This window comes from Bubalus kerabau, chromosome 19, assembly GCF_029407905.1.
Source record: "Bubalus kerabau isolate K-KA32 ecotype Philippines breed swamp buffalo chromosome 19, PCC_UOA_SB_1v2, whole genome shotgun sequence".
In the NCBI taxonomy this organism is placed as follows: domain Eukaryota; kingdom Metazoa; phylum Chordata; class Mammalia; order Artiodactyla; family Bovidae; genus Bubalus; species Bubalus kerabau.
Window position 1 is genome coordinate 59,142,994 of NC_073642.1, and position 130,864 is coordinate 59,273,857.

Here is a 130,864-nt window from a genome sequence, read left to right on the forward strand (position 1 = left end):
GGGTTGGGAAGATACCCTGGAGAAGGAAATGGCAACCCACTGCAGTGTTCTTGCCTGGAGCATCCCATGGAGAGAGGAGCCTGGTGGGCTACAGTCCATAGAGTCGCAAAGAGTCAGACACGACTGCAGCAACTTAGCACGCACGCATGGGTCTTAGTTGAGGCAAGCGTGATCTTTCGTTGCAGCTTGTGGGGTCTAGTTCCCTGACCAGGAATCCATCCTGGGTTCCCTGCATTGGGACTGCAGCGTCTTAGACACTGGACCACCAGGGAAGTCCCTTTTCCTTTTAAAAAAATATTTTCCTTTCTATGATGGTTTAACAGCGAGCTGCTTCTAACTTCACGCACTGCTCTCAACCTGGTGCCTAGCACTGAGGCCTCATGGGCAGATTCCAGGTGCACAGGAGCCTCGAGCTCCATCGCTGCGAGCAGGCCCGCTGTTTCTCCTTCACCCTCTGCGGGTTCTGCCACTTCCGCCCTGTGCACAGCGTGGCCAGGTCTGGCCTCTGACAGTCTCCCCGCTCCCCTCCATAGCCCAGCATCTGATTTACAATGTGAGACACTTTGGGGAGAAATGAAACGCCAGTTTCGGGGCTGAAACTTGGGTCAGAGCCGGCAGACGTCAGCTCACAGGCAGGGTAGTAGACAGCTGGAACTCGGATTGCGGGATGTTTATAGTTTATAAAGTGAGTTGTGCATGTTTCAGTCTTGGCCTGAACACCTGCTGGCCTGGTTGGCTTGCCAGGCAGAGTCTGTTCTGATTTAGAGCTTTCTGTCTGCCAACTTGATCTTGGAAGCTAACTCTTTTGCTTGTCAAACCCATGGCAGATATAGGATCAAAGGATCTGTGACATCACAGCTGTGTTACCTCTACAGGGTCCCTGTCACTGGACAGGCCAGGAAACTGAGGCCCAGAAAGGGAAGGTGCTGGACCCAGGTCCCAGCACCTGGGGTGGAACAAAGAACCCGAGGGTTTGAGTTTGCTGCCTGTGTTCAAGACTAGCCACAAGCACTTGGCTAAGTCCCTCAGTCTTCCTGTCCTCAGTTTCCATCTCTGCAAAATGGGGCTGAAAATAATTCCAAGCTCATTGTTCATGAGGCTCTAATGAGCTCTGAGGCAGGTGCTCTGTGAATGATTTTGAGCAATGCGGATTCATGTCCATGGCCCCTGTGAGCTAACCCAGAAAGGGCCTTGGTGTTTGTCGAGTGACTTAATGAGCGTGGAAAGGGCTCTACGGACTGAAAAGTATGCGTGCGTGCTATGCATTATGTTAAGTGGTGCTGTATAATGAGGCTGGATTCCTGCGAAGCAGTGAATCTCACCAACCCCATCCGTGGGCTAGAGGGTCCCCAAGATGAAGGCCCTGTGTGCTTTTCTCAGCAGCACATCCAGAGGTTTTACTCATGGGATGTAAAGGCGATACTGATGGTTTAAACAAGAACTGCCCAGCTGTCATGTGATTCTTGATCAACTGCTTAGTCTGGACATTTAATGCTGGCCTGGCAGCCAAGGCAGTCACGAAGCCCTGGTTCATGGCCACAGCCAGGAGGAAGCCACTGAGGCTGGAAGTGAGTTCCCAGGGCTCCTGGGAGCATGTGGGTTGGGCTGGGCCCAGCATAGGGTCTGCTCTGCAGCATGCAGGCCCATGGAAAAGTCTCAGCTTCCAGGAGTAGCAGGGAGGGGCCGGGAGAGGCCACGTGGCCCCTCAGTGCTGGAGTCTGTCATGGACCCTGGCAGGAGTCATGACCTGGGCATCAGCCATGTGGGGGCTGCTGCAAGCTCCACAGAGAAGTGTGGAACACAAGCTGGACGAGGCCTTGAAGACCCACTTGTCCCAGGTACTTTACAGAGAAACAGACAGAAGGGGGAAGGCCTGCCATGTGACACAGCAGGTCATCCTTGAACTCAGGTCCTCACTTGCCTGATACATGGCCTTTCCCAGTCTCTCCAACCACTTTAATAGTTTCCAGGCTCCCAGGGGTAGGCACTGCAGCTGCTCTATGTGGGGCCTGTCCATGGAACAGCCAGGATGCTCTCAGCAGAGTGGCTGCTTTGCATGCCTCCCTCATGCTCTAGTCTAAAGAGATGGCAGTGCCTGGAGTTGTGCGGTGTCTAGCCTGTGCAACTGTACACAGCAGCCCTGGCTGGACTTACACAAAATAGACTTCTATGACTGTTCAGAGGGCATGTCCAGAAGTGGCCTATATGCTGTGTAGACATCCCCATCAATCTTGCTAGCTGATGTTTTCCTTAAGAAGTAGGAATATACTCTAGTTAGACAACTCAGGAAGGTCCACACTCTCAGGACCTTACCTCATCCACCCTTTTATTTACTACATAGATAAGGAAAACAAGGCTGAGAGGTGAGAAGGGATTTGCATATGATCACACAGTGAGTTGGTCCCAGTTATTCTTGAGTGACTCCTCTGCAGACCCCTCTGGGGCCCTGGAAGTTTCTGTGAGTCTGCCCTTACTTTCTCTCCCTTGGAATTCCACCTGTGTCCCCTGCAGTCCTGGCTGTGTACCCACCTCCACATCCTTGTCCATCTGCTCTGTGTGCCACTGCAGAGGGAATTTTCCCTGAACATTGATTCCCTACCCTTTCTCTGGGTCCTCTTGCCAATCCTTCCTGCTCCCTCTGCTCCAGATCCATCTTCCTAAGGGGCCGTCCTGAAGCCAGGCTCACACAGGTACAAGCTCTCAGGGCCTCTCACACCCAGACACCATCAGCTGCCGGGCACCCTGTCCCCTGCCCCCTCCTCCTTCCCTCTGGCCACTCCGGTTTTTCTGCAGTCCTCAGCCTGTCCGTTGCTGCTGTGGACCCATGTCCGGTAGATCCCGCGACCTAAGCATCTCCAGTGTCTGGCCCTGCCTCCCACCTCTGCTGTCACTTCCGCTGCTCTGTCCCCCTGCTGCTCCTGCCATCTGGTCTCCCTGTCCCCCAGTCTATGCCCTCAAGGAGGTGAGAAGCCTTCAGAGGTCCTTGTGAATTTCTGTGCAAAATCTGAACAGCTCAGCCTGGCTTAGGAGCCCTTCCAGGTCCAGCCCCCGTGAGACTACCCCACCATTGCCCACCTTCTGCTCCCGTCTCTCCAGCCTTATCAGATGTGTGTGGCCTCATCAGGCCTTGGCAGTCTTCTGTCCCTTTCACACGTGCTCTCACTTCCTGGGCATCCTCTCACCTCCTCGAAGACCCAGCTCGAGAGTTCCCTCCACCAAACATCAACCCCAAACCACTCTCTGGTAAGGGTAATGTTCAAAGCACAAAGACTCCCCATCTATCCACTACCCCAAGGCATCTCAGCAGGACACAGGTCTGAGGTTTTGCGGCTGAACTCTCTGCACGGTCATCCTACATCTACTCCCAGAACATTCTGGAAAGCCTGCCTTGCATGAGAGTGATGTTTGTATGGGAAGTCTGCTTTCATTTGTTGAGTGCATCATGGACAAGCACCGGGCTTCTGGAAGTGGTTGGAAGCCGTTGCCTTGCCCAGCGCCTCACAGTGGATCACAGCACCCCCGCAGGTTCCTGTCCCACTGCGAGGCCATCACTTCCCAGGCAGGGCTGCAACCGTTTGCATGGTCTGCCTCCCACCAGAATGAGTGCAGGGTGCTGCAAGGTGTCTTGGTGACCTTTCTTTTGCCCTGGAGGAAGGCGGCTCTGGTGCAAGGGGAGAGCTCTGGGCCAGTGCTGAGGGTCAGGACCCCGCCCTCATGAGCATTCTGTGTCGAGACGTACTCCCCTCCGCCTGCTTGCCTGCTGGCCGGGAGGACCCTCACCGATGGATCTGCCTGCTCTAGACCTTTTGCTTCTGACTCTGGCTCCCAGGCTGTGCTTGTCAACAGTCTCCCAGAGGATGTGACTCTGGTCTGGCATTTGGAACTTTTGGGCTGCCATTCCCACGGGGCTCCACACCCAGTATTGTTATAACAACTCTGTGAGGCAGGAGGCTATTAACACACCTGTTCACAGGTGTGTAAGGTGAGTAAGGAAGCGTAAGGGAGACTCGGAAATAAGAGGAGACATACTCAGGACACCTGAGCAGGCCTCTCCCTCCAGTCCTTGTGCTTCTGCACCTGCTGAAAATTTAGAACCTGAACTCTCAGTGTTCGGCGGATTCAATTTACAAGGAGAGGGGAGGATGGAGACCAGCAGGAGCATTCTGCACTCTTCCAGTCCCAGTGGATGGAAACCGACTGGACCCTGAAGCGCTGGTTGGGGATGCCTGGGGCCACCTAGTGGCGGCCCTGGGAACTGCAGACAGGTACCCAGGAGGCCATAAGGGGCTTGACCAGCACCAGCCCTTGGACCCCAGTCTGTGCACCCTTCGGTGGCAGAGGCCCTTCCATTTATCACGGCAGCAAGATGGCTCTACAGAGGGCCCAACATCCATCTGAGGTGTTTGCTCCTTTGGATTCTGGTTTAGAAATCTAGAGTCTTTGAGTTGGGTCTGGCTGGGCTCCAAGCAAGTCCAGGCCCTTTGGGAACTTCATTTCCCCACTTGTCAGTGAAAAGGCTGATTTTGATCTCTGAGGAATCCTCTTGGCTTGAACATTTCCTATGTCATGACTGAGGACAACAGATGGCACTCAGATGGGGCTGGAAGAATTCTCAAGTCTGAGGTTCAGGATCTGGGAAGAGGACCCAGATCCCAGACCTGCAAAATGTGCTTCGTCCACTCCAGGGGGGAGGGAAAGACAGGCTGAACCATGCCCAGCTCTCCTCCGGGACTCCTGTGTTCGCCAGGCGTTCTCTGTAGATGTTCAAATTAAAATATAATTGAAAAATGAGGCTGTAACTCTGGGATGAGGGGTGGCAGGGCCCAGGGCTGCTGACTTAATCAGGCGGCCTAATGTCATTACGTCTGTGTTAATAAGAGGCGCCGCAGCTGCTGGAGGGGGCCGCTCGCTGAGGCTCCGACGCTTTCCAGCTGACGGGACTTCTCTTCTGCTGCTTTTCACCGCAAACAATTGCCACTTGGGTTCTTTCTCCATTCCAGAGAATCTCCTGGAGTGAGATGAACATATGGGCCAAGATGGACTTTTATATGTGTGCTCAGTCGCTAAGTCGTGTCTGCTTCTCTTCGAAAGCTGGAGCAGGAAAAGCTGCCTGGTTTGTAACCTGGGAAGAAGTGATGGTTTATCCTCAAGGAGACTCTGCTTAAGGGGCCCCGGCCCAACCCTGGAGAAGGCACCCTTTTCCCTCTCCCCCTCCTTTCTCTCTCTGACTCTTTCATACTCTCTGCCCCCTTCCTTATCCTTAGCACCCCTTCCTCTTCAACTGCTCCTTTGCCAACATATTTGACAATGGCCCCATCAAGCCCCAGACAAACAAAAGCTGGCGTGACTGCTCTGGGCTCTGTTGTTGTCTAGTCACTAAGTCTTGTCTGAGTCCTGTGACCCCAAGGACTGTAGCTCACCAGGCTCCTCTGTCCATGGGATCCTCCAGCAAGAATGCTGGAGTGAGTTGCCATTTCCTTCTCCAGGGGATCTTCCCGACACAGGGATCGAACCTGGGTCTCCTGTGTCCCCTGCATTTGTAGGTGGATTCTTTACCATTGAGCCACCAGGGAAGTCTGTCCCCCAAATGCTGGGGTCCTCTGGACTCTGGGCCCTGGGCCTCATTTTAATTTGGGAAACTTTAACAAACAGAGGAAAAATTCTCTTAGGAAAATGATGACATCACGTACCTGAATTACTCTGAATTAACCACTGTTAGTATGTAACACCGGAGAAGGAAATGGCAACCCACTCCAGTGTTCTTGCCTGGAGAATCCCAGGGATGGCGGAGCCTGGTGGGCTGCCGTCTATGGGGTTGCACAGAGTCGGACATGACTGAAGCGACTTAGTAGCAGCAGCAGCAGCAGTATGTAACACATCATTTTAGTTAGTATCGGACACAACTGTGGCTTCAGGGAGGGAAGACCAGGCTGGGGAGACCAGTTAAGCGCCTGTCTTTATGCAGGAGCTCATTTACATACAGCTGTGGACTGATCACTAAAGTCAAGTCAGTAGAAAATGTTAGCACAGACTCATGGTCAGAAGGAGTGTGCTGCCCTTTGTGGACAAGTGTACACAAACAGAAGGAGTTGGAAAATATTCTTGTCCACACAAGCAGCTGGAGCTGCCTAGACCATCTCTGGAAATATACACCAACACTGGAAATGTAGCTACCTACGAGAGGGGGATGATTGGATAGCATCACGGATTCAATGGACATGAACTTGGGCAAACTCCGGGAGGTAGTGAGAGACAGGGATGCCTGGCGTGCTGCAGTCCATGAGGGTCTCAAAGAGTCGGACACGATTCAGTGACTGAACAACCACAATAACACAGAGAGGGGACCTCGGAGGCTGGGGCAGGGGAGGAGTGACAGTCACTTTTTACTCTCTATTCTAGATCTTTAGGGGACCAGGCACGTGGGTAACATCATGAGGGTGGGCTCAAGTCTGGAGTCTGAGGCTTACCCTTTGGACCATGCGTATCATGAATGATCCGTCCAGAAGCTGACCAGCACTGCCTTCCTTTCTCCTGCATCTTCACTCATGGTGACATCCTTCCTGCTAGAGCCAGGGAGACCAGGCTTCTCACCAAATCGGAGACGACCCAAGGAGACCCAAGGTCCTTGATAAAGAAGCGAAAAATCACTGCTGTGTCTCCTCATATGATGGATACGCCCCACTGGAGCGTCTGTCATGTGTTGCCAGCTGACCAGGAACCCTGCCTGGGAGTCTGGGGAGCGTGAGGAGGTGGACAGACAGGGATGCCTTCTGCTTCCACCTCCAGCCCTGTCTCTGGGCAGTACCCCCTCCTCTCTCTAAAGCTGCCGTAGAACAGCTGTCTGCTCGTCTCTCTGAAGGAAGTGCAGGTTCCACAATGCCCCGCATCTTTCTGATTCTGGGTTGCCACGTGCTCCTTCCAGTCTGTGTCCAGGACAGGCTCCAGCCCCTGGATGGGAGCACCCCGAGGCCCAGACTGGCAGGTGAGGGCTGGGTTCCTGACCAACCAGAGGGGGGCCGGGGGAGAGGCCACGTCTCCCAGTGGGACTCTGTACAGGATGCACAGTGTGCAGAGAAGGAGCAAGGACCTGGCCTTCCTGCCTGCCTTAGCCCCTTCTCTGGACTCTGGTCTCCGGCCCGTGTGTGCCAGCCCCCCGGGTGTTTCAGCCCCACTCACCGGCTGTCCTCTCCTGCCAGGACTGCTGCTGCTGCACCTTCCTCATGGTATAAGCTTTACTTCTCCCCACTTGGGTGCTGACACCCTCCTGGAGAGCCCTACTCTGTCGCGGAGACCAGTGAAGTCTCTTCCAGGATAATCTCTTACACCCACTCGCACATCTTGAACTTGGAATCCACGCAGGCGGGGCTGGAAGCCGATGAGAGTGGCAAGCCTGTGTCCTGCCGGCTCTGGGGGCCGAGTCCTTTAGCTGCTCCTCCAGCAGGGGGCGCCTTGGGGCACCATCTTCCGCTGCCCAGGCCAACAAGGGGGTCATAGGGTGTTGGACCTGTCTGGACTGCAAGGTGACCAGCTGACACTCAAAGCTGCCCACCCTCCACCCTCAGTGTTAAGTGCCAGGGTTCCCTCTAGCTACTCTGTAGTTTGAGCTGCTGTCAGTAAGCCACTGTGGGCCACGACGTGCCAGTTCCAAGCTCAGAGCCAAGCCCATCCCCAGCACGGGGAGGAAGGGCACTGCCTGGTGACCTGGTCAGGCCCCTCCCACCTCTGAGCCTCCCCATCTGTAAAATGAAAGATCAGGAAGCATCTTAAGACTCGTGCAGTCATGAAAAAGCCTTCTTGTTGCCATTTTGCCTGACGCTACAGACATGAGATTTTACTAAAAAAATACACCCCTGCCTGTCCATGGGCATCTGGGCGTTGGCTGTGTTTCTAATTGTCAAGTTCCCTTCCTGTAGTGACAACCTCCTCCTTCTACCTAAAATGCCTAGAAACACGTTGTAGTCTGGGAGGGGCTGGGACAGCTTAACTCGCTCTTTGTTTACCCTGCTTCTCAAGGGGGCCTGAGGCCCCTGGATGGACTAAGGGCACATGATCTCCTTTGGGCCACCTAGGAAGCAATTAGGGAAGTCCCAGGTGGCGCTAGTGGGTAAGAACCCACCTGCCAATGCAGGAGATGTAAGAGACACAGGATTGATCCCTGGGTCAGGAAGATCCCCTGAAGCAGTGCATGACAACCCACTCCAGTATTTTTGCCCGGAGAATCTCATGCACAAAGGAGCCTGGCAGGCTATAGTCCATAGGGTCACAAAGAGTCAGACACTACTGAAGCAACTTAGCATGCAGGAAGTAATTTCCCCAGCCTGAGGGGAGGAGAAGGAGATGCAAGTATAGAGTAATAGAAACCCAGAGAAAAGCCCAAGTGGGTGCTGTGGGAGCTCCAAGGAGTTAATCAACTGCGAATGGCAAGTACTGGGAGACTTCCTGGAGAGGGTGATACTTGGGCTGTGTCTTGATGGATGAGTAGGCGTTTTCCAGAAAGAAGTCGGGGTGCAACAGGTGGAGGGCATGATACCTGCAAAGGAGAAAAAGGGCAGCATGAAGACTCCAAAGTCCTGGAGTGCAGACTTTGGCTCTACTGCCCCACATGACTTCAGAGAACTAGCCCTTGGACACTGGGTGGGGGATGGCAGAGGGAAATGAGCCCAGAAGGGACAAGAGTGCCCCCTTTTTTCTCCCCGCTCCCACCAGCCTTCAGGCTGTAGTCTAGCTCCCTCCCAGACTCCGTGTCCAAGCCTCAATTTGCTAAAGAATCTGTCAACTCAAATCCCCAAAGGAGGCGCCCTTGACTCCCTCACCTCTGCTGACCCTGCTCGGTACTCTGCAAATCTCGTCTAATTGCTGGCCTGGCTTCAGTGGGATCCCCTTTAAAAACCCACCCTCTACGTGGCCCCAGTTGACTTTCCTGGTGGAGTCACTTGTTTGTGGCATCCATAAATCCAAGTGCCAAACTCAGCTCCAAAGTTGTTCACATCTGCCCTGCAATCCAGCTCTCCAAGGTGTGTGGAAATCATATTACAAACCCTCCAGCCGAGCCTGCGTCCACATCCCCAACCGCCCTCTTGGTCTCCCCTCCCCCACCACTTCAGCACCCAGGCCCAGTGCCTACAGCTAGAGATCTCCCCTGTGCCCCGAGCCCACTACGCCTTCCCGAATTATTCAAGCTCTCCAGGCCCCAGCTGTTCTCGTTGCCTGGCCCTGCCTTGTCTGCAGAAACACCAATGAAGGCTGCGGCCTAGGCCCTCCCCTTGCTTTTTTCTGCCTCTGACCCACCAGCCCTGGTGCTCCCCTGTGACTGTGCCTGGCATGCTATCCTCCTGTTTCTAGGGGAGCTGTGAGTTCATTAAAGTTTCTTTCAATGGGATTGGCCTCTGTGTGGTGACTCAGTCACCTTTATGATAAATTCTAAGACCTGGGCACAACTCAGCAATCTCCTCTAATTCCCAGGCCTTAGACACTGGTCCATCATGGTCTCCCACACCCGTGCTTCCCCTAAGAATCCGAGCTCACGTTTCTACCTGCCCTCATGACACTCTAGATCCATGTTAAGTGACATATCAGGTTTACGGTGGCCAGACCTGAACTCTGGATTTCCTCCCACAAACTCACTCCTGCCTCTGCTTTTCTTTTCCCAGAAAATATCCTTTCTGTTCATCTGCTTGCTCGGGTCAAAGATCTAAGGGTTACCTTTGATTGCTCCCCTTTTCTTGAAAGCCCATGCATCTCTCTCTCTGGGAAATACCTACTCTCACCTTGACATTCAGGTCCTAGCTTAAATGTCCCCTCCCCAGAAAGGCCCTCCCTGACCTGTCTCATGGCCCCTGTTAATCCCCTGCTTGGGAATCAAGGCCAGAAGCTTGGATGTGTTCAGGGTCTGTCTTTTGCACATGATGGAGTGGGCTGGGCTCTCCTAGGTGTCTGCTGTGTCCCAGCATCCCGGGGAAGCCCGGGCACAGAGCAAGTGCCCGGGAGTGCCTCTGCTGGGTGTCGGGTGGAATGACCCAAGAGTCCTCAGGGCTGGGGGCTCAGGTACCTGGAGTGTGTTCTTGGGAGGGAGGAGCAGAGAAGAAGCTTAGAGAGGATGGGGAGGAGGTCGTGGCCAAGCCAGAGAGAGAGGAAGCTGATACTCGGGCTGACCCTGGCCCAGGACCCGGAACACTGTCGACTCCAGCCATTCACTTCCTGATTCACATGTGTCCAAGTCCACTCTCTTTTTTAAAATAAAACTATTTTTATTTTTATTTTTTTGGCTGTGCCAGTTCTTAGTTGCAGCATCTGGGATGGACTCTTAGGCACTGAACCACCAGGGAAGTCCCCAAGTCCACGCTCCTTTACAGTCACATACATCTGAATGAGATGTGGGCATCTCAGCCTTCAAAGCCATTTGAAATCTGGTTAAAATGGGCATTTAAGGTGGCTTCCCTAGGAAGAGGTTTCGGAAGGCTGCCTGATAGGTATACGAGCCTCCAGTTTCTCATAGTAGAGGGTGGTGGTCCCACTCCTCCTTGACCAGGGAGAGAAAGGCCCTCCCCAAACCCTGCTGAGCCTTTGATCCTGGACCCAGAGCCCAGGACCCTCAGCAGGCTTCCCATCCCGGGGCAGAGGAGAGGGCTCCCGGGTCAATCAGAGCCCCCCGAAAGGCCACTTGGTCTCTGATAATGCTTCCCCACTCATCTGAGTGAGATCTCAGATGGTTCCACTCTGCCCTCCAGGAGGAGAATGCCTTTGGGAGGAGTGGAGAAGTGCATACTTGGTGATGCATGGCCAGGCGAGGAGAGAACGCAAAGCCAAGTGAATCACAGGCTTTGGAATGTAAGCGTGCTTTTGGGGTCCTTGAAAGTGGTCCACTGAACCCAAGGAGGGTGTGGTTACGGTATGGAGGGGCTCCCTTCTCACTTCACCCCTGCCCCAGACCAGAAGGACTCTTTGGAAAAATGGAATTTGAAGCTAGCTTGTAATCTGTGAGTCTAAAATGATGGAAAAGGGGTGTTATTTGGCAATGCCAACATTCAAACAGTGCTCTTCACCCCAGAGTCGGGTCCTCCTGGCCGGCAGCCTCAGGGTGCAGGGGGCACGGTGCCCATAGCCACCTGGGATCATTTCCATAGACTTTAATCTTCTAAGAGCTGCAGGATGGTCTCCTGGCTTGTCTTTCTTCCTGCTTTTATTCTAATAGGCCTTATACGAGAAACTTAAAATGACTCAGGGGAAGCTGAGGAAGGAAAAGGGGAGGGCGGCCCTGGTGGGGTCAGCAGCAGGAGCCCCGCACGGACTGTCATTAGGGACCCAGGAAATGCATCTGCAAGCAGGTCAAGGAAGGGAGGGCGCACGCTGGAGACCGTGAACTGGAGGCTCACTGGGTAGAGCCTCGTGAAAGGCGAAAACACTGGCGCTGCAATATATTGTTTAACACCAATGTTGGTGTGGGTTTTTTTTAGCATTTCCAGCCTGCTTCCATTGTTAGTCATTGTATCCTCTTGCATTCTAAGAGGAGGCAGAGTAGGCATGAGTTGTTATTCCCATTTACAGATGGGGAGAGGTGTCCAGAATGGGGATCCTCACCCAAAGGCATGGGTCTCCCCCTGTGACTTCTTTGAACCAGGGGCTTTCTTTACTTGGACAACTCCTTTGCTTCTTTGAGAACACAAGTCAGGAGAATCAGCCTCCAGAAACCGCCCTGGGGTCCCACCCTCACCCCCGTAACGCACGGAAGTCCATCCTGTCATCGGTGTTGTAACTAAGTCCCCCTCCCCCTGGAACGTTCCCTGCGAGAGGCAGGCGACTCCCCTGGGCCCTGCTCCATCTCCCAGGCCTGGCCACGCCCTCCTACCAGCAAGTACTGAGCAGATGTCAGTGGGTAGAGGTTTGCGGGTGTGGGTGGAAGCAATGAACAAACATCAATGTGATCCTGAACCCCCGCTCAGCAGAAACAAGGAGGGGCTTCCAAGTATCCCAGATCTATTCAGAAATGGAGACTAGATCTTCCTGGGGTGGGAGGTGGGAGGTGGGGGCAGGAAGGAAGTGGGCAGGGGCTCTGGAAGGTGCTGGATGGGGTGGGACATGGAGGGCTCCCTTCAGAAGCCTGATGGGGTGGGAGCTTGGGCTGGGGAGACCATGAACTTCGGAGCAGAAGGACCTAAAGTCTCCCTCACCTGCAACGCAGGAGACTCTGAACAATTCAGAGGGCGCCCACTTGTGGTCACTTGAGGCCAAAGCCGAGCACCCACAGAAGAATCCCGCATTTTCCTCTCGTAGCCAAACAACAGTACAGGAAAAAAAGGCTCAAAAGAGAGGGTGGGAGCACTGCTTTCAGAGTCAGGAAGCTTGACTTCGCCATGCCACGAGCTCACCAGGGTGCTTTGGACAAGCCGCTTCACCTCTCAGCTTTAGTTCCCTCACCTGATTAATAAGGAGGTCAGATGAAATGAAATGAAAGGGGATGACAGAGGATGAGATGGTTGGATGGCATCACCAACTCAATGGACATGAGTTTGAGCAAGCTGCAGGAGTTGGTGATGGACAGGGAAGCCTGTCCAGACATGCTGCAGTCCATGGGGTCGCAAAGAGTCAGACACGACTGAGCGACTGAACTGAACTGAACTGATGAAATGAATGGGAAATGCTGACCACCAGCCAGCCATGGGCTAAGCATGGGCCTGTGTTATCTGGGGTCCTCCAGGGGCATGGCTGCTAGGCGACAGAGGAAAAACTGAGGCTCGATTGGTTGAGTGGCTTGTCTTTAGTCACCCAGCTGGTAAGTGGCAGAATTGGGCACGCCCCCCTCCCCTAACTCCCATGGGTTTCTCATGGCTTCCACGGTCCCTGCTATTTCTGTCCTATGGTTCAAGGTGTCTGCTGGAGAGAAAGAGATTCGCAGGAGCCCTTAGGGCCGTGGCAGGCAGCTAAGACGGGAAGTGAAGAGCCAGTTGGCCAGGCTTTCCGGCCACAGTGCTAGTGCTAAGTTGCTTCAGTTGTGTCCGACTCTTTGCGACCCTGTGGACCATAGCCTGCTCCTCCATCCAAGGGATTCTCCAGGCAAGAATACTGGGGTGGGTTGCCATTACCTCCTCCAGCGGAACTTCCCAACCCAGGGATCGAACCCACGTCTCTTATGTCTCCTACATTGGCAGGCAGTTCTTTAGCACTAGTGCCACTTGGGAAGCCCTGCTGCTGCTGCCGCTGCTGCTGAGTCACTTCAGTCGTGTCCGACTCTGTGCAACCCCATAGACGGCAGCCCACCAGGCTCCCCCGTCCCTGGATTCTCCAGGCAAGAACACTGGAGTGGGTTGCCATTTCCTTCTCCAATGCATGAAAGTGAAAAGTGAAAGTGAAGTTGCTCAGTCGTGTCCGACTCTTAGCGACCCCGTGGACTGCAGCCCACCAGGCTCCTCCGTCCATGGGATTTTCCAGGCAAGAGTACTGGAGTAGGGTGCCATTGCCTTCTCCGTGGGAAGCCCTAAGTGAGCTCATATACAAAATGCACTGTCAGGACTTCCCTGGTGGCACAGTGGTTAAGACTCGACCATCCCTATGCAGAGGGCTCGGGTTCAATCTCTGGTCAGGGAACTAAGATCCCACATGCCATATGGTGTGGCCAAAAATTTAAAGCACTATCTGTGGGAGTTCCCTGGTGGCCTAATGGTTAGGATTCCAGGCTTTCACTGTCATGGCTCAAGTTCAGTCTCTGGGCAGGGAACTGAAATCCCACAAGCTGCATGGCATGACCAAAAAAAAAAAAAAAAAAACACCCAAACAAAACAAAATGCAAAATGTACTGTCTTTGCGGAAGAAATTATGACCACCACTCAACTAGCCATCAAAAACTATGTTCTCTGGGCCAACAGCTTCCCAGGAGAAGATCCAGCTGCCCCAGGGCTCCGCTCTTATCCTCTGCCCCGCGGTGGTGGAGGATTTGGGGAGTGAACCTGCGCCCCTACGTGTCTCCTTATAGATGGATGTAGCGCTCTGACCAGGGCTTACTGGTCTCAAGGGAAGCTCCTGACATGGGGTGTCTGATAGGGACTCACAGGGACCCCAGGAGGAAGGTTGAGTGGAAGTGGAGGGGGAGCTGATGGCAGGGCAGAGACCCTCCTACACTGCTCCAGGTGTCTCAGGGGGAGTTGGAAGTGCTCCGGCAGTGAGGTTTTGGATTTTTTTTTTCTGGTCCAGGCTTTGGACATTCCCTCCAATGAGATGACCATTTCATAGGATCGAGGAAAGAAGAAAAGAAAGAGCGACTCTCTAACATCATCACATGTGTCCTCCCGGGCACTGCTCATTAATATCTAAGTTAACCTTCACTTTAACTATTTCAAAATTAATTACTTATCTTATTGTAATAGATGTTAATTAATATTTTAACTGAATTGAATTAAAAGCAAAAATAAACTCTGTAACTATCGTGTAAGTTCCACCATTATATTGCAAAGCTTTTCTGTGTTGCTGCTGCTGCTAAGTCACTTCAGTCGTGTTCGACTGTGTGCGACCCCATAGACAGCAGCCCACCAGGCTCCCCTGTCCCTGGGATTCTCTAGGCAAGAACACTGGAGTGGGTTGCCATTTCCTTCTCCAATGCATGAAAGTGAAAAGTGAAAGTGAAGTTGCTCAGTCACATCCGACTCTTAGCGACCCCATGGACTGCAGTCTACCAGGCTCCTCCATCCATGGGATTTTCCAGGCAAGAGTACTGGAGTGGGGTGCCATTGCCTTCTGTGTTAGGAGAGTATTATTCTGTCACATGTAAACATTTAAAGCATCACCATTTCTGCACCTCCCTCCAAGTTAGAATGTGTTAAAATTTTTTTAATATGATGAGAACTTCATGACATGGAAGTGGTACAGGGCTTGCCTGAACCCAGGCTGAGTGTCCCTGGGGCCTGCATCCATTCATAACGGGACTCAGCCTCCCTGGGGAGAGACCTGGCAGAGGAAACTGAGTCAGAGGCCCAGAGGTATGGGCCAGACCAGTGTCCCGGAGTGTGGGAAACATTCATTCACTGAGAATTTACTTCTTCAGCACCACGGGTGAGGTACAGTTCTAGGCACTGGGACAATCAAGTTAGCAGGAGTCCAAGTTCCTGCCTTCCGTGTGACTGACCTCTAGTGGCATCAGGCAGTAAAGCAGGTGAGTAAATATCCACAGGGCTTCGTGGAGGTGAGTGTGATGGGGAAGAATAAAGCAGAGAATGCAGCAGGAGGATGGGGGGGATAAAGACATAAATGAGGTGAAAGGGTGGACCCTGCAAAGATCCAGGGCAGGGGTTGGCAGTTTTCTATAAAGGACCAGATGGTAAATATTTCTGGCTTTGTATGCCCTCTGGTGTCTGTCGCAGCCACTCTTGCCCCAAAGCAGCATAGATGGATCAGGGCATGGCTGTGTCCCAGTAAAACTTTATTTATATAACTAGGTGGCGGGAAGGGAGTTCCTGAAAGAGGAACAGCAAATGCAAAGACGGAGTGCCTGGTGATTGAGGAAAAGCAAGGAGAACTGTGGTTCCATGAAACAAACACAGGAACACAGTACAAGGGGGTGATGTCGGCCAGAAGAGCTCAGGTCTGGCATGGGGGTGGAGATGAGCGGGCACTGCGTTCACCACGGTAACTCTTCTCATTTATTTGTCTGTTCATTTATTTGGCTGTTTGGGGTCTTAGCTGTGGCATGTGGGATCTTTCACTGCAGTGTATGGATCCTCCAGTTGTGGTGTGTGGGCTCCATGTGGGAATCTTAGTTCCCTGACCAGGGATCGAACCTGTGTCCCTTGCATTGCAAGGAGGATTCTTAACCTCTGGATCACCAAGGAAGTCCCGTGGTAACTCTTCTTACTCCCCTCCTACCTACTCAGGACCTGTGAAGGACTCTGGGAAGGGAATGCACAGAGCAGGCTTGAAGAGCCCATTTGCTTGTTACGTAATTGTTCCTCTCCTGTAGCAAGACTTTGTTCAGAGAATCCTTTAAAGATGTATTTTGGGTTGGATTTGAGTGACATACAGAATTGCAATCAGAGGTCAGGAAGTGAAAGTTAGATGATGAAAAGGAGTCCACTGTGTAGGACCAAAGAGGAGCAGATGCTCCAGGTGGGAAGCACAGGGCTGAAAATCCAAGAGGCCAGACAAGACAAGAGGGGACAATGCCCCCCCATTTCTGAGGGGTGCAGTGGTGTAGACGCAGACTGAGGTCAGATCCAGCTCTTCTGCTGCTCAGTACAGTGACAGTAAGAATTCTAACTCCCCAAACCTCAGTTTCTTAACCTGTCAAATGGGAAAGATAACTCCCATCTCAGAAAGTTTCATTCATTCATTGGTTCATTGAGGATTAAATAAGACAGCAGGTATAAAACTCTCAGCATGTTGTGGTGTTCAAGGGGTGTCAGGCCCCTGCCCCACCACCTTTCTCTGGGGAAATCCCACTCCCAGGGGGCAAAGGCTCCTCTTTGATGATGAGAGTGTGTTGTTTGTGCAAAGCAGCCAAGAGGGAGAGCTGTGGCCAGGAGGGCCAAGCATTGCGGAGGCACCTGCTGTTTACACATTGGGAGGCAACTGTTGAGTTTCCAAGATGGCTCGGAAGCCAACCAATCATTTTGCTCCATTCCATATTCTAGTTTGTTCACTGAACCATATTCGAAAGGCTTTATTATGCTCCTACTGCATGCAAATATGGCTTCCCAGGTGGCTCTAGTGGTAAAGAACCCATCTGCCAGTGCAGGAGACGTAAGAGAAGCGGGTTCAGCCCCTGGGTCAGGAAGACCCTCTAGAGGAGAGTATGGCAACCTACTCCAGTATTCTTGCCTTAGGAATCCCATGGACAGAGGAGCCTGGTGGGCTACAGTCCACTGGGTCTCAAAGAGTCAGACGTGACCGAAGCGACTTAGCACACATGCATGCAAATATACATGAAGGATAACTTCCTTTCTTGCCTTATCCTGCCCTACTCCCTGGGGCAACCTTCCCCCTCCACTGCACTAAAGTTCTCACTGGCTCCATTCTCCAACATTCCTAACACCCCAGTCTCAGTTTGTTGAACTGAATCAGTGAACTCTGGCCTGGAGAGTGGGAGCACTTGAGTCCTTGGGGAGTCACTTCCCTTCTCTTTGCCCTGTTCCCTTAATGAAAACCCCAGAGACTCGGTTACCAGAATGTCAACCTTAGCATCCTGTGATGGGTTACCAGAATGCCAAGCTTTGCATCCTGTGATCTCAAATAGGATCCAGAGACACCTAGCAAATGCAGGCCCATGGAAGACATCACTAGCTGATTGGGGCATTCTAACTGCTGAGCCCTGAGGGGCCCTCGGAATCTTTCCAGGGGCACCCGCCAGCCATCACCAATCAAATCCGAGTTGGCAGTTGAGATTAAACGGACTTTTCATCCTGGGCTGGTGTCCTGGGTGAGGTGAAGAGACACATCAGAAAGGCACCAGAAGGTACAATCAAAGTGATGGGGCATGCGGAGGGTGGCAGGGACCAGAATGGGATCTCTCATGGTGAGAAGTGAAACCCTGATCCACTGGGGGCGTCCACAGGGGCACTGAGATACTACTTCCATGTCACTCCTGTCACATCAGCCCCTCTACGGGTGAGACATGCCCAATGTGGACGTCACCTGGGCAGTTTTGGACCCAGCACAGAGGGGAAGCAAAGGAGAGGGAAGGGCATCAACTATGAGCCAGGCACCTCGTTAGTCTTTTTCAAAGATGATGTTTCTTACTTCCCATTATCTGCCCTGCCGGGGAACTTCATTTTAAAGATGAAGAACCTGAGGCTCAGAGCTTATTATCATAAAACTATGATAATCTGCTGGGGTTGAACTCCAGCTTTACCTCTTCTAGCTGTGATGTCTTGGGCAAGTCCCCTAGTCAGCCTGTGGCTCAGTCTTCTCATCTGTAGAGTGGGGATGATAGCAACAGGCAGCTTGTTACGAAGGAGTTGATACAGATGACATTTTGGGAACATTCTCTACAGCATAGAGTAAGAGGTCTATTTGCTAGGCTGTTAGCATGGATGTCTTATTCATTTTGACATCTCTGGTGCCTCGTAGAATGCCTTGCACATAGTAGGTGCTCATTAAATACTTTGGAACCAAACCACTGGGCTCTGACTATCCTTAGAAGAGTCCTGTGTAACTCTCCATGTCCCCATTTCACAGAGAGAAAAACTGAAGCTCGGTGTGATTAGCTGACCTGCCCAAAGTGCCAGAGCTAAGAGATGGTGGAGCCAGCCTCCACTCCAGGTGTATCTCCCAGAGTGCTTCCCTAAGGGGCTTTACCCTTCACTTTTTCCTTAAAATGTCTCCAAGTCTCACCTGCTGCTCAGCCCCTGAATAGAGGATACATAACCATGTGACAGGAGAATGCACGAGTGGACAGTGATTCTGACCAGAAGGAATTCATTAGCCAATGAAGTCTGAAAGCTAGATCTATAAGAAAATGAGGTGTTTGATAAGTGTGTCCCAAGCTGACTTTGATTGCAGGCAGTGGGAGGTGAAAAAATGAACATGATATAAAGCAGATTAAGAGAGTTCAAGGTGCCCGTAAGCCGGGTAGGGATTGAACACAGGTTTTACCTTATTTGTTTAGTGGAGGCTGCTGAAAGGTGCAGAGCCGCTGCAGGGGTCAGCAGGAGAGGGTGTTGTGATCTGTTGGTGATGTCTGCATGGGGAAGGAAGTGACCAACGGGGATGGAAGCGAACAACGGGCGTCCAATGACCATCTGTAAAGGAAATGATAAAAGGCTGGTTCTTTGGCTGGGATCTGGCCCCAAGCCTCATGGCAAAGGGTCCTGAGCCTTTCCTCTATCTCCTGATGCTCACTCAGTGACCGAGGTGTTTTGTAAATGGCCAGCCTCCAGAACAGCCGGGGGCACTGACTCTAGAGAAACTGAGCACGGGCAAAGAGCAGAGCCCTCCTTGGTGAGATGGACACGTGTCTGTCTTCTTCCTAACCTCATCTGCAAGTTTGCTTTAGTGTCCAGTCACTCAGTCGTGTCCAACTCTGCAACCCCATGGACTGCAGCATGCCAGGCTTCCCTGTCCATTACCAACTCCCAGAGCTTGCTCAATCTCACATCCATTGATTGAGTTGGTGATGCCATCCAACCAGCTCATCCTCTGTCATCCCCTTCTTCTCCTGCCTTCAATCTTTCCCAGCATCAGGGTCTTTTCCAATGAGTTAGTTCTTCTCATCAGGTGGCCAAGATACTGGAGTTTCAGCTTCCGCATCAATCCTTCCAATGAATATTCAGGACTGGTTTACTTTAGGATGGACTGGTTGGATCTCCTTGCAGTTCAAGGGACTTTCAGGAGTCTTCTCCAACACCACCATTCAAAAGCATCGGTTCTTTGGCACTCAGCTTTCTTTATGGTCCAACTCTCACATCCATATATGACTACTGGAAAAACCATAGTTTTGACTAGATTGACCTTTGTTGGCTGAGCAATGTCTCTGCTTTTTAATAAGCTGTCTAGGTTGGTCATAGCTTTTCTTCTAAAGAGCAAGCATCTTTTAATTTCATGGCTACAGTGACTATCTGCAGTGATTTTGAAGCCCCCAAAATTAAAGTCCCTCGCTGTTTCCATTGTTTCTCCATCTATTTGCCATGAAGTGATGGGACTGGATGCCATGATCTTAGTTTTCTGAATGTTGAGTTTTAGGCCTGCTTATTCACTCTCCTCTTTCACTTTCATCAAGAGGCTCTTTAGTTCTTTGCTTTCTGCCATAAGGGTGGTGCTTTAGCGTACTAAGTGAGTTCTAGTCTTGGAACTATAATGAGGCTTTGGACCAGGACATATTTCCAGGCTCTCTGAGAATCTTCACCTGCCTAATTTATCTGTCCTGGAAGGAGTCGCAGAGAGCACCCAGGCACTGAATTTCCAGCATGGCTGCACATTAGAATCACCTGGTTCAAAAAAAGAAAACAGGGTCTGACGCACCTCCCTCATCCCACACAATAAAAGATTCTGAATTTGTTGGTCTGGGGAAGGGCCTGGCATCAGATAGAGAAGCACTAATCAGAGACAACAGTAAAATGATGGTAACATGTTGAAAATAACAAGTTATGTGTGTACACTGAAATATGTAGGGCAACCACTAAAAAAGAAAAAAACTATATAAAGAGATATATTAAAAAAAACAGAAAACAAATGACCAAATGTCAGATTTAATCCTTAACATTTCATCAGTTAATGTAACTTAAATGGTATAAAAATTAGAAGAGATTGGCAGAGTTGATTAATAAAATTATCCAATCACATATTGTCCCACAAGAGACTCACTTCAAATATAACTGTAATAGGCAGGTTGAAGGTAGAAAGATGAATAAAGATATATTATGCAAGCATTAATTTTTAAAAAATCAGGAGTGGCTATATTAATACCAAGTAAAGGCGATGGCACCCCACTCCAGTACTCTTGCCTGGAAAATCCCATGGACGGCAGAGCCTGGTGGGCTGCAGTCCATGGGGTTGCTAAGAGTCAGATACGACTGAGCGACTTCACTTTCACTTTTCACTTTCATGCATTGGAGAAGGAAATGGCAACCCACTCCGGTGTTCTTGCCTAGAGAATCCCAGGGACGGGGGAGCCTGGTGGGCTGCCGTCTATGGGGTCGCACAGAGTCGGACACAACTGAAGCGACTTAGCAGCTTAGCCGCAAAGTAGATGTTAGAGCAAAGAGAACTACCCAGGGATAAAGAGAAGCATTATGTAATACTTAAAGTGTCAATCAACCAAGAAACAAAACATAGCCATCCTAAATGTTTGTGCATCAAAAAATAGAGCTGCAAAGTATATGAAGTAAAACCCATAAGGCTGAACGGAAAAGAAGACAAGTCCACAATTATAGTTGAATACTTAGACAACCCTCTTTCAGCAACTGATAGAACTACTAAACAGAAAACCAACAAAGATATAAAAGAACTGAACGGCATCATCAGCCAGCAGGATCTAATTGACATATAACACTCCAGCCAGCAAGAGCAGAATATACATTCTTTTCAGGTGTTTGTGGAATATTTGCTAGGATAGACCATATCCTGGCTCATTAAACAAACGTCAACAAATTTAAAAGAACTGAAATTACACTGTGTATGTTCTCTGACCCTAATGAAGTCAAATCAGAATCAATAGCAGAAAGATCTCCTCAAATCTCTAGGTGCTAGAAATTAAAAAAAAACATACTTCACGAATATATGGGCGAGAGAGACAGATTTATTATGAGGCACTGACTCATGCAATTATAGAGGCTAAGAGATCCTATGATCTCTTAGTATGCCAAATGCAAGCTAGAGACCCAGCAAAGCTGGTAGTGTACATCCAGTCTGAGTACAAAGGTCTGAGAACCAGGTGAGCTGAATATGTAAGTCCCGGTTCAGTTCAATGGCAGGAGAAGACTGATGTCCCTGCTCAAGCAGGGAAACGGGAAAGAAATAAATCCTCCCTCCTTTGCTTTTTGTTTTATTCAGGTCCTCAACAGATTGGGTGGTGCCGCCCACACTGGGAAGGGCAATGCCTTCTTCTCAGTCCAGTATTTCAAATTCTCATCTCTTCCAGAAACACCCTGACAGTCACACCCTGAACTCATGACTAACCAGACATCTGGGCACCTTGTAATCGAGTCAAGCTGACACATAAAATTAACCATCACAGGGTCAAAGAGGATGTATCAAGGGAAATACAAAAATGCACTGAACTGATTGAAAATGAAAATAAAACATGTCAAAATATGTGAGACGCAGCTAAAGCAGCACTGAGAGGAAATTTTATAGTGCTAACTTTTTACATTAGAAAAGAAAGTCTCTATAATCTAAGTTCAGGAAACTAGAAAAAGAGAAACAAAACAAATCCAAAGAAGAAGGAAGAAAGTTAAATAATAAAGAATAGAAATCAATGAAACTGAAAACAGAAAACAATAGAGAAAATCAATAAAATGCTTGTTCTTTGAAAGATCAATAAGATTGTTTAGCAAGGCTGACAAAAACAGACACAAATCACTAGCATCAAGGATGAAATGGGATTGTACTGCAGATCCAGCAGATATCAAAAGGATAATAAGAGAATAACATGAACAACTGTGCACATAAATTCAATAACCTAGAGGAGATGGATCCATTCTTGAAAGACGACAACCTACCAAAGCTCATCCAGTAGGAAGGAGATAATCTGAGTAACTCTATAAATATTAAAGAAATTGAATCCATAGTTAAAAATCTCCCTCAAAATAAATCCCCAGGCCCAGATATTCTCATGGGAGAATCTTACCAAACATTTAATGAGTTAGCATCAATTTTACACCCTTCTAGGGGAAAAAAATGCAAAGGAAACACTTCCAATTCATTTTATGAGGCCAGTGTTATCATGAAGCCAAAACTAGGAAAAACAATTACAAAAAAACAAGCCTATAGACTAATACATTCAATAAACATAGAGAAGAGCAAATAAAAAAAATCTGCAACAAAATATTAGCATATTATATTTGGCTTATATGAAAAGAATTATACACCCTAAGTGAATAGGATATTTTCCCCAGGAATGCAAGGCTGGTTCAGTATTTGAATATCAATCAGTATGATCCACCATATCAATAGGCTAAACAAGAAAAACAACATGATCATATAAACTGATGAAAAAAAATCATTTGACAATATTCAACACACATTTGTGATTTATTTTAAAAAAACAAACAAATGTCTGTATATTAGGAATAAAAGAAAACTTTCTCAATTAGATGAAGAGCATCTACAAAGATCCTATAGCTAACATCAGACTGAATACATTCCCCCTAACACCTAGGACAAGGCACAGATGTCTGTGCTCACCTCATCCAGCATAAAATTCTTTCCTGAACCCTGATCTTTCTGAGACCCCACATGATGAATGAAAATTCAATGCCCTATCCTCTCTTCCTTGAAAGTTGTGTTGTCAGACTTACCAGCTCATTCATATCACTTTCAAGAAAGCACAGGGGAATGCAAGGGAGTACATCTAACTTTATTACTCTGTTCTAATTTATGTTAAGAAAAAGCACGTTTGCTAAGTTTGGAACCTTTGAAAATAACACTGACTTGTGACACACCAGCCCCTCACCAATGTCTGTGTGTGCAAAAATGGAGGCTGAGAACTACTTATATAATCCAGCCATGAAACTGAGGCCCAGAAAGGGTGAGTGGCTGGTCCAAGATCACACAGCCAGCTATAGGCAGAGTTCAGAGATCTTGTCTCCAAAGCCAGTGGTGAAATTGCTTCCAATATGGGACTTGATCACACTGACATTTGTCCCTGTCACTGCAGCCAGGGACACAGGGACTGTCTGAGCTGGGCTGTGACTTCTCCTGGGTCATCATGAGGTCTCCAGTCACTCTGAGGGCCCAGCCATGCCGATGTTCAGCCTCAGTTGTGAGGCAAGGTTCGCCAAGACAGGAAGCCCGCGGCTCAGCAGCCAAATTTCAACCCCACACCTCCCATTCCAAGGAAGCAGGAAGCCTGTCTGCTCTGATTACAGTTGACAGCAAGCCTCAGGCTGGTCTTTGATAGAAATACTCCCATTATATAAAGAGGTTACATAAGTCATCTTGTGATGTCTGCATCACACATCCACAGAGGTGCTGGTTGGACCACTGTGCCCTCGCCCTCCATGTGGCCTTTGTATGTTTCCTGAGCTGGGGTGGTTGGACAGTACAGCTGATGTCAGATTGTAATCTATAAACCCTTGTTTCAACATCCCCTGTCATCAAAACAACTTCCTTGTTCTGATCTACTGTTTGCAATATAAATAGGAAGCATGCATTTGTGTGTGCAAAAATCAATCTGTGTTCACTGCACACCACTGCCGCTATTTTACATATTGGACTCCTACACAATATTTTTTAATGGGCTTGTCTGCATAAAAGCAGTTTGAAAGCCCACTGCCCCCAGATCACCTCCCTCGTTTCCCTCTGGCTTGGCTGGCACAAGACATGGCCAAATGCCTCCTTTAGTTTTCAGTTTCGGGTTGCACCTGGGTCAGCTAACTCCAGAAGAGGGCCATGTCAGATGACATCTAGAGATTCTGTAAGGGTGGCCACTAGTAGTTTAAGAAACAGAGGAAAGTTAGGGTGTTGTTCATTTCACTGGCGGATGGGCAGAAAATGGGTGCTTAATCATCAAGACAAAGTTGACCTGTTTTGTAGTAAGTTGCCTTGGGAACAAAAGAGCAAGCCAAGCGAGCCCACTCTGGCCTCTCTGGTCCCTGGCACATGGTGGGTGCTGAATGGAGTCCCTCGTGATGAACAGTGTGGATAAATTTGAGGCGGAGTTAACACAACTGGAATGTGGGAGATCCATGGCACTGACAGCAGATGGTTGGGACGGGACCCTCAAGTCCAAGTCAGCACCGTTGGCTTGCCTTCAACAGAGCTTTCTAGAGCCCCTGCTGTGGTGTAGGGGGTCGCAATTGTGAAACAGTGCCTCCTGTTTGAAGACACATGGAGCAAGCACACAATTGGTCATCAAGTGCAAGCATGGCAGACACAAGGGTCTGTTGTGAAGGCCTGCTCTTTGCCAAGGCCATTCTAGGCACTGGAGATACAGAAATGAGCCAGCAGACAAGCTCCCTGCTTTCATGGAGCTCACACAGGTGGTGCTGGATGGGTGGGGTGTATAAACAATAATACTAGACAGGAAGCAGTTGCTTCTAGTCCACAAGGTAAATTCTATGTGATGGGATGTCCAAAGTACTTAATTCATGAAACATTTAGTGAGAAGCTACTTTCTTGGGCTCCAAAATCACTGCGGACAGTGACTGCAGCCACAAAATTAAGACGCTTGCTTCTTGGAAGAAAAGCTATGACCAACCCAGACAGCATATTAAAAAACAGAGACATCATTTTGCCAACAGAGGTCCATAGAGTCAAAGCTATGGTTTTTCCAGTAGTCATGTACAGATGTGAGAGTTGAACCATAAAGAAGGCTGAGTGCCAAAGAATTGATGTTTTTGAATTGTGCTGGAGAAGACTCTTGAGAGTCCCTTGGACTGCAAGGATGTCAAAATAGTCAACTCTAAAGGAAATCAACCCTCTATATTCATTGGAAGAACTGATGCTGAAGCTGAAGCTCCAATACTTTGGCCACTTGATGTGGAGAGATGACTCACTGGAAAAGATCCTAATGCTGGGAGAGATTGAGGGCAAGAGGAGAAGGGGCTGACAGAGGATAAGATGGTTGGGTGGTATCACTGACTTAATGCACATGAGTTTGAGCAAGCAAGGAGGCAGTGAAGGACAGGGAAGCCTGGCGTGCTCCAGTCCATGGGGTCTCAAACAGTCAGACATGACTTAGCGACTGAACAACAATAATCCTCTGTGCCAGCCTTCGGTGTTAAACCAAGGAGGTTAGACTTCATCTTTGAATCTGTAAATGGAGGATGAGAGCATGTATAATGCTGGCACGTTGGTGAAAGATTTCCTGGATGTTTGAGCTGGGCCCGGAAGAGTGCTGAGGGGACAGGGTTGCCTGAGTTGGGCCCAAGAAGCAGAAGTCGGAAGCTTGTTTTCGTGTCACCCACTGTAAACGGGACAACAACTGCTTCCCTGCACACACCCAGGACCACACTGAGAGAATGACTGTGGGAATTCTCTCCAGAGCGAGGCATGATTATTTTCAGTGATGTCTTTCCACCTGTGTATACAGGCCATCAGAAAATCACGGAGAATGCTTCCTCAGCAAGGGCCACAGGCAGTCCCAGAGGTGTGGCCTGAGGCCTGGGGTGGGGCTGGGTCTGTGCAGGGTGGTGGTTCAGGTTCTCAGGCCACAGTTCAAGCCACAGTTGCCAGCCCTCCCCTCGCCTGATGGCCCATCGCTGTAGCTCCCATGTTCCTGAGTCAGAAGTTGAGAGTCACGTCCTGACGAAGGACAGAAGAGCTGAAGCCAGGACTTGATGCAGAAAACCCGGTCTGAGAGGCTCTCCAACCCAAAAGCTCAGGGGAGTGTCATGGCCTGGTGGAACTGACATGGGCTTTGTATACAGACAGTGCTGGCTTCAGGTTCAAGTTCTACCAGTTAGTAGCTGTGGGCGCTTGGGAAACTAACTGCCTCTTGTGCTGCCCTTCTGGGCTGGCCACACCCACACCCTCGGAGCTGTCCCAGGGCCACGTGAGCTGGTCCAAGTGCGTGCGTCTCAGTGGGGACCAGGTGCTTTACAAGTCTCCATTATCTTCACCCTGTTTTTCTCTCCCTCCCTTCCTTGCTCACCTCTCTCCTTTATTTGGTGGAAGAACAGCCCCTATTAAGAGCTCTGGAGATATTTAAAGACGCAGACTCGAGTCCCACGAAGCTCCGGGACCTGTTGGGGATGGGAGTCCATCATTGGTGGATGGGGATGACGTCACGGGCAGGAAGTGTCAGGTGGGCTGGAGGGACTGCAGGCGCGCTGGCTTCTCGGAGGAAGCTGAGATCTGAGCGGAGTGTACAGAGAGCATCCCCACGCTCTTAGAGGAGGGAAGGCCTTCCAGACAGAGAGGCTGGCAGGAGCAGGCACAGAGGGTCTGGAGGCCAGGCGGGTCTGGGGCTGGGGTAATTTGAGGTCAATCTCCCAGCAGAGAATGATGGAGAAGGTGGTTCCTGGGCCGGCTATAGGTTGTGGAGGGGCTGGAATTCATACGAGGCTGGGTGCCCCCGGCAGCAGGCAGTGTGGAGCCATGGTGAGAGCTGCTCCAGAGCCTAACCGGGTGACCTCGGGCAGCAGAGTGCTTTCACCAGCCGTGTGGGCAGGGCACTTTGGGGCAGAAAGGATGTCTCCTGCTTCTACCAGTCAGGGTGGGCTGGAAGGTGCTGCAGAAGCAAAAAACCCCTACATCTCAGGGGGGTAAAATAACTGTGGTTTACCCCTCGGGCAGGCAGAGGCTGCTGCAGATAGGGGCCCACAGTCGGGATGCTGCAGCCCAGGGTCAAGCCTTCATCTCAGCAGCAGGGGAAGAGGGCCTAAACCGTCTCCTCCAAACCCCTCATTCAGCCTGTGGGGACCCTCAGGCCAGAGTAGGGGTGACTTGGAGCCCCCGTGCTGCCTGCAGGCACCTGGCACTGGCAGTGGCTGCCCACTGGCCAGAAGGAAGGGGTGGGAGCATCACTGGTGGGTGAGTCCTGCCCTGCCAGGGCTCCCAGACTGGGGGTGGGGAGGGGGCTATGGAGAGCATCCTTGGCACTTTAGTTTGTGATGTCAAGGTGTCAGCTGGCTAGGGGGCAGGAGGAGAAGGTGGCAGAGGAGAGGGGGAAGGAGAGGGAGAGGAGGAGAGGAAAGAAGAGGCAGAGGGTGGCATGCCGGGGGCCCACCCAGCTGGCTGGCATGGAGGCCTCACCCATCCAGATTTCCCAGGCAGTCTCCCTCAGCTTGCAGCCTCACCTTCCCTCGGGCCAGTCAGTGGGCAGGGCCAGCGGCCGGCCCCGGGTTCCCTTGCTTGCTCGGAGCGGCCCTGCTTGCGGCCCCGCCGGCGTTGGCACGGTGACAGTAGCCAAGTGTGCAAACTTGTGCCATTGTCCCCAGGCCAAGGGGAGCCATGGAGACTGGCTAATATGACACAGGAAAATGTTTGCTGATGGCAATTCTATGGGCTTTGTCCACCTCTTTCTCCATCATGACGACTCGATTTAAGTCCCTAACTGTTTGACTACAAATGCTAGGGGACCGTGCAACGCCAACCTTTTGTCCGGCCTCACTGAATGGGCAATTCAGGCTTTGTGCAGCTCAATTGAGGAAGCAAACATAAAGACAAGATTCCTGAGAGCTCCGGCCCCCTTCCCATGGATATCCCAGCACCTCGTTAGAGGGCCCTTCCCTGGCCACCTTTCCAACATCAGCGTGCCGCCCGCCCTCGCAGGCCCGCCAGTGCCCATGCCTTGGGAAGGGGGTCGGGAGGGAGAGAAAGGGGTGGGGGGGGGGAGAGAGAGAGAGAGAGAGACAGCGCAAGTGAGCCACTCAACACTCAAGGACAGCGGGGAAAGCAGCCCGCCCTGGCTTACCCCGTCCGATTGTCTGTCTGCACTGGAGCATGGCCGGTGCGGGCTCGGAGTCCTGGGGGGAGGTTTGCAAGCCCATCTCTTCTGGGTCCAAGCCCTCCTCAATCTTGGACTTTTTAAATACACACACACACACACACGTACGTGCAAGCACACAACACACCCCGCCCCCTCGAGAAACCAGGGAACTGAGGTCAAGGGGAGGAGGGGCGTGGAGGCCGAGAAGGGAGAGTGGGCTGAAGGGTAGAAATTTACCGGGAAATGATTGCATTTGGGAGCTGTCTTTTTTGTGATGGTCCCCATGGTGACAATTTGTGACGGCAAAGAATGTGGGAACGGGGCCGCCGCCTGCTTGGGATGCTTTGTATCTGGAGAGGCGCTCCTGATTGGCCTGAGGGCCCCCCAGCTCCGGGGACCCGTCGTCCTCCATTCAGCCCACTCGAGGGCGGCACAACTGCCTCCAGCCGGACCACGGAGCTCGCCGGCCGCGCCAGGCCTGGCCCAGGTCTGCGGCGTGGGGGAAACCTCTGCCGGGCCACCTTGGCGGGGGCCCGGGCCCCCGCACTCTTGGTCAGTGTGGAGGCCCTGGCAGCTCAGGCCCCACTAGGTGGGGGGCGTGGGGCTGGCCGGGGCCTGGGGGAGGGGCGGGGGGCTGCGGGGTGGTGGCCGAGGAGGCATGAAATTGCTGCAGATGCTTCTACGGGGGAGCCCCTGCTGCCCACAGCCTGCGATCAGCCCGCCAGGCAGGCCTCGGCTTGAGTGCCAGACAGGGGTCCTGCCTGTCCTGCGTGAGACCTGTGGGTGGAGCGTGGGGACCGAGGGGGGGGGCAGCTGCTAGCAGGACTTGGGGGCGGGAGTGGGAGGAGGAGGGCACCGCCAGGCAACCAGGGGGCTTGGCCTTGCCTTAAAGTAGAGCGGCTGCCTAGGCTCAGAAAATGAAAACCTTGCTGGCAAGTCGTGCCCTGCGGGCAGCGTGGTGTGTGGGGAGCCACGCACCATTGCTGGTGGGCTCCCGCCCAGCAATGCCACTTGGTAGGGCCAAGTGGCCTTGGGCAAGTTGCCTGACCTGTCTCAGCCTCACCTGCAGGTGCGGAGCCCTGTTGAAGATGAAATGGGTTTCTTCCCGTTGCATCCCATAGGCTCTGGGAGATGCTTAGCAGCCTAAATGGATATCCCATGACCCAGGGATTCTGTCTAGGCCTGAGGGGGGCTGAGGTAGGGACCACTCCTGTCTGTAGCCATGTAGCCTTTGGGGAGGGTGGAGTGTGGATGCTCAGAGAGACACCAATGGCTGCTGTGTCCCTCGCCAGGTTGGCTCTGTGCTCTTCCCTGGAGCTGCCAGCTGCCTGGAGAACCCAGCCTCTTCATGGAAAGCCCGGTGCAGCAGCGCTCTGGTGATGGCATCCGACAGTGACGTGAAGATGCTGCTAAACTTCGTGAACCTGGCGTCCAGCGACATCAAGGCGGCCCTGGACAAGTCCGCGCCCTGCCGCCGCTCGGTGGACCACCGCAAGTACCTGCAGAAGCAGCTCAAACGCTTCTCCCAGAAGTATTCCCGGCTCCCGCGGGGCCTCCCCGGCAGAGGGGCTGAACCTCACCTGAAAAGGGGGCCCGAGGACCGGCCCGGGAGGTCGCTGCCCCTCGAATCTGGCCACGGTTCCAGCCCCGGCGGGGGTGGGGGCTGCAAGGAGAAGGCATTGGGGAACCTGGACCGGGAGGAAAGCCTCTCTAGGGAGCGGACCCTCCATGGGCCGGATCCAGGAGCTGCCAGGCCTGGCCAGGTGCCCATGAGGAAAAGACAGCTGCCTGCTTCCTTCTGGGAAGAGCCACGGCCCACCCACAGCTACCCCGTGGGGCTGGAGGGGGGACTGGGACCCCGGGAGGGACCTCCCTACGAGGGTAAGAAACACTGTAAAGGCTTGGAGCCCCTGGGGCCCGAGACCGCCCCGGTGCCCACCTCCCCCAGGGCACCAGCTGAAAAGGAGCCACTCAAGATGCCTGGGGTCTCCCTGGTGGGCCGCGTCAGTGCCTGGAGCTGCTGCCCCTTCCAGTACCATGGACAGCCCGTCTACCCAAGCCCTCCAGGCGCCCTGCCCCAGAGCCCGATGCCCAGCCTGGGCCTCTGGCGGAAAAGCACAGCTTCCCCCGGCGAGCTGGCCCACTTCTGCAAGGACATGGAGGGCCCGGGGCAGAAAGTGTACAGACCTGTGGTTCTGAAACCCATCCCCACCAAGCCGGCTGTGCCCCCACCCATCTTCAATGTCTTCGGCTACCTCTAGCCAGGTGGGGAGGGCCTTGGCTCCCTCCTCTGGCCTGCAGGGTATCAGGGACCCCCAGGAGCGAGCTCTTCTGGTGAGGAGTGGGCTGGGAGAGAACCATCCCTTTGCATCGGGGGGAGGAGGGCAGGGCAGGATGGGGCAGGGGCTTCTTCTCGGGCAGCCGTCCAGCCAGCCCGCACAGCCTCCTGAGGCCAGCCCCTCCTCAAGCAGGCCAGAGCCCGACAGATCACCCGTGTGCCCGTGCAGACCTCAGGTGGCCGGGGCCATTGCCCTGGCCCTCCAGCCACCCCAGAAGCCAGCGTTACACCACCTGTTCACCTGCCACCTGCTGTGTAAGCCAGTCTCAGTCTTGTTCTTGTTCTTTGTAAATACTAAGAAGGTTAAGAGAATAAAGACATTTCTTTTGCAGTTTTCACATTCTTGGGTTCATGAAGTTGGTTAGTCCCCCGGCCTAGGAAATGCTGGCTATGCCCAGGTGGAGGGCTGCTTACAGAGGCTGTCGGGGGTGGGGGACGGTGCCCAGAGTGGCCCAGAGGCCTCCGTGATGCCTGGAATGGGCCTGGGAGCCTGACAGCTCAACCTGAAGGAGGGTGGAGAGGATTCCTGGGAAAGGAATGCTCTGGTTCCCCATCTCAGCAAAGAGAGGCCAGGGGAGGCCTGGAGCCCCAGAGGGCCCAAACTGCTCTGGAGAATAGGAGCTGGTACTGGGGTGTATGTGTGGGGGGTGGGGGGTGAATCTGTCCTCCTGGTTCTGCCGTGGGATGTAGGGCTGGACCCTTCCTCTCCAGGCCTCCCTGCCCCACCTGCGGGATGAGGGGTGAGATGAGAACAGGACCCTCGGTGGCACCTCCCACCCCATCACAGCCTCAGAGCAGAGGCTGGGCCAAGGCAGTCACGTCCGACCCTGGTCAGAGGGGAAGGTCAGGCTGAACAGGAATGGGGCTTCTTGTGGACAAAATAACTGGTTGTCTGACCAAGTTGTTTCAAAGTCATCACCATCATTGTCATCTCCATCACCATCGCCTCTAGTTAATTCAGATTCCTAGGTCTCCTGCCACTGGCTCTCTTCCCGGGCCTGATGCAGCCCTTGGCATGCACTAGGCGCCCATCAATGGAAAGATGAGGGCCTCTGCCAGCGACCATGCACACGGAGGGGCACTGCTCGTGGGCAGCGGCCCTCGGTTGGCCCCGACAGCACCCAAACCAGCCAAGCCACTGGAGGCCTCCACCCATCCTGCAGTGGGTGGCATGGCTCCGTGGCTGAGAGCGTGGGGACTGCCACAGGGGCTGAGCATCTCATTTCCTCAAAGCACAGTTCTCACGACTGGGACGGGGGCAGGGGGCCAGCCTGGCAGGGGACTCCACACCCACATCAACAGCAGAATGTTGAACAGGTTACTCCCCATTCTGTGCCTCCGTTTCCTCCTCTGTAAAGTAGTACATGCGTGCTGGTCTCTCAGTCATGTCCAACTCTGGAGCGGGTTACCGTTTCCTTCTCCAGGGCATCTTCCCAACCCAGGGGTTGAACTTGCATCTCTTATGTCTCCTGCATTGGCAGGTGGGTTCTTTACCACTAGTACGACCTGGGAAGCCCCTCCGTAAAGGAGGGACCAGAGCAAAGATAGCAATCAGATGCACCCACCACTTCTGCATCCAACGTGAGCCTCATAACTGGTCACAGATGCTCCCCTTTCAGGTCCAGATATGGCCTCAGAATCCTTCCTAACACAGGACTCAGAATTAGTGATTGCTAAGGGCCTTCAGGTTCCCCCTGAAGTGAGGCATCCCCAGGGATGGGGCAGCTTGTTCGCTGGGAAAGTGGGTGGGTTTCTGGTGTTTTATGTCCGATGGTCTCAGAGGATGGCACAGCCGTGAGGCCACATGACACAGGCAGGGTTGTTTTGCATGATCGTCTGGTTTATGGGGTAAGGAGTCCTTGGCCGGGACCCTCACCTCAGGCTGCTCCACTCTTAGAGAGGGTCCCTGGAGGAGGCAGGTCCCCTCTTTTCCGACTTGCACGTCATTACAAAGGTCCCTGCAAGACCCATTGTGATAAGGTTCAACCCTTCCACACAGTACGGCAGGGTGTTAAAAGCTCTAATCCTGGCCCTGCCACCTAGTAGCTGTGTGACCTTGGGCAAGTTACTTGACCTCTCTGTGCCAGAATTTCTTCATCTGAAAAATGTGATTGAAAATTTAAAAAAAAAAAGGAAAATAGAGCTGCCATGTGGGTAGCTGTGGGGATGGTGAGAGCACCAGGCAGTCTAGCGTGGCACAAAGGATGAAAAGCTGCACCCACCCAAAGTCACCTAGTCATCTGACTAAGTGTCTAGGTCCTTCCACGCCAATATTTCAATGTTTATAGACTGGGCGGCCCACAGGAATGGGTTCTGGGGCCATCGAACCAGCCGACTCCTTTAGAGAAGGAGCCCTGCTCTGGGAGGCATGTTTCTTTGGGGTGCTGCTCCAGTGCTCGGAGCTTGGGCCCCCACAGCCCCTCTGGGGTTCAGCCTTTCCCAGGGGGTATACCTGGTGGTTCTTCTTCAGTCCCACGCTGGGCGCCTTGTCTGGAAGCAGAAACCTTTACCAAGGTGCCACTCAACAGAAGCACCCGACATCATAATTCCCCACGTGGAAGCAAGCTGGGGAAAAGACACACCTCGGAAATCCTCAGTATCAAAATAAATGGACAGCTGCCGCTGCAGAAGTAGCTGCTCCCCTAATCAAAACAGCACTGGGTCACATGTGCTTCTGCCCACGACATGGAGCCACTTTCAGGACTTGGACTGTTGGGTGAGGCTGTCTACACATCTCTGAGGCTGAAATCCTCCCAGGGGCTAGGTAAGCATGGGAGTGTGGGCTGTACAGTCCTTTTGACAGCAGATATGGTCAAAAAAGGAAACCCCTGGCACAGTCTGAGCACCGACCAATCAGGATTGACTCTGGAAGCAGTGGGACATTAACCCTTTAGCTGCTGTGTTATGCAGAGGTGGTTGGGGGACTGGGAGGGGAACCTGCAAAGGCCATGCCTGGGTGAGGCACTGGAGAGGAAGGACCCCGACCAGTGGCTGTGACTGACTGGTATGGACGTATAACAATATTCTAAGAACCAAGGTGACTCCAGGGCCTCCCAGGCTAGAGATGGTGCCAATGCTGAATGCAGGCTTCCCTGGTGGCTCAGCTGGTAAAGAACCCACTAGCTAATGCAGGAGATGCAAGAGAATGCGGGTTTGATCCCTGGGTCGGGAAGATCCCCTGGAGAAGGAAATGGCAACCCGCTCCAGTATTTTTCCCTGGAGAACTCCATGGACAGAGGAGCCTGACAGGCTATATAGTTCATGGGGTCACAAAGAGTTGGACATGACTGAGCATGCATGCGTGTGCGTGCACACACACACACACACACACACACACACAGTGCTGAATGCAGAGACTGAGCCCTCCCTCCCACCTCCTGCCATCTCCTCAAGCCTCACCTCCTCCAGGGGAGACCTCCCTGTGACCAGTGTCCCCATCCTGCCCGATATCCATGGCCCCTGTCTGTTAGGACCCCCTAGGACATAAGGTGACCCGAGAAGTGCTGGAGCCTGCCTGATGCCCAGCCCCATCCCAAACGCACCCAAGCATCTTTCTGTCCCATCCCATCCTAGACTGCCACCATGCCCTCTGGCTCCTGGTCGGAGGAGGCATTCTGCAGTCAGGATTTTCCCTACTATGCGCCGAGCCCTCCTTGGCCACTTCCCCTGGACCCCAGGGTTGAACATCCCCTGTCTGGGAGGATGCAGGCTTCCTTTGGGATTTCTTCAGGATCTCTGCAGCAAGACAGCACGAGACTCTAGCCGAGCACTGCTGGGCTGGACCCCCGGGGATTTGCTGTGTGTACCCAGGCAAGTCCCTTCCCCTCTCTGGGCCTGTTTTCCCACCTGTACCAGGGAGGAGGGGGAAAGAAGCAGCCAGGTCCCCCAAACCCCTGGCTGGAAGGTGCTATTGGCAGACTTGGCCTCTTTAGGAAGGCACTGGAACTTACTGGTTGCATGGAAAGCCAAGATGTAAGAGCCAGAAAGGCCACCAAGGGCCACAAGGCTGGGAACCCAAGGCCCCAGAGGTGCAAGCCCAGGCAAAGCCAGGCCTTGGACGAGTGCACTTGCAACCCTCCCAGCTGCTCACCAGCAAAGGCCATAAATAACCTTTGATCTCCATTAAGCCTCTCCTAGGGGAGGCCCGAGCAGGCTCTTCAGCAAGGTCACCTGTTCTGGTGTCACCTGAGTGGCTTTAATCATGTGGGGGAAGACAGTGCCTATGAGCTACTGTGCGTGCTCACTCAGTCACATCTGATTCTTTGCGACCCCATGGGCTGCAGCCCACCAGGCTCCTCTGTCCACGGGATTCTCCAGGCAAGAACACTGGAGTGGGTTTCCATTTCCTTCTCCAGAATGACTGACTGTGACTTCCATGGAAAAACAAACAGGGTTTTGTAAGAGAGACTCAGACCTTGAGAAAGTGCCCTAAGTGCCAATCTTCAGTGCTCTCACCTGTAGCACCCAAAGCAGGCTGGCGGCTCCTGCCCGGCTCCCCCCAAGTCATGGGAGGATGGGAGGATGCTGCAGAGGGCACAGGGCTGGCTTCCTGCCTCTCTAGTGTGGGGCCTTTGTGAGGGTTGACGACAGCCTCCCTCCGGCACCTGCTCACAGGAGCAAGTATTTAGATGGCTTTCCCCTTGTGTCTCAGCCTTTGTCGCCAAATGGGTGAGTTAAGACGTGAAGACAGTGCCAGGGAACATGTGCATAAGACAAGGCCAGGTGTCAGGAGACTTGTAGGCTCTGAGACCTTGTTTGTGATGAAGCTCCAGTTTCTATGGCAATGGAACCAGGAGAGAGAAACCAACGTTGCCAGCTCCGATCACAGGGCAGCAAGCTGCCCCCTCTCCTCGGGCCGTCGGGTCTCTTCTGGTGTATGAAGGACACATGCTCTGGGGCCTTTCAGAAGTCCAAACCAAAGTGACACGATCAGGGCTCCACGTGCCCTGTCCCAGCCCCCGGTCCCACCCTCACTCCCACCAGGAGCAGGGCTGAGGACCTCAAGGCCCTGGAGGGGGCTGGTTAAAGAAACTTCACTGGGCAGGGCATCATCTGTGCAACATTTATTGTACCTAAGGAAGCCCTCTGGGCCCGAGGTCTCCCACCCTGCTCCCCTGGGCCACAGCTTTGGGGAGAGAACTCAGAGTCAAGTGGAGAGTTTCACAGAGCACAGGGGGAGGGGCACAGGGCAGCTCTGCAGTGAGGTGGCCCAGCAAAGACAGAATCACCCCAGAAAGAAAGCTCTCCAGCCATAGCCTGGAGGTGGGGTCAGGGCTTCACTGCTGGCCCCCTTGCCTTCCCCTGACCACCCCAAGTTCTACCCTGGTCCTGCCTCCCAGCCCCAGGAATGGAGCTTTCTGCCATTCCCAATGGCAGAGCAGGTCTGGGATCTCCTCATCCAAGTGAAAGCCAACATGGAACAGGAGAAGTCCTGCTCGACACATCTGTCCTCTGCTCTGGGCAAAGCTCTGGCCCAGAGACATCTGAGAGCCCGGCGGCTCCCAGCCGCATCTGTCCCCAGGTCCCCTGGATTTGGGGACACCGCTGTCCTGAGACTCAGTGAAACCATCTGAGGAGCCGCTGCTCCTCCCCCGCGTGCTCTGGTTACTGGGTGTTCTCGTATTTCAGGTATCTGATCAGCCTGCCTGGAAGCGGCAACGTGTCCAGGAGTTTGATGCGGTATTTCCCAATGGCCTTTCGAACTCGCAGCCGGCAAAGATGAGCCAGGGGTCTTGGAGGTTCTGGGAAAAGGACAGAAAGAGAGATGCTGATTGGTCGCCTGCACCCAGCAGAGGGTTTGCATCCCTGACCCCTGGCTTGTGGGAAGCACCTGACCCATGTGGCTGGCTAAGAGAGGAGATGCTCTGACTCCCCCGCTCATGGTCCCTGCCAACTACACAGGTGTCATCCTCCACTCATCTGCACAGCCCAAGGGAGGAGGAGGGCAGGTTTGTTGTTGTTTAGTTGCTAAGTCGTGTTCAACTCTTTTGTGACCCCATGGATGGTAGCCCACCAGGCTCCTCTGTCCATGGGATTTCCCAGGCGAGAATAATACTGGAGTGGGATGCCATTTCCTTCTCCAGGGGAACGTCCTGACCCAGGGATTGCGCTCACATCTCCTGCATTGTCAGATGGACTCTTTACCACTGAGCCACCAGGGAAGCGCAAGGAGGGCAGGTAGCAAACCCATTTCACAGGTGAGGGCTTAGCAAGAATCATGCCTGGCACTGGAGCTTGTCCTGAGCTCCCTCCTCTACGTGTCAGCCCAGACCCCGCCCTTTTTCACAGCCTCAGTAAATATGACCTCCTAAGTGACCCCATGCGTCCAGTTCAGCTCTGGGTTCTAGGAGGTGCAGAGAAGTCAGGATCAATGGGCAGGGACTGAGCAGGTCCCAGAATCCTACCAGGCCGCCTCTTCCAGGAGGCTGCCAGGGATACTTACATTAAGTGGAGCTTTCTCAGCTAAGGGGTGGGGGGCGGAGAGAGGGGTGTAAGAACTGGGCCTGATGCATCTAGGAATGGGGTAATTAATTTTAGCTCCGGGAACAGAGAAGGCATTTGATGAATCAAAGAATGCCATCCATCCATTCATTCAACACACACACGCTGACCCCTTCACTGCCCTTGGCCCTGTGCTTGGGACAGATAGGCATGGGTATCCACTCAGGAGCTTTGGGGAAAGCCTTCCATACCAGATGGTGCATATGAGAAAGGTCTCGATGGGTGGGGAGGAATTTGCCAGGTGAGGGACGGAGGCAGGGCAGTCCAAGCAGGGGAAGCAGCAGTGCCAAGCCAAAGAGACCGCCCAGGGGAGACAGGAATGCAGAGGGAACGTGGGGAGGGTGGAGAGGCCAGGGCACCACAGTGTAGCCTCTCCAGCCGCCCCATCAGGGCATTTCTGACACTTCCACTGCCCTCTGATCTCAGGACAGAGCCTGCCCTGGGAAGCACAGCCCCTTTCTCAGCAGAGCAAAGGCTGAGCTTGTGGGAAGGCAAAACGCTGCTGGCGGGCAGAGCACACAGGGCCTCCAAAGCTGGCATCCTGGCTGGCTTTGGAGTCTCTGATATCAACAATGCAGCATTAAATGAAAGTCAGTCAGTCAGTTCAGTCACTCAGCTGTGTCCGTCTCTTTGTGACCCCATGGACTGCAGCACGCCAGGCTTCCCTGTCCCAGAGCTTGCTCAAACTCAAGTCCATCGAGTCAGTGATGTCAGCCAACCATCTCATCCTCTGTTGTCCCCTTCTCCTCTTGCCCTCAATCTTTCCCAGCATCAGGGTCTTTTCCAATGAGTCAGTTCTTGGCATCAGGTGGCCAAAGTAGAGGAGTTTCAGCTTCAGCATCAGTCATTCCGATGAACACCCAGGACTGATCTCCTTTAGGATGAACTGGTTGGATCTCCTTGCAGTCCAAGGGACTCTCAAGAGTCATCTCCAACACCACAGTTCAAAAGCATCAATTCTTTGGCACTCAGATTTCTTTATAGTCCAACTCTTATATCCATACATGACTACTAGAAAAACCATAGCCTTGACTAGATGGACCTTTGTTGGCAAAGTAATATCTCTGCCTTTTAATATCTTGTCTAGGTTGGTCATAGCTTTTCTTCCAAGGAGCAAGCATCTTTTAATTTCATGGCTACAGTTACCACTTGCAGTGATTTTGGAGCCCAATAAAATAAAGTCTCTCTGTTTTCTCTGTTTCTCCGTCTATTTACCATGAAGTGATGGGACCAGATGCCATGATCTTAGTTTTCTGAATGTTGAGATTTAAGCCAACTTTTTCACTCTCCTCTTTCCCCTTCATCAAGAGGCTTTTTAGTTCCTCTTCACTTTCTGCCATAAGGGTGGTGTTATCTGCATATCTGAGGTTATTGATATTTCTCCCGGCAATCTTGATTCCAGCTTATGCTTCTTCCAGCCTGGCATTTCACATGATATAATCTGCATATAAGTTAAATAAGCAGGGGGACAATACACAACCTTGATGTACTCCTTTCCCTATTTGGAACCAGTCTGTTGTTCCATGTCCAGTTCTAACTGTTGCTTCTTGACCTCCATACAGATTTCTCAGGAGGCAGTTCAGGTGGCCTGGTATTCCCATCTCTTGAAGGATTTTCCACAGTTTGTTGTGATCTACATAGTCAAAGGCTTTGGCATAGTCAATAAAGCAGAAGTAGATGTTTTTCTGGAACTCTCTTGCTTTTTTGATGATCCAACAGATGTTGGCAATTTGATCTCTGGTTCCTCTGCCTTTTCTAAATCCAGCTTGAACACCTGGAAGTTCACCGTTTACATACTGTTGAAGCCTGGCTTGGAGAATTTTGAGCATTACTTTGCTAGTGTGTGAGATGAGTGCAATTGTGTGTTAGTTTGAACATTCTTTGGCATTGCCTTTCTTTGGGATTGGAATGAAACTGACCTTTTCCAGTCCTGTGGCCACTGCTGAGTTTTCCAAATTTGCCAGCATATTGAGTGCAGCACTTTCACAGCATCATCTTTAGAATTTGAAATAGCTCAACTGGAATTCCATCACCTCCACTAGCTTTGTTCATAGTGATGCTTCCTAAGGGCCACTTGGCTTTACATTCCAGGATGTCTGGCTCTAGGTGAGTGATCACACAGTTGTGGTTATCTGGGTCGTGAAGATCTTTTTAGTATAGTTCTTCTGTGTATTCTTGCCACATCTTAATATCTTCTGTTTCTGTTAGGTCCTTTTTTTCCTTTATTGTCCTTTTTTGTCCTTTTCTGTTCTTTACTGATCCCATCTTTGCATGAAATGTTCCCTTGGTATCTCTAATTTTCTTGAAGAGATATATGATCTTTCCCATTCTATTGTTTTCCTCTATTTCTTTGTACTGATCACTGAGGAAGGCTTTCTTATCTCTCCATGCTATTCTTTGGAACTCTGCATTCAGATGGGTATATCTTTCAATTTCTCCCTTGCCTTTAGCTTGTCTTCTTTTCTCAGCTATTTGTAAGGCCTCCTCAAACAACCATTTTGCCTTTCCGCATTTCTTTTTCTTGGGGATGGATGGTCTTGATCACTGCCTCCTGTACAATCTCATGAACCTCCATCCATAGTTCTTCAGGCACTCTGTCTATCAGATCTAATCCCTTGAATCTATTTGTCACTTTTACTGTATAATCGTAAGAGATTTGATTTAGGTCATACCTAAATGGTCTAGTGGTGTTCCCTACTTTGGAGTCTCTGATAACAACACAGCATTAAATGAAAAGAACTATTTGTTCTTCTTGTTAATAAATGTTTATAGCACAATAAAACGTTCTGCAATTTTTTCCCCCAGGGACAGTTTAGCTGTTCATTACCCTTCCCAGGCAGGGCAGGTCCAGGAGAAAGTGAGGGGTGGGATTCTCAGCAAGAACCGCTCTACTCTCTAGTGGCCTCTAGTGGCCAGTTCCAGTGACAGCAACCACTTATGAATTCAATGACTGTTTTATTGAGAATTTGGAGCTCCCAGCCAATAAGCAAGTCAATACCCCCCTCCTTCCTGTGTCACCCCGGCATGGGTCTCTCTCTCCACGCCCCCTCCATCGCCTTCCCAGTAACTTTATCAAGGGCCTCAATTCAAGTGCTCCCAGGCATTTGTGCAAATTGAAAATCCTACCAGAAAGTTTAGACTTAAAGGGGCCCGGGGATCAAGGAGAAACTCAGCAAGACTGGGCACTGGGCTGTGGGACCCCTGGACAGGTAACGAGGCAGCATTCTCACCTGGGGACAGCAGCAGCATCGGTGGGATAAAAATAACTTCCTGCGAGTCAGCCTCTGTGCTACGTGATCGACAAACAGCTGGAGACGGGACGGTGCCCTTCAGACCCAGAGGAAGCCCTGGGGCAGTTGGTTCTCTTTGGGACAGGCATATCCTCAGTATCAGCTGAAGCACCCAGTGCAACTCTTCCTGACGCCTCACCTGCCCAGGTGAGCTCCACAATTCCTGAGAGGGATTTCTGGCCTGACAGCCAGGCTGCCTCAACTACTCTGCACACAGCTGTTGGAACGTGGCCAAAGCCCACCTCACTGCGCCAGGCACATCTCACCTGCAAACACCCCAGGCTGGCAGAGCTGGAGGAGCCAGACATTGAGCACGTCCAGCTTGCTCTGTTTGGACAGGGGCCCTGAGGTCCAGAGGGGCGTCCTGCCCACGATCACCCAGAAAGCCCCTGGTTCCAGAGCTCTGAGGGCCTGCCTCCTAGACCAGTGCTGCTCCGGGGCTGCCCTGGGAGCATGTTGAAATGTACACATTTAGGCCCTGCCCCAGACCTGCCAGGTTAGACTCTGCATTTTAAATAAGATGCTCAGGTGCTTCGTGTGCATTTTACAGTTTGAGATGCCCGCGCCCATCACTTCCTCCTCCACCCACCACACAGCTTCCCAGTGGCCCACAAACCTGGACAAGGTCCTGACACCCCTCAGGGAGCTGGGGTTTTTGTTTAACACACTCTTTAGTGGATCAAATCTGGATTTGAATCCCTGCTCTGCCACTAACTAGTGATGAGACATTTGCCCAAGTAACAATCTCTGTGAGGGTCGGTCTCCTCATTTACAAAACAAAGGATCACGGAGACACTGGATGTGACACACAGCTCAGAGCCTGGCATGAGAAGGTGCTCATGAAATGTCAGGAGCAGTCACAGGCCCCAAGTCCTGGGCCTGAGTCAGGCAGGGGCGTCTGCCAGCAACAGCAGCAGTGACAGGCCGTACCTGCTTTCTCCTTGATGACAGCCCAGTCCTCGAAGCTGTCAATATGCTCCTTCAGCCGCGAGCAGAGCTGCACATTGCCCACGTAGTCCAAGAGGACGTCGATGATGGGCCCTGCCCAGCGGCTCACTTCCGGGGCAGACAGGAACTCGCAGAACTGAAAGAGAACACACACCAGTGCTGAGATGCCCAGGATCAAGAAGCACTGCCTCAGCAAGCCCATCCTACAGGCGGGAACCCACAGCCAGTGAGGGCAGGGGACACGTCCGAGCACAGACACCATGCATGCCCAGGGTAGAATCCAGCTCTCCAGATCCACACCTCTCTCATCAACACAGGCCTCTGCTGCCAAAAGTGGGAGGTGGGCAGGTTGGGCGCCCTAAGCCTCAACTTCCTTGTCTAGAAAATGGGTATATGACACTCACTTGAAGGGTTTTTTTTTATGAGAATTAAGGCAATATAAACATTAACTTCGTTGCACATAGAAGATGGCCCATAAGTGATGCCATTAGCCATTGTTAATATCTCTAAGAGAAGAGTGTTTCTAACTTCCTTTTTAAAGATTTATCTTTTTCGCCTCTGGTGGGTTTTTGTCGCTGCACACAGGCTTTCTCTAGTTGCAGCAAGCGGGGCTACTCTTCATTGCAGTCTGCAGGCTTCTCACTGTGTTGGCTTCTCTTGTTGCACAGGCTCTAGGCACGCAGGCTTCCATAGTTGCGACTCACAGGCTTAGTTGCTCGGTGGTATGTGAGATCTTCTGGGACCGGGGATGGAACCAGTGTCCTTTGCAGTGTAAGGTGGATTCTTAACCATTGGACCACTAGGGAAGCGCCTCTAACTTCCTGTTCATTGGACTTTGACTTATTAAGTCACACCATGGGCAGGTCTTGCCTCTGGGGTCACTGACTTTCTGCAGCTCACCTGCTCTTCTAGTAGGCCTGTTCTCACCTCTACCCGGATCTTGGTCCATCACCATGATATTCCAGGTGTAGGTTTGCTGGGGGTGGTGAACCCCTCAGTTTTGCAGGGTTCCCCACCAATCGCCTGCCGAACTGTTCCCTCCCCTAATACAGGGGACCGAAATGCTCCTGTGAACCGCTAAGTCCTGCTGCCTCTAAAGCATGTTAACCATTGAGTTTCCACTGCCTCCAATGGGTGCTAAACGCCAGCTGACACGCCCTCCAAAGTGCACTAACCGTTAGCCCACACTGCCTCCAAATCCTGTTCACCACCGTCTCCAGCTGCCTCCCAAGTGCAGTCCACCCTGCCGAGGGTCCGCCCTGCTTCCAGTCCCCCCAGCCTCGGGAGCCCGCTGGCCCTGGCCGCAGTCCCCGCGGCGCGCCCCCCTACCTGGACCGCGCTGGGCGCCTTGTCCGAGGCGGGCGCATCATTGAACCTGTTGGAGGGCGGCGGGGCGGGCGGGTGCGGGCCGTTGCCGTACAGGCACGAGAAGCAGGGCTCGCCGTTGCAGCCGAGGTCCATGAGGAACTTGAGCAGCGACAAGCACTTCATGGCGAACATGATGGTGGCGGGGAAGGCGGTGGGGTGTGTGGCGATGTAGGCGTCGATGTTGGCGCCGTGGTCCAGCAGCAGCTGCATGGTGCGCAGGCAGCCGTGTCGGATAGCCACGAGCAGGGGGTTGATGACGTCGCGGTTAGGGTCGGCTCCGGCGAGCAGCAGCAGCTCGGTGGCGTACACGTTGTTGTTGACCACCGCGAAGTAGAGCGCCGAGCTGCGGCGGTCCTCGTAGAGGCGCGCGCGCTCGGGCGCCAGCGGCGCGTTCACGTCGAAGCGCGCGCCCAGCAGGGCCTCGAGCACCTCGTCGTTGTTGCGCTCGGCCGCCAGGTGCAGCGGGCTGATGCCGCTACGGCGCACGCGCGTGCGGCTGGTCACCGGCAGCAGCATCTGCACGATCCTGCGGGCGAGGCGGGCACGCGCGGGTCACGGCACCGGACCCGCCGGCAGGGCGAGCGGAGGGGTCCAGGCTCGGCCGCTGTCAACCACTGCGTGGGAGCGGCAGGGCCCACCAGCAGGGGGCGCCGTGGAGACGGCCAGTCTCAACAATTACCACTGGAGGAGGGGGGGGGGGTCCACTTTACAGATAGGGAAACTGAGGCTCAGAGAGCTTCCACCACGTTCTCAAAACCTCAGAGCCGGTAACGAGTGGAGCTGGGCTTCAAACCCAGAACCCCTAAAGTTAGTGTGAAGTGAAAGTCACTCAGTCGTGTATGACTCTTTGTGACCCCATGGACTATACAGTCCATGGAATTCTCCCGGCCAGAATACTGGAGTGTGCACCCATTCCCTTCTCCAGGGGATCTTCCCAACCCAAGAATCGAACCCAGATCTCCCACATTGCAGGTGGATTCTTTAGAAGCTGAGCCACAAGCTTCCAAAGTCTGAGCTCTTTAAAAAAATCTCAGCCAGACCGGAGGGCAATTTCAAGAATCTCTTGCTGACTTCTTTCAGGCTAAGGGGTATTGCCCACTCCCAGCTCAGTTTTCTAGAGGAATTGACTGGAAGGCCCCCAGACCTAGAGTGGAAAAACATGAAGTTGTGCAGACCCTGCCCTGCCTAGGTCGGTGGGGGCTTGGGGGGCGGGGACAGCCCTATCCAAGGGCTCATTATGTGCCAGGACACCGTCCAAAGGCTTCACACGCATTATTTGGTTTAATCTCCACAACAACCCATAAAGTGTGTCTGGTCATGCACATTTGTTTCAGATGAGAAAATCCGTGCTCAGTGATGTTAGGGGACTTGCCCAGGCCATATGTTGGGAGACACAAACCGGGACTTGTCCCTTCCTCTGACTCCAGGCCTGAGGTATCCTGTGTCTCTGTTTTGCTGCCCCGAGGACTTGGTGGAAGCCGCCAGGTCCTGGGGGACAGGAGGGGACAAACATGTCTGTCCCAACCACTCCTGCCCCAGGGCCTGGTCAGCCCTCAGTGACCGTGAAGTCGCCTCCCCTGTCCTGTGGATCTCAATGCCTCTTCCCCTGAAGGCTGATTCTAGCCTCTCCCAGGCTCGCTGCCCTGCCTGTGGCCTGGAGAGGGCTGATCAGCTGTGGCTGAGGCTGGAGATTCCTGCCAGTCCTGACTGTGGTCTCTCCTGCTGAATCAGGTGGTGTTCTCGGCAGTTAACCTACAGTGATCTATTATAATATATCCTCCCAACAGCCCTATGAGGTGTGTACTAGGATTAATCTCACTTACAGATGAGGAAACAGAAACCCAGTGACTTGCCCTAGGACACACAGCCAGTAGAAGGTGATGCAGGCAGGTAGTCTGATTCCCGCTAGAGTAGCTGTCTCCGGCTTTTTCGGCATCAGGGACTAGCTTCACAGAACACAGCTTTTCCATGGACTGGGGATGGGGGGGATGGTTTCAGGACGATTCAAGCGCATTCTATTTCTTGTGCGCTTTATTTCTACTGTTACTGCATCAGCCCCACCTCAGATCATCAGGCAGTAGATCCCGAGGTTGGGGCCCCTTGTCCTGGAGTGAGCCACACTCTTAGCCACTCCCCTACTTCCTGTGTAGCTAGCGGTCAGGTGACAGCCGCCATGTCACAGGGTTTTGAACCCCTTACAATGCATTAACTTGCCTGACCCACTTTACCTTCACTGCGGCCCAGTGGGGCTGCCCAACTGGGTCTGTGGGCTTCTTTATAACAGAGGGGGCTCAGAGAGAGGAAGCGACGGCTCAAAGGCCATAAAGCCGTTCTGGGGCTTGACCCCAGGACTCCTGACCTCTTGTATTTGCTCTCTTCCCTAAACCCCTGCCGCCTGCCAAGCTCTTGCCACTGACATGATTCCAGACCCTAATTTCCCCAACCCCTGCTGACCGGTGACCTCGGGTGGGCTTCAAGGAGGTGACCACGGCAGGGCAAGCAGGTGCACCAAATCTATTTCCAAGCCTCCCTCACTCTGGACACTTGGGTTCCCTGGGCCTCTGGCTTCCTGGAAATCTGATGCCAGGGATCTCCCGTTAGGATCTCGGTGGAAAGTATTATTTTGGTTAGTGATGCTGTGTTTGCTTAAAATCTGCCTCTCAAACCTCAAAAGGAAATTCACACACCCAGGGGGGCTAATTGCCTCCTAATTTCTATTTGTGCAGGCTCAGGAGGCCTGACCTTGCTCTGTAGAGGTGCTGGTCAAAGGCAGGGCCGGGGCCTCACCCTGGACCGCAGCCATCGCTGACAAATGCTCTGTAACAGCCGTAACGTGCCCAACCACGGGAAAAACAGCGAGGGGGACTGCCCAGGGCCGCTGGCCAGATGAGCTGAGATCTGGCAGGTCACAGCTGGTCTCCAGTGGTCCCCTGTCGAACCAAGGCAAAGTGGCAGAAATGTGGGAACGTGACTGGAGGCAGCCTAGGTCCCAGAAGCATCATCTTAATAACAATGAAATCATCTAATTGTTGTCCACTTCTGTAGGACACGGCCAAGCTGAGAGTCAGTGTGCCATGCTGTGTGGGCCTGGACATCAATGTGTCCAGCCTCCCATTCTACAGAGGGTGAAAATGAGACCTGAATGTGGGGCAGGGGGCGGGGAGGAGAGAGTGAGGCTGGCCTGGAGGTGGATGGCAAAGCCCAGGCAGAATGAAGGTGTTGGTGGCCCCACTGCATGTCATCATTCCTCTCCCCCAGCCCAGTTGGTGGGAAGAAGGCAGGGGAATGAGGGCTGGACCTGATAAGAAAGGCTGGGACCTTCCCACTTCTCTCACAGCAGGTCCTGAGACCACAGGAGCTTGAAATGCAACTTAAGTAGAGAGCAAAGGTGCCTGTTGCCTGGTACAAGTTTTGGTGTCTGGGAGGCCCAGTGTCCCATTTGTCTCTTCTTCTTTCCCCAGCACGGAGGCTGCACCCACCAGCTCAGCCTCCTGGGTCACCAGGTCATGGTGGTGTGACCTTTGCCAGCATTCAGTGTAAATTTGACCATGGACTTGACTTTCACAAGGGAACCAGCTGTTCACAAATGGCTCCGCTCCCAGTAACGCTGGGCAGCGGTGTTTCAACCCAGCTTTGTGTGTGTGTGTGTGTGTGTGTGTGTGTTGGGGGCATTATCTCTCCTCTGAGGCTGTGTGGAGCCAGAAAAGACTCCACAGAGGAGAATCTGCCTGAGGGTGTCCCCAAGGGCATAGTGGAACTTCTGTCCATGAGGGGTCCCTATGGGGGAAAGTCTGCAGCTTTTCTCCTGGGAGCTAGAGCAGGGAAGCAGTTTTCTCAGAAAGAGTTTTAAGGGTCTTGCAAAGGTAATATTCATTAGAAGTAAAAGAGAAAGTATATTTTAAAATGAGGAGGCCAGAAGTAAAGTCCAAAGGCAAGTCTGTGTTATATGTCAGCCACAAAATTGAGTCTAAGATACTGGTTCTCTCCTGGGATGCCTCATAAAATCATCTGCAGCCCCAGCCCCAACCCAGATTGCTTTCAGCGAGATCTCTGAGGCTGTGGCCCAAGCCTCGGGGCTTCAAGAGTTCGCCAGGGTCCCAGTGTGTAGCCAAGGTTGAGAACCAGTGGTTGCAGTGCTATTCTAAATTCAGTTTAAAGGAACCTTGGGCCATCTGCTCTTGTCTAATACCAACAGTTTCTTAATAAATCTATCTTTGGTGCTAGCTTCCCTGGTGGCTCAGATGGTAAAGAGTCTGCCTGTAGTGTGGGAGGCCCGGGTTCGATCCCTGGGTTGGGAAGCTCCCCTGGAGAAGGAAATGGCAAACCACTCCAGTATTTTCGCCTGGAAAATCCCATGGACAGAGGAACCCACGGGGTCGGACACAACTGAGTGACTTCAGTTTCTTTCACTTGGTGCTGAGTTTTAATCTCAAAAGTTGCGTTTGCTAAACTGGAAATCAAAACTAAGAAAAAGTATATCTTGGAGGTGCCTAAGACTTTGGGGTCTTGGTGGCTTCTTTCTCAGCCACACCTAAATGTCACGCTCTGCAGTAAATGTGTTGAATTCACCATCTGGCGAACACGGACTCCAGCTGCTGGAGCCACTTTCCATGCCATGGACAGGCAGGGTGTCCTGGCAGGCAGCTGAGTGTGGAAAGCCTAGAGAATGTCACAGCAGATCCCCAAGCAGCCAAGGAAGGACGGCATGGAGAGGGCCACATGCCACATGCCCCGGGGTGAGTGCAGCACTGGGGCCTTGCCAGGTGACAGAAGCCCTTGGGAACCTGGTTTTACCCCTTTGTAGGGCAGCCCCCAAACTGCAGCCTGGTCCTCTCACTCTTGGGGTCCAGAGGAACCTGGGATCTGAGAATGGAGGGTGAATAACCAGAGAAATGGCTTTGGGGGTCAGCACAAGTCTCAAGCAGGAGACTTTCCAGAAGCATACATCATTCACATAGGTGGTTCCAGAGAGGCCCAGCCTTGCTCCCTGGCCAGCCTTAGGCATGCCCTGTGCTCCTTCAAACTTTCCACCAGCTGAGGCCAGACTGCTGGCACCTGGGCCCGGCTGAAGGCACTGGGTGTGATTGAACGATTTCAAGGGACAGTCCCTGCTCTGCCACTCTCTGGCATGCCACTTCCCATCTCTGACCTCTGGTCCCTCCTCTGCAAAATCATTGCAGAGGATTGGATTACATCAGTGTTCCTCCTGAAGGTCTGACTGGGCTGTATCTGGTTGGCTGGGAGCTTTTCAAAGATAAAGGCATGGGCTCCTTCTCTCCTGGAGATTCCGGTTTTGTGTGTCTGGGAGGCGTCATTTAAAAAAAGCCCAGTGTGACCGTGCTGTACAGGCAGGTTTGGAGAGCCAGTGGACCAGGAGATTTTGAGGGTCAACCCTTCTCTCTCTTTCTCTTTGGATCTTTCTAGAGTCAGACTAAGATAAGCCATGTTTGTTGACTACTGCTGGATCTTTTTGCAACTGGAGAGTGAGATGCTATCTTGCCCATCACCTCTGCCTGACTTGAGTTGCTTTTGTCCTTCCACTGGCTTCACGGAAAAATGATGTAATTTACCCTTCCTACATGAGAGAGAACACAGACCCAGCAAGAACCTACTGTGTGCTGCACTCTGCCGGGCGCTTTATTTCTACTCTATACACATGTGCATCCATTTCACTAGTCCCCACAATAGCCCCGCCAGGCAGTACAACTACTTCGTATTTTACAGAGGAGGGAATTGAGGCTCAGAAAGGTTAAATAACTTCCCTAACGCCTCAGTAGGAATTGAAACCCACATCTTTCTGCCTCATAGCCTGCTATGTGGCCCAGAGAAGGCAAGGTCTCCTGTGTGCATGGATGGGGTGGCGAGGCATCCGTGGCTGGTCATTTGTGTGGGTACCTGCAGAGCAGGGCCTGGAGCCCTGAGGGTCAGCTCTGTCTCCTGTGTCTCCGTTCCATTCCCCAGGGTGTCATTCTCACCCCCATCTTCCTGAGCGAAGACCACCCACACCCCCTAGCATGCACAATCTTCTCCCTGTTGGGGACAGGGCTGCATTTCCTGAAGTGTGTCATCTGGGGTACAGGAGATGGGATTATAGGTGAGAGGGTTTTTTTTATTATTATTACTAATTGTAAATTGGTAATTTGAACAATTTAATCATGTGATAAATGTTTCCTTTTGAAAATAAATTCATTTAAAATAAAAATGTCTTTAAAGGACCATACTAAGAAGTGAGGGTATAGACATCTAAAAGCAGGAAGAAAGTCTGTGAATGCTCAGTTTAGGGAACACTGGTCAAGTGGAAATTACTGGGCCCATGCATCCTTCATGGTCAGCTGGAGTTCCACCCGCTGGGCAAGGCTCTCCTGACCCTCCAGCTAGTGGTGGTACTGGTGGAAGTTTAACAGCTTGCTCTTCGGGGGAAGGAGGGGGCTCTGATTTCTAACAATCACCAGTTTCCATGAAGTAAATACTCTCACCAAGGCCGATTTCAGACTACCAAGGTGGTCAATCAGCTCACAGCAGTTGCACAAGCCAGGTCTAGCACACCTCTGCTTCCAGCCCACGCTGGTCTCGAGGACCCCCATGCAACTCAGCCCTGCGTGCCTTTTCATTTTCATGAGCATGTTTCTGCATGTGTGTGTGTGTGCACGCATGCATCTTCCCTCCCACCAGACTGCTCCCTGAGAGCTTTGGCGTCTTTCATCTCTTTCAAAGTACCTAGCACATAATAAGTGCTCAACAAAAACTAGCTAGTACCCATGGTGCTATTTGTATTATTGTAGATGTTCCCTGCATCCTTGCTTACTGCCTGAGAGGTTATTTTTGCGTCCCCAACAGAAATATCCCCTATCTGGCTTCCTATGTGGAATCTGGTTGACATAAGGTTCGGAACAAGTGAGCTCCTGTCATTTACAAGCTGAGTGATCTCAACCTTCCTGTGTCTTAGCTTCCTCATTTTGAAAAAAAAAAAAAAAAAAGAAGGTAATCATATCTACCTCAGTATATCTGTTAATGGAATTATGAAAAATAGAGTTGTTAAAAGGATTAAATATGTTTATAATGTAAAGTGCTGCTAAGTGCCACATAGGAGTTTGCTGTTATTGTTGTTGCCGTTGTTGTAAGCATTCACTCTAGCTTGCCAACTGCTTGGTGGTGTTCCACTTTTCCACCTAAACCGTGCCCTGGGCCCTGAACTCTCCGGCCCTCCCTACCCCGCAGTGGGCGGGGCATTTGGAGGAATGGGTGGGGAAGTGGGAGGAGCCGCGGGGCCTGGGGGCGGGGCCTGGGCTGACCTGTAGTTACCCTTCTTGGAGGCGATGTGCAGCGGGAGCATGCCGTCCTTGTTGGTCTTGTTGGCGTCCGCACCCTGTGACAGCAGGAACTCCACCACCTCCTCGTGCCCGTTCTTGCAGGCCTCATAGAGGGCGGACGCGCTGTCGCTGGCCTGTGTGTTGATGTCAGCGCCTGGAGAAGGAGAGGCGGATTGGTGAGAGATCAGGCCGGTCACTGTCCTTGATGTAACGCCCACCTCGGGCTGGGCGCTGCTGCCGTAACCACCCTGACACATTGGATCACCCGGAGGACCCCCAGCTCCTTTCTGCTACACTGAGACCCCGGGCCGCCAGCCTGAACTGCCATAGTGATGCTGGGATTTCCAACCACTTCTCTATGCTGGGCCCTCCCTGGTGGCTCATGTGGTAAAGAATTTGCCTGCAATTCAGGAGACCTGAGTTTGATCCCTGGGTTGGGAAGATCCCCTGGAGAAGGGAATGGCAACCCACTCCAGTATTCTTGCCTGGAGAATTCCATGGATAGAGGAGCCTGGCGTGCAATGGTCTATAGTGCTGCAAAGAGTCAGACACGACTGAGCAACTAAGACACACACGGAGCTGTACATGTGCTATCTCTTTGAGTCCACAACATATGCTAACCCCATGCCATCAGTAACAACTTTATCTCCATGTTACAGACAAGAACACTGAAGCACGTGTGTTTGTGTGTGTGTGTGCTAAGTTGCTTTCAGTCAAGTCCAACTCTTGGTGACCCTATGGACTATAGCCTGCCTGGCTCCTCTGTCTACGGGATTCTCCAAGCAAGAATACGGGGGTGGCTTGCCATGCCCTCCTTCAGGGGATCTTCCTGATCCAGTGATCGAACCCGCATCTCTTATGTCTCTTGCAGTGAAGCACAGAGAACCTCTGCAGGATCTCGGGCCCCAGATCCTGCAGCTCATAAGGGAAGAGCCAAAGCATGAACCCAGAGGGTCTGATAGCAGAAGCCCTGGCAGATGTTCTGATGGCAGAGACAACGCTCCTAATGCTCGTTCCACCTAAAATGATCCAGATCCTGCCCTGAGGAAGGCCCTCACAGTTCTAGGGGGGCACAGAGCCTCCTCATAAAGAAAAAACCCCAATAACTTTATTAATTAGGATTTATTTGCTCTTCTCTGCCTGGGGGCTAAGATGGTAAAGAATCTGCCTGCAATGTGGGAGACCCCGGTTCAGTCCCTGGGTGGGGAAGATCCCCTGGACGAGGGCATGGAAACCCACCCCAGTATTCTTGCCTGAAGACTCCCATGGACAGAGGAACCTGGTGGGCTACAGTCCATAGGGTCCCAAAGAGCTGGAGATGAGTGAAGTGACTGAGCACGTATGCAGCATGCCTTCCATTTCAAGGATTAAGAGAGGAATTTATTAACAGCCATGGCTTCTTGTCTGCTCTGAAAGAAACACTACGCCGTGCTGCCAGAAGGAGGCATCAGTCTGGCGATGGTCTCCCTTCAGCCCAATCTCCTACATCTGCTCCATCTCCTAGTGGTGATGGACAGAGAAGGCAGGGGTTTCTCTGCAGACAGAAGTGCAGCCTGTTCCCCAACCCCTATTCTGATAGGAAATGGAAATGATATAGCAGTGAAACATCAGCAAGGGCTGAAATCAGAAGTATCTGTTAAACCACAGATCCTTTCTGGGTAGTCAGCTTATCACAAGCTCTCTGATAAATTTAATATTTGATGACTGGTTTCCGGTCTAGTGGAAATATCACAGGTTTTCATGACAGACAGCAGCTGAAGTTTCTGTTCCACGTTTTACAAGCTCCATAGCCTCAAACACCTTTAGAAGCCTCAGTTTTCTCCTCTGTTGACTGAGAAAAATAGTACCTAGCAACCAGGGTTACTGTGAAGTTATCTAAGTAAGATAATGGAATTAAATATCTGCTATAGACAAAAACACGTATGTCTCCCCAAGAATCAAATGGACCCTAATCCTCAGTGTGATGGTGTTAGGAGGTAGAGCCTTTGGGAGGTGATTAGGTTTTGCGGGTGGAGCCCTCATGAATGGGATTAGTGCCCTAATAGAAAAGACCCCAGAGAGCTCCCTTGCCCCTTCCACCATGTGAGAACACAAGAAGATGGATGTCTAGGAGGTAGGAACAGGCTCTCATGGGATGCTGAGACCACTGGCACCTTGATCTTGGACTTCCCAGCCTCCAGAACTGTGAAAAATAAACCTTTGTTGTCTATAAGCCATCCAATCTGTTTTATTCTGTGATAGCCACCTGAGTGGACTAAGACAACCTCTCCACCCGAGCCTGACACAGAGAGGGTGCTCAGCAAACACGAGTTCCCCAAAACTAAGGGCTGGGAGGCAGGCACTGCTCCTGCCTCCACCCGAGGGAGAATTGGCAAGTGGCTCCAACACCCCTGAGCTCTGGAAGACTTGCTCCCTGAAAGCCTGGACTCCCGCCAGCAAAGCCGCCCGCTCACACAAGAAAAATATTTGGATTTGCAAATGGACTCAGCCCACAACGGGAACAGACTCTGACTCAGGGCGTCAGCAGGAGAGCTGGGCAGATGTTCAGTGCTAGCCTGTTCCTCTCACCCGCTGAGCGCTTGGCCCTTTGTCCAGCCTCCTTGCCTGGCTCCCAGGACCCTGCCTGTGCTCTTTGGCCTCTGGCTGGTCAGTGCAGATTTGTCCCCAGTGGCAAGGATGTGCCCTCGGTCTGTTTTCCCAACAGCTTGGGCACGTGCTGAGTAAATGGATGCTTATTCAGGCCAAGTCCCAGGATGGAAATTCTCGAGCCCTGGGGTGGGGTGGTGGAGTGCAAAGAGCTTGCAGTTTGGGGTCAGATGATGGCAGTCGGAATCCAGGCTCCGATTGTGACCAATCATTTAATCTCTCTGAGCCTCAGTCTCCTCCACTCCCTGCCTCCTAGGCTACAGAGAAAACCCCCCGGGCCTATTCTGCATTCATGTGTAGTGCGGGGCCTGTCACACAGCAGGTCCTCGAAAGCTTATTCCAGCTCAGCCCCCAGGTCTGGCTTGCTCTGGTGTCTGTTTCTCTAATGGAAAGGTCACTTCCCATGGGAGTGAGAAGAGAAATCAAAAGAGTTCTTGGGGAAAATCAGAATATTATGATCTTTTGAACCAAAAGAATGTCTGCCATCGTCTCAGAGTCTTCTGTTACTGGGACATAATAATCCAGGCAATATTATTTTCTTTTATCCCATTAAATGAACAAAGATTTTTAAGAGGCAAAGAGTACAAAGATCAGGGTCTAAATCCCAGTTCTACCACTAATCTGTTGTGTGACCTTGGACAAATCACTTTCCCATCCTGGCCCTTGGTTTCATCACCTATAAAATGAGTTGTTCTTTAGTTCTGAAGTTGTGTCTGACTCTTTTGTGACCCCATAGACTGTAGCCTGCCAGGTTCCTCTGTCCATGGGGTTTTCAAGCAAGAATACTGGAGTGGGTTGTCATTTCCTTCTCCATATAAAGCAAGGAGGGAACCTAAATGTCTGAAGTTCCTTCTGGCCCTGAAGGGTGATGTGATGGAAAGAGAAGTTGTTGGGGTGTTGGGAGACTAAGAGTCTGGTTAGTCTATAAGTAATTTGCTGTGTGACTATAGATAGATAAGTCGCTTCCTCTTTCTGGGCCTCAGATTCCTCATTTGTAAAATGAGGATGTTGGACTAGGTCAGAGAAGGCTAACACGGGGCAGGTGTACCACACCCCTCCAAGTGTGTTCCTAATTGCAGGCATTGCTGGTGGATCTCAACTTGTTTCCAGCTGAGCCTAGGCACAACCTCAGAATCCTTCTTAACACAGCCTCCCGGAAGATGCTGTCACTCAATCAGTATGTCCATGCTGCTGCTGCTGCTGAATCGCTTCAGTCGTGTCCGACTCTGTGCGACCCCAGAGACGGCAGCCCACCAGGCTCCCCCGTCCCTGGGATTCTCCAGGCAAGAACACTGGAGTGGGTTGCCATTTCCTTCTCCAATGCATGAAAGTGAAAAGTGAGGTCGCTCAGTCGTATCCGACTCTTAGCGACGCTATGGACTGCAGCCTACCAGGCTCCTCTGTCCATGGGATTTGCCAGGCAAGAGTACTAGAGTGGGGTGCCATTGCCTTCTCCGGAGTATGTCCATAGGTGGCACTTAAACTTGCTTTCCCTTAGACTTAACCTGAGGTCCTTCCCAGCTGTGCCCCTTGGGTATTCCACAACCTAGGGACCCTTACTACTCACCGTATTTGGCCAGGAATCTCAGTGCCTCCAGCTGCCCACTCTGGGCGGCCACGAACAAGGGGGTGATGCCATAGGCATTCTTGGCTTCCACCTTGGCGCCTCCGCTCACCAGGATCTCCATGACCTCCAGGTCATTGCGAGCAACAGACTCGTGCAGAGCCGTCCAGCCTCGGTTACAGCGGTGGTTGGTGTCCGCCTTGTACTGCACCAGAATCCTCACTGCCTCCACGTTCTTGCGCTCACAGGCTGTGCCCAGCAAGAAGCAAGATGGTCAGCGGGGCCCCTGGCAGGACCTGGGCAGCCGCGCCTTCATTCATTCATTTGTCCATCCAACCATTCATTCATCAGCCAGAAGTGAATTCATGTACCAAATATCTGCTGAGTCTGCACTAAGTTCCAGGCCCTTCACTAAACCTAGGATATACAACTATAGTAACAGTAATCAGCAATAATATCCTGATGTGTGTGTAGCACTGGTTATGCACCGGCACTCTATTCTAAGCACTTCACGTGATTAATTTAGTTCTCCCAGCTACCCTTAAAGGATGCTGTGTTATCCCTTTTCACAGAGGAGGACAGTGAGGCACAGAGAAGTTAAGTGACCTGCCCAGGGTCACACTGTAAGTGCAGAACTGGGATTCGAATCCAGGTAGTCAGGTCTGGAGTCTCTGTCCCCTGGAAGGTTCCAGAATGCCCCTAACTCATCTCCCTTTCCAGTGTTACCTGCTTCAGTCCTCCACGAGGCCAGAAGAAGAGGAGGGCAGTGTCATATTCCTGCTCAAAACACTTGCTCAGAGGCTACTCAGTTAAAATTTGTCTTCTGAGTGCAGCTCATCAAGTCTTTCTCAACCTGCTCAAACCTCCCTTTTAAGCCTTATCTGGCTCTAGACTCTAAATGTAGCCTTAGTGCTGGCAGAGCTGTTCCAAGGGAGACTGAGAACTTGTCCAAATTAACCTCCCCTGGAAACTTCCTCAGTTAGGGAGGTGGGGAGAAGGAAGAGGGGCTTCCTAGGTGGCTCAGTGATAAAGAATCTGCCTGCAAATGCCGGAGACACAGGTTCAATCCCTGGGTTGGGAAGATTCCCTGAAGTAGGGAATGGCAACCCACTCCAGTATTCTTGCCTAGGAAATCCCATGGGCAGAGGAGCCTGGTGGGTTACAGTCCATGGGGTGGCAAAGAATCAGACACGATTGAGAGACTGAACACACATGCACAGGAAGGAAGAGGGGCTGCCTGTGTAGTATTTCAAACAGGACCCCAAGCTTACGGCTTCTCTAAGCCTTGGGCTCTTTCACCTGTAAAGCACAGGTAACGAAACCTTCCCGAGAGGAAGCTGTGGGAGAATGGAGTGGGGCAAGATATGAAGGCTCTAGGGTGGAGCTCATGCAGGATCAGGGTTCAGGCTTCAGCTGAGAGTCACTTAGCATCCTGGGAGCTCTTTCTGGGACAGATGGGGCTCTGGGTGATGGCTCCGGTGCCCAGGGGACATGAGTTCTAGGGAAGACACCTCCACCGCAGGTCTGCAGTGGACCCGGTTCCTGCTGCTGATGGGATATTCCAGGTTTTAGAGACCAGACATATGGGAAATTGGGAATTTCTGTCGCTTTTCAAAGTGTAGAGGTCCTGTCCTTTTTGCAAGACCCGAAACTGATTGTTTACATGTGTAAACCCCATAGACGGCAGCCCACCAGGCTCCCCTGTCCCCGGGATTCTCCAGGCAAGAACACTGGGGTGGGTTGAACCTAGACATTGGAGAGTGGAGTAGTTCAGAGCGTGATGCTGGCATCCAGCCCTCAGGGTTAGATCCCAGGTCTGCCCTTCCTGGCCGTGTGATCCTGGATGCCTCCTGTCTGCTCTCTGTGCCTTAAGGCCTCATCTGTAAACTGGGGAAGCTAGCAGTGCTTACTTCATATGCGGATGGATGTGAGGGTTAGAAAAAAGAACAGAGCCTGGGGTATAGTAAACACTTGATAATTGCCAGCTGTTATGATTATTCGGATTTTGACTCTGGGCACTGCTAGGGCAGCTGGTGACTGTCCTTGGATGACATATTGAGTAAGTTGGAGGTTTTCATTTTCTCAAAAATCCTGGAGCAACAAATTCCCTCTCATGCCTCTTCACTTTTGCCTATGCTGTTCCCCTTGTTCGTCCAGCCGGTGAATCCCTCCTGTTCAGGCTCAGCTCTGGGACCGCCTTCTATGGGGGTGCCCTCTCCCACATCCTGGTCCCTCCCCCATGCTCCTTTGTGTCAAGCTCTTCGGTGCCAGTAGCTGACTGAGAATGTATATCGTCTTTGAATCAATGTCTACCGGACTGGATGGGCATGGACCATATCTTTTCATCTCTGAGTCTTCAGTGTGCCAGGCCCGTGGGAGAACTTGGGAAATATTGCCTGAATACATGCACGACTGAGTGGTTCAGTTATGTAAGTTATACACCTGAATAAGGCCGTGCCATCATAGTAGACCCCGGTGGGGAGGGTTGTGCACCTTGCAAGCAAATCCTCCTGATAGCCACTCAGTCTCTGGACCTTTCCTGGGGGAAGCCTGTACCCCTGGGCTCACCTTTGTAGAGCGGTGTCTCTCGGGACTTGTTGGAGATGTCGGGCTCGGCGCCAGCCTGGAGCAGGAATTGGAGGCAGTCCACGTGTCCCCTGCATGTCGCCAGGTAAAGGGCTGTTTCCTCCTGCAGGGTGCGCTGGTCGATGACTGCCGGGTACGCTGTGGAGGACAGACCAGGAAATTCATGAAGGAGGAAGATACCCATCTCTCCCTCCAACACAGAGTTGGTCCCGATTTCCTCCCATTCTGAGGACAGTCACGTGTGGCCTCTGCCTGAATTTACCAACCAGACAGCCTTCTTCCTCTTGGTCCTGGATTCAGCCACTTTCAACAGGCTGTTTCAGCTTCCCAGTCATAGTAATCCAGCTCAGATGCCACCTCCTCTGGGAAGCCTTCCCTGATTGAACCCCCTCCTTCTCCGAATGAGCCCAGCCTTCCCTCACACTCCCACCAGTCACTGCTGCTCTTTCTGCCCTGGCATGTGGTGGGCTGTCTGGGGTCCCTTTCTGGATCCCCGAGGGCAGAGGTAGATCCCGCCTGCAGGTGTTCCCCACCCTCATCTAGCCTGGGGGAAAGTCAAGGCTCCAGAGAGGAGGCATGAGTCGCCCAGAATCTCACAGCTGTTGGAGACGGCCTTGGCAGGGCACAGGCACAGCTGTGGTATTTTCCACACCAGATCAACTCCTGCAACATTCTGGGACAAGCTGGCGCTCCCAGAAGTCAGCCCTCCCTCAGTCCTCTTCTAGGAATTAGACTCTCCTGTCCTGGAGGGCTGGAGAGGTGGCAGGATGGGGTGGGGAGGGCGGAGTTGGGGAGGCGGGGGACACGTCACTTCCTCCCTCCCAACGTGCTGACTTTAACTCTGCAAGGTGGGGTGGTACCTTGGCCTTGCCCTCAGTCATCACAGTCGTTGTGGGCCAAAGCTCCAGAAGGAAAGTGCCACCACCCATGGGTCCCAGTCCCACCTGTGGCCGCAGCCCGACCCGCCACCTCACCTCGGTGCAGGGCCTTCAGGCAGTTCAGCTGGCCGTAGTAGGCCGCCTCGTGCAGCGGCAGCCAGCCCTCCTTGTTGGGTTCTGAGAGGTTCTTGCCCGCCTTGATCATAGCCGTCAAGGCCTCTTCATCACCTTCCTTGATGGCCTTTATCACAGGGTCCACGGGCCTGTAAAAGCAAGGGGCGGGTCATTCCTCAGGACCGGGGCAGATGGAGGCAGGGCCAGGAGAGGGGTTGGCCATGGGATCACACAGCCCTGCTTGTCCCCGCTGCTCTGGGACAGGTGCTCAGCCCCTGCAGCTGTGTCCTCTCGATGAGAATAATCCTTCCTAACCCACACGGGCGAGCCCTGGGAAGCCTGCCCCGACCTCAGGCCTGACCTTGGCCCCTCCAGCTCTTAGCCCCATCACGGCTTCTTTGGCCTGCCCGCCCGCGGCAGCCTCTCCCTGCCTCCGGTCATAAGCCATCGACTCATCACTTGTCTTTACACGTCTTTGATCATTTGCCCACCCTCTGTCTGTCTCCTTCACTGGACTGTGAGCTTCAAGACCATAGCGCCTGTATCTTTCTTTTATCCCTCATGATTTGATTCCCAGGGCCCAGCTCAGCGGCTGGTCCATAACAGGTGCTTGATAAATATTTGCTGCTTGAAAGAAAGAGCGAGAAAGAACACAGAAGGAAGGGAGGGAGGGAGGAGGAAGAATTCAGAATTTAAGAACCGAAACAGGGAATTCTCTAGGGTCCAGTGGTTAGTGCTCCGCCCTTCCACTGCAAGGGACACAGGTTCAATCCTCGTTCAGGAAACTAAAATCTCACATACCTTGCCACTAAGCAAGCAAACAAAAAACCAACCCAACCAAACAAACCCCTAATTCTTTCACTCCTTCATCTCTTCTATTTCCCAAAAGGCAGTTTCTTCCCTGTTAGATTTTTGCTTGTTTCTTTGGGAATTTTATTTGCATCTCATTCAAAACAACTTTGCAATGATTTCCTTTGAGCATTTGGAGGCATGAAAGTGAAAGTGAAAGTTGCTCAGTCGTGTTTCATTGTTCAAGACCTCATGGATCACATACCCATGGAATTCTCCAGGCCAGAATACTGGCGTGGGTCCCCTTTCCTTTCTCCAAGGGATCTTGCCAACCCAGGGATCGAACCCAGGTCTCCCTCGCTGCAGGCAGATTCTTTACCAACTGAGCCACAAGGGAAGCCCAAGAATACTGGAGTGGGTAGCCCATCCTTTCTCCAATGGATCTTCCCAACCCAGGAATAGAACCGGGGTCTCCTGCATTGCAGGCAGATTCTTTATCAACTGGCTATCGGGGAAGCCCTATTTGGAGGCAAATCAACCTATGAGAATAAATATGGGGGCTCTGGATCAGGCCTCACCTGTGTTCCATACCCTTGTGAGCCCCGCTGAACTTGGAGCGTTTCCATGTCTTTACCTCTGAGTTGGGCACCACAGGGGGAAACTCTACTAGAAACATGGCAAGCTCATTCACCTCCATAGATGGAAACCAAGGGTCCCTTTTACAAGGAGCTCCTTGGTGGCCAAAAGAGAATTAGGGCACCCCTCTGTCCCTGCAGCTTTCAGTGCCTGGCTCTGCTGCACCAAGACCATTGTACCAGGGGAGTCGGACATCCAGCGCTGGCCTCCAAAGTGGTGGATAACCAGCCCCATGGGAGTTTTAATGATAGTTAAACACCTTCCCTGCATGTAGCACTCCTGAGTGTACCAAATGCCTCCACCTCAGGGCCTATTTGCACTGAGATGAAAGCACAGACCCCTCAGAGTGGGACTATTCACATTGAGCATCTCTCTGGGGTCTTCCCAACCCTTTTCCTTACTCCAGATCCTTCTCCTCACCCCTAGAACTTTTAGCTGCTACAAGATTTAAATGCCTGGAGGACTAATACATCTGAAGCTGTCAACAATTTAAAACTCATGAACGTCAAAAAGATTCCAGGGCCAAGGTAAAAGATAACTTCTTAGCTTGACTCATCCAAGCCACTTCACTTGTTCATTCATTCATTCATTCTCTGAGCTGACCTCCTCCATCCTTAGAAAGTCAGTGAGGACCACGACTGCTATGGTTCCACCCTTGGAAAACATGCTGCATAAATGTTCCCATCTGCCGGATGGAGGAGGTGAGACCAGAGGCCAGCCTTGTCCCAGGACCCTCACCCCTGTCAGGGGCCCAGATAGGCCTGGAGCGTCTGCAGGGCCAGCCCCTTCACCCTCCCAGCTGCTTCCTGCAGCAAGAGCAGCACTTCCTCCCGGCTCTCAGCCTCTCTGGTTATTAATAGCTTCAGAGCACAGATGCCGGTTAAGTTACAGATCCAGCAAGGACGATGGGTAACTGACCAGATAAGCCCTGGAGTCCCCATCAACGCCATCACTACCACCTTGACGAGCTCCTCTTACGAGCAGCCAGAGCAGCCCCTGTTGGTGTCAGGAAAGGCCCCGGTGGGGTAGGTGTCTCGTCTCCCCCGGAAGGTCTCTTGTGGGACCCGGGTGAAGTGGAAGGGAAGAGGGCTGGCTATTCTTGTGGCCTTGGTGGTGTGCGGTGTCAAGAGAACACTCTCAGGACCTGCCGCCCAGCTTGGGTCTCGTCCAGCTGTGGTGCAAGGACCCGGGAGTGCTCAGGCACACACACCGCTGGCTTGTCTGTGAGCTTAGCCAGAGTGCCCACCTCGAGGGCGGGGGGAGCTGTTGGGGTGTCAGGCCATCAGAGACTAAGAAGTCACACAGGACCCTGGAGGCCACTCTGTCCTAATGCAGGACAGAGACTCAGAGAGGGACAGCGACTCGTGGACAGTTGCGCAGGAAGTGGCAGCAGCGCAGAGACCAGAAGCTGGTCTCACTTTTCCAGACAATCACAATCCTACCTGCAGCACCAAGGAAGAGGTGGGATAGGGCTTGCGAAGGGCTGAGAAGAAAAAGTAAAGCATTGGCCAGTCACCTCCTCCCCACAACGTAACTGATCAAGGATACTGGGTCTCCAGCGATGGGACCCCTCTTTGGCTTTTAGCTGCTTCTAGGGTTGATATGGGGGAGCAGAGACAGAACTCACACAGAGCTGTTTTCAAGGACACGCCTAGCCTGGCATTCTAGTACTAGGCAAAGAGAGCCCCTCCTGTGGCTCAGATTGTTTCTCTGTTTTAGCACCTGGCACTTAATAAATAAAAGCAACAAAGCAAAACCGAACTTGTGGGTGTGGGCTTTGTGGATGTGTTCAGACAGACCCATGCTGATGGCAGGGGGGAAGTGGGTCAGACGAGTGGCAGATTCATCAGCCTCAGCTCTGAGCCTCTGGGGTCCTGGGGCTGTCTCCCCAGTCTCCCTCTCGCTGGGTCCCCAGGTTCAGAGCCCTGTGGGGTGACTCCAGTACACAGGGCCCATTGGAGGGGGCAGCGCACCCAGGGGTTAATCACAAGCTCAGCCTAGCTGGCAGGTCCTGGGGGATAGAGTCTGTGACCACCAAGCCCGGCTTGGCTGGAGCCTCTGAATTTCAGGGGAACATACCTGGAAGAGGTGTGTGTCTTTGGGGGGAGAGCTGTCCCTTCCTGGGGCCCGTGGGCCTGCCTTCCACCCCCAACCCCAGTCTGGAGGAGAGTGAGCTTGGATGGTCTGGGGGCCACGGCGGGGGGCACTTACGCCAGCTGGGAGGACTTGCTGCGGTTGTATTTCTGCATAACCTCCTGGAACAGGCCCTTGGGGGCTGAGGTCGGGGCGCTCTCAGGAGACACAGCAGACCTGGAGGGTGCAGGGCAGGAGTGAAAGAGGGAAAAGTATTCCGTGTATGAGAAGCGGGTCATGGCCGGAGGCAGGAACGAGGATGGAGGGAGAGCGCGGGGGAGACTGACAGACAGACACAGGGCTCTGAACCAAAGCAGATGGCCGGGTCCTCCCTGTGTCTGGACGCAGCTGCTGTGTCTCCAGATTATTTTTGGCCCTTGGAGGAAGCCCTGGGAGATTTAAATGACCATATAAGACAACAATGAGGTTAACCTCACCCCACGCCCCAGGTCCCCCTCCCCAGCCAACCACGCAGGAGGCAGATATGAAGCAAGGTGACATTCTTCACCCAGAAGATGTGAGAAGTAGTCAGTGGCAGGTCCCAGGATGAAAAGCCCTCAGTCTCGGGGCGGGCTGGGCTGGGTCCCAACAAGAGATGGACAAGAAATTCACCGGGGTGGGGGACAAGGAGAGCAAAGCTGGGGCGTCAAGCCAGGTCAGTGACCCACCCCCACCTCGCTGGCTCCTCATTAGAGGGTCCTGCCATCCCAGGGTCAGAACAAACAGTGCAGAGGGCACATCAGAAGGATGCATGAGGGTCATGAGAGCCAGGGCTTGGAGTCAGACTGACATGGGTTCAAATCCAGCTCTGGTACTTCCTGGCTATGTGACCTTGAACAGGTACCCCTTCTCTGGGATTCAGTCTGGTGAGGCCTGAGTGCGTGAATGGTGTAAAGGGCTTATCAGAAGGCCGGGCACAGGGCTCGACAGGTGTCCACCATCGATCATATCATGATTTCGTCTCTCTGGGCTCAGTTTTCCTACCCCCACCCCAGGCTGTTGTAAGGACTGCTGCTGCTGCTGCTAAGTCGCTTCAGTTGTGTCCGACTCTGTGCGACCCCATAGATGGCAGCCCACCAGGCTTCCCTGTGTAAGGACAGGAGGGTCAAAAGGAAGGGTGGTGGCCTCTGTACAGATCCGAATTGGTTGGAGTTGTCATGGGAACAGGATTTGCTGGCCCCTCTTCCAGCAGGTTGGGGGTCCTGGGGCCATGGACACCCTAGAGGACCCAGTCTGATCTCCTGTGCCCTTCTTGGGGTGCCCTGAAGGATTGGGGAGGATGCTGGTACAGGTGACCAGCCCCCTGTGGGCCACGGAGGTGCTGGAATTGTAGGCCCTGCAGATTTTGTGGGCACCCTCAGCCAGGTGGGGACACGGGGAAGGGTGAGGGGCAGAGAGACGGGCAGGACGCCAGCACCTGTCCCACGCGGCTCATCACTGCAGCACGGTCATCATTCCCGCCTTCCTTCTCCCATACCTGTTCCTGAGCACTGTGAGGCCGAGTGTGATGCCACGAACGCTAGAGTGGGTGCCAATGCCACTGCTTTGTCTAGACATGGAGGCTGAGGCTCCAAGAAGTGAGAAACTGCCCCAGGCCCACACTCAGCTGCGAAGTTGCCGCCTGCCTGTCCGTGGAACTCTGACGATGGGCTCTATTCCCCAGAGCCTTGGTCTCTCCCTCTCTCCCACCTCTTTATCCTCTCTCCGGCCCTCAGTCCACCACACTGACAAGCCCTGCAACTGGGAACAAGCCCCCACCCCTCTGTGCCTCAGTTTCCTCTTTTGCAAAATGAGGAGGCGGGACCAGACCGGGGGTCCCCTCGCTGCTGTGGTGGTCATGGAGCTTTCACTGCAGTGAGCTCACGTGGAGACTCAGGAGGTCATACACATCCAAGGCCATGTCCTGGGGAGGGGGCGCAGAGCCTGGGCCTACCAGGGTCCTCTCCCCCAGCCCCAAGAGCTGCTGCTTCAGCATCATTGCTGCACTTGCTGCGTGTATACGTGCTCAGTTGCTCAGTCGTGTCTGACTCTTTGCAACCCTGTGGACTGTAGCCCGCCAGGCTCCTCTGTCCACGGGGATTCTCCAGGCAAGAATACTGGAGTGGGTTGCCTTTTCCACCTCCAGGGAATCTTCCCAACTCAGGGATCGAGCTCGAGTCTCCTGTATTGGCTGGTATATTCTTTACTCCTGGCCCTGAAAAGGGGAGACTTCTGGGCACAGCGGCAGTCCCCAGCCCGAGGGTCATGACAAAGCCCTGGGCTTCTACATCTGCGTGGTCCTGGGGACCCAGTCGCTCTCATCATGGGTCCATGTGTGGCCTCATCACTTTTTGCTGTTAGACTGATTTTAGCCAGGTAAAAATCATTGATAGCAGCCCACTCCCACCCTGAAATGAGGACATTTCACTGATGGCGTAAAAGTAACAGCAAGAAATGGACGGTGAGGCTGATGGGGGTGGCAGTGAGGTGGTGATGGTGACTTTCCCTCATGAAGTCTCAGGGCAGCACCTTCTTTCCATCCTCCCAGCTCCCTGGTTGGAGGCAGGGCGCGGATTGCTCCCACAGGCGGAGGAGGAAACAGACAGACCAGGTTTGTTTCAAGGAGACCTTCCCAGCTCCTGCTGGTCCCACGCCCTGCACTAGGCCCTGGGTGGTGCAGATTGTTGATGTGATCCTCAAGATGTTCAGAGATCTACAGTGTTGGGGGGCCAGGACACCCACCACCACCGGGCTGCAGGGGAGGGGCTAGGAGACAGGCCGGAGGACTCGCTCTGGGGGCTCTGAAATCAGGTGTTAACTGGGCTGGAGGGGCAGATAGGGTGAGTGCTCAGAGCTGGAAAGTGTGCGGGGTCCCCAACTGGGTTCCATGTTCTTTCTGATCAAGCCTGCTGACCCCACTTCCCCTCAGGTCTGGAGCAGGGAAATTCCCAGCAGAGAAAACCACCAGGGCTGAGTCATCCGAGGTGAGAGGGACCTGGCAGGATGTGGGCACAGGTCAAGACCTGGAAGGGGCCCAGGAAGGCCCGTCCTCTGTGTGGGCGGGCAGGTCGGGATTGGGGGTGTGTCACCATAGCCAGGTCCCTGTCCTGGAATCCAGCCCATCCTGATCCTGGCTTCAGACACGGGTCAGGCTCGGTGAGAGTGGGGAGCCGGGCAGTGATGACAAGGTCCCCTAACTTCTCAGCGAGTCCTGTCGGAGTTAACGAGACGCCCAGGCCAGTCCCAGGAAGGGTGTTAATTTGGCCTGGACCTGGGTGAATGCGGGTAGCAAGCAGGCATCTTAATAGCGGAGGGAGCTGATAACAAGACTCTTCCCTGTGCCTGCCACCCTACCAAGCAGCATCCGATACCTGCTCTCTCATCTGGTCCTTACACGAACCCTGTGTCCAGCACAGGTGTCACGAGTACAGGGTCTGGCACAGTCGTGTCTGACTCTTCGCAACCCCATGGACTGTAGCCTGCCAGTCTCCTCTGTCCATGGAATTCTCCAGGCAAGAATACTGCTGTGGGTAGCCATTCCCTTCCCCAAAGGATCTTCCTGACTCAGGGATCGAAGCTGAGTCTCCTGCATTGCATGCAGATTCTTTACTGTTTGAGTCTCCAGGGAAGCACATAGTAGTTGCTTGATGAATTTCAATGAATATTACAAAACAAGCAAAAAAAACCTCTGAAAGGGTAATACCCTCTATGGCAATCTTGGTGGTGTGTGGTTATAGGCCAAGACCTCAGATTCCTGGAGAACCAGCCCTCTGTACTCATGGTTACAGAGAAGGAGAGCTCACATGAGGTCACTACCTCCATGCCCATGCCACCCATGAGGGTTCTGCTTCCCTCTCATCCACTGGCCAACTCATCCTTCCTGGGCTGGCCAGAGAGGACTCACAGGTAGAGGAGAATGTGAGTTCCGACTGCAGCAACTTCTGCCTTCCCATCGAAGGCTAAGATTCATTGAGAGCTTGCTGTATACTGAGTCTTATGATAGGCACGTGGCACAGAGTACTTCATTTCATCCTCTAGACCACTTTGTGAAGGCAATATAATTGGCTCCCTTTTGCAGATGAGGAAACTGAGGCTCAGAGAGGTTTACTTCCTCTAGCCTGTTTGACGAACTCCTATTCATCCTGCAAAGCCTACCTCCTAGACTAAGAAATAAATCAACTCTTCCTGTGTCCCTCTAACACTGAAGCAAGCCTTTTTGTTGCATCTATCCTATTTGATCATTATGTACCTCTGAGCCTTGCCCTCGTTAGACTGCAAGCTTAGGGAAAGCAGGGACCAGGCCTGATTTACATACAAGTGCCAAGAATGAAGCTGGAACATCATAGTTGTATAGTAAAAGTGGCTTATTTGAATTGTTTGCAGCTGTGCATACATCAGCTCAAGCAAGTTCCTGCCTCATGCTTTCATTTTCTTAGAAATGTAACCTTAAATAAAATGCAGAAGTTTGAAAACTGGAAGACCCAGCCTTCTAGACCCATTTGAACTGGTTCATATCAGTAACCCTGGACTTCCTGCTTCATGAGTGCATGAATCCTGTTTCTTTATTGGATAGGAAGTTCCTCTTCCATTCAGGGAGTCCTCAGTGGGCCAAGGTTTGGCAAATGATTGTCATACATATTCAAGCCAAACCCTTTACCTTGGGTTCATGGATCATGGTTCAACCTTTTATCCTGTGGTAGAAGAGAAGCAAATTGGAAAATGACTTTAAGAGGGAATATTATATTTTCTCTGAAATGCTGAGCTGGCTTTCATTTCTAGGATCCCAAAGCACCAGTTGACCTTTATGTCCACATTTGCCATTTTGGTCACAAGCAGGTAGCAATAAATTGTATTTCTAGAGAATTTTATTGGATTCAAAGTACACTGATCTGCATAACAACATTCACTGGGCATCTACAGTGATCCAGGCTCTTTGCCAGGCACTCATTGGAAAAGACTCTGATGCTGGGAGGGATTGGGGGCAGGAGGAGAAGGGGATGACAAGGATGAGATGGCTGGATGGCATCACTGACTCGATGGACATGAGTCTGAGTGAACCCTGGGAGTTGGTGATGGACAGGGAGGCCTGGCATGCTGCAATTCATGGGGTTGCAAAGAGTCGGACATGACTGAGTGACTGAACTGAACTGAACTGAACTGAGGATACAAAAGTGAGTAATATCTGTTCCCTGTCCCCGAGGAGGTCACACAGTGTCACTGGGGACACTCTCAGGAGGCCAGATAATGTCTTCCTACAGTGACACAAAAGCTTGTCCAGGAAACGGAGGCTGTCATGAGATGAGCAGTCAGGGTTTGCAGGGAGGAAGTGGGGGGAAGTCGTTCAGGGGGCAGGATGTTGCGGGGGACTTCAACACCTACCTCATCTGATTTGCTTTTCGTAAGAAAAGGTGCCAGGTGAGCCTAGGCAAGTTTTGTTATTACCATTTTAGGGATAAGGCTGCTGGGGCTCAGAAAAGTCAAGTCACTTGCCTGAAGTCACACAGCCAGTAGTGACAGAGGAAGGATCCAAACCCACTCTACACCCACTTCTCTTTCCAGTCTAATCAGCCACCGCCTCACTCAGGTCTGCATTCACCCATTCATCCGCCTACAAAGAGCTCTGCGGTGTTGCCACAGGTCAAGCCCCATGTGCTAGACATGGGGCCTCACAGGAAGGAAGACAAGTGAGGCTCCGGCCTTCAAGGAGTTCACAGGTGAACAGCAGAAATAAAAAGATAGAAGCTGTAAGTCATTGTCAGGGCAGCGAAGTAAACAGCCAGGAAAGTAAAAATGCAACCTGCTTGGTCGGGGAGTCTGCTCAAAGATGAAGAGGGGCTGGTCACGGGGAGCCTCTGAGGACATGTGTGACGCCCGCCTTCTAGACATGCTGTGGGTGCACTTAGATGGACATGGTGATATTCGGGGATAAATGTGTTCAAGGACTCTCTTGGGCCCTATACTTACTCTCAGGCTGTGTCTGAACGCAAGTCCATATGTCTCTGGTTGGGGTGGGACCCTAAATCTCAGTGGGGAAGAGGCCCTTGGAAGTGGAGGAGGGACAGGAAACAGAGGCCTCTGTAGCATCAGCACAGCTGGCTAAGTGTCTGAAACTCAGGGCGGGTCAGACCTCGGTTTGGGTCCTGGACCTGCGGGGCGCCTGTGTTGTCACATGTAAACTGGACCCCGAGACATCCACCACCTTCTGTGGCTTCTCTCAGGGTCAGGTGAACGCCTGTGGGCTGAGCTTGCAGGGCAGGAGAGGAGAATTTCATTAAAAATCCCATGAAAGGGACTTGCTTTCCCAGCAGCTCTGCCTCCTTTCAGAGACGAAAGGGCAGAACAGAACCCAGGCGGCCGCAGGTCACCTCCAGGGTGCGGAGAGGCAGGCTCAGTCCTCCTGCCCTGCACGACTCTGCCTGGGTCTTAGGTGAGGATCACGTGGCCCCGCATAAGTCCTTTCCCTGCTGTGTGAGAGGTTTTTTCTCAGGATAAATGTTTACACCCCACAGTGGGCCTCTACTTCCTACCCTAAGAAGAAGAAGGAGGTCAGGGCCCAGTGCTAATATTTTCAAGGGTCCCCAGGACTCCTGGGGGTGGTTCCCACACTGAGGAGAAGGCTGCAGAGGTGGACCCAGGTTACATGGTTTGTGTTGCAGCTAGGATGAGGGGAGGATGCTCTTCTCTCTATCTGATCCCCCTGAGAAAGAGGAATGTGTGGTCTGACTTAGGCTGAACCGGCCAGAACAGGAACCAGGGCTTCTAGAACATGAGCCACCACAATCTTGGCTTTGGACTTCTGCATTTCAGATTGAGTCCCAGGATGGGACTTCCTTATGCCTGCCTGCCCCTTTAGGGAAGGGACGCCTGAGTGGTGGGCATCCCAGGCCTTTGCTCAGCCTGCCTGGCAAAAGTGGTCTAGCCTCCAAAAGGCCAAAGTCACCCTTTCATCAGGGGACAGGGTCAAGGTGTACCATCACCCACCTTCATCCCTATCCACTGGTTCTGGGCATCAGAAAGCCTGTTTATTGTTGCTGCTGTTATTACTATTATTGTTTGAGGTTCAGAGAGGTTAAGTAACTTGCCCGAGGTCACACAGGAAGTCAACTGGCTGTTGAAGACAATAAGATTTGAGGCCCATGCCTCAAGGTAACACCCACACAGTGTTATATCACTTCCTATCCCCACGGAGAATGGACACATGTATATGTATGGTTGAGTTCCTTCACCGTTCACCTGAAATTATCACAGCTATACCCCAATGGTTAATAGGCTATACCCCATTACAAAATGTTTCTGGTGTTAAAAAATAATAATAAAAGTAAAAATTTTAAAAATTCCTGCAAATACACACTTGACTTGGACTCCATGCTGAGCAAAAGCATTTTTAAAAATGTATATGCTTCTTTTCTAAAAGCATTATAAGATCCAGTGCCATTTTAAGATCCTAATTACCTCCCTGCCTCTCATTTCCTATGAAGGGGGTAGGTGTCTAGATCTGTCTCTGGACATGCTACATGTCCAGCATGTAGCCACGTACGGCTAGTGAGCCCTTGAGATGTGGCTAGTCTGAATTGAGATGGGCTGTGAACGTAAAATACACACTAACTTCTAGAGACTTGAAAGGAAAGGGCATGTAAATATCTCATTTGTAAGCTTCATATTAATGACATTTGGAAATGATAGTATTTTAGATACAAATTAATTTCATCTGTTTCTCTTTACTTTTTAGTGTGGCTCTTGGGATAGTCAAATTGCATCTATGAAATTACAGTTGAGGCCCACATCATAGTTCTACTGATGCAACCTGGCGCTGCTGTAGATGGTCCAGCTAATGGGATGATGAGGTCATATCGAGACGGGGGAGCCAGAACAGAAGGCAAGATGGCTTTGCCAGGCAAATATTACTGCTTCTCAGACATGTATTTCCAGGGAGACAGCATAGATAGGGTTGTAAACTCGCCAGATTCAGCACCTCAGTTCCACTGCATCCAATCATAAAGCCAGTGATGCAAGACTAAGCTATGGGCTTTGGAACCAGATAGGTTCAATGTCTGCCACACAATCTGCCAGCTGTGTGACCCTGGACTAGTCACTCAGCCCTGAGCTTCAGTTTCCTCATCTCTAAAATGGGAATATAGCACAGAGATTCCTAGAAGGTCCTTAAGAGGATAAAATGAGGCAAAGTGCGTAGAGCACCCAGGGCAGTGCCTGGCACCTTCAGAGCTCAGTAAGCTTAGATAACAACTGTAAGTCATTACAGTGTGAAAATACAGCTTAGAGACCAGGCTACTGTGGTCTTGGGTTAACAGTGTTTGGGATCTGCACCCTATTGGATGCCCCTTGCTCACCTGGTCCATGGATAGAAGTGGGCGGGTTCACGGTTGACACGTGTGGGCACAGTGGTCTCAGTGGTGGTTGGGCCCCGAGTCTTGTCAGCCAGGCTCTGCTCAATGGCCATCTGGACCAGCTCGTCCTCGCTCAGGCTGCTGTACAGGTTGTATTCCTCTTGCCCAATGGCGCGCGGTCTGCCCCGAGCACTGATCTCAGTGGCCATCCTCTTCCACGCCTCACCTCCGCCTCCAGAAGACACTCAGCAGGGAGGAGCAAGCATCAAACCAGAAAACTCTGTGAGGAGATCAAAGCCATCGTGGTAACTAAGAGTTTGGAAAGTAGCTGTGTTTAGACACAGGGAAGGCTATGCTTTCTTGCAGCAATCACACAATCATGTTTCATCCTTTCGTTTTGTCATATGATCTACCCAATCACCCATTCACCTATCCATCCATCCATCCATCCATCCATCCACTCCTCTATTCATCAGTCTGCCAGCCTGACTATCCATCCAACCAACTACCCACCTGTCCAATTATTCATCCTCTGTTGGATCTAGCTGTCCACCTACCCACTCATTTATCCATTCACCCTCCCATTCATTCACCTCACCATCCATTTGTCCAACCTTCTAATAATCTATCCATCCAACCATCCATGCTCCTATCCATCCACTCATCTGTCTATCCAACCATCCAGTCATTCACCCATCTCTCCACTATTTAACCTCTGATGTATTTCTGTCCCCCACCCAGTCATTTATACATTCAGCCACCTATACATCTATGTATTCAACCAACCATCCACTCATCCACGGTTTATTTTTCCATCCCAGACAGCCTATTTATGCATGTATGCATGCATCATTAATTGAGAGATTATTTACTGAGCATTCTTCTAAGCATTGGTGATATAACAACGATACCAACAACAGAATCCCTGCCGTCACAGCACTTACACAACTGTGTTCACATTCCTTCCTTCCAATTATCCACAACACCTTATTCCCCACTTCTCTGCCCTGTATTAGAGTTGAGATTATTAGAGATGAATCATATGCTCTAGTTAAAAATCAGTCATTAAAATCACTTGCCATGTTAATTCCAGGGACTGTCTTCTTAAAAAAAAAAAAAAAAAAGCCTAAAGGTGAAATGGACTTTGCTTGAGTCAACTGCTTTAAGGAAATGAGGCCAAATCAGCTAGGCCTGACTTTTGTTTTGACTGGCTGACATGCAGTGTGACTCTAGGTCAGTGATTCTGAGCCTTGATTGAAGATTGGAGTCATATAAGGTCTTTTAAAAAAATATGCAAAATACCAGGGCTGTAATTTGGTTTGCTCAGCAAATATTCACCTTCCTCTTCCCCTCGAAGGCAGATTGTTCCCCTGTCCTTCCCCGCGGAGTTTGGGCTTGGCCTTGTAGCTTGCTCTGGCCTGTGAATATTGGTGGACATGATAAGCAGCCAGTTGACACGCGCATGGGCAGTGGCACTCGCTCCTCTGCCAGCTCCAGGACTCCCCCTGGAGCCATTGCCCCTTAGCTGGGCCCCAGAGTGAACCCACTTGGGGCAGCCTTAGCCCAACCTGCATAGAGGAGCTGTGTCCAGTGGGCCTGCAGCCTGAAGCTGAGTAGCCCAGCCTGGCCTGGCCTAGATCAGCCCATCGACCTGCAGACGCAGAATACCAGAATAAACTCTCTTTTTTTTTTTTTTTTTTTTCTTGTTTTGGCTGCACCACATAACTTGTGGGATCTTAGTTCCCTAACAAGAAATTGAACCCCTGCCCTCCTCGTTAAGATCATGGAGTCCTAACCACTGGACCACCAAGGAGTTCCTGAGAATGAATTCTTATTGGGGGTGCTGTGTTATGTAGGATTCTTGTGGCTCTAGATAACTGATACTCAAAAGTCTATGCCAGGCACTTCACAAAGAAAAGAGCTAAATGGCCAACCACCAGAGGTAAGGGCACTTTACTTCCTAAGTATTTGGGGAGAATGTAAATTAAGACTCCAATGTAATACCGCAATATACCCACCAGAATGGCTCAAGAGAAGATGGGAAATGATGAGGGTTAGAGAGGATGCGGAGAAACCAGGATGCTCCCTACTCCTGGCAGGAGTGTCAAAATGGGATGGCATTTGCTAATGCTGAGCATATTTATTTCCTTTGACCCTCAAATCCCCACTCCAGGCTCTATGTCCGAGACTTGTGTACGAAAAGGCAAGTTCAAGAATATCCATAGCAGCACTGTTCATAATAACCCCCGTGGAAACTCCCCAAATGTCTATCAGCATTTGAATGGATTACTACATTGTGGTATATTCACGTGACAGATAGTATACATCATTGAAACACTCAAATCGCCGCTGTACTCAATAACAGGATGAGTCTCATGAGCCAAACTGAGCAAAAGAAATTGGATAATAAAGACTATACACACACCATTCAATTTGTATAAAGTTCAAGAACAGGCAATGGAGAGTGGTTACCTTTAGGAGTTAACAAAGTGAGAAGGACCATGAAGGGGGCCAGTCACACAGTATTTTTTTAAGACTTTTTTTTTATGAGGACCATTTAAAGTCTTTATTGAGTTTGTTACAATTTTGCTTCTGTTTTATGTGTTGGCTTTTTGGCCCTGAGGCATGTGGGGTCTTAGTTCCCTGACCAGGGATCGAACCTGCACCCTCTGCATTGGATGCGGAAGTCCTAACCACTGGACTGCCAGGGAAGTCCCTTGTATTTCTTGATCTAAGTGGTTTACTATTGGTTGGTTCTCTTTGAATCCTTGGAGCCATTCAAGTGATCTGTACGCTTCTCTGTGAGTACATTATACCACAATAATATATCTACTTTAAAAGTATATAAAATTGGTTCTCTATAAAGGATTGTGTTTGGACCTCATCTCAGACCCATTACGTCAGAATCGCTGGATTCTGGTGTGTGGCCTGGGTATCACTCTTCTTCTAAGAGCTCCACAGGGGACTGGGAGCCATCACTTGGCAGAATGAGCAGTGATAAAGCACAAGTCGGGCAGGGGAGCACCGTCCGGGGTGGAGGAGGGGCAAGGGATGAGGACACGGGCTGAGTCCTTGGTAGGTATTCTTCTCATGACTGTCACCGGGGCTTACATGGTAGCTCGGTGGTAAAGAATCTGCCTGCCAATGCAGGAGACTGGATTTAATCCCTGATCTGGGATGATCCCTGGAGAAGGAAATGGCAACCCACTTCAGTATTCTTACCTGGGAAATCCCATGCACAGAGGAGCCTGGAAGGCTACAGTCCATGGGGTCCCAAAGACTCAGACATGACTTAGCTACTGAATGTACACACACACACACACACACACACACACACACACAATTACTGTCACAGCCCTAAGAGTAACAACTGTTGGCCTATGAAGTTCCACCTGATCTCCTACCTCTACCATTATTATTATTTTGCAGCAGCAACATCAGTTTTGCTTATTGTATAAATAGCTCAAGACTGGGAATCAAAGAGACTTGGGTAAATTTCCCAGCTCAGCCATGAGCATCTTCCTCTCTTGGGCCCTTGGTTTTTCTATCTGTTAAATGGTGGGATGGACTAGATCCTGCCCTCTGTCACTGGCACTATGCAGCCAGGTGGTCCCCACAGCCATCTGGGCCAGACCCTGCTTCCCACGCCTCCTTCGCTACCCTGTGCCTAAGGTCCCTGCCTTGGCTTTTCCAGGCCTGGAGTCCAGCTCTACCCCTGACTTGGAACAAGGCAGAGACTCAATAACTGTGGTGCTACCTGACCGGAAGTACTGACGCCCAGTGCCTGGCCTAATGTTTTGATGCCTCCACCTGAGGGCATACCTCTGCTCCAGGCCAGTGGCAAGGGGGAAGAGCACTGGACTAAGAGTCAGAGACCTGAGTTATAGTCTCCAAGTTGATGCTCAAGTGCTGTGTGACCTCAGCCACATCCCTGTCCCTCTCTGGGTCTCAGTTTTCCCATTGCAAAAGGAGGGTTTTGGCTAGAAGGCTTCCAAGGGCTCTTCCTGTTCTAAAATTTCTGCAGCGCATTGAGGTGTTTGGTCAGCTCTGTGCTAGTGAAGCCCAAACTCTTTGTCCCTGGGGGTCCCTATGGCCACGTCAACAAATTCTCCATAGGTATGGAGCTTAGCAGGGGGAATAGGGACTCAGGTAGGAGTAGAAGGATCTCAGATCTGAGAGTCAGGAACTCTAGGTCTAGTTTCAATTCTTCAACTTACTAGTTTTGTGACCTTGGTCAAGTCACTTCCCCTTCTGGGCTTCAGCTCCTTTATCAGTAAAAATGGGAACAAGACAACCCACTTCACCACGTTGTGGAAGCCATACCTATGCTGGGTAGGTGCGGGCAGTGGGGAGGAGACCCCTCCAGTCCTTCACCCCAAGATAGCCATTGGCTCTGCAGCCTGGTGTGGGTGGTTCAGAGGCACCTGGACAGCACCCAGCTCCAGCGAGCACCCCTTCCCTGACCAGATTTCTAGGAAGGCGAGGGCAGCTAGGTGATGCTCACCTGGAGCTGCCATCTCCGGCAACTAATGCCAGACTCCCCAATCCCCCATCCCCCACCCCCATGGGTGAGATGCATCCAGAGACTTTCCCTTTTATCATTTATCTCATGACATTGCCTTGACAACAGCCCTAGAAAGTAAGAACGTTTTTTGTTGAATTAACTTACTAAATCTTATGCATCCTCGAGCCTTCCACAAGGACTTGATGTCCCTACGTACTTGATACCCACACATGGGTATGATGGATGAAGCAATTACGATTCAGAAAGGGGAAGGGAAAGGTTTGCATGAGGACAGGCAGCTGGAACATAGGGCTTTGGAGCCCAAGCTTCCTACCTCAAAGCCAGTGCTCCTTCTGGGAATTTCAGGGACACGGATCCAGGTAAGCAGCACTCATGGGGTTGTGAGCAGGCAGGGATAATACTGCCATCCTCCTCCAGCCTGACATCTGCACAGTGGGCACGGTGTCAGGCTCTCAGCCCATGCAGGGGAAGTTTCCCAGATGGGGGTTGACCTTGAAGGTTCTTGAAGGAGAGGAGCTTCCCCATTTTCGCTGTGGGACCTGACATCTCTTGATTTTCCCATTGAGATCCTCAGTCTGTCTGCGGCCACACCACCCTGAACAAGCCCAATCTCATCTGATCTCGGCCTGGTTAGTACTTGGTTGGGTGATCCTCAGCCTTGAGTAAGTTCCCCACCTTTAGAAGCCTCATGTGCAAAAACAGAGTCACTGGTAAGGACTGTTGTGAGGAGGTGGTGGTAGAATTAAGAGGGCGCAGGCGTAGCGGGCCTAGCACTGGACCCGGCTGTTGGTGTGGAAGCCTGAGATGCCCGGTTGCTTCCCCGTCACTGGGCTTCCCCATCATAGGCTAGGGCTGCTGCCAAGGACACGGGGGTGTCTCCCCGAGGTGGGTGGGACTCCTCAGCCTTAGCCTGAGGGGCTGTTAGGGAACAGCCTCTGGGGACACTGGCTGGGTTCAAATCACAGCTTTGCCTGTTATTAGAAGTTCAGTTACTCTACCTGTTTAGTTCAGTTCAGCTCAGTTCAGTCGCTCAGTCATGTCCGACTCTTTGCGACCCCATGGATTGCAGCACACCAGGCCTCCCTGTCCATCACCAACTCAGGTTTGAGTAAACATGAGTTTACTCAAACTCATGTCCATTGAGTCGGTGATGCCATCCAACCATCTCATCCTCTGTTGTCCCCTTCTCCTCCTGCCTTCAACCTTTCCCAGCATCAGGGTCTGTTCCAGTGAGTCAGTTCAGGTGGCCAAAGTATTGGAGTTTCAGCTTCAGCATCAGTACTTCCAATGAATATTCAGGACTGATTTCCTTTAGAATGGACTGGTTGGATCTCCTTGCAGTCTAAAGGACTCTCAAGAGTCTTCTCCAACACTACAGTTCAAAAGCATCAATTCTTTGGCACTCAGATTTCTTTATAGTCCAGTTCTCACATCCATACATGACTACTGGAAAAACCATAGCCTTGACTAGATGGACCTTTGTTGGCAAAGTAATGTCTCTGCTTTTTAGTATGCTATCTAGGTTGGTCATAACTTTTCTTCCAAGGAGCAAGTGTCTTTTAATTTCATGGCTGCAGTCACCATCTGCAATGATTTTGGAGCCCCCCAAAATAAAGTCAGCCACTGTGTCCACTGTTTCCCCATCTGTTTCCCATGAAGTGATGGGACCGGATGCCATGATCTTAGTTTTCTGAATGTTGAGCTTTAAGCCAACTTTTTCACTCTCCTCTTTCACTTTCATCAAGAGGCTCTTCAGTTCTTCTTCACTTTCTGCCATGAGGGTGGTGTCCCTACAATGGGCTTAATAAGAGCACCTGTTTCATGGCAGAGTGACGGGGGGGGTGGGGGGTGGCGGTGAGGAGGTGAGGTCCTGGGTGATGCCCTGCCCCTCTCTTGTCCTCAGTTTCTCCCCATCTTCGTGCTGCTCAGCTTGATTTCTGCAGCCTTGGCTTGGGGGCTGGGCCACCTTCTGGGCCTGCATCCAGGAAAGAGGCCGGCGGTCTCACAGGACCCTCTGGGAGGCTGATTGAGATAAAAATAGCCCTTTCCCAGGGAAAGTGAGAGTGCAGTGGGCCCTGCCAGTCAAGCTGGGGGCCTGCGGTGGAAGCAGTGTTTGAGCGTGGCCCATCCAAAGCCAGCTTGGAATAGGGGAGACCGAGGCTTCCAGGGGCCCTCTTTTCCTCCTTTGTGGGTCCCCAAACATTGGCTCCAGGGGAACCCCCACCTCTCCTAGGTGGCATCTGTAAAATGGGGGTAACAGTTGCTGTGACAGGGGTTCTTGTGTTAACACAGTCAAGTACTCAGCACAATGCCTGGCCCATCCACAGTCGGTGCTCTTCCAAGCTGGGCCTCAGTTTCTACACCTGTAAAATGGGCATAGAAACATGGGCCCTTGCAAGACTGAAGTGAGGATTAAATAATAGCATTTGAAAAGTGGTCCTTCTTCCTCTGGTTCCTTCCCCTCCCTACAAATCCAGGCTCCCTGACAGCCAGGGTCTGCCTGGGAGCCGGCAGGGGCCTGGGTTCCCACAGATGGGGTGGTGTCTTTGTGGCTGTTTGGGGTGGGAAGAGTGGCTTCTTGATGTCTTAGTAGAAACTGGGGCTGGGAGCATGGCTGGGAGTGTCGGGGACAGGAAAGGGCCTGGCAGTCATCTTCCAGGGCACCAAGCTCCCACTCTGCTGGGGACCTGAGTCAAAGGTAAGAGCCCAGATAAGCCACTTCCAGCCCTCCGCTCATCTGCCTTCCCTTTCCTTCCTCGTCCACTCACTATCTGTCCCAGATGCCTTCCTGTGGCTTCTCCACCAGGAAGCCTCCCCGATCTGATGGCTGAGGAGCCCTGAGCTACCTCAAGGGCACCCCTCGTCTCCTAGTACTCTGACTGTCCTCTGTGGGCCTGGCTCCCTCGGGAGTCCAGAGGCATCCATAGAGCAGGGCATGTCATATTCATGCCATAACCCAAGGACCTAACCCAAGGCCAGGTACACAGTAAGTACTTAATAAATGTCAGACGGGCAGGTGAATGAATGATTGGTCAAACCTTGGAAGCACAGCTATGGTGAGAAGACCCTGCTTTTGGTAGACAGCATGACCGCAGATGTCTGACTGCCTGGGTTCAAAGCCGGTTCTGCCACCAGCTGGCCGTGTCATGGGAAGCAGGTTGCTCCCACCCCTTCTGCCTCACTTTGCCCTTCTGTCAAATAGAGGCATAGCAGCATCTGGTCTACAGAGGTACAGTCAGATGAAACAAGGTGACAGGTATAATCATGAAGCAGGCCACTTAGCACGTGGCCAGTGGCCCAGGAAAACCTGCTAACACTAGTCCACGCTCCTGAGATGCTGTGATTCTCTGCTCTGACTCATTCCTGCCCGGATGCTGTCACCCGGAACTCCTTCCCGGTTGGCAGTTTCTGTGTGAGCCGCTTTCCCCTCAGCTGTGATCAGGAGGGACATTAGTCCAGGCAGCCCCGTGGGACCCTGTTGGGCGGGCCCGGGGGTGAGTAACGGGCTCAGTGCTTGGGAAGGAGGGAGATCGTCATGCCCTCCCCAAGCCCAGCCTGGGTGCAGGATGGATTCTGCCCACCACTTCCAAATCCCTCACTCCCCAGGGCCCCTCCCACCGCCTCCTCCCTTCCTGCGTACATGACCTACTGTCCTGGGAACTTTGGAAGAACCCACAGCCCGTCCCACTCCTTCTAATCCTGGGTTTGAATTCATGTGTTAGGTGACCGCCTACAAACAACAATAGAGGGTGTCTAGTGAGCACTTATTTCCTGGAATAGGGATGGCACGTAGTAAGGGCTGGATGAGTGTTTCAGGCAGGGTCGACTTACGTGTTTTAGGTATGAGTGTGGACTGTCTGAGTCAGGTCTTATGCAAAGCGCTGTGTTTCAGACACTGCAACAAGAACCACAGCCCTAATGCCTCCCCTTGCAGTTAATTTACACTCTCCTGAACGTTGTCCGCTTGAGCCACGTGGTAGATCTATGATGAGGGTGTTTTTGTTCCCATTCTACAGATGAGGAAACTGAGGCAAGAGCAGTTCAAAATTGACAAAGAGACCAGAGGCTACACCTTCTGACTTCACACCTAGTCCTCATCCCATGTAACCAACAGATTTTAGTCATTTTGTAAGCTTTGAATAAAGGGCCAGGTTAAACTGAAGACTATATATATATAAACACACACACATACGTGTACATTCAAAGGGGGCTTCCTTGGCTCAGATGATAGAGTATGGCTGCAATGCAGAAGACCTGAGTTCGATTCCTGGGTCGGAAAGATCCCCTGGACGAGGAAATGGCAACCCAGTCCAGTATTCTTGCCTGGAGAATCCCATGGACAGAGGAGCCTGGCAGGCTACAGTCCATGCGGTCGCAAAGAGTCAGACACCGCTGAGCAACTAACACTTTCACTTTCATATATTAATATATTATAAATGTATATACGTATATGTTATATAAGTATATAATTGTCTATCGATGTATTCCAGGGCGTCCCAAACATTCCATGACCTTAGTCTGAGGCAGTCCTAACCTCTGACTGCTTGGTGAGCCTGGGGCCATATGAGGAAGTGAGGAATTGGCCTGGACTGTTTCTTGGCCCCTAGGGTTCTCAACTCCACTTCTTGTGAAGCCCAGTAAGTTTATGAAGCTTAATCTTTCTGATCTGCTGTTGCCCCAGATCCGGAGGGGTCCTGGGAAATCTGAGGAAACACTTCTAGCTGGAGACTCCTGTTTGTAAAACATTAAAGCATCTCTTCCCTTCTCGGGTCCTAAGGCTTTAAAAGCTAAACCATAGAAAAGGCTGGTGCTCATACCACTATGTATAAAACAGATGAACAACAGGACCTTCTGTATAGTACAGGGAGCTATATTTAATATCTTGTAACGACCTATAAATGAAAGAATCTGAAACAATACATATATTGGGTTAACCAAAGAGTTCATTCAGATATGGAAAAACTCTACTGAACTTTCTGGTCAACCCAATATACATGTATAACTGAATCACTTTGCTGTACACCTGAAACATCATAAATCAACTACACTCTAACTGAAAAAAAAAAAAGCCGGTGCTGTGGGTCCCTGCACCATTTTCTGGCCAATTTCACACACTGCACCTTTTGACTTTCTCAAGACCCCTGCACTGGGGGAGGATTCTTCCCATTGCCCAGATGGGGAGACTGAGACCCAGATTGTAAGTGGTAGAGAGCCCCCCTGCCCCTGTTTTCATCAGACTCTCTGACACTGAACGCTTAGGGCAGTGGGCAGGGGTTAGTCTGGAAGTCTCTGCTAAGGGCTGACCTGGCCCTGGGGGGAGCGGGAGTGGAATCCAGGCCATCTTGCTTGGCCCCCAGAGGGGCCCAGGTTAGAGCCCCAGGGTGGGCCTTTGCAACCGGCAGTGCTGACAAGCCTCTGGCTGCTGGCGTCTGGGGCCTCACAGCTGTTAGGATTTGAGCCTTTGTTCAGACTCTAAAGCTCTAAAGCCCCTCCCAGCTCTTCTGATCTCAGAAACTTTGATGCAGGTGACATACACACTCCTGGCTTCCCTCGGGAGCTAGGCCTCTAGATTTCTGAGGCTGCATGAGCGTTGTTGGAGGTTACTGAGCTGACCTGTTACTGAGTAACCTGTTGACGGTTACCTGACCACTGCTGACCCATAGCCCAGGAGGGGAAACTGAAGCCCAGAGACAGGGTTCGACCGGCCCAAGCCATCAAGGAAGGAGGTGACGAACAGGGATTTGAACGTGCCCAAAGCTACATCCGCTCCCACGCCACCATGCCCCCAGACCCTCTGTGTCCAGCATACACAGAAGAGTCCAAGACTGTCCTAAACGAGCTGAGCACCGCTTGCCAACCTGAATCAGGATGAATCGCTTACCAGGGCTTAGGACCCTGATGACGTTTTAGAATATTATGTATTGATTGTTGCAAACTGCGGGCAGAGGCTACCCCCAAAACAGGGGGAGAGAAATAGGGGGAGGGGGAGACAGGGAAGAAGAAAAAACAAGAGGGAAAAACCTCTTTCCTCTTTTTTGTTGGAAAATATTCCATTTTCCAAGGAGAAGCACATACTCTGCACAGGCCCAAAGGCCCACAGCCTGAGGTGGGGCCATGAGCACCAGCTAAGAAAAGCATCAGTGAATGCCAAGTTTCCATTTTATATATTTGGGTCCCATGCTATTGAGTCCCCAGGTCCCGTGGGTCACCTTCTGCTCAGCCTCCCAAGTGGAGGACGTGTCTCTTACCTCCCAGCCCTGAAGGGGCTGGTCCTGGCACAGCTAGCCCCCTCCCATGCCCCTCCTGGCCCACCTGCTCACTTTTTCCCACAGCAACGGCTGGGCGCATACAGGTCTGGCACGTATGAGTACTCGAGACCCCCGCCCCGGTTTCTGCCCAGGGCTCAGTGGATGCCAGGCTTTGCCTTGTGCCAGAAGCCTGGGCTGGGGATGAGAAGGGGCCGGGCTCCCCGGTGTAGGTCTGAGCCTCTGATCACTGTTGCTCCAGCCCTCGCATGCAGCCCAAGTATGGCTTTGCATGCTAAGTTGCTTCAGTCGTGTCCTACTCTTTGCGACCCTAGGGAGTGTAGCCCACCAGGCTCCTCTGTCCATGGAATTCTCCAGGCAGTGGGTTGCCATGCCCTTTCCCAGGGGATCTTCCCCACCCAGGGATCGAACCCACGTCTCATGTCTCCTGCATTGGCGGGCAGGTTCTTTACCACTAGCGCCACCTGGGAAGCCCAAGTACGGCCTTGCCCAGCCCTATTCTGGGCACCCGGAGGACATGGACTCTTTCTCATCTTGACCCCTGGGTGGTAGAATGTTCTGGAAGCTCTAACTCTAGGCTCCAGAAGAGAAAACCTCAAGTGGGCAGGGGTGCCCTCCCAGAGCCCTCTCTCTCCTCACCCAGCCTAACCACATGCAGGGCTGGCTGGAAATCTTTTCGAGATCACTCCAAAATCAGCTAGGATCCTTCTCCTTTTGTTTTTTTTTTTTTGATTGTCTGTTTGCTTGCTTTTGTTCTCCTGCCTTTGCTTAAATCTTTTTCTTTTCCTCCCTCTACTTTCTCTGTCTTTTCTACCCCTCTTTTCTGTCTCCTTTTTTTGAAACAATTCAGGCAGGTTAGGAATCACCTGACTTCTGTATGGAAAATCCCATGCAGAGAGGAGCCTGGTGGGCTATAGTGTCCATAGGGTCATGAAGAGTCAGACAGAACTGAGTGACTGAGCATGAGTTCTGTATTACCATCACCTTCCCGAAACGTTTTCCTCGGCCACAAAGCTCTTAACAACTCTTTTATACTCCCAAGCATTAATTGGTTCAAAAGAAGGTGCTGAGGATGAGAAGTAAAGAAATAAACAAGTCCTGTGACAGCTGCCCGCTCCGGGCAGCCTAACCCTCTTCAGCTCAGCAGTGGAAGGACAGTGGGCGGGTCCAGGGATATTTTTGTGCCTCCTCTGGGAAGACTCTTTTGGATCCAGCTTGTCCACATTGTATGGCACCTTATGATGGTTCATTGGTGCCAGGACGGGTCTGTTTACTGCCGTGCTGGTTCCCTGGGGGACCTCAGAGACCATGGCTTAGGCTGTGGGCACTGGAGGCCCATCAGCTAAGAGGCCAGGATTTGAGTCCCATCTCCAACACCTCCTAGCTCTCTGGCTTTAGATGAGACCCTTAACCTCTAGGGACCTCAGTTTTCACCTTTGGGAAATGGGAGTGACCATCATCTCTAATTCATGCTGCCCAGGAGAAGAGTCAGTGAGAGGAAGTACCACAAGCGCTGGGCCAGCGCCCGGCTCACGGTGAATGCTCAGTGAAGGCTCAGGGGTACGAGTGCTCTTATTCATTGTCAGGTCTCCAGGGGTGGATCACACACGGTCCCCACCCCAAGGAGGAGGAAGAAGGTGACGCCCTCCCCCACTACCAGGCCCTCGTGGGCTGGACTGTTTGTGCACGAATGGATGATGCAACCTGGAAGGCGGCCAGGTGGTGGCAGCAGCCAGTCCTGGAGGGGGCTGTGCTGTAAACAGGCCTGCCATCAGCTGTCGGGACCTGTCCAACTGTTGCAGAAGTGACTGGAGTCCGCCCTGGCTGCCCCACTGCGCTCTGCCCCGGGCCTCCAACCGCAGAGGTCAGGGGCTATGGCTGGTGCGCTGGCCCCGCTGGCTTTGCCTGGGCACTTGTGAACTCCCTCAGCTGCTGCCTCGTGCATAAACTTTCCCATTGTTGAGGCAAACTCTTCTATCCTGTGCTGGGGGCTCAACTTCTGCCCTGACTCAGGCCTTAATGACTTACCTAAGGGTCTCTGCCTCCCTGCCTCCTCTTTCCCCTAGCTTTGCAAGGAGCTGCCTGAAGTCAGATCCTCCCCACTGCTCCTCTGCTCAAAAATAATCAGAATGTGTTCCATCCTCTTGCCTGGCCTGGTGGGAGCAGTATCTCCTACCCCTACCCCCATTCCCGACTTCCCCTTCCAGCATCACCACCACTTCTCACCTCCTGACTCTTTGTTATAACCACACGGCTCTCCCTACTATCTCCCCAGACCCACCCCAGCTTGTCTGCCTTTGCCCAAGCTGATCCTCCAGCTGGAAGTCCCTGTCCCACCCACTCTCTGCCCACCTGAGACATCCATCCATCTTTTCAAAGGCCAGCACTTCCTTGAACGTGTCCTCATGTTTACACACACAGCCCCTTTTTCATTCTTTACGTGATATCTTAGTTTTGTTTGCAGATTCTATTTTCTCTCTTAAACCTCAAGTTATTGCAAATATAGCTCGTGGCATCCAAGGTTGCTATCACCACCCCCCCCACACACACACACATATACACAATCCTGCCCATACATAGATGTTCCATAGACGCTCCATAAATGGCACATGAAATTAACACCCCCATGCATGAAAATATCTCTTCCCTCAACCTAAAAGCATTTCTGAAAGTCATTTGTTTGATACAGACATTGCCCAAGGCCTATAGAACCAACAATAGCATCATTGATAACTCCTTCTGCATTGCCATTTTTAGAAGTACACAGTAGAATGATATTCTGAGCAAGAATCCTCCGGAAGATTGGACAAGTACATGCAAACGGCTGATTCTCTGTGCCCCCAGTCCAAAATAAAAGTCACCAGCCTGCTTTAATAACTCAAGAGAATAGGAGAAAGAGGGAGACACACAAACATACTTTGACTCTAAGAGGCTATGAATAGACACCGCAGCGGTTAAGTCCCAGCCCGACAAGCAGTCTTTCTGCATAGGAAAGTTGAAAGCATGCATTACCTGTTAGGCTCTGAAACAAGGGTAAAATTCAGGGGTAAGAAAAAGGATTTTTCCTGAGTGTCTTAATTCAGAACATGCTCCCTGAGTTTGCCTTCAGTCCTGGCCCTGGGCTTCTGGCTGCTCTGCCAGGCAGTTCTGAAACGCTCTCCTTTGAAGCAGGGAGTTTATTTCGGGCCCATCGCATGACCAATGATGGCAAGCCAAACTATAAGATGTTATGAATCTCAGATTTCCTGTTTAAAGATTGCACCGAGGAAGCCGCGATCCTGGTTTCCTCCAGGCCGCGTCAATTACGGACTTGACTTCGGAGAGCATCTCGGAGCGTTGGCTCTCCTGTGACGTCATCACTTCTGATCCTTGACACGGAGGCCATATATGGGTATGTTTCTGGAACTCCCCAGGAGGGAGCAAGAGAGGAGAGAGATGCAGAGAGTAAGAGACACAGAGCTGGGAGAGAAAGCTGCAAGCAAGAGCAAGGAAGGAAGTGTGGGAGAGAGGAGAAGGGAGGAGAAGAGAGAGAAAAGAGGAAAAGTGGGAAGAAAGGATGGAGAGAGAAGAGAGGAGGAAAGAGGGGAATCGGGGAGGCTGGGAAGGAAGAGGGGATGGAGGGAGACTGAGAGCAGGCAGGAAGGCAGGGAGGAAGAAGGCTGAACAAGAGGGAAGCGAGGATGCGCAGGTTCACTGTTGGGGCCTTTGTGGGTAGCAGGTGGCAGAGCCTGATATTTAGGGGTCCCAGGGTGGGAATCCAGCTGCTGGAGTCTGTGGGATGGGCAGGGGAGCAAATGAACGAATAAGCCTGTGGGCAAGCCCCGGGAAGGGGCAGTGGAGCCCTTTCTCCAGGCCCAGGGAAGAAATGATCTGCTTCTGGACTCGATGGAGTGGCCCAAAATGTTAGCCTTGGGTGGCAAAGACTGCACACGTACAGCCACACGCCCTGAGCATGCACGATGCCAGGCACCCACATGCCCACGTCTGCGTTCAAACCTCAGGTTACAGAGTGGGGGAAGCTGGAAATGTCACTTGGTCCACTCCTCTAAATGGAAAATAATTTCCATTTCAGAGACCACTTCCCCTTGCAGGATATTGGACTTGTGACCCCAGAGCGTGGCTCACTTTGCATATTCCATCTGGAAATTAATCTCAGCGAGTTCAGGGCGCCCTGTAGTCGGGTCAGTGTTCTAGAGGCTGACCTGGGGCTGAGGACAGGAGGGCATGATGAGTCCCAGGCTGTCTCCCGGCTACTAGCCTCACCCTCACTTAGGAGAGTTCCCCCAGGCCACTGTGGCTGATGACCCCGAAAGGTCAGTTCACACATAGCACCCCTAGGCCATGTGCCATGACAGGGATGCAAGAGAAGAGGGGGCTGTCCGGGGCTCTTTACTGTTTGGGGATTTTTCTCGGCAGGAAGAAGTTCTAGCAGGTTCCATGGAGTGTGTCTTTGGAGTCCTACTGCTTCCTTGGGATCCCTGCCAGATGTAGGGCACAGATGCCACTGCTTTCTATGTCACAGATCCCAGATCTGGCCTGCCTGGGAGGACTGGGCTGTGGGCAGGGACAGGGCCCCTTCTCAGGTAGCCCTCTCTCTTGCCTCTCCCTCCTAGTCCAGACACACCTCATAGAGTCAAGAAAGCTGGAGAAACTCGGTCTCCAAATTCTGTTGCCTATGGTTGCACTCAGCTTTTGAAAATTAAGAGCCCGAATTGTGCGTCAAGCATCACAGGGAACAGAAAGTGCATCGAGTGTGGACAGCAACGGGAGGGGGCTGGCCAGACACACTTTGACTCATATATGACAATGTCTTCTGGCTGCTCCCGCACAACTCTTGCACCGAGTGCTGTCATTACCCCCATTTCACAGATGAGAAAACCGAGGCTTTGAGAGACTGGGGAGTTTGTCCAAAATCTGTAAGTGACAGTTTAGCAATTTGAACCATGTCTGCCTGATGCAAAAACTGATGCTTTTAGCTGTAGCTCTATCTCCCCAAAGTGAAAGTGTTAGTCAATCAGTCATGTCCAACTCTTTGTGATCCCACAGACTATAGCCTGCCAGGCTCCCTGTCCATGGGATTCTCCCGGCAAAAATACTGGAGTGGTAGCCATTCCCTTCTCCCAGGCATATTCTCAACCCAGGGATTGAACCCGGGTCTCCCGCATTGTTGTAGGCAGATTCTTTACCATCTGAGCCACCAGGGAAGCCCCTATCCTCCAGGTAATGAAGAAATCAAATGCTGGAGCAGAACAAGGAGTGCCACAAAGCTTTGACTATAAATCGGTGAATGTTTGCTATTCCCCTGGTCCTTCACTCATCCCGCGTGGGAGGCTTGATGCTATGGATAAAGGTCCACAGAGTCTGAGACCCAGGTTGGCCTGTCTGTCCACATTACAGGTCAGTCAACTCCAAAATGAAGTTGGGCTAACATGTCGATTCCCAAGCTAAACTGCACATTAGAGTCCTATTAAACTTAGCCATACCTGCCTCTACCCCAGAGATTCTGAGGTCCGTCCATATTGTTTCATGTAGCTCTAGATTGTTCCTTCCCATTGCCGTGTGGTTTTCCATGCTCTGAATGTATCTCGGTTGGTCCACTCTGCTGCTGATGGTCCTTTGGGTGATACCTAGTTTGGGACTATAATGGATTTCGTAGCTGTGAACATTCTAGAACATGTCTGTTGGTGAATATCCATGCCCATTTCTGCTGGGCCAACACCTAAGACAGGAATCACTAGGTCATAAAATCACTGTATGTTCAGCTGCAGGAACACAGCCAGTTTTCCAAAGGTGTTGGACCAACTTACCCTCCCACAGTCTGTGTGCATGAGTTCCAGGTGCTCCACATCCTCTCCAACACTTGGCATTTTCCACCTTTTCTCCCATTATCCATTCTGATGGGCAATACTGTTAATTCACTGAGGTTTTCATTTACGTGTCTTAGATTACAAATTACACAAACCTCTGAAAGGTCTTGGCCCCAGGGATATTTGGAGCCTTTGTGCAAGGCCCTATAGATGGTCCTGTGGAACAGTCCTCCAGGGAAGGTTTATACAGAGACAGAAAAGAGTCAATGGGAGCACAGATGGCAGAAACCAAACAACTGGTCAACCTGCAGAGCAATGGAAAGAAGGCCTGGCAGCCAAGAGAAAACCCCAGGGCTCACAGATGGCACCAGGAGGCTTCTCTCCTGATCCCACACAGAGCCTCCCCTCCCTCCCTCTCTAGCTCCTTACCCTGCTTCATTTATCTCCATAGCACTTATCACCCTCCCCCAGAGTTATGATGTATTTATTTGTCACTCGTTATTTATTGCCTGCCTGTCCCATCTGGAATAATGTTTCTGTTCACTGCTGTGGATCAGGGCTTACAATGATGCCTGGTGCATAGTAGGTGCTCATTAAATGACTGTTGCTATATGGGCTCCATGGAAGCCACACAGCTCCTGGGCCTAAACTGGGAAAGGCTGTGTCACGTTTGGCAGCTTCATCCTGGCTCATGGCTGCATAGACACTCACGCTCACACACACACACACACACACACACACCCCAGACCTTTCAGGCTTCCCTCCGTGTTTATTTTAATCTGAATTCGATGAGTAAAGTTGGGGGGAGGGAGGCAGTTCATAGAGCCCCAAGCCTAGTAAAGACCAGAAAGGGAGCCAGTCCAGCTCCCATATTCCATATGACAGTGACGCCTCTTTCAGGAAGGAGAGAGAGAGAGGAGAGGGAGAGGGTGCTGTGAACTGGGATGTGGGACTCAGTGCCGAGTCTTGGAACAGTTTGGACCCAGTGCCGGCACATCACCAGCTAAAATAAGCTCCCCTGAGGTCTTGGTGCGCTGGCCCCTAGCCCTGGCTGCCTCTTGATATCAGTTTATTTTGGTTTCAAGGGATGAAGAGGGACAGGAAAGAGTCAGATCCACACCCTGGGCAGAGTGCTGGGGTGGAGAGGACGAAAGGCAGACGGCAGGGGTGGGGAGGGCAGACGAAAGCCCCAGGTCCTGGGAGGGAGAGAGATGCATCTACAGAAAAGACGGAGGGGGCGAGGAGAAGGCAGAGAGAAGTCCCCACCTCTCCTCCTTTCCTTATGATGAGCACGGTTCCCTCTGGGCTGTGGCTGACCGACAGCTCATTTCCTCCGGAGCAATCGGGACCCTCCTCAACCTCCCAGCTCAGGGGGCCAAGGCAGACTCCTGGAGAGAAGACCGTTCGCCTATTTATAGAGAGCAGAGTGGCTCGGACAGTGAAGAATCTGCCTGCAATTCAGAAGACCCAGGTTCGATCCCTGAGTTGGGAAGATCCCCTGGAGAAGGGGATGGTGACCCACTCCAGTATTCTTGCCTGGAGAATTCCATGGAGATAGGAGCCTGACAGTCCATGGGGTCGCAAAGAGTCGGACACAACTGAGCAACTAACACTTTCACTTTTCTTTTCAGAGAGCAGAGTAAGCATATGACGTCACCCCTCAGATGGGAGAGCAGGGCAGGTCAGCCTCACACCCCATCACACCCTAGATATGGAGGTGACACCCCCAAGGATGAGGGGTCACCACCCCTGAGGACCCCTGGGGACTGGAGAAGGGCTGTCTGATCCCGCCCTGCTCCCCTAACAGCCTGTGGGCATGTGAGGGAGGAACAACAGGATCTTGTAAGGGTTTCCATCACAATGAGCAGATCCAAGACACAGACTCCATTGTGGAACACTGGGCTCTTTTCAGCTGCCTGGGGCTTCCTGGAGCCATGACCATCCATGACTGACCCTCAAACAAGAGTAGCCGGGACAGACCAGCAAGACAGCCAGCTTCACAACTCCCTGCTGTAAACCTCACTCGCCATTGTACAAATGGCCAACCCTCTTTGGCGGGCTGCACTGAGTTACCCTGCCCAGAGACACAGAGGAAGGGCATCTACCCCAACTCTCAGGCTTCAGCCTTCGGATACACAACCATCTGCAGCAGAAGCCCTGCAGCCCTGGGCCCATCCATCTGTGAGCTCTTTCTCCAGGGAGCATCTAGCTCTGGAGGATGTCCTAACAGAGGGTGGTCCTGGGGCTGGCGGGGACATGCTTGGTCAGCCCCATGCGGACAGTATCTTCCTTGCGGAGACTGGAAGGACTTCACTGGGGCAACCCGTTATCATCATCCTGTCCTGTTTCCAGCATAGGCACTACGGCTGGTTAATCCCTGCTTGCTGCGGGAACTGCCCACAGCCCAGCACCTCGCTGAATCTCACTTTCATCTTCTGAGGCTAGGAGAGCACTGACTCTTCTCTCCCATGACTATTAGGGGATTGGACGAGATCCCAGGACTCAGACATCCCACCCCAGGCCCCGCACTCAGGAGACGCTCATTCATGGGACTTCTTCCACCCCACCTGCCCCCTGCAGAGGGTCTGTGTGTGCAGAGCGGGAGGGCATCTCCCACAGGCCAAGCAGGCTCAGGTGGCCAGTGAGTGGGCCTTGGACTGATCCATCCTGGAAGCTGCTGGCCCCTGCGTTGGCCAGGCTGCTTGGCCCCTTCCAGGGCTTGATTTCATCGTGCCTGAATCACCCTTGGGAGCTCGAGTGAGCTTTGTTAGCTGCCGGGAACAGGTTTTCCATGAACATAAACATGTTTCGAGTGGAGCTGGGAGCTCTCTATTGCCCTTTGGTGAGAGGGAAGGCAACCCATCTCCCAACAAGGGCGAGCCTGCAGCCAGCTGGCCCTCCTGCCCAGGGGTGAGCCAGGCTGTGTCAGACAATGCATTTCCTGCCGGGTCCAGCCTCTCCTGGCTGGCCCAGCACCATGCAGACAGAGCTGAGGCCAGGTCGCTGGGCCGTTCCCTCCACCACTGCAATGGAGCAGGAAGGGCAGGTACCTCTTGTATTCGGTCCCTGGTCAGCCACTCTGGAGGTGGAGCTTGCAGGGAACAAAGTCTCCACTCCAGAAACGCAGCTGTCACAGGCTGGCATCTCTGCCGGGCAGCTGGCTGTCGGGCTGCTGACCGCTTCATCTTTGCCTTATTCCTCAGGGAAGGCAAAGTGGCCAGAGACGTGACATTGCAGAGATGTCATCAGGGAGGCTTGGGCTTGCTGTGATGAGGGCGGAACTGGGTTCTGGGAGGGAGTCGGGGCTGATGAGGAGGCAGGCAGTAGATTGGGTGTCCCGCCATCCCGGGGTTGGGGAGGGATGCAGACACCCCCACTGAGCAGCCCCTCCAGGGGTCCAGGCACCTGCATGGCCATCCAAGAGGGAGGCATATAATCCTCATGGAGGAAGCGAGACCCTCCAGGGATTCACCTGCTCCTGGTGACGGTGACACGTCCAGCCACACCACCACGTCCCAGAACCGAAAGATCAGAAGAAGAAATGTCCAAAGCAGGAGGTCCTCAGGGTTCATCCGCACCAGCATCCTTTTTCTGAGAAAAGGGAATATGAGGCTGGAGAGGGCGAGGCTTCGCAGAAACCGCAGCTTCCAGAAATTAATTCTGCCTCTCCGCAGCTCCCTCCCAAGCTTATGGTGTGGCCATAGAGATTGATAATCACATCATGCCCTGGACACAAAAACCCAAGTTGCTGGGCAAGTGGGCAGGAACCCCACCACGTTAGAGGGAGATGGCAAAAGGGAGGCTGGATGTCCTCTGGGCACATTTACAATGCCTGCTGCCTCCTGGAGGCTCCCAGAAGTGCTTCGGGGTGGGGAGACTGTGGTTTGCAACAGACCACAAGTTCCAGTGACGAGCTGGAGGCTTAAGCACAGGCAACGTGGGTGTCAATGTCACTGTGCTTCCCTGTTCCCACTCCAGGAGGTCAGGTAGGGGCCACTCTCAGCACAGAACCGCTTGTAAGGTGACTGCCCCGGGTCTCCCTTGCAGAGCCAAGTGGCTAAGAACCAAGACTCCGGAGTCATCTGCCAGCTCCACAACTTTCTAGCTGTGTGGTCTTGGATAACTTACTTAACCTCTCTGAGCCTTGGCATTCTGATCTATAAAGTGGGAGGAAAAAATGATAGTACCTATGCCTCACAGGAAAGCTGCAAAGATTAAATTTTATATATAGTGGGCGCCCCACCTTACCCTCGGTTTCACTTTCCATGGTTTCAGTTACCCTCGGTCAACCGCAGTCTGAAAATATTAAATGGAAAATTCCAGAAATAGACAATTCATAAGTTTTAAATTTCAAGCTCTTCTGAGTAGCAAAATGAAATCTCACACCATCCTGCTCTGTCTCCTGGGACCTGAGTCATCCCTTTGTCCATCGCATCCCGGCGTCGGTCACTCAGTGTCCATCTCAGTTATCAGATTGACTGTCGAGGTATCACGGTGCTTGTGTTCACTAAGTAACCATTTTACTTAATAATGAGCCAAAATGCAGGCACATTGATGCTGGTAATTTGGATCTGCCAAAGAGAAGTTGTAAAGTGCTTCTAAGTGAAAAGGTGAAAACACACAAATTAATAAGGAGAGAAAAAAAAAATTGTATAATGAGGTTGCTAAGATCTAGGGTGAGAATAAATCTTCTATCTGTGAAATTGTGAAGAAGGATAAAGGAATTGCTACTAGTTTTGCTGTCGAACTTCAAATTGAAAAAGTTACAGCCACAGCGTGTGACAAGTACTTAGTTAAGTTGAAAAGGGCATTAAATTTGTACAATAGTTATTCTGAGAGAGAGAGAGAGGAACTTCACTCACATATCTTTTATCACAAGTGGCTCAGCTGGTAAAGAATCCGCCTGCCATGCAGGAGACCCCGGTTTGATTCCTGGGACGGGAAGGTCCCCTGGAGAAGGGATAGGCTACCCACTCCAATATTCTGGCCTGGAGAATTCCATGAACTGTATAGTCCGTGGGGGTCTCAAAGAGTCAGAAAAAACTGAATGACTTTCACTTCATTGCTATGATTGTTTAGTTTTATTATTGCTTATTGTTGCTAATCTCTTACTGTTCCTAATTTATAAATTTAAACTTTATCATAGGAATGTATGTGGGCTTCCTAGGTGGCCCTAGTGGTAAACAACCCACCTGCCAACACAGGAGACATGACAAAAAGTGATCCCTAGGTCAGGAAGATCCCCTGGGGGAGGGTGTGGCAACCCTGCAGCATTCTTGCCTGGAGAATCCCACGGACAGAGGATCGAGGCAGGCTACAGTCCATAGCGTTGCACAGAGTCGAGCACAACTGAAGCAACTCAGCATGCATGCACGCGTGTACAGGAAAAAGCAGTATATATAGATTCAGTACTATCCATGGTTTCAGGCATTCACTGAGGGCCTTGGAATGTATCCTCCTTGGCTAAGAGGGAACTACTGTATACATTTTGGTCACCTGATGTGAACAGCCAACTTATTGGAAAAGTCCCTGATGCTGTGGAAAGATTGAGGGCCGAAGGAGAAGAGGCATCAGAGGATGAGACGGCTGGATGGCATCACCGGTGCAATGGGCATGAACTTGGGCAAACTCGGAGATGGTGAGGGACAGGGAGGCCTGACGTGCTGCAGTCCACGGGGTCACAGACAGTCGGACACGACTGGGCAACTGAACAACACCTGTATATATTCCTTAGGATGAAGGCTTATAAATGTTAGGTGTTGTTATTAGCTTAAACTTCCTGACAGAGACAGAGGGAATGGTGGTTAGTTGAAAACAGTGGTTCTTAACTGGGGACATTTTCCCCTAGGGAACAGTTGACCATTCCTGGAGACGTTTCTGGTAGCCACAAGTGAGGATGCTGGGGTGCTACTGCATCTGGTGGGGGAGAGGTCAGGGATGCTGCCAAACATCTTCAGTGTTCAGGACAGCTTCCCCAGCAAAGAATTAAGAGCCCAGATGTGCGCAGTGCAGTGGTGGAGAAGCCTGGCTGGAGGGACGGTGTGTGGAAGGAAGAGGATTGTGGGGGTAGGAAGAGGTCTGCTCGGAGTGACCAGGGCTCTCCCTGCTCCCCAAGGATGGCTTTGGATTTCAGGAATAATTGCCACCAGGAGGGCCAGGTGTTTGGAGTTTAAATACCTTGAGACTGTTATAGGGAAGGCTCACTGAACCGGTCTCATAAACGGGCCCTGAAGGTCACCAGCAGAGGCAAAGGCAGCCATAGTTCAAAGCAGAAGCAACAGCCTCAGTGATCCCCACGAAGCCTGGGGTCTGCCGGTCAGCGGGGAAGGGGGGACTCAGCCCTGCGAGGGCCAGGCGTCCCTGCTGGTAGCTGGTGCGTTCAGACACAAACACACACACATTTACACACACATACACACACACACACACACACACACACACACCCACATACCCACACACTGACGATGCTTAGATCATCTGGACACTACACATAACTTACCTTTTTTCGGTGAAGAGCTGAATTTAATCCACCAGTTGTGAGGGCCACTGGCCAAGGAACTGTTTAGTCGCATCAGTCACATCCGACTCTTTGCGACCCCATGGACTGTAGCCCACCAAGCTTCTTTGTCCATGGGATTTCCCAGGCAAGAATACTGGAGTGGGTTGCCATTTCCTTCTCCAGGGAATTGAACCTGTGTCTCCTGCATTGCAGGCGAATTCTTTACTGCTGAGCCACCAGGAAAGCCCCAAAGGGCGTGTTGCCTTCCCACTGGGGGATCGAACCCCCGTCTCCTGTGTGACAGGTGGGGATACTCACCACTATACTAAAGAGGACAGCAGCAAGTCTAAAACACTAGATAACTGTCAATGTCTCTTTTTTCCTAAAAGCATATATTGGACCTCCCTCTTTCTTGGTGCCTCTGTGTGTGTGCATGTGTTGGGTGAGAGGCAGCTAGCACTCTGAAAAGAGCTCAGGCCTAGCCACCAGGGTGCTGGTCTGGGCCCTTCTGGAAAGTTCTCTGTGACCTCATGCAGACCTTTCCTCTCCCTGGAGCCCTGAGGAAAGAAGAACGGCACTGCCCCATGAGCTGGTAGGAACCCAGGCCCCTGCAGACTCCGAGAGCCTCTGAAACCAGAAGAAGCAGCCATAAGCGGCTGCACCCACATCTCTTTGCTCTCTGAGAATAAAAATTCTAAGTCAGCTGGAATTTAAAATTGAGCCTATGTAAATATTTTCAAAACCAGAAATTAAAAAAAAAAAAAAAGGGACAACAATGATTTTGAACAAGTCTCCGAGTCCAAGCTGACTCAGTTATTACAGGTGCCGGAAGGAAAACTCTCCTCTGTCTCTGTTCTTTCCTTTCCCCTCTACTTTCCAGTTCTCCTGGTGCCACTCAAGTCCGCCAGCGTCCCCTCCAAACTGCACTGTCATCTCTCCTGGCCACTGAAGAGCGTGTGACCTGGGTGCACACCGGCACCTGCCAGCAGTCAGGGCTGTGCCGGGGGAGGGGGGGTTGGAGGATGCCTGCCAACCCCTGGGCTCCTCTTGTTGATGCGGGGCCTGTGGGTGGCCCAGGCTGGTCAGGTGGCCCCTCAGGCTCGTCCCTCTCTCTGGGCCTCCCGCCCTCTATTTAGCAGCAACGCTAAATAGCAGGATCAGGTGTCTGCCATGCCACGCGTCCTGGGAGAGGGGACTTTCGGGGCCTGAAGATAGTCTACAGGCTGCAGTGCCCAGTGGCCTGGCTCCTGACCCTTGCCATCAGGTGCCTGTCGGGGATGAGGGTGCTGCGTCCCCTGGGGGCACGTGGATCCTGGGAGAATCAAAACAGGCTGCCTCTGACACGTGCTGCTGGACTCCTTGGTGGGCTCTCCAAGGCCCCTGTGGGCAGCCCCCCTCCCATGCCTTCTGCAGCCTCATCCTCTCTGTGCCCCATTCCCACTCCACCTGTCTGCATGTGGCTGTGTTGGACCCGCCAGGATCGGCGGTGGTCTGTCCCTTCACCCTTCGGGCAGGTTTTGTAGAGCGGCTGGTGAGAGGTTAGAGTAGGTGCTGTGCGGGTGGTCTGCTGAGGGTCTGTCTCCTCCTCTCCACTCCCCTGAAACTGCTGGGAGGCTTAGCCCCCTCGGGGCCCCAGGTTCTCAATTGCAAGTCAAGAACCATAAGGAGCACCTTCCTCATGGGGTTGGGATAAGGCTTAAATGAGAAGGTCTAGGGCAGTTCTGGTGGCTCAGATGGTAAAGAATCCACCTGCAATGCAGGAGACCAGGGTTCATGCCCTGGGTCGGGAAGATCCCCTGGAGAATGGCATGGCAACCCACTCCAGTATTCTTGTCTGGAGAATCCCATGGACAGAGGAGCCTGGAAGGCTAGAGCCCATGGGGTCACAAGGAGTAGGCACTGTTGACAATAGCCAGGACATGGAAGCAACCTAGATGTCCATCGGCAGATGAATGGATAAGAAAGCTGTGGTACATGTACACAGTGGAGTATTACTCAGCCATTAAAAAGAATGCATTTGAATCAGCTCTAATGAGGTGGATGAAACTGGAGCCTATTATACAGAATGAAGTAAGTCAGAAAGAAAAGCACCAATACAGTATATTAACGCATATATATGGAATTTAGAAAGATGGTAACAATGACCCTATATGCGAGTCAGCAAAAGTGACATAGAAATAAAAACAGACTTCTGGTAATGATGACCCTATATGTGAGTCAGCAAAAGTGACATAGAAATAAAAACAGACTTCTGGTAACAATGACCCTATATGCGAGTCAGCAAAAGTGACATAGAAATAAAAACAGACTTCTGGACTCTGTGGAAGATGGCTAGGGTGGGATGATTTGAGAGAATAGCATTGAAACATGTATATTATCATATGTGGAATAGATCGCCAGTCCAGGTTCGATGCCTGAGGCAGGGGGTTCAGGGTCGGTGCACTGGGATGACCCTGAGGGATGGGATGGGGAGGGAGGTGGGAGAGAGGGTCAGGATGGGGAACACATGTACACCCATGGCTGATTCATGTAAATTTATGGCAAAAACCACTACAGTATTGTAAGGTAATTAGCCTCCAATTAAAATAAATAAATTAATTAAAAAAACCTAAAACTAAAAAAAAAAAGAGTAGGACACGACTGAGCAAGTAACGCACACTCAGGGCGGGGCTGTGTGAAGCTCGGTGACTGTAACTATTTCTATTTTTATTCTCGAGACACAAACTAAATGCCATGAGACCCACCAGGAGCCAGAAGCTGCTGTAGAACTGCTACATCTGAGCCCTGGGGAGACACAGTCTCGGGGGGCAGGGAGCAGGGGTCAGGAATTGCAGTAGGGAGAGTGAAGGGAGACAAGTCAGGAAGAGTGGGAGAGGGGAGTAGGCCGGGAAGAAGGAGGGGAAGGGGTTAGCGTGAGGGTCAGGACCATCCGACAAAGGAGGAACAGGCTGCCTTGAGTCTCTGCAGAGTTTCTAGGTGCACAGGTGGGTGTGGGGTATCCCAGGCCAAGGGTGAGGCGTGAGCCAAGGCCTGTGGCTTGAAGCTAGTGGCCAGCTGGGCAACCACAGGAGCTGGGCCTGGCCAGAGGGCAGGGTGTGGGGAAGGGCAGACGTGGGCTGGAAGAGAAGGCAGGCACTGGGCCAGCAGAGCTGGGCAGGCCACGCTTGAGGGCTTGGACTGTGGGGGAGACGATGGAGGGATGGTTTGGTTTCCTTTGGGGCTGCCAAGATGGGCCTTTATTCCTCTTCTGTATCGGTCCAAGGTCAGCATTTCAGGGGATGGGTAGCTTGCTTCTCAGTCAGCGACCCAGGTTCCCAGGTTGCACTGACATCCCTTAAAATCTGGCATCACCTGCAGGTTTGGGGCGGGGCTGTCACAGGTTCCAGGATTCTGGAGTCTAGGAAGACTGAGATCAAGGTGCCGGCAGACCCAGTGTCTTGTGAGGGCCTACTTCCTGGCTTGTGGGTGGCTGGCTGTCTTCTCACATGGCAAGGAGCAACTGGGGAAGTTTCTCTTGCCTAGAGCGTATGTATATGGTGGTGGTGGGGAGGGGGGTGTTGGAGGGAGTGAGGGAGGAAGAGAGACAGAGAAAGAGGGTCTTGGTTGGGAAATACTTGGATGAAAGTTTGGGGTGGGTGCGACTCCCACTTCATTCTGGGCCTTCAGAGCTGGGGAGCAGCTCCACACAGCAGAAAGAGAAGGTCGTGGACCCAGGAAGGAGACAGCTGAGGAGGGCATTGTAGAGGACCAGCCCTGCACATGGGGGCAGCGGTGGGTGGGGGACCACCTGCCTGCATTTCCCAGGAAGGACAGTCAGGCTCCGAATGTGAATGGTGGGCGCTGCAGACAGTGAGCCTACTGGGGAGGGCAGGGGCGTCCAGTCTGGGTGGAGGTAGCCAACCTGGAGCAGGGGCCTTGGAGAGCAGGAGAACAGAGGTCCTGAAATTGGTAGAAGTCTTGGGAAAAGCTTTGGACGCAAAGGGCCAGAGACCCCAGTGAGCTTGGAGCCAGTTGGAGCCATGCTTTGACGGGGGAAGGGCCCTGTGGACATCTGGCCATGTCTGCTTGGCCTGCACGTGGGGCCTCTTCCTGGAGGCCCAGGGGCCTGTGTATAGCATCTGTGACTCTGTCCCATCCTGTCCAGCCTGCTGGGAAAGTCCTCTCTAAGTCTCATCAAGGGGACAGAGCCCAGGGTAGGTTAAGAAGACCTGGTCTCCTGTCCACACTGTACTGACTGCTCCTTTGCTCTCAGATCCCTGCTCTGCCCGTCAGTGCCTGGCAGGCTGACCAGGGCATCACCCAAGGCCCCCTGCCCTCTGGCTTTTGACAGGGTCCAGCCAATGGGAAGCCAGGTGGGTGGGACAGGGGAGTGAAGTGAAGTGAAAGTTGCTCAGTCGTATCCAACTCTTTGCGACCCCATGGACTATAGAGTCCATGGAACTCTCCAGGTCAGAATACTGGAGTGGGTAGCCTTTCCCTTCTCCAGGGGAAGAGATCCCAACCCAGGGATCAAACCCAGTTCTCCCTCGTTGCAGGCGGGACAGGGGAGAGGTCCGGTGTTTATTTGTCCAGCTCCTTCTCTGCTTTGGGCCCAAGTTCCCAGGGACTCCGGGCTCCATGGCTGTGGCTCTTTGGGAGGCTTCTCACCAGGCTCCAGGTCATCATTTCCTCCCCGGGACGGTGCCAGCTTCCCACTGTTCCTGAATTCCGGGTGCCTCAGTCTGTCCTGGTACCCTTGATCCTGCCCACCTCTCTGTCCCTTCATCAGCTCCTCTTCATTCAACCTTTGGCATATGCCTGCTGTATCTTATAGATAAAATACAGCATATCTAGTTAAACTTGACTTTCAGACATACAATAAATACTCCTTTAGTCGAAGTGATGTGGTGGTTTTTGTTGCCAAATCGTGTCCAATTCTTTGTGGCTGCATGGACTGTAGCCCACCAGTCCCGTGTAATCCTCTGTCCATGGGATTTTCCAGGCAAGAAGACTGGAGTGGGTTGCCATTCCCTTCTCCAGGGGTTCTTCCTGACCCAGGGATTGGACCCAGGTCTCCTGCATTGGCAGTTGGATTCTTACCATTGAGCCATCAGGGAAACCCAGTCCAGGTATAGCAGTCCCAGTTATTTCATAAGATACACTACACAATTCCCTGCTGTTTATCTGAAATTCAAATTTAACTAGGTGCACTGTATTTTTCTTTCTAAATCTGGTTATCCCACTTACAGGGCCCCTAATTGGCGGACTAATGTGTCCCTCAGATCACAGGCATTTCCAGTCACCCCTGACTAGAAGAAAGGTTGGGTTTGAAGCACTTACACTCTGCCTGCATAGACGGAGCTATCAGTTCAGTTCAGTCGCTCAGTCGTGTCTGACTCTTTGTGACTTCATGAATCGCAGCCACCAGGCCTCCCTGTCCATCACCAACTCCCAGAGTTTACCCAAACCCATCTCCATCGAGATGTTGATGCCATCCAACCATCTCATCCTCTGTCGTCCCCTTCTCCTCCTGCCCTCAATCCCTCCCAGCGTCAGAGTCTTTTCCAATGAGTCAGCTCTTCGCATCAGGTGGCCAAAGTATTGGAGTTTCAGCTTCAACATCAGTCCTTCCAATGAACACCCAGGACTAATCTCCTTTAGGATGGACTGGTTGGATCTCCTCGCAGTCCAAGGGACTCTCAAGAGTCTTCTCCAACACCACAGTTCAAAAGCATCAATTCTTCAGCGCTCAGCCTTCTTTATAGTCCAACTCTTACATCCATACATGACCACAGGAAAAACCATAGCCTTGACTAGACGGACCTTTGTTGGTAAAGTAATGTCTCTGCTTTTGAATATGCTGTCTATGTTGGTCATAACTTTCCTTCCAAGGAATAAGCGTCTTTTAATTTCATGGCTGCAGTCACCATCTGTGGTGATTTTGGAGCCCCCAAAATAAAGTCTGACACTGTGTCCACTGTTTTCCCATCTATTTGCCATGAAGTGATGGGACCAGATGCCATGATCTTCGTTTTCTGAATGTTGAGCTTTAAGCCAACTTTTTCACTCTCCTCTTTCACTTTCACCAAGAGGCTCTTTAGTTCTTCTTCACTTTCTGCCATAAGGGTGGAGCTATGGGCTGCTTCTTTCTCCTATGCGGCAGCATCAAGTTTCCCTAAGGGCAAGAACACAGTCTAAAGATGAGGGGACTGACCCCGACATCTCCCCAGTTGCGTGGCATCAACCCCTAAAATGCCCCCAAGACCATGCACAAAGGCCCATCTGGTCCCTGTGCCCATGAGCCGGTCCTGGCTGTCAGTAGTGACATGGCCAAATTCTCAGCCTCAGCTCTGAGCTCACAGCAGAACCCCGAGGGGGCTGGCATCTAGGACAGGACGCTTGGAGAGAGAGGGCAGGGTGTCAGATGGGTGTGAAGTTTCTCAGACTTGCTCCCCTGCCACCAGCTGGAGAAGATGCTCTGCCTTTCTGGGACTCCCGTGATGAGATCAGACCTACCTGGCGATGATCTTCCATTCTCAGCCCAGGATTCAGAGCCGTCATTAGACCTGTGCAGGTGACGCAATCAGGGTGTGATGTCTCACTGTATTCACAGCCCCGGGGATGGGGAACCGTGGGGCCAGGTTAGAACTTGGTTCTCCCTGAGCCCCTTCCTCCTGCTTTCAGAAATCCACCCTCCTTCCTCCTTGCTGCTCCAGCTTGGTCTCCTTCGCCCCATTCATCTACCACTGCCAGCATTTTTAGGGACATTGGGACACCCCCAAGCACCCAGAGAGCCAGCAGAAGTCATCCCAGCGGGGGACTCAGCCCTTACATGGGGAAGATCATGGCCCAGGGTCTGGGGGCCTCGCCTCCGAGCTGAATGATGGCGTGACTGCCCAGGGTCAGGTAATCCCTGGAGAGTTTGGGAAGTGCTGAGACTCCCCCTGGTCCACTGTGAGGGGGTGGCTCTGACAGCTGGGAGCAGGTGGGGTGGGCGACCCAGAAAGAACGGGCCCTTTTTCCAGCTTGGCTGCAGAGCATTCAAGAGAGGGCCTGGCCTTAACCGGAAATGGCTGTGGACCTGAAAATGACACAAATTCTGGCTCTGGGAGTGGACCCACGCCAGGCAGAGTAAGAGTAATAACAGTGGCTTTCTGTGTGTGGGGGGTCGTGTGAAAGTTGCTCAGTTGTGCGTGACTTCTTGCGACCCCATGGACTATACAGTCCATGAAATTCTCCAGGCCAGAATACTGGAATGGGCAGCCTTTCCCTTCTCCAGGGGATCTTCCCAACCCAGAGATTGAACCCAGGTCTCCTGCATTGTAGGTGGATTCTTTGCCAGCTGAGCTACAAAGGAAGCCCAAGTGTATGTGTAAATCAGCTAGTTTAATCCCCACAACTACACTTGAGGTAGGTACTACGTTAACCCCATTTCACAGAGGAAGAAACTGAGGCTCAGCGACGTCAGGCAATGTGCCAAGATGGGACAGCTCGTGACTGGAGAGGAGCCACTGAGGAACGTCACATCTGCCTTCAGTGCCATGCTGAAATGTGACATCAGTCTGCTCCAACATTCACAGCGTGGTTATGAAAACACAAGACTTCCTATGAGGAACTAGGACTTAACGAGGGACACTATGAGGAGACATAATTGGACTCAGTGTAAGGAAAGGAAGATGTTCTGGCAGTCAGAGTGGCCCAGAGGTGGACAAGGTGACTGGGAGGGACTGAGTCCCTGCGATTGGATATATGCAAGTGAAGAGGCTGGTCCTATTTTCTGAGACCCTGGTAATAACAGACACTGTACTCTGGGTTCTCACAGCTCCATCACACAGACACTGCTGTCCCCAATTTACAGATGAGGAAACTGAGGTCCAGAGAGATTACGTGACGATAGTTATGCACGTGACTGGTGGGGAAGCCATGACTTAAGACCAAAGATGTGTGTCTCCAAAGCTGTGCTTGTACCCATACATCTATTGAGCACCTACTGTGTGTCTGGTACTATTCTCCTCTGTGTGTGTGCTCAGTCACTAAGTCCAGCTCTTTGGGACCCCATGGAGTGTAGCCCTCCAGGCTTCTCTGTCCATGGGAGTCTCCAGGCAAGAATGCTCGAATGGGTTACCATTCCCTTCTCCAGGGGATCTTCCTGACCCAGAAATCGAACCCGAGTCTCCTACATTAGCAAGCGGATTCTTTACCACTGAGCCACCTGAAAGTTATACTATTGTTTTAGACACTAAGATTCCAGACGGACCATTCTTTGTCCTGGTGGACATCAGATTCCAGTGAGGAGAGAGACAACCCAGAGTAACAAGACCAAAATAGAACTGAACAAGAATGTTGTTGTTCAGTCGCTAAGTCATGTCTGACTCTTTGTGACCCCATAGACGGCAGCATGCCAGGCTTCTCTGTCCTTCACCATCTCCCAGAGCCTGCTCAAACCATTGAGTCGGTGATGCCATCCAACCATCTCATCCTCTGTCGCCCCCTTCTCCTCCTGCCCTCAATCTTTCCCAGAATCAGGGTCTTTTCCAAAGTGTTGGCTCTTCACATCAGATGGCCAAAGTATTGGAGCTTCAGCTTCAGTATCAGTCCTTCCAATGAATATCTAAGGTTGATTTCCTTTAGGATTGACTGGTTTGATCTCCTCACTGTCCAAAGGACTCTCAAGAGTCTTCTCCAGCACCACAATTTGAAAGCATCAGTTTTTTGGTGCTCAGCCTTCTTTATGGTCCAACTCTTACATGATTACGGGAAAAACCATAGCTTTGACTATATAGACCTTTGTTGGCAAGGTGATGTCTCTGCTTTTTAATATGCTATCTAGATTTGTCATAGCTTTTCTTCCAAGGAACAAGTATTTTTTAATTTCATGGCCGCAGTCACCTTCTGCAGTGATTTTGGAGCCCAAGAAAATAAAATCTGCCACTGCTTCATTTTTCCCCCAATTTCCCCATTTTCCATTTTTTTTTCCCAGAACAAGAATGCGGTGAGACCAAAGGTGAGCTGAAGTCAAGAGGGTTTGAGATGGTCAGGGGAGGCCACCCTGAGAGGTGCATCTGAGCTGAGATCAAAAAGGCAAGAGGGAGAAAGTATTAATATTATGAAGAGCTGAGAAAACAGTGCTCTTGGCAGAGGAAACCACAGGTACAAAGGCCCTGGGGTGAGCCAGGGGAAGACCAATGTGGGGAAAATGGTCGAGGTAGGGGACCAGATCACTGGGGACCTGGTCCTCCAGGGTTTAAATTTCTTTTGTAATTATTGGAAGGTTTGTAAGCAGTGGTGTGCTGCAGACAACTCATGCCCACTCCTGACAATCATCTGTTAAATCTTCAGGATTTTTTGCCTGTTGTTAAACTATTAGTAGCTTGAAATCAGCCACCGTGGGAGTATTTACACCATGGAAATTGGCAAGCACCACAGGTCATGGCTTTGCACCCTGGGAAGCAGGTGGTTAAGCAGTTATCTGCATTGCACTGGTTTTAGACAGGGAAGTGGGCAGAGGGGATTTGCTCTTGAAGGAACCCTCCCTGGCTGCAGGGAGGAGACTGGCCTGCAGGAGACGGAGAAGTAGGATGCCCGCAGGGACAGTCACTGCATTGGCCCATGTCGGAGAGATGGGGGTTTGGACCGGTGTGGGCCAGTGGATGGATCTGAGTGGTTCTGAAGGCAGATCCAGTGGGCCTCGTTAAGATGACCCCATTACTGAAGCTCAGAGCTAAGAGGTGACCTGCCAATGTTACAAGGCTGGAGTGTGGAGGAGCTGTGATTGAGCCCAGGCCTTTCTGTTCCCTATACCTCAGTGTTTCCCCAGATTGCCCTGAAAACTCTTCCTGGGGAAGGTTATGTTCTAGGACAAAGAGGAAATAATTAATGGGTGACCCTCAGCCCTAGTGGGCTTCCCAGGTGGCTCAGTGGTAAAGAATGTGCCTGCCAAGCAGGAGACGTGGGTTCAATCCCTGGGTAGGAAAGATCCCCTGGAGAAAGAAAAGGGCAACCCACTCCAGTATTCTTGCCTGGGAAATCCCACTGACGGGGAAGCCTGGAGGGCTACAGTCCATGGGGTCGCAAAGAGCTGGACACAGTTTGGTGACTAAATAACTCAACCCTCACTTCTTGTGGTTGGAGCAGGCCCTTCCCACACCTCTTCTAGAGGGCAGTTCCTCTGAACTGCTGTGCAGGGTGTGGGGCGTGGAGGGAGCCAAGATGTCATGGCAGAGACATTGAAAGGCCTAGCCCCCTTGATGGGCCCTGGGGCCCCGGCCAGTGCCCTGTCCTCTGTCCCAGGAGGGCCCGGCGGCCTCGGAAGGGCTGCCCCAGCTCTGGTACCCGAGACCTTCCTGGGGGGGCGGGGCAGGTTGGGGGGATGCAGAGCAAGGATGAGGGCTGGAGCTGGGACCTCAGAGGACTGGGGTGGGAGGGAGGGTTAGAGACATACCTGAGAGTCTATCTCGGTGGGGGTGGGCAGTCTAAGCAGTGCAGGGTCTTAGCAAGATTCTGGCAGAACCGCTATGCTTGTCTGCCTCACGCTCGCTACGCCTTCACCCATACCCTGCAACTCCCCCATCCACCCGTCACCCCTCCTCACCCCCCACCAGCTACACAGACTCCCCATCCCTTCCCTGGAGGTGCCCTTGGCACCAGGCCCAGAAACAGGGCTCAGCTGCTTCAGGCCCTCCCTCTGTGAAATCTCACTCTCAGACAAGGATCCTGTGCCAGGCAGGCCCTGCCACTGTGATCTGGAGGGAGCGAGAAGGGAAACTCAGGCTGGTAGAACTCCTACCAGGTGTCAGGCAGAGCTGCTTGCTTTTCTCAAAGAGTTAGAGGAAGGTTTCCCCTCATCCTCTGTCCCCAAAATATTAATCAGATCCTAAAAGCTTTCCTATCCTTCTAGAGTTTCCTCTTTGTACACACACACACGCACTATTTTTACCAAAATGAGATGCTGTTACATGTTCTATGTGGATTATTTCATTTAATCCTGGGTTGTTGTTATCTCTAGTTTGCATTTCTGGAAAATGAGGCTCAGAGAGGTTGTGTACTTTTCCTAAGGTCACACAGTTGGTCGAACTGCCTGGCTCCACAGCCTCACTCTCTGCGTTCTGGGCATCACCACCTCTGGATGCAGAAGGCCAGCTTTGTCCCTGTTGCGGGGCGTTTGGGGGCTGCAGAGTAGGCGGGGCTGGAATTCTGCGCAGAGGCCTGATCTGCCATTCCCTTCTGCTGTGCTGTGAGACTCAAGCCCTGGGGTCAAATTCCAGCCTCACTGTCCTTGTTAAAGCTTTCCAAAAGGGGATTCTATTGCCATTTAATTGTGGCTCTGCCCTTGAAGCGGGCTCCCAGCTGTCTATAATGGACAGCTTGACCTTGAATTTCTCTCTCCGGAAGCCCAAGAGATAGAGGTTGCCCTGGGAGGTCTGGAACCTGGGCTGCTCCGCAGCGGTGGAACCTTGGCACTTCCTGCCTCCCTCACCTTGATCTCCACTTTTCTGAAGTTCCTTTCAGCCCTGAGGTAAGCTCCTGACTCCTACCCTGGTCACTGCAGCTCGCTGGAGAGGGGTGGGGGGAGGTAGGGTGGGGTGTCGGGCGGGGAGGAGGGTTCAGGGCAGCTTAGTGGTCTGGAAGGAAGTGGGAGTTTAAAAACAGGTTCTGGACCCCCTAGACCGGGGTCCAAATCCCGAGCAGGACCTATGCAGTTGTGCAAGGCCCACGCTCCCAAGATTCCCAATTGGTTTTACGGCCTGCTGTCGCTGTCTTGAAATTCTTAATTTTCTGAGTAAGGGGTCCAGTTTTTTCCTGTTGCGCCAGGTCCCACAGATTGCACAGCCAGCCCTGCTACCCATTATGAGCCATGTGCCCTTGGCCAGTGACTTCTCCTCATTGATCCTCAGTTTTCTCATCTGTAAAATGGAGCCATGCTTCCACCTTTTGCAAGGTTTGTGCTGAGAATTCAAAGAGAGACTCCAGGCCAAGAGCCAGGCAGCAGTAAGTCCACAGCAGGCGTCGTGCCCTGAAATTGTGGCTGTCTTTCTATAGGGCTCTGTGGGGCCCTGCATAGTCGTGTCTGACTCTTTGCGGCCCTTTGGACTGTAGCCCCCAAGGCTCCTCTGTCCATGGAATTTTCCAGGCAAGAATGCTGGGGCAGGTTGCCATTTCCTTCTCCAGGGGAATCTTCTTGACCCAGGTATCGGACCTGTGTCTCCTCTGTCTCCCACATTGCAGGTGAATTCTTTACCCTCTGAGCCATCCAGGAAGCCCCATCTGTATGGCCAGAGAGGGAGAAATATCTCTGGAGCCACATGCAGTCTGTCTCCCAGTCTTGTTCACGGGTGGGACATTTCAGGCCAAAAATAAAATCCTCCCTGGGAAGTGAATGGTCCCACCACCTGCTCAACCCCCCTGCCTGTGGCTTTATTGGGTCAAGTGGTTTAGGGCCCTGTGTTGCTGGGAGATGAGGTTACAGAGTGGTGTGAGCCTGGGAAGAGATGAGGGTCTGGTGAGGCTGTTCCAGCAGCTGCTTTAGCAGAAGGCGGGTCAGTCATGTGCCCTTAATAAATGAAGGCTTGACGCCCGGGGATGGGGGTGCTGATGGAGCCTCCCCCAGGGCCGCCTCCCTCAGTCTATATCCTTGGAGGACCCCATGTCCCAGCAAAACTCAACCTTCCTGACGCTTCTAGAATCCCAACTTCATAGCTCAGCAATTTCCCAATGGTGAGACCTTGGGCAACTTACTTAACCTCTCTGGGCCTCAGTTTCCCCATCTGCAAAATAGCAATTAAATGAGCTCCCACGTGGGAAGTGCTTACAAGTGTGCTGAAAGCATTAGACATTGCCACGGCTGGCCTGCCCGCCTCCCTTCCACTCTGAGCCCATCAGCAGGCTCTGAAATGGCAGTCTGGCCGTGTCTCTCCTTTAGCTGCTAATCACCTTCAGGATAAAGCCCAAACTCCTTATTCCATCTTCTCTGAGCCTCCGTGCAGTGAGCCCTGCCCAGGGTCCATTTCCCCTTCTAGAGTCAACAGCCTCAGGATTTGCCCTGGGAAATCTTCAGCCCCCACGGTAGAGCCCATGATGTGACTGTCAGTCAAGCCAAGGGGCGGGCACATGACCCAGGCTCAGCCAATTGGGCACATTCTTTAAGGACTTGGCCTCTTAAGGATGGAGAAGCTTATGTAAAGAGGTTGGAAGGATTCACTTGGGAGGTTATACCCTGAGTTCCTGCTGTCTGGATCTCCAGGGCTGCCCTGGGACCTGGTCCTCTCTGAACCTGGCTCTTCAGCCTTTCTTCTGATTCTGTGCAATCCCTCACAGCCTCTCACGGATGTGTTCTTTGTCCAGAGTGGCCCTGCCAGTTTCTGTTGCAGGCATCCCAAGGTCCTGGTGGAGATGCTCTGGATACTGCTGACAACTTCCCCAGACATATCCTGGCTTTGACTTTCACCTTCAGCTTTTAAGGATGCACCTACTGTCCTCACAGGGCTTCCCTTGTAGCTCAGTTGGTAAAGAATCTGCCTGCCGTGCAGGCGACTTGGGTTTGATTCCTGGGTTGGGAAGATCCACTGGAGAAGGAAATGGCAACACACTCCAATAGTTTTGCCTGGAGAATCCCACGGACAGAGGAGCCTGGCAGGCTACAGTCCATGGGGTCATAAGAGTCAGACATGACTTAGCCACTAAACCTACTGTTCTCACAGTCCATGTCTGCTACTGTGTGTCTCTGAACATTTGTCTCTGCCAGTCCTTCTGCAGGAATGCCCTTTCCACCTTACTTCTCCTCACTCATTCTTCTTTTTAAAACTGAAGTATAGTTGATCTACAATGCTGTGTTTGTTCCAGGTATACAGGAAAGTGACTCAGTTATCCATATGTACCTATGTATTCTAGTTCAGATTCCCTTCCAGTAGAGGTTATTACAAGAACTGAGTCGAGTTCCCCGTGCTAGACAGTAGGGCCTTGTTTAAGAGTGGGATACGACTGAGCGACTTCATTTTCACTTTTCACTTTTATGCATTGGAGAAGGAAATGGCAACCCACTCCAGTGTTCTTGCCTGGAGAATCCCAGGGACGGGGGAGCCCGGTGGGCTGCCGTCTATGGGGTCGCGCAGAGTTGGACACGACTGAAGTGACTTAGCAGCAGCAGCACCAGTATATATTTGTTAATCCCAAACTCCTAATTTATCTCTCCTCTTCCTTTTTCCTTTGGTAATCCTAAGTCTGTTTTCTATGTCTGAAAGTCTGTTTCTGTTTGGTAAATAGTCATTTGTATTTTTTTTTTAATTCCACATGTAAGTGATATCTGCCATTTGTCTTTCTCTGACTTACTCTACTTACTACAATCACCTCTAGGTCCATCCTCATTCATTCTTATCTTCAAGAACCACCTCATACATGCGTACTAAGTTGCTTCAGTCATGTCCGACTATTTGTGATCTTGCGACCCCATGTAGCTCGCCAGGCTCCTCTGTCCATGGGATTCTCCAGGCAAGAATACTGTAGTGGGTTGCCTTGCCCTCCTCCAGGGGATCTTCCCAACCCAGGGATCCAACCCACATGTCTTATGTCTCCTGCATTGGCAGGTGGGTTCTTTACCACTACTACCAACTGGGAAGCTTAAGAACCATCTCAGACATTGTCAAAACTGGGGGGACTTCCTCTGCCCCTCCTCCACAGACAAGCCCCATCCCCAGGCCTGGCTCTGACCCTCTGGGCAGCCCCGGGGCTTCTCTCCCTTAGCACCAGCAACCCTTCATCTGAGCCGAAGGCCAGATCCAGGTCCACCTTTGTTTCTTGGTTGGTCTCAACAAATGCTTTCTGGGCTCCAGAACCATGGAGGGTCAGATAGCTCCCTTGGGATCTGCTCAGGGACTCCTCTGCCAGGTAAGACCGAACCCATTGCCTGTGGATGAAGAGTCATGAGGGGAATGCTGAAGAGTGCAAGCTGGGGAATTATCCCAGAATAACAACCCAGCTCCTCTGGGTTGGCTGTTGCCCCATCCTCAACCTTTGGTCCAGAGCCTGCCCCAGCCTTAGTCATAGCCCTAGCCCCTGCCCAGCTCCAGCCACAGACCCAACCTCACACCCTGCCCTCAAGCCCAGCCCTGTCTCTGCACTTGCAGAGCCCCTGCCCTACCTCGACCTTCACTGCAGGCCCTCCTGACGGTCTCCCCGGTGAGACCCTCCCAGGCTGCCCTCTGCAGAGCCCCTGCTCTGATTGAATGGGGCCTCCAGTGGGGAAGGCCAGGCCAGATAACTGGGCAGTGAATGGAACAGGTGTATCAGAGGCAGGCACCATGCCCAGGTCCCCGCCGGTGACAGAGGCCCTGCACCAGGTAACAGGGCAGAGCATTAGGCAGGGGCAGAGCCAGGACCAGGTTTAGGTCCAGAAGTTTCCTTCTGTTCCCCCACCTCCCCTGCCCGAGGCCAGGCTTCATCCTTGGCCTTGGGGGGGAGGGGTGGGGGTGGGGGGTGACAGGGGGGTGGAAGAGAGAGAGGCTGAACCCTCCATGGTTGCTGACTATCCCACCTAGGGAAGTACCAAGCTATAGCTACCCAGAATCAGGTTAAAGGAGGCAAAAAGGGAGTCCCAGGACAAGCCAGTAGGATTTGGGAAACTTGCAAGGTAGCGGTATCAAGGAAGATCAGCCTTGAAAGAAGGGTAAAAATAGCCCAAGTCCACCCTCCCCCCCCTCCACCCTGAGGTCACCAACGCCTCTCCACCCCTTCCCCTGGGGAAATGAACCAGGGTGAAAAAGGCCCCCAGGACCTCAGGGAATCAGGCCCTCCACTCCACCCCCAGGTGAATCCTGCAATAGACAACGTCATGAGAACGGAAGCTAGCATTGTGACGTCATAGGTTGGCGATGGCTTTGTGCTCCCGGAGTGAGTCAGCCAGGCCCCTTCCTCCTCCCTGTGCTCATGGACCCCTGTCTGACTCTGGGGGCTGGAAAAGCTGACCAAGTAACCCCTCCCCTTCTCACCCTGCTCCTCCCATGTGCTGGCCTCGCCCAGCAGGTGGTCAATGAATAGCCCGCTTAGGGAGATTGTCTTCTTTTAGCTGTAACTAGCAAACCAGACTTAGGTGAGCAGCCCAGGAACTCTTGGCAAGGCTGTGTTGAAACTGCCTGTTAACTAGGCCACCTTCCCAGTTTGACTGTGAGCTTATTCCAAGTGTCTACCTTGGTCTAGCTCTATGGACGCTCAGAGTATATGATGTCAGTTAAATGCATAAATGGTTGGCAGGATGGGTGGGGAGAGACAGATGACAAAGGAGCCTCCTCCCTCTGTGGGCTACTCTTTGACCCTGCCCCAGCTCTGCCCCCTTGGACTCTTTCCTATATGCTCTTGGAAGCCAGCACCTGTTGAAACTCCTAGGCATCTTGGCGCCCGTGGGTCTTGACAGTCCCCGTTATGGTGTGACGATGACGATGCCACTGCAGAATGGCACCTTTGGTCCCTCCAGAGCTGGAGGCACTGCTGAGAGGCCCCAGACTTTGAATTTAATGAAACTGGAGTCCAGATCAGCCCTGCTGTACATCCTCAAGCTGATCACAGGGGTCCCCTCTGAACCTCGGTTTCCTTTTCTAGGAAGCGAGACTGGAACCTGACTTCTGAGCACCGTCAGGAGGACTGGAAGAGAAAGCTGCTGCCTTGGCTTTTGTCGTGGACACCCACCTCCTTCCTGCCAGGCCCACGCGGCCCCCATCGTCCAGAGTCACCCGAGGCGGTGTGGCGGCGATGCTGGCGGCCAGGGACGCAGGCCAGGAGGCTGGCCCGAGCGATCCCGGCAGCAAGGACAGGGACCTGCAGGTGCTGTTCCAGGAACTCTGCCAACTCCAGGCCAAGTACGAGTTGTCCCAAGCCCCGCTGTGCCCCGGGCCCGGGCCCCAGGGCCACCTATGGTGGCCTAAGCGGCTGGGACTGAGCAAAAATGCCTGAGGAAGCAGTGGAAAAATTCCTCAAGGCCAGGAAATGGCCGGGGGTGGGGGATGCCTGGAGTAAGTCAGGAGGGGTAGCTGAATTGTGAGTAGAGAGGGGTGGGGGCGCCTAACTCTCCCTCTTTGACTTCAAGCTTTGGCTGGCCCCAGGCCCCGCACAAGCTCAGTCTCCCAGCGTGAAGGCAGGGCTGTGGGTGGCCGTCCCCATGCACCTGTCAACTCAGCCCTTCCAAAATCAACGTGCGAGGATGCTGCCCTGGCTCCAAGCAGACGCCCTGGGTCCTTGCCCAGAGAGCCCCTTCCATATCAGGCTGCCCACGAAAGCCTGAATGGGGTGCAAAAGGATGCATCTGTGTGTGATTTTTTGGAGAGAAGGTCCAACCCATCTATCATATTCTCACAGGGTTTCCAACCCCAATAATGTTTAGCACTGTGGCTTACCCCACGGGTATTTGCAGCGGGAAAGACCATTCTTTCTTGCATTTTTCAGGATGGTGTGGATGAGAAAATAGGGCCTGAGATGCAGAGTGGCTTGCCCTGGGGCACTCAGCGGTCACTCAGAGATACCTACCATGGTCCTGTCCCCCTCTGCCCTTGACTGCTGACCTTGAATGGGCCCAGAGCAGGAGACTCATCTTGCTTGGTGATGTCCTTGACTGTCAAGCATGGCTGGGCAGTCCATGTGGCCGTCTCCCCTCTGGGGGCTGCTGGGGCCCCGACCTCAGATGTGCTGGGCGTTCCAGACCTGGTCCCCACCTTCCTGTGAGGAACTAGTTACGCCTGTTACACATGGCCCACCCAGGCGGAGAGGTGAAGCCCCTGGCTGGATCACTGGCTAGTCGGGGCTCAGGCCATCTGCCACCTGCTCAGCCTGCAAGAGGGGCTCTGTAGACCCCACGCCAGAAAGTTTCAGCCTTGCTTTTCCCCCCAGGTCTCCTTTCTTACGGCCTGACCACAGGCATCTGTTTGACCTGTCTATGACTCAGTTTACTCAGCAGTAAAATTGGGGTGGAGAGACGCAGTCAGTGGCCCACTGATGGGGACAGTGGCCGGTCCAGCCCAGATCCACACAGCTCCAGAGATGGGCCCTTGCCAAGGGTCATGGCCTGGGGGTCTCCACACCACGTCCTCAAGTCTGGTTCACTCTACAGGCAGAGAAAGCTGAAGAGGGAGGTGGAGAAGCACAAGGTTTTTGAAGACTATCTGATCAAGGTCCTTGAGAAAATTCCCAAGGGTACGTATGGAGCTTTTGCAGATGGCCTGTCCTCTCCGTGACCACCTCCCTGCCCAGGACCTGGGCACGTGTGGCCCCACTGAACCTCGAGCTCACCTGCTGCATGGGAACCCACAGGCCCGTTTCACTGTGGTCGAGCCAGCCTGGCCGCCAGCCGTGTGACCTGGATGGCAAGTTCTCAGTGTCTGTACAGTAAGAACAATGAGAGTTCTGTGGCCTGGATCACATTTCATCATCACCTACTGGGTTGGCCAAAAAGTTCCCTTGGGTTTTCCTGTACCATTTAATGGGAAACCCCGAATGAACTTTCTGGCCAACCCCAAATCACAGTGCCTGACGTCCAGCTAGCACCCAGGAAATGTCAGCTATTGTTATTATCTCATTTTTCTTTGGTTTTGCTCTTAGGAGCTAAAATTACAGACATCTGAAATGGGTTTCTGTGTTTCGTTTGATCGTGGTTTGTGCCAGAATCCACTGTGATCAGTGCTGGGAATTTAGTAGGAAATGGAAGGGAAGTCATAGTTACATATTTGTATTATTATCATCATATTATTATCTTTACACCATCAATAATAAAATAACTATTATTGTTTATGAAATATTTACTCTGTGCTAAGGTATAAGTCCTCCTTACGAGGTGCCAGGGCTTCCCAGGTAGCTCAGTGGTAAAGAATCTGCCTGTCAAAGAACGAGATGCAGGAGACGCAGGTTTGATCCCTGGATCAGGAAGATACCCTGGAAAAGGAAATGGCAATCCAGTATTCTTGCCTGGAGAATCCCAGGGACAGTAGAGCCTGGCAGGCTACAGTGCATGGAGTTGCAAACAGTTGGATATGACTGGGTAACTGAGTATGCATACTCGTGGGAGCTTCTGGGAACTGTGTTACCCAGGCTCAGAGATGTTAAGGGACTTACCCAAGGTCACCCAGCCAGGAAGTGGTGGAGCTGGGTCTCAGACTTTGGTCTATCTGATTTCAGAGTCACTGTGCTAAGTGCTCTGGAGCTGTGGGAGCCCCAGGGACTCTGCCCTGGAGGTCAGGGAAGGCTTCATGGAGGAGGGGGCCACTCATGGAGCTCCAAGGTGTCCAGCAAAGGGGACCAGCGCTGCAGGCAGAGGGAACAGCACAAACGTAGGCTGGAGCCCCGCGTGGTGGGTTTGGGGCCGGTGAGTTCCAGTGTGCTGGAACACCGGGGCCCTGCAGGGGTTGCTGGGAGGTGTGATTGGAAGGTTGAGCAGCACCAGAGAGCCTTGAGAAACGAGCCAAGAAGGGGCGCAGGGCTCCAGGCCAAGCACAGGTCTTGATGTGGACCCAGCACCCAGGGCTGCTGCCAGCAACCTCCTAGGTTGGGGCCTTCCTAGCCATGCAACCCTGTTCAACCCACCCAGAAGGAGCAAACACCAAGGCTGGGGCCTGTTCACTCAGGGCAGCAACGACCCCTGTCCTCTTCCTGCAGGCTCCCCCAGCCAGCAGTTTCTCCTGCGGGTTCCAGGGGATGGGGCAGGGCGTGGGGAGTCTCAGCAATCCAGAATCCTCATTCAATCCAGAATCCTTGCAGCCTTTCAAATGCTGAGGCTTCTCCTGAAGGGACAGGAGGTGTGGGTGATGGAGCCTTCTCAACTCTGGGCTCCAGCTAACAGCAGCAGCTCCCCACCACCACCGTGTGAGCATCACTGCAGGGGGCAGGTAGGGGCTGGGCATTCTGTGCCCACCCATCCTGCCACACACTGTCTCCGTAGGCTACAACCAAGAGGAGGAGCCGGAAGAAACCCCGGTGGCGGCCATGGTGGAGCACTACGGGAAGCTCTTCGCAGTCAGCCAGGACATCCAGAAGCGTCTCCAGGCCTTCCTCGAGATGAACCAGGCCGTCCACAAGAGCCTGGAGTCTCTAGAAGAGGGCCACAGGGCTCTGATCCCGGTAACAGCTGCCTGAAGCCTGGCTCATGCCCCTGGGCAGAGAACTGGGGTGTAGGCACCTACCGCCGTCTGCACCCCAGAAGAAGGCTTGGAGCAGGGGTGGGGTGCTGGGAATCTGGGTGGGGCTGTCACTCCAGAGCCTTGTTCTGAATCCCTTTCCCTCTGCTTCTGCTGGGTGTGTCCCCTGGAAAACTCAGCTTATACTTAAAAAGTAATCTTTGTGGTAGAAAAGTCAGGAGTGCTAGATTCAGACAGACTGAGGTTCAAATTCCTCTTCAGCCTCTGACTAGCTCCATGACCCTGGGCACGATCCTCTCTGAGCCTCAGTTTCTTCAACTGTGAAATGGGGGCAATACAACCTAGCTGGTAGGCAGTTGTGAGACACCGAACAGAAACTGTCTCAGAGTAAATGCCCCCAGAGGTCATCTCTCTCTATTTGGTTTATATTCTAATAAATTCAACTTTCACCCCAAGGGATGGACATTCCATTCAGAAGAAACTGCCCTGGCAAAGGCATGGCACGGTGAATTTTTGTGCTGCAGCTGGGACCTGGGGACACGAGGGGACAGAGGATAGGGACGTGGAGAGGGAGAAAACAGGGAAAGAGAGGCTGACAGGTTGGTTGATTCCTGCAAGGACCTGGCTTGGAGTTTGCAGCCAGTCTCTGCCCCCTAGTGGTAGCACTGAAAACCTACACCATTTTTTCTCTTTCTTTTTTTCCTTTGAGGAAGTTCAGTTCAATTCAGTTCAGTCGCTCAGTCGTGTTCACTCTTTGCGACCCCATGAACTGCAGCATGCCAGGCCTCCCTGTCCATCACCAACTCCAGAGTTTACCGAGACTCATGTCCATTGAGTCAGTGATGCCATCCAACCATCTCATCCTCTGTTGTCCCCTTCTCCTCCTGCCCCCAATCCCTCCCAGCATCAAGGTCTTTTCCAATGAGTCAACTCTTCACATGAGGTGGCCGAAGTATTGGTGTTTCAGCTTCAGCATCAGTCCTTCCAATGAACACCCAGGACTTTATGATGGACTGGTTGGAACTCCTTGCAGTCCAAGGATCTCTCAAGAATCTTCTCCAACATCACAGTTCAAAAGCATCAATTCTTCAGTGCTCATCTTTCTTTATAGTCCAACTCTCACATTCATACACGACTACTGGAAAAACCATAGCCTTGACTAGACAGACCTTTGTTGGCAAAGTAATGTCTCTGCTTTTTAATATGCCGTCTAGGTTGGTCATAACTTTCCTTCCAAGGAGGAAGCGTCTTTTAATTTCATGGCTGCAATCACCATCTGCAGTGATTTTGGAGCCCAAAAAAGTAAAGTCAGCCACTGTTTCCCCATCTATTTGCCATGAAGTGATGGGACCGGATGCCATGATCTTAGTTTTCTGAATGTTGAACTTTAAGCCAACTTTTTCACTCTCCTCTTTCACTTTCATCAAGAGGATTTTGAGTTCCTCTTCACTTTCTGCCATAAGGGTGGTGTCATCTGCATATCTGAGGTTATTGATATTTCTCCCGGCAATCTTGATTCCAGCTTGTGCTTCATGCAGCCCAGCATTTCTCATGATGTACTCTGCATATAAGTTAAATAAGCAGGGTGACAATATACAGCCTTGACATACTCCTTTCCTTATTTGGAACCAGTCTGTTGTTCCATGTCCAGTTCTAACTGTTGCTTCCTAACCTGCATACAGGTTTCTCAAGAGGCAGGTCAGGTGGTCTGGTATTCCCATTTCTTTCAGAATTTTCCACAGTTTATTGTGATCCACACAGTCAAAGGCTTTGGCATAGTCAATAAAGCAGAAATAGATTTTTTCTGGAACTCTTTTGCTTTTTCGATGATCCATCGGATGTTGGCAATTTGATCTCTGGTTCCTCTGCCTTTCCTAAAACCAGCTTGAACATCTGGACGTTCACGGTTCACGTATTGCTGAAGCCTGGCTTGGAGAATTTTGAGCATTACTTTACTAGCGTGTGAGATGAATGCAATTGTGTGGTAGTTTGAGCATTCTTTGGCATTGCCTTTCTTTGGGATTGGAATGAAAACTGACCTTTTCCAGTCCTGTGGCCCCTGCTGAGTTAAGGGACACTGTGAAAAGCACTTAACATGCTTTATCTCATTCAGATGTCACCCCAGCACCCCAAGGTAGGCGCTTCTATTCCTAGAGCTGAGGCTAGCGGAGGTGAGTGACGTGTGCAAGTGCAATACTGGATCCCAACTTTATTGAAAATTTTAATATTTTACTCATCACACATTATTTTTTGCATTAACTTTGATTTTTAAAAACATTGCATTAAAATATTGATGATATTAATTCTGAGCCAAGTGTTGCACTTGAGTCCCAGGCAGGCTATTTTTCTCATTTTCGAAGTAAGGAAACTAGGGCTCAGAAAAGTGAGGAGTCATGTATATCCTGTGTCCCCCAGCACATCCTCATGGGGCCTGGCGGGGGAGTGTGCCCAGCGCAGCCTGTGCCCCAGAGGCCTTCACAGCCTTATCCCTGACCCAGGGTCCTCCCAGCAGCCCTGCAGCCGGAAGGGCCCAGACAGGTGGTTTTGCTTATGGAGAGTGAAACAGGGTTCTAGGAGCTGAGCTGGGACTCAAACCCCAGTCGGCCTGAAAAGTGAAAGTGTTTGTCACTCAGTAGAGCTTCACTGGTGACTCAGGGGTTAAAGCGTCTGCCTGCAATGAGGGAGACCTGGGTTCCATCCCTGGGTCGGGAAGATCCCTTGGAGAAGCAAATGGCAACCCACTCCAGTATTCTTGCCTGGAGAATCCCATGGATGGAGGATCTTGGTGGGCTACAGTCCATGGGGTCGCAAAGAGTCAGACACGACTGAGCGACTTCACTTTCTTTTTTTCATGTCTGATTCTTTGTGACCGCATGGACTGTAGCCTGCCAGGCTCCTGTGTCCATAGAATTCTCCAGGCAAGAAATACTGGAATGGGTTGACATGCCCTCCTCCAGGGGATCTTCCCGACCATGGGATTGAACCTGGGTGTCTCCCATGGCAGGCAAATTCTTTGCCACCTGAGCCACCAGAGAACACCTAGACATACCTTTCCCTACATCTCCTGGTGCTTTGAATGGCTCTGATGCCCCAGAACTTTCTGATCCCCGAACTTTCCACCCCCACCCCCATCCTCGCTCAGACCGCCCTGAGCACTGAGCTCCTGGACCAGGCCCAGGGCAGATGCCCCCAGGGAGGGTCTGCTGCACCAAAGTGACCCAGCCACCCTCACCGCAGCGCCTCAAGATCCGGCTGTGCCAGCTGCAGAGGAGGTATCACCGCAAGCAGGAGCAGTGGCAGCAGCTGGAACACGGACTCACCCTCCAGAAAGACGTGGGCAGCTGTGAGGTGAGCTCAGTCCGCTGGGTGGGATGGGGGTGGGGCAAGAGCTGGGGGCTGCTGTCTCCTCCATAATATCAGCCCCCAACACACACACACACACACACACACACACCCCGCTTACCCACTTCTCCCTTGTGGCTTGTTGTTGTTCAGTTGCCGAGTTGTATCCGACTCTTTGTGACCCCATGGACTGCAGCATGCCAGGCTTCCCTGTCCTTCGCCATCTCCCGGGGTTTGCCCAAGTTCATGTCTATCCAGTCGCTGATGCCATTCATCCATCTCTTCCTCTGTCTTCCCCTTCTCCTCCTGCCTTCAGTCTTTCACAGCATCATGGTCTTTACTAATGGGTCAATTCTTCGCATCAGGTGGCCAGACTAGAGGAGCTTCAGCTTCAGCATCAGTCTTTCCAGTAACTATTCAGGGTTGATTTCCTTTAGGATTGACTGCTCTGATCTGGTGGCTATTAGTTGTCAAAGGGCTTCTGTAAGATGAGGCAGATGCTGAGGCCACAGGCCGTTAAGATAGCTGGGATGCCCCCATTCAGGCATGTGCACCCCTAAATAAAGTGATTCTTATTCATATTCTATTTCACCTTGGAGAAGAGTGATGCTCAGAAAGAATAAGTCAGGGCTGAAGTCAAGGGACTTGAAGCTATGGTTTTTCCAGTACTCATGTATGGATGTGAGAGTTAGACTATAAAGAAAGATGAGCACCAAAGAATTGATGCTTTTGAACTGTGGTGTTGGAGAAGACTCTTGAGAGTCCCTTGGACTGCGAGGAGATGCAACCAGTCCATCCTAAAGGAAATCAGTCCTGAATATTCATTGGAAGGACTAATGCTGAAGCTGAAACTCCAATGCTTTGACCACCTGGTGTGAAGTCCTGACATTTGAAAATACCCTGATGCTGGGAAAGATTGAAGGCGGGAGGAGAAGGGGACGACAGAGGATGAGATGGTTGGATGGGATCATGAATTCAATGGACATGAGTTTGAGTAAGCTCTGGGAGTTGGTGATAGACAGGGAAGCCTGGCGTGCTGCAGTCCATGGGGCTGCAGAGTCGAACACGACAGAGCGACTGAACCGAACTGAAGTCAGGGGCCAAGATTTCTGGGTTTAATCCTTTGAGCTTCTCTTTCCTGAGCTGGGGAATGTGGACTAGTTACCCTCTGAACACCCCCTGGGTCCTCCCCATGCCAGAGTCTGCACCCTACTAGCCTCGGGGTTTGCTGGGAGGAGGTGGGGAAGCCAGGCTGGGGAACAGGGCTGTGCTGGGCACACCCCACGTGGGCAGGGTGCAGTCGGTGAATGTGGGACCTTCTCAGGCCCTGTGGGAGAGTAGTTTGGAAGACACGAGCATTGGAGTCCATGGGCTTCTACTCCCAGCCAAGGAGCCCTGAGGGGGAGCTGGATCGGCCGCAGTTTACAGAGCCTGTTCTGGGTCTTTCTCTTTAAGGCGGGAAGCAAGGAAGCCGCAGCTAATGATGACTCTGAAGACCTGAAGTGCGGGACTCTGGAGCTGCCCCGAGTGAGGAGCCCTGGGTTCCTCCACATTCCCCCCAACCAAGCCCCTCTCTTGGGTGTGGACCTCAGGTGTCCCCAGCCAGGTGGACTCTCTGGAAAGCCAGTCCATCCTGTGTCCCTCTTTGCAGGGGAGGATGCTCTGGCTCCGGGGAGTGGAGGGACTCATCCCAGCCCCTTTGGGTGTGGAGTGCAGACCGAGATGAGAAGGTGGCTCCTGGCTCCAGGATGCCTATCTGGCCTGAGCAAGGTGGGGAGGGGGGCAGGGGATTCTAAGAGGGGGTCCCAGCCTGCTCCCCTTCTTGCAGAACGAGCTGCTCAACTACGTGCAAGTGGCCATCAATGACATGGTCCGGCAGTGTTGCTCCTCTGCCCACGCTGTGCCCAGGGGCATGGGCCTCTTCTCCAAGCTTGACCTCATCCAGGTGAGGACTTGTGCTTCCCAGGCAGGCTTCGACCTGAGCCTGTCCTGGGCCTTGGCTCCTGGTGAACTGCCCTGTTGGCCCTTCCCTCCCTGGCTGCATGGTGCCTGCATCTGTGCGGTAGGGTCTTGGGGTCTTTTTTAGCCTCTCAACAAACTTGTAGTGAGCACCTTTTGGTGCTGGGTCAGAGTTGTAAAGGAAATCCTGCCCTGCCTGGTCTTAATGTGTAGTCCCACTTTGTTACATCACATACACACACACAAACACATACGGGGTACACACTCATACAGATAGTCATATGGTCTTGCCGAACACCCTGCAATACCCATGAAACATACACTGACACACCTGCAAAGCAACACACCAAGATGCTCACAGGTGTGATCATATGTTTGCACGGGGAGGGATATTTCAGTGACCGAGGGAGCGTTAGTGCTCCCGATGAGCACTGATGAGCTCCCGATGAGGACCGAGGTGTCCTCGTCTTAAACTTCAGGCTCTCCTCAAGTCCGCTGAACTTTGCCTTCTCACTGGGAGGGTCCCCACCCCCATCAGTCGTCCACACCCCCATCAGTCATAATGCTGATGCTGCAACAGTGGAGGTCAGGTCATCAGACTGGCTTCCACCAATGACAGCATACCTTGTTTTAGTTTTAATAATATCTTTAATGAGACCTACTTCCAGTGCCCTAAGACTTACCCATTCAGAGAGCTCACTTCACTGTTTTCAGTACAGTCAGAACTGCACCATCATTCGCAGTATCTCATTCCTGAATCCTTTTGCCACTCCCCCCAAATAATACATTTTGTGTCTGGTTTCTTTAATTTTGCATAATGTCTTCGTTATGTAAATCATTCCCTTTTATGACTGAATAATACTCCATTGTATGGACAGACCACTCTTGATTATCCGGTAGGCAACTGATGGGCATTTGGGTTGTCTTCATTTGGTGGCTATTATAAATAATGCCTCTATTGCCCATGTTCTTTAAAAATATTTATTTATTTGGCTGCACTGAGTCTTAGTTGCAGCACAGGGGGTTTTTGGATCTTCATTGCAACATGTGTAATCTTTTAAAGTTGCAGCAGGTGGGATCTAGTTCCCTGACCAGGGATCAAACCTGGGCCCCCTGCCTTGGGAGTGTGAGTCTTAGCCACTGAACCACCAAGAAAGTGCCCATGGCCATGTACTTGTGTGGACATAACTTTTTCAGTTATCTTGGGTAAATGCTTAGGTGTGGAATTTCTGGTTCACGTGGTAACTCTACGTTTAACGTTTTGAGCAACTGCCAACTGGTTTCCAAAGTGGCTGTGTAATTTTACAATCCTGTGAGCAAAGTATGAGACATCCAGTTTCTTCATATCCTTGTTAACACTCGATGGTCTGTCTTTGGTAGTTTAGCCATCCTAGTGGATATAAAGTGGTTTCTCATTGTGATTTTGATTTTAATCTCTCTGATGATGAATAATGTGCAACATAAACACGTGTTTATTGTCCATTTGCATATCTTCTTTGGAGAAATGTCTACTCAGATCCTTTTCCCATTTTTTAAACTGGATTATTTGTCTTTTTTACTGTTGAGTTGTAAATATTCTTTACGTATTCTGAATATAAGTTCCTTATCAAATATATTATTTGAAAATATTTTCTCTCATTCTACTGGTTGTCTATTCACTTTGATGATGTCTTTTAGAGCACAAAGATTTCAATTTTGATGAAATCCAATGTATATATTTTTATTTTAGTTACTTGTGCTTTATGCATCATATCTAAGAAACTATTGCCTAATCCAAGGTCATGAAGATTTATATCTAAGTTTTCTTGTAAGATATTTGTAGGTTTAGGTTTGTGATGTAATTTTAGTTAATTTTTGTATATGGTATCAGATGGGGGTCCAATTTCATTATTTTGCGTAAGGATATTCAGTTGTCCTGTTACCATTTGCTGAAAGGACTACTCTTTCCTCATTGAATTGTCTCCTCATCCTTGTCAAAAATCAATTGGCTGCAAATGTGAAGGTTTATTTCTGGACTCTTAATCCTATTGCATTGGTCCTCACATCTGTCCTTAGCCAATACCACACTGTCTGGATCACTGTAGCTTTGTAGTAAGTTTTATAATTGGGAAGTGAGTCTTCCAGCTTTGTTCTTCCTTTTTTTTTTTTGAGGTTACTTGAGTCTTGTAACAGCATGTCTTGTGTTGGGCGTGTAATTTCAACATCTAGGTGGGGTTCAGGCTCAGTGGCACCACAAGGAGCGTCCCTTCCGCCCTCCCCATTTCCTCTTCAGCACTGGCTTCATCCTAAGCCGTCACTTGCTTTCCTCGTTCATGGCAGGTTCAGTGGAGTAGTTTGAATTCAGGATTGTTAGTGCCTCTGGGACCTGTTGCTGCCTGCTAAGTTGCTTCAGTCGTGTCCAACTCTTTGCAACTCAATGGACTGTAGCCCACCAAGATCCTCTGTTCATGGGATTTATCAGGACACTGGCGGTTGAGGGGGGGGGCGGCGGGCAAGTCCCATGGCCTGTGTTGTCCGGCAGTGATGGTCCACAGTGAGTGAGGCTGCATCTTAATTGAGAAGAACTTCTCACAAGAATGCCATGGGCAGTATCAGGGCCACCCTGCTCCGTGGCACAGCTCACACTGAATGCCACATATTTGGCATCCCCTGGGGTGTAGCTCCTTCATGTTGGACACGAATGAACATTTGAGAAAGGGCTCATTTGCCCTTATACTCACAGTGTATTAATTTCATCTTCTTCCCAAGAAAAAGGAGGAAATTACCCAGCGATGTCAAGGGGTCCCAAGGATCTCCCTCAACAATCAACCAGTCAAGACTTAGAGTCACACTCTTATGCCTGAGAAAGAGTTAGGGGTGGGGGAAATAAAGGTCACCAGGCCCTTAAGAAATGAGTGCCCCTCAGAGAGAGAGGCTGTGGGCAGTCAGGATGGGCTTCTTGGAGGAAATGGTGAGAAGAGGCAACCCCATTCAGGAAGCCACACGAGGACCTGGACTCAGCCATCCTCCTCTGCCACTGCTGGGCTGTGTCGTTTCAGGAAAACCACTCAACCTCTCTGAGCCCCAGTTTGCTCACTTGCCAATTGGCACTGATACCACATCCTTGTGGGGCCTTGTGAAAGTATGTGCAGGTCAACCTTTGATGGTGGTTTGGTGTCTGGGAAGTGGTGTCCAGGGGCCGGTGCCCAGTCAGGTGCCAGAGATTTCTGTTTCCTTCCAGGAATTCATGTTGGACAAAATGGAGACTGTGAGATTCATCTCACTGCTCACGGGACCCATCGTGTGCTGGACAGCAAACAACCCCAAGAACCAGGGCCTCAGAAGCTACTCCAGGCCCTTCAGGAAACATTCAGTGAGTGAAGACTCAACACCCAGGAACCTCTTCCCCAGCACCCAGACTTCAGAGTGCTTCAGCCTAAGCTGAGGCAGCCCGGGGCCTCCAGGCTGCCAGCATCACGACCAAATCCCCACCTGCTTGGCCTATTTTCTTCACCCACTTGGGCTCCTGGGTCGAGGGGGCGGGGCTGGGAGGGGGTGGCCAGCAGGCGGGGGCAGGGCAGTGAGAGAGCAGAATTGGATCCTGAGGCCAGGAGAGGCTGAGGGGGCGCTGTTCCCCACATTTGGGGACTGATAGGGACCAAGGTGCAGCTTCCCTGGTAGCTCAGCTGGTAAAGAATCCGCCTGCAATGCAGGACAGGAAGATCCCCTGGAGAAGGGACAGGCTACCCACTCCAGTATTCTTGGGCTTCCCTGGTGGCTCAGATGGTCAAGAATCCGCCTGCAGTGAGGGAGACCTGGGTTCGATCCCTGGGTTGGGGAGGATCTCTCAGACGAGGGCATGGCAACCCACTCTGGTATTCTTGCCTGGAGAAGCCCCATGGACAGAGGAACCTGGTGGGGCTATAGTCCAAGGGGTCACAAAGAATCGGACACGACTGAGAGACTAAGCACATCACAGGGATCAAGATGAGGCCTGCCTGGGACCATGGACAAGCGAAGGGGGTCGAGGGGAAGGTCCCGAGTTGGAGGCAGCAGCCAGGTGGGTGGTATCAAGCTGGAGACCTGTACCGGAACTGAGGGATGCATTTCTCACTATTGTGAGTGGATCTGTCTGAGACCAAGGAGCTTTGGATAAATGTCTGATTATTGGGAACACAGGAGTCACAGGAGACTCCCAGAGCCATAGGATGCATGGGAGCTGGCCTGACCCACAGCAGGGTGGAGAGAACTCAGTTAGTAGGGGGCATCTCATCACTGGCTCCCAAAAGCTGGATACCAAGCCAGTGCCTACTGCCCACCCAAGGGTCCCAGAGCTTCCTGGCATGAGTGCTACTCTCAGGGAGACTGGGCAAGGCAAAGCCCTTCTCGGGGCTGGTTTTCCCACCTATGAAATTGGATGTGAGGATGTCTAAGGGAGTCCCTGTTCCAGTCTGAAGTTCTTAGGTCAAGGTTGGAAAGACTTGGTCTGTAGGGATGCACTGGCTTGGTGTCATTGAGCCACGGGAGTAAAATCATCCTAGTGACCACCGCAGCCCCTGGGGATCTGCTGATGTTGACTGACTTAGGTAAACATTGAAAGTTCAGAGCAACTGATTTGCGGCAAACAGTGGCATGTCAGCAAGTTACCTTTCATGGGGGAGTTTCAGAAGAGATGATGCAATTCCTTCAATAAGCAATATGGGACTGATGTTCTCCAGGTACTGTAGGGAGAGATGACGGGAGGTTCGGACGGAGGGTGAGGTGGGGCCCTGAGTAGGACCTGGCCACTAAATTAATTAGGGAAGCTGAATATAAGAAAGGAGGTGATGTCGGGTCAGGTCTTAAGAGCAGTTTACACCAAAAGGGTGAGGGTGCTGCAGAGAAAGCATCATTTCAAGTTTTTGACTCTTGGGCCTTTGGAGCCAAGAGAACATCCCAGGTAGAGCTTGAGTCAGATTTCAGAAGAGAGAGGTGAGGGGAGGGCTGGAGGAAGTGAAGGAAACACAAGGCAGGGGCCTTCCCATTTGGCTGCAGCACGAAGAATCTGACAGGCAGTCTGAGATGGTGGGCGGGCTGGGGGGCCACCTGGGGTCCCAAAGCCCGGGCTGTGAGGTTTGGACTCTGTTCTGGAGGACATATATGGGAGTGTTTTGTCCATTCTGGGTGCCATAATAAAATACCATATGCCAGAGCTTCCATGGTGGTACAGGGGTTAAGAATCCACCTTCCAATGCAAGGGACGCGGGTTCAATCCCTGGTCCCGGAGGATCCTACATGTTGCAGGCCACTGAGCCTGTGAGCCACAGCTACCAAGACTGCACTCTGGAACCCGCGAGTCACGACTACTGAAGCCTTTGCGCCTAGAGTCCAAGCTCCCCAACAGGAGAGACCACGGCAATGAGGAGCCCACACACTGCAACTAGAGAGCATCCCTCTCTCACTGCAACTAGAGAAAGCCTATGAAATAAGGCTGCAACTAGAGAAAGCAGCAACGAAGATCCAGCACAGCCATAAATAAGTAAATCTTTTTTAAAATACCATATGCTGGGTGGCTTAGACAGCAGATGTTTCTCTCCTGATTCTAGAGGCTGGAAGTCAACGATGAAGACACTGGCAGGTTTGGTCTGGCGAGAGCCCACTTCCTGGTTCAGGCGGTGGAACGAGTGATAGAGCCCCTTGGGGTCCCTTTCTAAGGACACTAATCCGATCCATGAGGGCTCTACCCTCACCCGATCACCTCCCAGAGGCCCCACTTCCAACACCATTGTACGGGCTGAGGATTTCAACACAGGAGTGCGGGGGACAGGAACACTCAGTCCATCACAGGGAGCCTCTCACATCCACTCCCCTCTGCTTTCTTTCTCTCCCTGCAACATCTGCTTTCCAAAGAGATCTGAAGCATCTCATTAATTTTCCTGTACTGTGGGAGAACCCATGTAATGGGATCCCATGTCATGTGGGCACATGTTAAGCCAATGTTTCCTAAATCTGCACAGGAAGGCTTTTCAGGATCAAGTGTGATCCACATCCAGAGCTTCTGACCCAGCAGGCCTGGGGTGGCCAGGCCTTGGAGTCTGCATTTATCACAAGCTCTCCAGTGATGTTGATGCTGCTGGTCCCAGGACCACATTTTGGGAACTGCTGCTTTGGAGGAATGACAAATCCCAAATGCTTAAGGTGGGCTCTGCTCCATGTGGAACACCAAGCCCCCTGCCTGCACTCCAGTTCCCATCTGCACAATGGGGCAAGCATGATGGGGTCCTGGCATTCTGGGAGGGCCATCCCCACCCCATATGACCTCCCCAGAGGTCCTGGACGTAACACCCTGTTAGGGGCCCAGGGCACGGTCCTCTGGCTTTGCCCACTGGGGCTCTGTGGAGAGCTCTTGTCCTTCTGTACCCAAATCTGCCTGCTGTGCACACATTATGCGTGTGTTCATAGGTCGAGTTCAGATGTTTGACACACTTCCTGGGGAGGAGGGCCATCAGAACAGAGGCCTGGTATGACAGTGACCTGGTCACTACTCTAAGTTTGCAGCAGGCATCCTAGTCTTCTAGAAACTCCCAGCCTCCCCTGGGCAGAGCTTGGTCATGAAATTGACAACTGGGCCCTGCATTTAAGGACCCTGTGCTCCCAGGCTGCTGGCATGTACTAGAGCATGGGAGTTTATCCTTGCTGGGCTTTTTTGTCAAAAAAAAAAAAAAAGGCTCTCTTTTGAGAAACCTCGCTCAGCCGTGGCCGTGAACCTTCAAAGCACTTTCTTCCTGGATTCCAAGTTAGCTGGAGAAAGGCCTTCAGGAGCATTTGGAGGAAAAAAGCAGTGGATTCAGGTACCTTATGAAATGTCATGTCATCTGACTTCACATCCAGACCCTGAGACCCCAAGACACCAGGAGCCCGAGGGCCTGGACATTTTCCAAGACTGAGAGCTCTTTGTACCTGACATCAAATTCCAGCTTTAATTTTCTTTAAGTGTGAGAGCATTCTTTCTACAGACCATTCAGGAAGAGGCGGACTATTAGCTAATGGCTGGAGCTGAGAAAATTGGCTATTTGGCAGAAAGATCAAGTTATGTCTTTTTTCCCACCAGATATTATAGTATATTCCAATTCCTTTGAGAGGTGGTTTTCCAATGACAGTATTCATTAAAACCACCTATGACACTTGCTAAACAGGGCTTATTCTCAGAAATTATGAATTCTGCCATGAGGCACCCAAAATCTGTTATTTTAACAATCATCCCAGATGATTCCAGTGCCAACTAGTCTCCAATCAAAGGGTGTGAAACACCGAGCACATCCACGTCAAAAAGAAGAAAATCTGCTCCACGTCTACCTTTAGTCCAGAAGAATTTTCAGAAGCATCAAAGTAACCAGAAGTGATGCCTGAAAATAGTTCAACCACATAAAAATGAAAGCTGCATCTACCTCAGAACACAGCAAAATGTCTAAAGAAAATAAAATGGGGGAGGGGTGAGATCAAGGAAATGCTGAGAAATTTGAAAAAGGATCAATGTTTTTGATATTGAAAGAACGCGAGTAAAAAGAATGACATCAATTGTTCCCAAAATGGACAAAAAATAAATCACAAAATAAAAATGGCCTACAAACATGAAAGATATTTCTCTTGACTGAAAATAAAATTGCACATTATAACTTTTTTTCAAAGGGTCTTCGTGGATGTGGTTAAGTAAAGATTTACTGATTTTTGGCTGCCCTGAGTCTTCACTGATGCTGAGGCTTTCTCTAGTTGTGGCAGTAGGGCTTCTCACTGCGGCGGCTTCTCTTCTGGAGGAGCACAGGCTCTAGGGTATGCAGTTTCAGGAGCTCTGGCACACGGGCTTAGTTGCTCTGTGGCACGTGGACTCTTCCAAGGCAAGGGATCTAACCTGTATCCCCTGCATTGGCAGGTGGATTCTTAACCACTGGACCACCAGAGACGTCCACACCTTATAACTTCTGCCCATCAAAAAAATATTAGCTAGTACACTAATGCATGTAAGATAGACTCTCCAACACTGCAATGCTGTTTGTATAAACTCTCTGGAAAGCGTTCTGAAAAGGGGTCTTAAGAGGCTTACAAAATGTTCATGTCCTTTGGCTCAGCAATTCTAAGTCAAAAAATTTAAGTGAATGAAACCAGAGCTATTTGGTTCAAAATGACAAAGTCCAACTCAACTTGGCTTAAGCCAAAGAGAGAGTGTATTGGCTTATAAAACAAGAAGTCCAGGAATTCTCAAGCTTCAGGAACAGCTTGATCAGGGGCCCAGTGGCCACAGAATCCAGTCTGTTTGTGGGCTCTGCTCTCCTGCATCTTGGCTTCATTCTCAGGCTCCGCATAAACAAAACAGCTGCCAACATCCTCGGGCATGCATCCTTTAAAGTTGAAGTCAGAGGAAAAGAGAGAGTGTCTCCTCCCAGTAAACCCCCAGCAAGTCCCAGGCTTTACTCTGATTGGATCACCTTGGGTCAGATGTCACTCTTTAAACAAATCCCTGATTGGCCAAGCCTAGGCTCCCTCTCCATTCTGAATGAATCTCTATGACTAGGGGAGATTCCATGCTCCGATTTCCAGGCCTTGGTCAAATTTTTGAGCTTTAGTGAGGTGGGGTATCTTCCATGGCTAGAGACCAACCGTATGACCAACGTGGTACAAACAGTGTCTGTACCAAGATGTCCACCACATTGCTACTTATAGCAGCCAAACTGGATAAAACCTCAGTATCTCAGAGGGAGATTTCAACCAGTCATGCAAAACTTTATGACTTTATCATTCTGTAGCCATTATATTCCATGTTCTCAAAAATATTTAATATAAGGAAATTATCTATAGGGTATAAAGCTAAGTGAAAAAAGAAAACAAGCATTTTTAAAAAAGTTGAATATACACCCAATGCTAGAGAAGGAAATGCTAACCCACTCCAGTATTCTTGCCTGGGAAATCCCATGGACAGAGGAGCCTGGCAGGCTACAGTCCATGGGGCTGTTAAAGTGTTGGTCATGACTTAGTGACTAAACAACAGAACACTGTGTAATCAAAATTATATATGTAAAAGAGGGAAATAGACTAAAGGGCGGAAGCTGTGCTTCTACACGGGAGGGTCCTGACCCTGGGGAGCGGGTGGGAAGTGTTAGACCCACCAGATGCAGGAGATTGAATAAGTGCCCCACCCCCCACCCCATGGAGGCATCTACAGCCACACTCTTGCCAAAGGCTCAGTGTTCATCTCTACCTCTTGACTTTGGGACGGCCACGTGACTTGTTCTGGCCAATGGGAGGTTAGTGGATTATGACACAAGCAGAGGCTTAACACTTACTGTGCAGTGGGCCTTATGTGCCTGTGGGAGCCCCCTGCTTGCAGAGGGATGAAAGCCACATGGAGCCCACATAGACCAACCTGCAGCTTAGACTCACTGACAGCATTCACTCCTCACTGAACCCACAGACCTGAGTATGAAATAAATGCTTATAATTGTAAGCCAGTGAAGTGGGAGTTTGTTTGTTACACGGTATCACAGCAGTAGCTGTCAGATACACCTGCACATTTCTTCAAATTCCATGCTGTCTCTAATCCAAGAATCACCAGCATATGGGGAGCAGCCCACCTGCTGGGCAGGAATTGGGTCCCTGAGGACCACTGAACTGTCAAAAAAGAAACTCTGTTCTGTCATGTTAAAAATGGTGAACCCTGGATTGGAAGATTCTAATTTTTCATTTTTTTCTTTATACTTTTGTATATTTTCCAAAGTTTCAGCAATAAGCATGGTTAACTTTTATAATTGGGGGGGACTTTATTCAAAAATTGATTAAAGTAATTGGAAACCAACTCTTCTTGGCATTTCACGGATCCTAACCTTGGACATCGCTAAGAACAAAGTAGAGTGTCAGGTGGTTCAACCACAGGACTCTCATCAAGTCTCTGAAGACAGGGTTCTTGGCCCCTGCCTACTGCTTTCTCCAAGTTCAGCAATTCTGCTTTCTGGAATGTGGCTCCATTCTCTGAATGGTCTCTATCTAACCTTAAAAATCTGATGTCCCAATCTGAGCTCCATTCTTCAGGTAAGGAAGTTGACCAGACCGGGTAACAGGACAATTGTGGAGGAGGCTTCCTCGCCATGGCCCCAGCTGAAAAGAGGCTCTGGGCATTTCTGCCTTCACTCCCAGCTCATCACCCTGGGGATTCAGGCTCTGCCCAGCCCTGTTCTTGGCCCAGGAATGGCCGGGCTACTTCGAGGCTTGTACTCAAGACTATAAGTGCTGGCCAGACTACAGGAACATCTAAAATGTCTTCAGAACCTACTGTATAGCACAGGGGACTCTACTCAGTGCTCAGTGGTGACCTAAACAGGAAGGAAATCCAAAAAGAGAGGCTATATGTATAGGTACAGCTGATTCACTTTGCTGTACAGTAGAAACCAACAGCATTGTAAAGCAACTATACTCCAATTAAAACTTAAAAAAAAAATCTCAAACGTCTTCAGACCCAAGCCCACCCGGTACCAGCATGTCCCTGTATCTTACTAGGCATCTTCAGAAGCTGCTGCACCATTTCTGTGCCCTTTGCTGCCAAAGCTCGCTTGTCCTGGCTGCCAGCTGCCAGGATGCCCAGCCCCAGGTCCCCAAGCGGCTCTCCAGCCCTGTGCATGGGGAGATGTGAGGCTCTGAGTGGCATCTCCCTCACCCCTCAATCTCTGTGCCTATCAGGGGGCACAGAGCAGGTGTTCCGTGTTGGACAAGCAGGGGTGTGTGAGTAAATCTAGACAGCTAGGCTTCCTGTTGGCTCTCCACGTGGTCAGAACTTCTTGGTGTGGTACCCATGCTGCTTCAGACCACTGGATCCTCCCCACAACCCGTGAGCTAGAAAGCGGCAGTTTCCCAACTCCATTCTACAGAAGGGGCAGCCGCTGCTTGGTGCAGTTGTGTGGTTTGTCCAAGGTCACACAGCCGCTCAGTGGTTGAGCTGGGACATTAACTTAAGTCCACTGGGCTCCAGGTGGAACAATATAACTGGAAACGTTGGCAGCAAAAAGAGCAAGTACAAGCACTAACATGCATTGGTCGCTGCTGTGTGCCATCCACTTTGCTAAGCTCATCATTGCTCATGCAGCCTCCATACTCACCCTGTGAAAACGACTATCCTATTTTGCAGATGAGGAAGTGGAGGCTCAGAGAGGTTGAAGACTTGCCTGAGGTCACACAGCCCAGAGGCAGGCCCCACATCTGTCTCCTTCCAGAGTTGGTGGGACGGGTGGGTGTTATGAAGGTGTGAATCATGACCTAGAGGGCAGCAGCCAATGGCTCAAGTTCAGAGCTGGGTGAAATGAAGTTCCCAGGTGGAATCAAGGGAGGTTGCTACTATAGATCCCTACTACTCAAAGTGTGGTCCAGGGACCTGCGTCCCGGGAGTCACCTGGGAGCCTGTGAGAAAGGCAGAGAATCTGCATTTTAACAAGATCCTCTCAGGATCCACCTGCAGGGCCAAGCGCTGGTCTAATTTGCTCTGAGGCAAGGTTGCATTCCCCTCCGGTGAAGGTGTGACTCGTGGTTCCGCTGGAATCTGGGAGGGGCGTCTGGGAACTGGGAGGAGCCTTGTCTCTAGCCAGCCAATCAACCACCTGGGCTCCCACTGGGGTCCTGTGCTTCGAGGTAGGTTTCTTCTGCCCTGACTCCCTTTCCCTGCCCATCTCCTCCATCCTCTTAAAGCCTCACCTCCTCCAAGAAGCCTCCCCAGTTGCCCCTGCCCCACAGCCCACCTCTGGGTTGCTATCCCCTTGTACAAAGTTCTCAAGAGTACTTACCTCCTTAAAGGTATCATTTAATTGTTTGAATTTATATCTTCCCCACCTGAAGGAGAAGTTCTCAGAAAAGTCATGTCTTAACTACATACTCTAGCACCCAGTGTGGAGCCTAGCACAGAATAGGTGTCAGGAAATAAGTTTTGAATGAATGCATTCTCATACCCACTGAGGGAATAAATGAACAAACGAAAGTCTTAAGCAAAGGAGTGAATCTGTAAGAGAAAAGACGTTTAAGGCCTGCGTAGGAGCCCCGAGTGAGGGATATTTTGGAAGGCAGAGGGATCTTGTCTACCACTTGGCCATCGGGGTCATCCATGTCCCATACATGGGTGCTGATGGATACCTGGGGCCATGCCACCATCCAGGGTGAGCTGTCTCTCCACCAGTCGCCCAGGGTGAGACTTGCTAAACCAGGCAAGGATTCATGAGTCCTCCAAGGGAATTCTCAGGGGAAATCTCCCTCTCTCCTCTCTGCACGATATCATAGATCGTAAAAATGCTGTAGCCCATCACTCTGGGCTGTTCCAAGGGATGAGGGAGGAGGGGGCCTCAGGACAGCCAGTACCCCCACTCAAGACAGTGACAGTGCCTCCCTTTTTGGAGCCAGCAGAGACTTGCTCTGAGTGAGCCACAGTGGCCCACAGAGCCCTTTCAGTCCTCACTGGCCTTTAACATATGGAGTTGGGATGGATGAAAAGGAAAGGGAATAAAAAAACACGATGGGCCTTGTGTGTGTGTGTGTGTGTATGTGTGTGTGTGTATGTGTGTGTGTGTGTATTTGTCTGTTAATAGTTTATTTACAATAGCTGGATAGATTATCACCAGCTCTATGGGATGGATTTGGGAAGTTCTTTTAAAAGGTTTGTTTTAAAAACCCTTTTATTTTGAGATGTTATAGACATTTCTTACAACATTTAGAAATAATACAAAAATCTTTGCATGCCATTCATTCCGCTTCCCCCAATGGTAGCTGTCTTACATAACTGGAGCACAATGTAACAACCGGGAAACAGTCACTGAGGCAGCCCATTGAACTTATTCAGATTTTACCCAGTTTTGCGGGCCTTTATTGAATGTATATGGGCATGTAATTAATTGCATGCAGTTCATCACACATGTAGATTCTTGTGGCCATCACCACAGTCAGGATACAGAAAAATCCCAGCAAAAG

At 51.7% G+C, this 130,864-nt stretch overlaps 3 protein-coding genes across 4 annotated transcripts; 2 read left to right on the top strand and 1 right to left on the bottom strand.

Moving 5' to 3' along the window:
* Positions 1-29,349: 29,349 nt before the first annotated feature.
* FAM181A (family with sequence similarity 181 member A) lies at positions 29,350-30,270 on the top strand. Its single transcript, XM_055556528.1, has one exon. The coding sequence runs from the start codon at positions 29,389-29,391 to the stop codon at positions 30,268-30,270; it is 882 nt and encodes a 293-aa protein (XP_055412503.1). The 5' UTR covers positions 29,350-29,388.
* Positions 30,271-35,364: 5,094 nt separating this feature from the next.
* ASB2 (ankyrin repeat and SOCS box containing 2) lies at positions 35,365-83,465 on the bottom strand. The gene is made up of 10 exons (XM_055556525.1): positions 83,238-83,465; positions 69,438-69,714; positions 61,189-61,287; positions 57,535-57,701; positions 56,543-56,698; positions 53,978-54,223; positions 49,747-49,918; positions 42,416-42,980; positions 41,069-41,222; positions 35,365-36,088 (listed from the first exon to the last, which is right to left on the bottom strand). The coding sequence occupies exons 2-10, from the start codon at positions 69,641-69,643 to the stop codon at positions 35,952-35,954; spliced, it is 1,902 nt and encodes a 633-aa protein (XP_055412500.1). The 5' UTR covers positions 69,644-69,714; positions 83,238-83,465; the 3' UTR covers positions 35,365-35,951.
* A 20-nt stretch (positions 83,466-83,485) lies between these two features.
* CCDC197 (coiled-coil domain containing 197) lies at positions 83,486-121,489 on the top strand. 2 transcript variants are annotated; one of them, XM_055556526.1, is made up of 9 exons: positions 83,534-83,616; positions 103,902-104,025; positions 109,098-109,319; positions 110,599-110,681; positions 112,420-112,598; positions 115,853-115,963; positions 117,413-117,484; positions 117,786-117,902; positions 121,137-121,489. In XM_055556526.1, exons 1-9 carry the CDS (start codon positions 83,613-83,615, stop codon positions 121,338-121,340), a joined length of 1,116 nt encoding a protein of 371 aa, XP_055412501.1. In that variant the 5' UTR covers positions 83,534-83,612; the 3' UTR covers positions 121,341-121,489. The 2 variants fall into 2 exon arrangements, with proteins under 2 accessions (XP_055412502.1, XP_055412501.1); XM_055556527.1 differs by lacking the exon at positions 103,902-104,025 and having other exon boundaries at positions 83,486-83,616; positions 109,098-109,354.
* Positions 121,490-130,864: the final 9,375 nt, after the last annotated feature.

Coding starts and splice junctions, on each gene's coding strand:
- CCDC197 (XM_055556526.1), top strand. Junction 110,682..112,419: donor CCTTGAGAAAATTCCCAAGG/GTACGTATGGAG, acceptor CTGTCTCCGTAG/GCTACAACCAAGAGGAGGAG. Junction 112,599..115,852: donor GCCACAGGGCTCTGATCCCG/GTAACAGCTGCC, acceptor CCCTCACCGCAG/CGCCTCAAGATCCGGCTGTG.
- ASB2 (XM_055556525.1), bottom strand. CDS start 69,643: ATGGCCACTGAGATCAGTGCTCGGGGCAGACCGCGCGCCATTGGGCAA. Junction 54,224..56,542: donor AGAGACACCGCTCTACAAAG/GTGAGCCCAGGG, acceptor TGCTGGGCACAG/CCTGTGAGCGCAAGAACGTG. Junction 36,089..41,068: donor TGTCATCAAGGAGAAAGCAG/GTACGGCCTGTC, acceptor TCCTTTTCCCAG/AACCTCCAAGACCCCTGGCT.
- FAM181A (XM_055556528.1), top strand. CDS start 29,389: ATGGCATCCGACAGTGACGTGAAGATGCTGCTAAACTTCGTGAACCTG.